Source organism: Talpa europaea (genome assembly GCF_964194135.1).
Source record: "Talpa europaea genome assembly, chromosome: 5".
NCBI classification, from domain to species: domain Eukaryota; kingdom Metazoa; phylum Chordata; class Mammalia; order Eulipotyphla; family Talpidae; genus Talpa; species Talpa europaea.
In genome coordinates, this window is record NC_140071.1 from 98350073 (window position 1) to 98494251 (window position 144179).

Genomic DNA, 144179 nt, shown 5'->3' on the forward strand with positions numbered 1-144179 from the left:
TTTGAGCTAATTTTTGCATACAGTATGAGACGGTGGTCTAACTTTCACTCTTATATATGTGGCTGTCCGGTTTTCCCTATACCATTTGTTGAATAAAGTTTTTCCTTTATCCATTGTATACACTGAGCTCCTTTGTCACAGGCTAACTGTCCATATAATTGCGGGTTTATTTCTGGGCTTTTAATTCAATTACATTGATCTGGTGTTTATTTCAATACCACACTTTTTTTTTATAGACCACTTCTTTGACGGTAAAGATGATGCTTAATTTATTTTTATTGCCTAGCAGTATCTTAAATGATAGCTTCTCTATGTTAGGGTAAATGAATAAGATATAAATCATGAATTAATGAATCAGAATGCAAAGACTGAAATTTTACGTCATAGTATAGCTTGATTTATGGAAGTATGATTCCAGCATTTACCTGCCAATATTTTCCTTTTGAGAACCAAACCTTTCCTGAGAAGCCTATGCTTTTGGAAAGTTTACCCTATCCCCAGATGTTTGAGCATCTTCCTTTCTAAAGTGACTGGTTCACAAAAACCAGTTTAGGTAAATCTGAAATTTTCCTGGTCATAGGGTTTAGGTCTGGGAAGGCCTGAGATAACTCTTGGCTTTCTAAACCTTTGAAAGTGTCACCTACATACTTTCACTTTCTAGTTAATGTGTTTTTCTGATGTGATGCTGAAATTGCTGTATTTGGTCACCAGGAAGGATGTTAGACTTGAAATAATCTGACACTGTAGACAGCCAGCAGATGAAAGATATTAATGATAGATGAAAGCAAGCTTTTTTAATGACCATTACCCTAATGCCTGTTATCCTTTGAATTTTTTTCAAAAGTTTGAAAAAATTTTTTAAAGAAAACCCCCATACATAAGATCTTACCTAGTATGTACTAAATGTGTTCTTAGTCTGCTGACTTTTCTCCTCCCCCAGTTGTCAGTGCCTATGTTCGACCCTTATCACTTTTCTCCTTATGTTTACCACATAGTACTTTGACTTTAATTATCTTTGACTTTAATTTATCTTTCATATAATATGTTGAATACACAGTCATGAGATGCTACTTTAATATGGATATCTGATCATTGCAGTTCCTGGATCGAAATTCTGCATTTGCATTGTATACAAGACAAAATTTAAATCCCCAATCCTGATATGCAAGGTCCTTCACATTCTGGCTCCTACTTGTCTGTCCAGTCACATCACTAACCATTCCTTGTGCTTATCTGTCCTAACAAACACATATTAGGACAAATTACATTCTTGAAATTCTGAATTATATGTACTTATGTTGTAGAGCAACCCCGACACAAAACGGGGTGCCTGACTGTGGGTCCTCACCTGTGCGCTTAAAAGGACTTATCAATGCTCTACTGCAGGCACACACGAAAGGTTAATAAAAGGTTTATTTACAAGGGAAGGGGAAATGAGGAAATGTACAGCTCAGGGAGAAAAGTGGGAGATAAAGTTTTTAAATGAGTCCTACCCGATCCGCCGATCAGGAATCCCAAAATGATGCTCTGAGAGCTGGCCACAAGCCAGGAGCCGTGAAGCCAGGAAGCAAGCGACAGCGAGCCCCCCAAGGCCCACGTGTTTGTTTGTTTGTTTGTTTTTTTGGTGGGACCCTCGCCAGTGGCCGGGGATTGAACTGGTGCTGCAGAGGCTGCAGGCAGCCTCACAACCCAGCGTTCAACCGCTGCGCCACCAGGGGAGGCCCCGTGTTTGGTTTTTATACCCAACCTGGCTGCTTAACTCCACCCTCAGGTCCCAGCCACCCTCCCTTTGGTGGTGATGGGATTTGTCTTTCCCAATGTCCTGATGGCTTTAGTCTGGAGTGGGGTGGGGTCCACAAAGCCTGCATGGAATTAGCTCAGGACATCCTTTCCCTCTAACACTTAGACTCAGCTCTCTCTTCTGTTTTTGTGACTGCTCATCTGCTATTCCCTCTGTGGAATTTTACAACTTTCTCCCACTGTTTATCCAATAGGGAAATTAATGTTCATCCTAGTTCAACTTTTTCTATAAAGTATACTAAAATTTCTCCATATTATTGATCCATGACTATTTTCACACAAGACCAACTTCTTTGAAGGTAGAGATGATGCTTAATTTATTTTTATTACCTAGCAATATCTTAAATGATAGCTTCTCTATGTTGGGGTAAATGAATAAGATATAAATCATGAATTAATAAATCAGAATGCAAAGATTGAAGTTTTACTTGGATCTTCTACATTATAAATAGCTAATTAAAATAATAATCACTAAGAAGTTGACTGAGTCTTTCAGATGCCCTCCTGGCGAGCTTTACTGCTTAAGAGATATTTTTATAACTGTAACAGGTATTATTTTCTTCGTGGAATGCTTTATCATTTCCCCACCTTCTTCCAGAATTATTTTAATCTTGACCACAGAGGCATATAAGTGACCTTGAACCAATTTTTCTTTTCTGATTTCTTGTTGTCCAGTTTTTTTCTCCCAAGAATTTCACTATAAAGGAGATAAACCTAGGCTTGCTGATCAGCTAATGAAAACATACTTTATAATTGTATCTGTGAGTTCCTGTGACTGAGAAATCTAGATATATATTACTTCCTGTCCTTCCCCAAACTTCCAAAAGTTTTGTTTATCAGTTCTTCCTTCTATTCTGTGGCTTATATCCAGTGTTCTTCCAATAATTCCCTTTTGTTATTTCAAAAAAAAAAAAAAAAAAAAAAGAACTGGTGTTAGGGGGAAAGGATGTCCTGAGCTAATCCCATGCAGGCTTTGTGGACTCCACCCCCACTCCAGACCAAAGCCATCAAGACATTGGGAAAGACAAATCCCGTCGCCATCAAAGGGAAGGTGGCAGGGACCTGAGGGTGGAGTTGGGCAGCCAGGTTTGGCATAAAAACCAAACACGTGGGCCTTGGGGGCTCTCGCGCTCTCTCTTGCCTCCGGGCTTCACGGCTCCTGGCTTGCGGCCAGCTCTCAGAGTGCCTTTTGGGATTCCTGATCAGCGGATCGGGTAGGACGCATTTAAAACTTTGTCTCCCACTTTTCTCCCAGAGCTGTACATTTCCTCATTTGCCCTTCCCTTGTAAATAAACCTTTTATTAACCTTTCGCGTGTGCCTGCAGTAGAGCATTAACAAGTCCTTTTAAGCACGCGGGTGAGGACCCACAGTCAGGCACCCCGTTTTGTATCGGGGCTGCCTATAACACTGGCACAGAAATTTTTTTTTAAAGATTTATTTATTTATGCATACAAGAGCTGGGGTACAGGCCAGAGATGCAGGGGGTGGGGAGGGGGGAGGATTCACCAGAGACAGAGTGGGGAACAGACAGACTGACTCTGAAACACACTGCTGAGGGGAGCAGCGGGCGAGACAGGAGAAGTCTGCATTGCCATGTAGGTTGCTCTCTGGCTGGTCAGGGATGGAACTTGTTCTGCAGAGGCTGCGGATTACTTCATAGTGCAGTGCTTAACCCCTTGCGCCACCAGGGAGGCCCCTGGGACAGAATTTTAACTGATGATACTTCTTTGATGTGTGCTAACTTAGGGCTAGCATACCATAAGGTAACATAAAAGGAACATATCTTATTGTTGCTCAACAGATAAAGCTATTTCCCATAATGCCAGGAAATACTTAGCCCAGTGCCTGACATAATGATCAAGGAATACTTGAGGATTAGAGACCAGTGATGTCATCATGGGAGGTGAGGCAGAAATCTTTGAGCTGTTACATTACGCAATTTCTCCCATTCTTTCATTTAAAACTCATTTACAGTACAGTAAGAACAATACTGCATCAGTAAATTGTACAATGAAAGTTCATAAGAGTAGCACTTAATTCAGACTTGCATTTAGGGAAGATTTCCTAGAAGAAGTAAAATCTAGACTGAATCCTGAAAAGGAATTTACCTGGCAAAGTGTTTAAGAAAGATTGTTCCAAGAAGTCACAACATGTATAAAGAAATAACCACATCTTTGGGAAATAACCACAAATAGATGAGACAAGAGAGGTAAATACAGCTTATTATCATGGGTCTTGATGATGGAAGCAAAGTGAAATCAAACAAGGATCTTAAACAATGGAATGATAAAATCAGATATGCCATTTTGGCTGTGGTGGGGAGAATGGATAAAAAGGGGATAAATCTACAGAAAGGATGATGCCCAATATAGCAATCAGATACATATGGCTACTGAGTTCTTCAAATATAACTAGTACAAAATGGGGGGGGGGGGCTCTCTAGTGACACAGGGGTTAAGTCTCAGCACTCTGAAGCTATCTCCAGCCACTGCCACCTGAGTGCCATGCCCAGCCAGGGAGCTGATTCACATGCCCAGCAGACCCTTCCTGTTTTGCCCGCTGCTCCCCTCAGCACTATATTTCACTTAATCTGCCTGTTCTGATCCCCACTATCTCTGGTGAAGCCTCTCACCCCCACACATCTGGCCTACAGGTCAGTTCTTGTATGCATAAATAAATAAATCTTTAAAAAAAATAACTAGTACAAAATGGGATGGCTGAAAGTATAAATACACACTGGATTTCAAATACTTATTACAAAAGTAATAATGTAAAATTGTTATATAGGTCAATTTTATAGTGATTATATGTCGAAATGATATTTTAGATACACTGGGCTAAATAAAATATATCATGAAAATTAATTACACCTGTGTTGCCTTATCTCTTTTTTTTTTTTTTTATACAAGCACTGGGTACAGTCAGAAGCGCAGGAGGGTGAGAGAATTCACCAGAGCCACAAGGGAGAGCAGAGCAGGCAGACTGACGAAGTACACTGCTGAGGGGAGCAGCAGGCGGCAGGAGAGGTCTGCGCGCCATGTGGGACCCCGACCCGGTGGCTGGGGATAGAACCCGCACTGCAGAGGCCGCGGGCAGCTTCGCAACCCAGCACTCAACCACTGCGCCACTGGGGAGGCCCTGCCTTATGTCTTTTAATGGAATTTTAAGCAAATTTAAAATGACTTATATGACTTGGGTTTGTGACTTGCATTTTATTTTTATTAAACAGTGCTGAGTTAAAGGGTTATTTTAGCAATCCGTGAAGAATAATGAGGCTTAAAGTAAGCTAGATATAATTTGAATGAAGTGAACTTATTTAAGAGCTACAAAGAAATAGGATAGTTAGGTCATGCGGATAGTTGGATGAGAAAGAAAATGAGTGGCAAGAGTTAAATATGGTTCCCAGGTATCAAGCCTGTGCAACTAGGTAGATGCAAGTGATCTTCAGTGAGATTCAGAGAGGAGCAGGTTTAAGAGGAAAATATTGAATCTCATTTTAGATCACTGAATTTGAGGCCCTTAATATCCACATGGAAGAAATGCAAGTTCAGGAGAGTGAGTTGGTGGGTTTACATATTTGGGCATCATCAGACTACCAGTGGCATTCAAAGCCTTGAATACAGTTGAGAGTGTCCAGAGAGAAGAGCTCTGAAGAGCAACCTGTATCATACAGACTTCATATTATGCAAATGACAACATATCCTCTAAGGTAGTGTTTCCCAGATTGTGTTTTTGTTTTTTTTTTTTAAATTTATTTATTTATTTATACAAGAACCAGGGTACAGGCCAGATGCGAGGGAGGGTTAGAGGATTCACCAGAGACAGAGTGGGGAACAGAACAGGCAGATGGATCGAAACACACTGCTGAGGGGAGCAGTGGGCGAGACAGGAGAGGTCTGCTGCACCATGTGGGTAGCTCCCTGGCCTGCCGGAATCCAACCCGCACTACAAAGGCTTCGGACAGCCTCACAGTGCAGTGTTCAACCAGCTGTGCCACCAGGGAGGCCCTCCCCAATTGTGTTTTGGTAGAACATTAACCCTACACTAGGTATTTCAAAGGATAAAACTATTCTGTGACAAAATGTTGAGAAAAACACTGTGCATTGGAGATTGTAATAGACAATAACATATTAAAGGCTCTAAGAAGTCTGGCAGTGAAGAAATCTCTTTAACATAGAATTTCCATCATGTTTGACTACAGAAACCTCTTTCTCTCCCAGCAGAACTTGTCAATATCTTAAGAAACACATTTAAGGAACATACTTTGAGAAGTGTTTTTCTACGGTAACCTAATCCTTTAGTAGAATAAAAAGCCAAATAGAATTATATCAAATATATGGTCTTTAGGGTAGATATATAAAGAAATTACATTGTCATTTCTGTCAAACAGATATTTTCCATATCCAGTTTCCTTCATGCAGTCCTAGGTATATTTTGGGGCATCTTAATGTTTTCTAGAACTTGAGTGCTCAAGTTAAAACAAATACTAGATTTTCTAGGAGAAGCTTACTGTAAGGGCTAAAGAACTGTTACAAATCCATAACAAAGAAAAATTCTTGTTTATGTTTGAGTATGGGCTATGTGATGGTCTAGTAAAAGATAATCTCATGAAAACAAAGTTTGAAAGACAAAAATAATTTTCCAGGGCATCCATTAAAATTGAGAAGTACAAGTTCCTTTTTTTCTTACGAAGTGCTTATTTAGTTGAAAAATGTGCAAGCTATTATAATTTACATTACTTATGGTGCTTTTGGTATGTTGATTCAGAAAATGAGTTGAGTAATAACACACATTATAAGAAGAAGCAGATGGCATAATAATTTTCCTTGCTTAGCAGCTAATATGCTATCTACTCTGGATACTGTCTAGATTTCCTTACTAATGTACAGTATTAGAATATTTACCAAGAGGAAATCCCCACTCTTATAGTCAAGGGTCTAAGAGTCAGGTGTTATATAAATAACAACAGGCCACATCTAAACAAAGAAGTTCAGGCTTAAATTTTAAATTTTCTTTGGATTTAAGATAACTTGAGATGCCATTGCTTTATTATTATTTTTTTAATAGAGGCATGTTTTATTTATTTATTTGTTTGTTTGTTTGTTTGTTTGTTTTGTTTATACATACACTGGGTACAGTCAGAAGCGCGGGAGGGTGAGAGAATTCACCAGAGCCAGAGCGGGGAGCAGAGCAGAAAGACCGAAGCACACTGCTGAGGGGAGCAGCGGGCAGCAGGAGAGGTCTGCGCGCCATGTGGGACCCTCCTCTGGTGGCCGGGGAGCAGCCGGGGATCGAACCCGCACCGCAGAGGCTGAGGGCAGCTTCGCAACCCAGAGCTCAACCGCTGTGCCACTGGGGAGGCCCACCATTGCTTTAAACATCACTTTAAAACCTGAATCATGCCATTACTTTGTATTTATGCAGTATATTTTATAGAAGAAGTTGAATAAATTAGACCATTCCTTTCCTCAAAAAATTTCCTACATGATAGATGTGTTCGGGGAGGAAAAAAAAAGCACTGAATACGCAGAATCTTGTTCATAGGCTCTCTAGCTAAGAGTGAATAAATGCTTAATTTCAAGTATTTATTTCCACATTAGTAAGTTAATAATTTGAGTCCTACCCACCTCTTATGGTTGGGGTAGGGACAAAAACAAAATATAGATTTCACTGCAGTGTAAGCCTCAGGAGGGCAAGATTTTTTCTTTTTTTGGTTCATTGCTGTATCCTTAATACTTAGAATTGTGCCTGGCGTGTAATAATTGTTAAGTGAAGGCTATGAAAAGGCTTTAAATATCATAGAGATGTAATGTGTTATGTGTAAGGTATCATTACTATTTACTAGTATAAAAAACAAAAAAAAAGGCAGAAAGAGGGTGACTTGTTTAAGTCATTTCTTAAATCAGAATGTGGTTAAGGCTAAATTTCAGGGCGGGTCTAGACATTTTATTTATTTAATGTTTAACAATTTTTTATAGTGTATACTAAAATGCCCAGAATGGTGCTAGGTCCTGGATATATAGTAGTAAAAAAATATAATTTAGAATTAGATATGTGACATAACACTAAACAAACTAACACAAATAAATTCTAATAAGTGCAATAAAAGAACAATATGATGGAATAAGGGGTGATGGAATCCTCATTTACACTGAGACTAAATGTTTAAGCTAAATTTTATCAATAAAAATTGTTCAGTCTTTTGACAAGATGTGTATTTTTAGAGATTTTTCATCTATTTTTATACACATCACTATTTCTAGCTATCACTAAGTCAGGAGAGACTTATCATCTTGAATTAACTATCCAAGACAGATATATTAAAGTAAAAAAACTGGAGAAACAATAAAAGTATTTATTATTCCCTCACCCCTACCATTTTAATTTTTACAATTACTAGCTCAATGTTTCTTGACCTAAATATTAAAATATAGCTAAAGTCTCAAAACATGTCTGTAAAATTAGTTGCAATTATATACTATTGTTAAATTAAACTTACACCACACCTTACTTTTGTAAGCACTCAAAGAATCTTATTGTACTGAATTTTCTTTTTTCAAAAAGTTCAGTTTTCTCATTGGTATATCCAAACATTATTTTCCCATGAACACATATTTAAATGATTACCTTTCTCATTGAAAAAGCACTTTTTTCAAGCTAAGCACATGTAATGATGGCACTGATTTATTATTCCTTTGAATTCTCAATGCATCCATTGAGATGACTTGACAAGTACACCTGCTTTTAATGGCTAATTTAGACTTTTAATCTATGCAAAATTGCTTTTTACCTTGCAGGCAATATTGGGAAGAGAGCAAGAGCTGAAATCAACCCTTTTCTTTTAAATGATATAAAGAAAAGGAACATTGTTTTGGGATTAAAGACCAACTATTGTTGGCGCAGGGGGTTGAGTGCTGTGCTGTGAAGCTATCCACAGCCTCTGCAGCACTGGTTCGATTCCCGGCTGGCCAGGGAGAATCCCATATGGCATGGCGTGGCAGACCTCTCCTGTTTCGCTCGCTGTTACCCTCAGCAGTGTCTTTGGTCATTCTGCCTGTTCTGCTCCCCACTCTGTCTCTGGTGGATTCTCTCACCCTCCCATGCCTCTGACTGTACCCCAGTTCTTGTATAAATAAATATATCTTTAAAAAAAATGCCTTACTTGACTGATAGCTAAAATTTCAAGATACTGCAAATCATCAATAACATTTTGAAACTTTAAACAATTATGAAGGCAGGGGCCTCCCTGGTGGTGCAAGGGGTTAAGACGCAGCACTATGAAGCTACCCTCAGCCACTGAAGCATGAGTCGGATCCCCTGCCAGGGAGGTGACCCACATGGCTCCTAACTCATTCGCTGCTCCCCTCAGCAGTGTATTTCAGTCAGTCTGTCTGTTCTGTTCTCTACTCTGTCTCTGGTGAATTTTCTCACCTCCCACACAGCTGTCCTGTACCCCAGTTTTTGTATGCATAAATAAATAAATCTTTAAAAAAAATGAAGGCAAAGGGCCTGGGGGAAAAGGGTTAGAAGAACAACAAACACTTGTCTTGACACACCAAATATAAAGAAGAAAAAGATACCACCTAATAAAAAGTTAGTACACTTGAGTACTTTAACTAGAACAGACATCTGTAGAATGGTCTACCCAACAATAGCAGATAAACATTCTTCTCACGTGTGCATAGAACATTCTCTAGCATGGACCACATGCTAGGTCACAAAACAAACCTTAAAAAAATTAAGTGAAGGGGCCTCCCCGGTGGCGCAGTGAGTTGAGCTTAGTGCTATGAAGCTGTCCACAGCCTCTGCAGTGCTGGTTCAATTCCAGGCGATGCCCACAAGGAGATGCCCACATGGCGCAGCAGACCTCTCCTGACAAGCCCGCTACACCCCTCAGCAGTGCTTTCAGTTCGTCTGCCTGTTTGTTCTGCTCTCCGCTTTGTCTCTGGTGAATCCTCTGACCCACCTGCATTTTTGGCCTGTACCCCAGCTCTTACATAAATAAATAAATTCTTTTAAAAAAAAATCTAAAATAAATAAATAAAATACAGTTAAAAATATTAAGTGAATTGAAGTCATACAAAGTATTTTCTTGGAGTACCACAATTAAGAAAAATTGTAAATGAATAACAATTAAGTTTGTGAATTAACAAAGATATATGATATTAAAAAACACACTACCAAATAATCAACGAGCCAAAGAAGAAATCACAAGTGAAATTGGAAAGTACTTTGAGATGACTGAAAAATGAAAATATAATACATTAAAACCTATGGGATACAGCTTATGCAGCACTTAAAGGAAATTTATAGTGTCTACATTAAAAAAGAAAAAGACCAGCAAATTGGTGAACCTAGAAGAAATGGATAAATTCCTAGAAACATACAACCTTCTATGACAATTATGAAGAAATGGAAAATATGAATAGACTAATTGCTAGTAAAGAGATTGAAGCAGTGACAACAACAACAAAAATCCCAACAAAGGTCCAGGACCAGATAGCTTCACTAATAAATTTAACCAAACATTCAAGGAAGAATATCAATCTTAATACCAATCTCTCTCAAACTCTTCTAAAAACTAGGAGTGAATGATTCTAAACTCATCTTAAAAGACCAGAATTAACCTGGTATAAAAATCAGACAAGAACACAAGGTGAAAAAAAATTACAGGCCAATATCCCTGATGAACATTGGCAAAGAAATCTTCAACAAAATATTAGCAAACCGAATACAATAATATACTAAAAGGACCACACACCCAGATCAAGTGGGATTTATTCCAGGGACGCAAGATGGTTCAAAACCCACAAATCAATGTGATATATATCAAAGTAAAGGATAAAAATCATAATCATCTGAAATAGATGCAGAAAAATGCATTTTATAAAACTCAATATCCATTTATGATAAAAAATTCTCAACAAAGTGGATTCAGAGGGAACACACCACAACGTTAAAAGACCACCTATATCAAACTCACAGCTAATATACTCAGTGGCAAAAACTGAAAGCTTTAGTCTTATATCAGGAATAATATAAGGATTTTTACAATTGTCATTTTTTAATTTTTTATTAAAGATTTATTTATTTATGCATACAGGAGCTGGGGTACAGGCCAGAGATGCAGGGGCGGGGGTGAGAGGATTCACCAGAGACAGAGTGGGGAACAGAACAGGCAGACTGACCAAAATACACTGCTGAGGGGAGCAGCGGGCAAGACAGGAAAGGTCGGCTGCGCCATGTGGGTATTTCCGTTTTTATTCAAAATTATATCACAGAGTTCTTGTCAGCACAATTGAGGAAGAAAAGGAAAGAAAATGTATTCTAGAAGGGAAGAAGTAAAACTGTCACCATTTGTATTTGTCATAATTTTATATACAGGAAACCCTAAAGACTCCACACACACACACAAAAAAAAACCTATTAGAATAATAAATAATTCCCAAGAGTTACAGGATACATAGTCAATACAAAAATCTCTTGAGTTTCTATACACTAACAAACTATCTGAAAGAAAATTAAGAAAACAATCCCATTTCAAGTGCATCAAAAAGAACAAAATATCTGCAACAAATTTAGCTAAGCAAATGAAGAAACTGTACACTGAAAACTATAAGAGACTGATGAAAGAAACAGAAGACATACAGGAATGGATATTACATGCTCATGCATTGAAATGATTAATATTGTTAAAATGTCTATACTACCCAAAGCAATATACAGATTCTGTGCAATTCCTATCAAAATTCAAAATTCAAACTGATTTTTCACAGAAATAGAACAATTAATTCCCAAATTTTGTATGGAACCACAAAAGACTGTGAATAAAAAAGAAAAAATTGGAGTCATCACACTCCCTGATTTCAAAGCTATCATAATCAAAAAAAGAATGTCATTGGCATAAAAACAGGCACAGAGATCAATGGAATGGAAGACAGTACAAAAATAAATCCATGCAAACACGGTCAATTAATTTATGACAAAGGAGGCAAAAAATACACAATGGGGAGAGGCTAGTCTCTTCAATAAATGGTTTTGGGGAAACAGGACAGTCACATGCAGAGAATAAAACTAGACTATTATCTTACACCATAAACAAAACTTAACTCAAAAGATTAAAGAATTAAATATAAGACCTGGAAGCACACAAATCATAGAAGAAACAGGCAAGGAACTTCTTGACATCATTCTTGGCAATGATTTTTTGGATGACCCCAAAAGCAAAAATAAACAGTGGGATTACATCAAACTAAAAGCTTCTGCACAGCAAAAGAAAACATCAATAAAATGAAAAGACAAGCTACTATTTAATGGAAGAAAATATTCACAAATCTTGTATCTGGTTAATATCCAAAATAGACAAAGAACTCATACAACTAAATAGCAAAAGGAACTTTTTTTTTTAAGATTTTATTTATTTATTTATTTATTTATTTATTTATTTATACAAGCACTGGGTACAGTCAGAAGTGTGAGAGGGTGAGAGAATTCACCAGAGTCAGAGGGGAGAGCAGAGCAGGCAGAATGATGAAGTACACTGCTGAGGGGAGCAGTGGGCGGCAGGAGAGGTCTGCGCGCCATGTGGGACCCTCACCGGTGGCCAGGGATTAAACCAGCGCTGCAGAGGCTGCGGGCAGCTTCGCAACCCAGTGCTCAACCACTGTGCCACCGGGGAGGCCCACAAAGGGAACTTGATTTTAAAAATGGGCAGAGTAGTAATCCATTGTGTGTGTGTGTGTGTGTGTGTATAGTGTATATATACACAATTTTCTTGCTCCAATCATCTGCTTTTGGGTATTTAGGTTGTTTCCATATCTTAGCTATTGTAAATAGTGCTGCAATAAACATAGGAGCAAAGGTTTCCTTTAGAATTAATTTTTTTTGTGTCCTTTGGGTAGATTCCAACAAGTAGATTTTTTGGTCATATGGTAGATCCATTTTTAATAATTTGAGGGTCTTCCACACAGCTTTCCATAGTGGTTGGACCAGTTTGCATTCCCACCAGCAGTGTAATACAATGCAATTTTTATCCACATCCTTGTCATTATTTGTTGTCAGTTTTTTTTTAATGTGGGCCATCCTTATGTAACAGGGTGGTCCCCAGGAAAGGGGGAGGTTCCCTGCCCCACCCAAGGGAGGGTGGAGCTGAGCAGGGAGAGGAGAAGCTGCAGAAGAGACTGAGGATGGAAGCAGGAATGAGCCAGGAGACCTGGAGGAGGCGCATGGAGCCTAGAGACACGTGAAGAAACTTCGCTTGTCTTTTGGTCATGGACTGGGTGACACAGATATGGGTGAGACCCGTGGGGAGGTGACAATGGCAGCTTTTATCTTGATGTTGATTTTGCTCTTTTCCTTCCGGGCTTGTCTGGTTGTTTCTGACCCTTTTCTGTGGGTCCCCACTGGAAGATGCTTTAGACTTGTGGCAGGCTTTGGGGCCTTGTTCTGGGCCAATCCCATATGGATGGACTTTTACCCACGAGGGGATGGGTAACTTTGGGTGCTTCATTTAGAAACTAGACTCTTTGCCTTAACTGTATTGTTTCCTAGTTTTATTAAAGTTCCTTCCCATTAAAGTCTCATATGTTTTGTGTTGATGCAGCAGATGGCAGAACCCATTTAGAATAGGCAGGTTTGCGGGGTTTGGGCTGCCCCTCTCCCTGTCCTATAACAGATTTGGCGCCCAACGTGATTTAGAATCTGGGCCTCTCTGGTGGTGCAAGGGTTAAGACACAACCTATGAAGGTAGCTGCAGCCACTGCAGCATGAGTTCGATTCCAGGCCAGCCAGGGAGCTACCCACATGGTGCAGCAGACCTCTCCTGTCTTGCCCGCTGCTTCCCTCAGCAGTGTACTTCGGTCAATCTGTCTGTTCTGTTCCCCACTCTGTCTCTGGCATATCCTCTCACCACCCGCACCTCTGGCCTGTACACCAGTTCTTGCATGCATAAATAAAATCTTTAAAAAAAAAATGAAATCCTGCTATTTGCAACATCATGTATGGGCTTTGAGGCAAGTGAAAAAAGTCAGAAGGAGAAAGACAATGTGTGATCTCACTCATTTGTAGAATATAAAGAAAATAAAAACAAACCTTAACACTCTAACAACAGAATGTTAGTTCCCAGAGGGAAAGGAGGAGGAAAAGAAAGGGCAAAGTGGAGAAATGGTTGGATGGGGAATTGGGAATGGATATTTGGTGGCAGGCTTAGTGAGAAAATGTCATCTTGGAACGCCTGCAGCATTGTAAAATAACTACTTCAATTTAAACAAATAAGCAACATACAAAAAGGATAATGCAACATGAACAAGTGGGATTTGTCCCTGGCATCAAAGGTTGATGTAAGTTTGAAAAAACAATCCATGCAACTCAGCATGTTAACAAACTAAAATAGAAAATCTATATGGTTCTCTCTATAGAAGTGGAAAAGGCACTTGATAAAATTTAACAAGCATTTAAAAACAACCTCTCAGCAAATTAGGGACAGAAAGGAATTTCCTTAACCTTTGTCTTGCTGAAAGCCATTATAGAAAATTTATTTATTTATTTATTATTTTTAATTTTTTTAAATATTTATTATTTTTATTTATTTATACAAGCACTGGGTACAGTCAGAAATGCGGGAGGGTGAGAGAATTCACCAGGGCCAGAGCGGGGAGCAGAGCAGGCAGAAGGACCGAAGTACACTGCTGAGGGGAGCAGTGGGCGGCAGGAGAGGTCTGCGTGCCATGGGGACCCTCCTCCGGTGGCCGGGGAGCAGCCGGGGATCGAACTAGCGCTGCAGAGGCTGCGAGCAGCTTCGTAACCCAGTGCTCAACTGCTGCGCCACCAGGGAGGCCCCATTTTAGAAAATTTAAAGAGATAAACCAACCATGGATTGGAGATACAATATTGTTAAGATACTAGTTCTCTCTAAATTATAGATTTAATGAAAAACTTATTCAAAATCCTATGAGCCCATTTTGGACAAATTGACAAGTTGATTCTAAAAATTTGTATAGGAACACAAATGATTATAAAATGCCAGAACAGTTTTTTTTTTTTTTTTTTTTTAAATAACAAAGTTGGAGGACCACCCTGGTGACCTAGGGGTTAAATCTCAGTGCTATGACCACAATGGCCTGAGTTCAATCCCGGGCAGCAGACCTCCCCTTTCTTGCTGGCTGTACCCCTCAGCAGTGTATTTCAGTAGATTTGCCTGTTCTGCTCCCTACTCTGTCTCTAGTGAGTCCTCTCATCTCCTCCTCCCCCAGCCCACCTCATCTCTGACTGTTCTGATTCCTCTCTCCAAACCTTTTCTGGTACACCAATTATACAAGTCAGATCACTTGGACTATTCCTCAGGATTTGTTCTTTTTATTACCATTATTATTTTCCTTCTCTGTCTCACTTTGGATAGTTCCTATGGCAGTATCTTCAGAGTCACTGTTCTTTTCTGCTGCAGTAGAAATCTGCTAATAATTCCGAAGGTGAATTTTCCATTCAGATATTGCATTTCATTTTTTTGTTTGTTTTCGTTTTTGTGTGGAAGAACTGGGGTGTAGCCAGAGGTGTGGGGGGTGAGAGGATTCATCAGAGATAGAGTTGGGAGCAGAACAGGCAAATCTACTGAAATACACTGCTGAGGGGAGCAGTGGGCAACACATGAAAGGTCTGCTGAGCCATGTGGGTCAGCTCCCTGGCCAGGGATCTAACTCAGGCTGTAGAGGTAGTAGTGCTGAGACTTAACCCCTAAGCTACCAGGAAGGCCCCAGATACTGCATTTCGTAGCCCTAAAATTTCCCTTTGCTTTTTAAGAAAATATTTTCCACTTCTCATTGTGCTCATGTTTTCCATTACATATCTGAATATATAATAGTTATTTTATTTTATTTTTTTTTTTTTAATTTTCTAGAGGCATGTCTTATTTATTTATCTATTTGTTTGTTTGTTTGGTTTATACATGCACTGGGTACAGTCAGAAGCCGGGAGGGTGAGAGAATTCACCAGAGCCAGAGCAGGGAGCAGAACAGGCAGAAGGACCGAAGTACACTGCTGAGGGGAGCAGCTGGCGGCAGGAGAGGTCTGCGCGCCATGTGGGACCCTCCTCCGGTGGCCGGGGAGCAGCCGGGGATCGAACCGGCGCCGCAGAGGCCGCGGGCAGCTTCGCAACCCAGCGCTCAACCGCTGCGCCACCTGGGAGGCCCTATAATAGTTATTTTAAAGCACTTTTCTGCTATTTCATTTCTCTTTAATTTCTGAATAAGTGTCTATTGATTTTCTTCCTTGCATTTTACTGCTTATTTTCAAGTCATAATTTTTATTGGGCACCAGACACCATAATACTTTGAATATGGTTTTTTTAATTTAAAGAATGTTGGGTTTTGCAGGAAGTTATGTTGCCAATTAATTTGATCTTTTTGATGTTGTTTTTAAATTTTGTTAGTGATGGCTTAGAGCAGTCTTTAGAGCAGTTTTAGTCCTATTCTAAAGCACAATTCTGCAAGGAATGCTTAGGATTTTCAATAAGGTTCCCACGCTGTGGATCAAAACTCAAATGTCAGCCATGTGTAAGTTTTGAAAACAGTCAGGCCTATGTCATTTCACTCTATGCACGTGCACTTTAGCACACAGTAATACTCAATGAACTACTCCTGCAGGTTCCTAGAATTTCTATGCATAGCTCCTACATCTATGGCACTGTGCCCCACACATCAAAGCAGCCACAGCTTTCATAGAATATGATCTCAGCATCTTCTATACAGAGACTGCCATGTTTTTCTTGGTTTCACCCCATTCTGTGCCTGGATTTTCCTCATTTGTTTCCATTCATTCAAAGAGCACACTCCAGGACTACATGTTTTCTAATGCCAGAAAATAATTGCTTCACAGATTTTTTCCAGTTTTCTAGTTGTTTATCAGTAGAGGACAAGTCTGGTACAAGTTACTCCATTATGGTTAGAATGGAAAGAGGAATTTTTGTTAATCTGGTTTGAGCTATTAACATGTTGAGTGTCACACAATTGTCCTAGTGCTTATAGCAGCAGCTGATTATCACCTTAATTTATAGTTATTTCATTTACCTTACTAATTTGGTCCTCATAATAGCGAATTATTTTAGATCCCAAAATAGTGAGGTTGATAAGCCAAGTCAATGTTCAAGGTAATAAACTTAGTAAGGCTTAGAATTGAAAGTACATTTGCATAAACCACTATGTGGAAATTTATCCCCTGGCTTAGTTTTTCTTGGATACATGTCTCATCTATATCACCAACCTCTTTTATTTTCCGTCCAAACCTCCTTCCTACTTTTTTCCCTTCAGATTTTAATTATTCATTATCTTAGGTTATAATCATAAGTTTTTCAGCTCAGCAGGGCCAAAATTTTAAAAGTAATTAATTCTTTGACTTTCCACTTTGAAAACCATCATTTTAAATTCACTACCATAAATTATTTTAGATTAAATTTCAAATGATAAACTACTATCAATATATATCAAAATGTTATAGGGCAACCCCAATGTGAAATGGGTTGGCATGACTATGGGTCCTTACCCACGTGCTTAACAGGGATTTTTAATAAGACTCAACTGCAGGCACACACAAAAAGGTTAATAAAGTGTTTATTTACAAAAAAGGGGAAAATGAAAAGAAAGGAATAATTCAGGGAGAAAGAGAAAGAGACATAAATTGGTGAATGAGTCCTACCAGTTTCGCTGATCTGGAACCCCAATAGTATGCTGAAAGCCAGCAAAAACCAAGGACCCCTAAGGCCCACATGTCTGGTTATATACCATGACTGGCTACTTAACTCCACCCTCAGTTCCCAGCAAGCCTCCTTTCAGTGGTAATGACATGATGGGATTTGTAGTCCTGGGTGTCTTGAATCTCTTTGGTCTGGGGTGGTGGTGGGGGGGTGCATAAACCTCTTTGTGGAGTTTGTTCAGGACATCCTTTCCCCCCAACAATACCAAAACCAACATACTCCAAATGTTATAGACATTTAAATGTCACCCCACCACTAAAAATGTAGGATGCACACTTAAACTTACATCTGTATCATCTCTTTTTCTTTAAAGTCATGTTCCCCTAACGTACTTTTGTTTAAAGATTTATTTATTTATGCATACAAGAACTGGGGTACAGGCCAGAGGTGTGTGTGTGGGGGGTGAGAGGATTCACCAGAGACAGAGTGGGGAACAGAACAGGCAGGCGTACTGAAATACACTGCTGAAGGAAGCAGTGGGCGAGTCAGGAGAGGCCTGCTTGCGCCATATGGGTAGTTCCCCTGCCAGGGATCTAACTCGTGCTGCAGTAGCTGCTGATAGCCTCATAGGTTGCACCTTAACCTTACCTTGTGCTACCAGGGAGACCCTCCCCTAACTCACTTTTGACCTACAAAGCCACAGCAACCTTCAGAAGTTTCCTTAGACTGAGCAAAAAAAAAATTGATTATATATTGAAATAGAAAGGATAAAGAAAATTTTAAAACTGAACAAAACTGAAGTAAAAGTAAGCCAGCTCCTCAGTTAGTATGACCTAAGTGATAGATTTAAATGATAGCTTTCTAAAAATAAGTCACATTTGGGTCAGTCTAGTAGGGTAAGCCAAAAATGGCAATATTTGAGAAAAGTTTAAGACTCAGCAAATTACTTTATACCTTGAGGTACAATGTGAAAAAGTGTTTTGATCTTACATCACATTTCTAATCAACAGTGTGAATGTGGAACTCTGAATTGAGAAAATATCAGTGGCCACACAGAACTGAGAAAGGATTCTGTGATTCATACCATCTTTCATAATCTGCCCCGTTGGAGAAGGAGGATGATAGATTATAAGCCATGAATTTGTCGTCTCTATTCTAGTATAATATTACTAACAGTAGCCATATTTGAAATTACATAATATACCAGAAACACTAATTTTAAAACATTATAGATCTATTTTACCAAATATTGGGATTTAGATATAAAGAAGGGGTAATGTTCAAAAACAGGTTCTAGAGTCTGACAGATGATAATACAAACATAATTAATCCCTCCCCCAGGAAGATAGTAACTTGTTAAGAGTCAGAGAATAACTGATTTCCTCCATCACTTTTATGCTTTAATGAAAACATTATCACATAAAACTCTAAATCACCATGTTACAACTATGATCAATGGGAAGTGATAGTCCAAATTCTGTCTCCTCACTCATAGTCTTCAAAAATTTGGGGACAGGGCCTCCCTGGTGGCATAGGGATTAAAGATAGCACTATCAAGCTATTGCCAGTCACTGAGGCATGAGTTCTTTCCCGAGCCCATGCTGGCCAGGGAGATACCTGCATGGCACAACAGACCTTTCCTGTCGTGCCTGCTGCTCCCCTCAGCAGTGTATTTCAGTGGATCTGCCTGTTCTGCTCCCCAACTCCATCTCTGGTGAATCCTCTCACCTCCCGCACCTCTGACCTATACCCTAGTTCTTATATGCATAAGTAAATAAATCTTAAAAAAAAACCTGGGGGACAATGTCACATTCAGCAGAATGGTTAAAATGAAAGCATTAAGCCAATTATTGGCAAGGACATGGAGCAGCTGGAACTCTTACACATTGTTAGCAGTATATATTGATGCAACTTCTTTGGAAAACTGTTGAGCATTATCTGCTACAAATGAATATACATCTAACTTAGGATCCAGCAAAATCCACTCTTAGGTATATATCCAAGAAACTTGGATGTATATGTTTACCAAAACAAATGGACAAGAGGGCCTCCCTAGTGGCACAGCGATTGAGCGCTGGGCTGCAAAGCTGCCCGCAGCCTCGGCAGCACCAGTTCGATCCCTGCCCTCTGGTGAGGGTCCCACATGGCGCACAGACCTCTCCTGCTGAGCCCGCTGCTCCCCTCAGCAGTGTATTTCATCAGTCTGCCTTTTCTGTTCCCTGTTCTGGCTCTGGTGAATTCTCTCACCCTCCCAAGCTACTGGCTGTACCCAGTGCTTGTATAAATAAATAAACAAATCTTAAAAAAAATTTTTTTTTAAAAAAAGGACAAGAATGTTAATAAATTAGGGCATCATTTATAATAGCCCTAAAACTTCATCAGAAGAAATAAACAAAAATGTTCATATCAGCAGTTTTGTAATACCAAACCAAACCAAACCCAAGAAATCTGATTTAGAACAGAGACTACCAGAGGAGGTGGGGAGCAGTAAAGTGTGGAGGCAGCACAATGGACTATGGTAGAGGATGCATTAAAACCTATGGGATATAGCTAATGTAGCATGTAAAGGAAATTTATAGTCTTAAGTGCCTACATTGAAAAAGATCAATAAATTGGACAACCTAGACTACATCAAACCAAAAAGATTCTTCACAGTGAAAGAAACTATTGTAAAAATGAAAAGTCACACTACCAAGTGCAAGAAAATATTTGCACATCATTTGACCAACAAGGGGCAAATACCCCTGACCTACAAAGACTTCATACAACTTCACAAAAGAAAACAAGACCCAATCAAAAAAATGCCATGCATATTTAAAAATTGATGTGCATATATCTTAAATTTTTTTTTACTAAATATGTATGGTGATAGACACTAACTAGACTTAATCATTTCACAATATATGTGAATATTGAATCATGTACATTTCAAATATTAGTATATGTCAATTATACCTCAATAAAAATAGAGTAGCTTTGGGATAATGCTACTACAATATAATAATGCTACTTTTGCATAAAAATTAATTGCAAATATGTATGTAGCATAATACTATCTAACTATGAAAAGCTCCATATGCCAACAGTATAGATTTAGGAATATAATTTGTACAAGTGTAGAAGATCCACATGGAGCCACAGGGAGGCTAGGTGAGGGAAATCACGTAAGTTTTGATCTATTTGAGTGAATCTTTTTTTATCAGGAGAATCCATCCATATATTTGTCTTTAATAAAATGAAATTGACATTTCTTCTCCTTCAGAAAATAAATGGGCAACACATTCTGCAAAGTACATTTGCTATGTATATAAAAATTTGGTTAACAAAGTAAAAACTTTAAATTTAAATAAATATGATTCTTGATTTCATAGAAATCATACAAGACCTTTAATAACTTTTAAAGGAATGAATGGGACTTCAGAGATTTGTTGATCCTGCTACCCTTGCTAATTTTTCCCAAATATAAACCAGATAGTGACCTTGTACGTAAGTATCTATTGGATTTACCTGCCCAACACCCAATAGTGCTTTAAAAATATATATATATATTTCCCTGGGTAATTTCTTCTTCCCTAGTACATACTATTGGTGAGGATTATCAATTCTGCCTTCTGACCAAGGGCTGGGTGTATAAACTAAACTAGACATAGGAGACTCTCTCATTTTAGAATTTAAATCTTGAGTGGAGTGTTGCAAGGTCAGAAAACAGAATTAATTAATCTTGACAGTAGATCTCTGGTGAAACTGTTCAATGGTTCCTGGTACTTAGATTTCCTGAGCTATGTTGCTTCCTAGCCTTTCCAAATACTAGTTGTTTGACTTTTCCTTTATTCTATGAATCACCCCCGCCCCCATCCTTACAATACATTCCTACTAAGCTTAAGTCAGTCAATTTCTGTTGACTGTAACTGAAGAACACTATTTGATACATCTGGAAGTAAATACACTCAATAAGAACGTCACTATTAGTTTGCAAAAGTACACAACATTTAGTTTTGCTTAACTGTATGCCAGAATTTGCTTACCTGAAAAGTCTACATTCCTCCTAGCTCTACTTCTGGACCTTCCAAATGGTGCATATTTAAAAACTACCATGAATTACCCCAAATGTTTTCTCTGCAAAATAACTCATTTTCTGAATTAAAATGTGTATCATTACACAACTCACTAAAATGTGTATAATAAATAAGAGATAAATCCAAGTGTTACAAAAGGTATGAAAAAACTTAAACAGCATGCACTGCTAGAGGGAATGTAAAAAGGGTATGTAGCCATTTTGAAAAGCAGTTTATATAATTCTACATACAATTCACTTAATATTTTAAAACAGATTTTATAAATAATAACCTTCTATAGTGTCATCATAGGAAATAATACCCATAAAACCATGGTCTTATGTGGTAATTATATTTTCTTATAATATGCTGAAAACATACTTTAACCATTTTTTTAACTTATTTATTTATTTATTTATTTATTTATTTATTTATTTATTTATACATACATACATACAAGCACTGGGTACAGTCAGAAGTGCGGGAGGGTGAGAGAATTCACCAGAGCCAGAGCGGGGAGCAGAGCAGGCAGAAGGACCGAAGTACACTGCTGAGGGGAGCAGCGGGTGGCAGGAGAGGTCTGCGCGCCATGTGGGACCCTCCTCCGGAGGCCGCGGAGCAGCCGGGATTGAACCGGCGCTGCAGCGGCTGCGGGCAGCTTGGAAACCCAGCTCTCAACCCCTGCGCCAGCGGGGAGGCCCTAACCATTTTTTTAAAAAGATTAATTAATTTATTTATACAAGAACCGGGGTACAGGCCAGATGAGCGGGAGGGTGAGAGGATTCACCAGAGACAAGAGCGGGGAACAGAACAGGCAGACTGACGAAATACACTGCTGAGGGGAGCAGTGGGCGAGACAGGAGAGGTCTGCCCCGCCATGTGGGACCCTCGCCAGCTGGCCAGGAACGAACTGGCCCTCCAGAGGCTGCAGACAGCTTCACATCGCTGCGCTGCGCTCAACCCCCTGCGCCACCAGGGGAGGCCCTAACCATTATTTTAAAATGTGATTGTTTCACTAACCATTGAATTCATTTCCTATGCCACTAATGGTACAGATATTGCCCTGTGGGAAACACTGCCTTATTCTATTTAAATTAAAAAATTGTAGAAATTTTCATTCAAGCAATTACCAACTTAACAAACAAATATAAAATTTTATGTAGCACATTATGAGACATACAAAGTATTAGATCTTTCATTTAGCAAAAACTTGAAAATCAATTTTGGTTGGATTTTTTAAAATTTAAAGTGATTAAAAGACATGTGGTGAGGATTGTCTGACCTACTTTCAGCTGGCCCAGTACTGCCATGTTCTCTTGGGTGGGTGTTCATGAGCTCTTAGCTGGGTCATGCAGTTGCAATGGATCCAAGTTCAAACTGTGGCAACTTAGATGTTACCAGGGAACTAAGTCAATCAAAGAATTCAGAAAATACCAGGTCTATGGAAATGGTGGCAGCATTCAAATAAGCCCAAGTTGAGAGGAAACTGAAACACCAGCTCTGAAACCAATTCTGGAATAAGGTATTTGACTCTACGAAAGAGCTGCTATTAATTAAGCCAGACTACCTCCTTACCATTATATCCTGAATCGAGGGCTTTGTATGCCATTTATTCCTCCGTTCTTAAACAGATGAAAAGTGAGGTAACCCTGCTCACAGCAGCTCAGAGTGAAGTTACACTGGTTGGAAGTGATGATAAAATCAGGGGTTTACTTTATAGGACTCTAACAAATTTCTGGTGACATTCAAAGAAGTGGAAAGTCCCTGACTTTGGAGATGTATCAGTCATTACCCTGTTATTACTAAATTCTGGATATGAATATGATGAAGGATTAATCATCTCTCACAGTTTCAGGTTTGTTATCTCCTACAAAACAGAAGAAAAGTCCATCTTCTCTCTTGCTATCATTGCAAGAGCAGAGAGTGAGTATTGATTATAAGGTGATATTGATGCTGACATGCTACAGAATTACCAAAAATAAATCTGACCAACATCATCTGCTATTCTCTGAAGGAATCTATGAATGAGCAACGTGCCAGGTTGACGTCCATGGTCAACTCTAGCAAGAATGCTTCTGAAGTAACTGTCTTTTGACTTTCAATCGCATTCGCTAAGCTGTCATCAAAAAAGAGTTGATTCTCTCTGATGCCACAGCCTTGGATTAGTAAAAATCAAGTTTCATCCTCAGACAAGAGGTAAAGAAGAAAAATTCAGTCAGCTGATTTTGGTTTTAGTTTACAGCTATCCTTGTCAGAAGAAATTATCAGTCGATCGTCTAAATTACTAAAGAGCCCAAGATATTTGTAAATTATCTTACAATAAACAATTTACAGTGAGGGAAAAAAAAAGTGGCTAGGGGGCCTCCCTGGTGGTGCAGGGATTAAAGTCTCAGCGCTATAAGCTTCACCAGCCACTGCATCACGATTTTGATCCCCAGCCAGGAGACTAACCCACATGGTGCAGCAGACCTCTCCTGTCTCACCCACTGCTCCCCCCAGCAGCATATTTCAGATCTGCCTGTTCTGCTCCCCACTGTCTCTGGTGAACCCTCCCCCCAACACACACACCTCTGGTCTACACCCCAGTTCCTGTATGCATAAATAAAAATGAATCTTTAAAAAAAAGCGACTAAAGAGCTGGCAATGTGGGATTACTCCAGAACCAAGCTATCTTCTATCCTCTACTCTATGCCCAAATGATCACAACCATGTAATACCAGGAAAGAAGAAGCCTCCTCATAGAGAGGGAATAAAAGGAAATGGAAGCAAATATTAAGTGGTTGTTTAAGGAATTATGAAGTCACTGTTCTTTTTTTTTTTTTTTAAAGATTTATTTAATTTATATAAGACCGGGGTATAGGCCAGATGCACGTGAGGGTGAGAGGATTCACCAGAGACAGTGCATGGAACAGAACAATCAGACTGACGAAATACGCTGCTGAGGGGAGCAGCAGGCGAGCCAAGAGAGGTCTGCTCGCCATGTGGGTTGCTCCAAGGCCGTTGGGGATTGAACTGGCACTGCAGAGACTAACGACAGCTTCACAGCACTGCGCTTAACCGCCTGTGCCACCAGGGAGACCCCGGTCACTATTCCCTTTAAACTCCTCATCGTCCTTTCTTTACTTGCCAAATTTACTTAATGTGCTTTCATTTTTAAAAAAATAAAATACGGTAAATTTTTTGTTCCTTGTGATATCTTTAGAGGAAAACTATTATTTTAACCTATTCCTTATAATAAAAGGCCTTTTAGCTAAGATCAAGTGTCCTATCTGTCCTTACAAGTTTAATATCTGATATGTCTTCTGTGGACAATATAGTATTTGAATGTTGGGAATTAGAAGATGGAATAGAAATTTGTTCCATCCACTCCAATCATCGACCTAGTTGGTATTAGAGTGCATCCAAGAATGGTGTGTCTCTCTTCAGAGGAAAAAATTTATTTATTTTTGTTTTTAAATGAAGGTTGCTGTTGAGTTTCTAAAGTACACTGAGGAATCCTCAAACAGGAAGAAAGACTTCGGTCTCAGAGCACAATTTGATTATCCATGTACAAAACTCCAAACAAAGGTTTTATATTTCTATGTAAAGGATTAGGCATATAAGATGGTGACCTTCATGCTATCATTTTTTTTTTTTTTTTTTTACTTTCTTACATTGTTGTTCATTTTTGTACAGTATTTTTTTTCTCTCAGGAGACAAAATTTCCAATTTTATATTTTGATTAAAAAATTAAAAATCAGGGACCTCCCTGGTGCTGCAAGAGGTTAAGACACAACCAACAAAATTGTCCACAGCCACTGCAGCATGAGTTTGATCCTGGGCCAGCAAGGGAGCAATCCACACGGCGCAGCAGACCTCTCCTGACTGCCCCCCACACACACCCTGCTCCTCCCCTCAGCAGTGTACTTCGATCACTCTGCCTGCTCTGTTTCCCATTCTGTCTCTGGTGAATCCTCTCACCCCCCACACCTCTGGCCTGTACCCCAGCTCTTGTATGCATAAATAAATAAATCTTTAAAAAAAAAATCAAAGTGGAGATATCAACATCTTCTTGCTTTAAATGTAACCTTTTCTGGCTAGTTATGTTACTATGTACACTAAATCTCAAAGCACTAGAAACAGGTATTTTACTTATTATGATATGAAAATTGGATTAAAAACTAAATGCCCTTAAACAGCTAGAGTAGAACACAAAAACAACGGACTCTGAAAAAAGGACCTAATATCTTCCTGTGAGTATATTCTTAACATCCTGTAGGTTAAATAACCTATAGATTTACTTGTAATTACTTTAGTAGGGATAAAGACTATGATAGATGGAAGGGATGGTGGTATCTAGAACTATACCATAACGTTGATAACTGCTGAAGCTGGGTGGTGAGTTAATGGTGTTCAGTATTTTACTTTTTTTCTGCATATTTCAATGTCTATAATACAAGTTAAAACAAAAAAAAAACTAATCAAATATTCATTCCAAATAAAAGTCTAAGTGATATATAAAACATCTTTGCTATTTTGTTTGTATAGCCAAATAAAAAAACAAGGAATTACCAATTAAGTTATAAGAAAGGTTACTATTGCCACCTACTGGACACTATGATTAACTATTTACTATTTTAAAAATCACTATTAGATAGGGTCCAGCCCCCACCCCAAACACCTGGTCTTTAACAAGATAAAGCTATATAATACCATTTATATTTATGTGTGTTTATATTAGCAATGTTAATGATGGTATATTACATCTCTTCTAATAGTATGAAAACCCACCTGAAAAAGACATTAAATTTTTGTTTTAAAGCACACTGGTGATCATTTATAATGTTCTTGTTTTTTTTTTTTTTTAAGATTTATTTATTTATTTATGCATACAAGAGCTGGGGTACAGGCCAGAGATGCAGGGGGTGGGTTGAGAGGCTCCACCAGAGACAGCGGGGAACAGAACAGGCAGACTAACTGAAATACACTGCTCATGGGAGCAGCGGGCGAGACAGGAGAGGTCCACTGCGCCATGTAGGTCTCTCCCTGGCCGGCTGGGGATCGAACTCGTGCTGCAGAGGCTGTGGACTGCTTCATAGTGCGGCGCCCAACCCCTTGCGCCGCCCGGGAGGCTCCAATATTCTTGTTTTATATAAGAGCTCAAATTTTGAATTTTCCACAGGGGAGAATCCAGAATTTAAATCACTTATACACAGAGACACATCAAATAACTAGAAACTAGTCCTGGCTCTTAAATTTGGCAAATTTACTTTTTTTAAATCTCACTTTTTGAGACTCTTTACTTTCATTTCAAATTTGGTATCTTTTATAACTGGTTAATTGCATAAACTAGTGATTGCCAACATTGATGCATCTGATTCACTCGTGCGATTTTATTTATTTATTTATTTATCTATTTATTAAAGATTTATTTATTTATTTATACAAGCACTGGGTACAGTCAGAAGCGCGGGAGGGTGAGAGAATTCACCAGAGCCAGAGCAGGTAGCAGAGCAGGCAGAAGGACCGAAGTACACTGCTGAGGGGAGCAGCCGGCAGGGCAGGAGAGGTCTGCGTGCCTTGTGGGACCCTCCCCTGGTGGCCGGGGAGCGGCCAGGGAGTAGCCGGGGATTGAACCGGCGCTGCAGAGGCTGCAGGCAGCTTCGCAACCCAGCGCTCAACCGCTGCGCCACCGGGGAGGCCCTACTTGTGCAATTTTAAAGCAAGCTCATTTTGGTACAAAAGCCAGAGGTTTTTGTTTGTTTTTCACCAGTCAGGGTTAAGCAGGTAAGTCAAAAGGCAAAATACAAATACCAGATATGATTCCACTCATATGTAGACTATAAAGAAATAAAACAAAGGAACAGACAAAACTAAACCAAACATATCCTAAAAATAGAACTGTAGAATTGAGGCTATCAGAGGGTAGGGGTGAAATGGAGGGGGGTGCAACAGACTATGGTGGAGGATTATTGGGACTTTGGTGGTAGGTGTGGTATAGTAACATATATCTGAAGAGATGTGAACCTACACCCCTAAAAAACATATACAGTATTGTAAACCAATGTGACCTAATAAAAAATAGTAGTTTAAAAAAAAAGCCCTTAGAAGAGGCTGGTGGTTCTCAGCGTGAGGTCAGCACCACCATCATCATCTTCATCTGGGAACAGTTTTTCAAGTTCCACCCCTGACTGCTGAGTAGAGTCCAGCAATTTATGTTTGCAAGTCATCCAGGTAACTTGGATACAGGCAAAAGTTAAATAATCACTGTATTTACTATGAAAAATTTTAAGGTTTTACTTCTCTTTTAAAATACGATTTATTATTCTCTATGAAAATATAATAATAATGACACAAATGGGAAAGAGATTTCATTAAGAGTCATCTAATGCAATTCTACTATTTTTTCAGATGCATCCTATTATAAACACTCAACATTAATTCTAGTTAGCCAACAGGAAAAATATCCTAATGGAAAGGTAGGAAATAACTCATTCACATACCAGTTAATAAAACTCTGGAATGTTCTTGTCCAGAGCAAGTTTTCCAATCATCTTTCCTTGTTCTGATTTTAAAAAAGGCATCTTTCTAAGCTATAATTAAGACTTTCAACCTTATCGTTCTAACTCAGGAATGTCATTTCTATAAATAGAGACAAAGATAAATAATAAATACAATAAATATGCTTTTTATAAATAACAAAAAGTGGGTTGAGAAGTAGGACTTGAAAGTAAGTTAAATGTCCAATAATTGAAAAGTGAGTCCAAAAATGAAAGCAGAGCCTCCCTGGTGGCATAAGGGGTTAAAACCCACAACCTATGAAGATATTGGCGGCCACTTCAGCGCGAGTTCGATCCCTAGCCAAGAAACTACCCACATGGCTCAGCAGACCTCTCCTGACTCGCCCGCTGCTCCCCTCAGTAGTGTATTTCAGTCAGTCTACCTGTTCTGTTCCCCACTCTGTCTCTGGTGAATCCTCTCACCTCCCCCTCCACACACCTCTGGCCTGTACCCTAGTTCTTGTATGCCGAAATAAATCTTTAAAAAAAAAGGAAAGCATTACCAGGATGAATATTGATAGATCATTAAAATGAAAATTTCTTATGAGGTTTCTAAATACTAATGGAAAATGCTCACTTTTTAATTCATGTGTGTACATGGTCATTCTCTCTCTTCCACTCTCTCTCAACTGAAAGACAATGGAAAGCACTATTGTCTATAGTTATCACTGAACAATAGCATTGTTTTAAAATATATTTTTAAAATTTGTTTTACATTAATTACTATTTCTAAAATTTCAGTAATAAGATTTACTTTATTAAGCAGAAGAAAATCTACAACAATAAAATTTTTACCCTGTGAGGATCTTCAGGTAACAACTAATTGGTAAGTTTTCAAAAGATGGTAATGTGGAAAATGAGCAGATATCCTTTTCTCCCCATCCTGCACTACTCTTTTCTCATCCCACTCCTTTCAGCCCTTTTATTTATTTTATTTCTACTTTCTTCACATCAGCTCTGCTATAACCTTATAGTTAGAGATATCAAGAAACTGAAGTGTTAATTACTCAATATTTAAAAAATTTCAAACTGTACAGTGAAACAATTTATCTTAGAAAAAATAAAAAGATGATAAAATAGCCAGATGATTAAGAGAACAGACTTCAAAAACAGACAGATAAAGGTTTCAATCTTAGCTTATCGCCTATGGGACATCACACAAGTTTCAATTTCCTTTTCTGCAAAACGGAAGTACCACCTTCCTCACTACACTGCCATGAGAATGAAATGAGAGGACGCATACAATATCATAGAGATTACAATAGTGGTTAGGCCTTCAACAGAGGGTAGCTGCTGTTGCTGTTTCTTAGTAAATGCTACAGTTGTCTTTGGTAAACAGTCTTTAAGGTTTAATTTTCCTGTGGGAACAAAGCTTAGAAGGATACTGTGTTTATTCTTAATTATTTGGGCTTCACAAACCACTAAAATTTTAAAAACAATTTGGAAAATCTATATGGAGCTGTCAAAATATTCTTTACAAAATGGGTATTATTAAAACCTGACCAAAAAATTTATTAGCACTATTATTTTATTTTTAAAGAAGCATTTAAACACCTCCCTAAAAAAGTGGAAGGTAGTGACAGAGTGATGAAAATCTTCCCAAGAAGGACAGCTGGCAACTGCATGCCAAAATTATCATTTTGTCACATTTTTTTCATTTTGTCACATTCCAATGAACACTTAAAGATCAACACCACTTTGCAAACTGGCATTTATAAGAGATATTCAACTTCTTAGCTTGATTCTTCATCCACAAATACAGTAGTCCTAGTAGTTCTATCTACCTCATTGGATATTCAGTCTACAAATACTAACCAAACCTGTTAAGCAGGGGAATTCAGGATCAAATGAGTTTAAGTATATGAAAACACTATACATGGTACCTGGTATTGTGCAAAGCACCATTAAATATATAGGGTATTATTACTACAAAATGCAAGCATATATTATTACAAATTGATTTCTAAGAGGAAAAAAATATTTCCCACCCACCCTGTTTTTAATGGCTCAATCATTTTCGATATTCATGCCATCAGAAGTGAAATTCAATATTTTCCATAAATTTTTCTTTATAAAATAGTCATATTTGTGATGTAGTTCATGACATTGCCATTCTCTGTCTTATGGGAATTTGGGGGTACTACTTTTCCCTCAGATGGTAGGACTCTCAAGGGAAAATTATAAGAGAGAAATTGCTGCTACAATTGCCAGCAGGCAGAAGCTGAATTTTTAGGATGAAACTTTACCAGGAAATAGAAGGCAAGTTCAGACATAATGAAAATTTTATTTTCTTATGTTTGAAAATGTCATAAGATTTTCCAATGTTAAAATTCACTTTCAAGTCTGATGATTAAAAAATAAAATACCAAATGTAGAAATTAGTTTTATAATTTTCTCTGTTGCTTTTTATTATTTATTTATTTATTTATTTAAAAAAAAGATTTATTTTTATTTATTTATACAAGCACTGGATACAGTCAGAAGCGCAGGAGGGTGAGGGAATTCACCAGAGCCAGAGCGGGGAGCAGAGCAGACAGAAGGACAGAAGTACACTGCTGAGGGGAGCAGTGGGCGGCAGGAGAGGTCTCTGCACCATATGGGACCCTCCTCCGGTGGCCGGGGAGCAGCTGGGGATCAAACCAGTGCGGCAGAGGCTGCGGGCAGCTTCGCAACCCAGAGCTCAACCGCTGCGCCACAGGGGAGGCCCTCTCTGTTGCTTTTTAATTACCAAGAATAACTTCACAATGCAGCACTGTTAGGCAGGTACTTTATTATTTCCTTTAGTTTCTGCTTCTTTAGGCAACAGCGGCTCCATCTTTAGTAACAAACCTTCACTTGTTGAACTTCGAAGGAAAGCCCGTATCACAAAGGGTCCTGAAAACAAAGATAAGAACCAACTTTCATTTTATGCCATGGATACCAAAGGAACAAATGTAAACATACAGCAAGAAAGCTTACAGGACTTGTTATATTTTCACTTGAGAAGTACTGGTTTACTGAACTAATATTTTGAATTATAAAAGGAAGATCATTTCTAGAGTGGAAGACAAACTAGCTGTACTCTAGAATATTAGAGATTTATCCTTGAAACAACATATATTCACCAAAAATTCATTTTTCTCTTCCAGAAGATAATCACCTAGAATTTACTTTATTGCAAAGTCAACAGTGAAGTGAGCAGGTGGTGATATTTATATTTGATGGCAATATTCTAAATATTTACCTAAAACAGTACAGCTGCTACCTCTGTGTTACCAAACAGTTAGAAAATTCTCTAAAAAATTAAAAAGCTTTCAATAAGAAAAACATTAAGGGACTTAATTTAAAATGGCAAAAAGAAGTTAACTCCACAGCTTTGAAAGATTTACTTTCCATCCGTCGACTTATGCTATAGTCTCAGAGGCTCCCCTTTAGAGAAATCAAAATTCTCTGTGGAATATAAGGATCCATACACAAACAAATGAGGTACACATTCATCCATGTGTTTAACTCCCAAAGAAGGTGAAAAATCATTTAGAATTATGTTTAATTATATACTTGTTTATAAAGCAAAAGCTGACAGATTCCTGTAATGGTAAGCCTATAAGTGAACTGTCAATTGAGTGTAATGGACCCTTGCTTGGCTTTAACCAGCTGGGAGTGAAATTTGTCTGTGGAAAGAATGTGAATGGCATGTAATACAATGATAAGGTCACTGGAGAGGTTCCTAGCCTACTACACAACTTCTACATCTTGACCACGTTTCATTATACTCCATAATCACCCTAATTATAATAAGACATGACTCTTGTGACATGATTAAAAATCTTGTTTCTTTTCTGAAATAAATAGGATTAAGAAAGTCAATTGTTAGTGCCAGTGCCAGTACCAATAAATGGTCTGATTTCAAAATATCATTTCATAAATGGTTTTAGATTTTAGTTAACACTTTTCTAAGTTAAAAGGCTAGGAGTTACAGCTTTTTGTCAAATTTTATTATGTTTAATGGTAAAATAATGTGGGAATTTACAAAGATTTCAGAATATATTCTTTATTAACATTAAAGTGGTCTCCTCTCTAAACAACTACAACTTATTAATAAGGTAATTAAGAATCATTTGGAGAATCCAATTTTATTTAATCCTTAGAAATACTATTGCTGCTGTAGTTAGATGTTAACTGGATTTCTCAATATTTTACATTTTTAAATCATTACTGGAGTAGTAAGGAAATCTACTCCAGCAAATCACTTACCCAAATTTAGTGGTCTATGTTTACAAACTTCATTGATAACTGCCTGGATATTGGCAGCTATCTGGTCACTTGACATATCCAGCTGAAAGAAAGAATATTAATTATGTGCAAGTGAGAAGATAATACAATTTTTGGTAATTGCATTATTTATTATAGACAGTGTTTTTCAAACATTCAACTAACAACAAATTACCTAAGGGACCCTACAGTGAAAGAAAAAACTTCCATAGTTCTTTTAGAATGCTACATTCACATGTCTTTGCATGTCAAGACTTAATTGCCTTTCAGAACATATTATAGCAAAGTATTTTGAAGTTGTTCCACTTAAGATTCCTTAAATTGCAAGTATCTTCCCCAAAGCATATCCTGAGGCAGAAGAAACCATCCTTCTACCTGAACACCCAAAGAAGTAGTGTTATTTTCTTTTGAAGCTATTTGTTGATTTACTTTTAAAGGAAACTATAAAAATGTTTGGGAATTAATGCCTTTTGAGTTCAAAATAAAATGACTTGACCATATACATTCAGACAACCTATCTCATGCAGACAGTCTTAGAATGCTGTGCGAATACTCTGTGCAATAACAATTATGCTAATTAGTAAAAACTCCTGTAAGTATATATTAAATGAGGACAAGATGGATGATGTGACCATGAGGTAGTTCACTATAACTAGGTTCAAGGTTGTAAACTCAAATATCTATGGGGGCCAGAGTAGGTAACATGCATGACTGAAGGGGTCTGGGTTTGCATATATATGCAAACAGCACAGGATGAGCAGAGGTGGAAGGCACTGCCCGATATGCAGGAGGCAGTAGCTACTCAGTGCTAATAGACTGTTATACTGACAGCTATGGAGGAAGAGTTGTCAGAACTCCTGACTTGTCAAGTACATAGATTTTTTTTTAATTTAATAAAATAAAACCAAACCATGATTTGGGCCCAACCAAATAAGTCTGGGGCCAAATTCAATCTGCAAGCTGCCTGTCTGAAACTCTAGATTTCATGCTGCTTCACTGAAAACAGTAATAAATATTGAATTTGAAACTGACTTAGTGATATGATTCTGTATTGCAAAAATATTTGATTATAAAGCTAAAAGATTTGTGAATACATCCTGTCAGCAGTAAAAAGCTATTTGATATTTCTAAGGAGAATAACAGTATATCTGATCTATGTTTTAGAAAGAATTCTAAAGGAAAACAGAAATTGGAAAACGTTCTCTATAAATCATCAGATAGTAAATATTTTGGTCTTTGCAAGGCAAACAGTCAGATCCAAGTACACAATTCTGAGGTTGTGGCATGAATGTAGCCATAGGCAATACAGAAGTGAATGAGTAGTCTATGTTCCACTAAAACTTTCCTTGCAAAAGTGGGTGCAGAGCTGGAAATGGTCTACAAATATGGGACTCTTACTGTGGGAGGATGTTTGAGGAAGTCAGTGGGCTAAAACAACCACTAATTTTTGCTCGAGCAGAAAAGATTTTTTGTTTTGTTAACAGATGCTTTGCTGGGTGCTGATACTTTTGTTATCCTACTGTGAATCTACTATGCAGATGATGCAAAAAATGTTTTTATCAGTGAAAAATTATGTTGGCATTTAAAACAGCAGAGGGAAAAATGCTTAACATTTGAAACAAAATAGTGTATGCAGTTCTAGAAGGACCAATGATTCACACCTAAATCTGAAAGTAAAAAAGACATTCAGCACTTTATATTCTAAAAAAAGATGCCAATAATTTTAAGGCTTTCAAAAAGGCCAAATTATAATCAACACACATCCTAAAAAGAAGCAAGCAAAGTGAGGAGGCACGGCTCCAAGAGGCTCCTGTGTAGAAGTTAGGGCTACTGCAAGAGGGGAAATTGGCTGCTTGTAGGTTATAAAGAGCGTTCAAACCAGTAAGAATTGGCCAAAGAAGTAGCAGCAATGAAAGCAGGGACAACAAATATTGGTGGTGAAGTAGAGATACTTGCTTTTCTCCCCTAATCCCTTCATTAGGCCTCTATACCAGAGGAATAAGGCCTGGGGAAAAAAAAAAAAAAAAAAAACTGGGGCAAGATATCTTAGAAGTCAATCAAGTTATGCAGAATTCTAAGCTCTGGAGTAGGAAAAGGTACACGTGAAAACTTAGTAAGGTCTCCCCACTTTAGATGACATGTGTCATAAAAGCCTGGTTCCAAACTGGGCAAGGGAAATCTTTAGATATGAGGTTAGAGTTTCATATTATGTCAGACTGCACCTTCAATCACTGACAGTCACTGTATTATGAGATCAACACAACATGCCTGTGTCTAACAGAGAAGGGAAACCATACATGTGGTACAGTTGGAATAAGAGAACTGAGAAAATTACCCAATGCTTGACTCCACTAAAGTCAGAGTTTTCTATAAAGAGTTTTACACAGGGCCTCCCCTGGTGGTGCAGCGGTTGAGCACTGGGCTGCGAAGCTGCCCACAGTCTCTGCAGCGCCAGTTTGATCCCTGGCCACAGGCAAGGGTCCCACATGGCGCGACAGACCTCTCCTGCCGCTACCGCTGCTCCCCTCAGCACTGTATTTTGTCAGTCTGCCTGTTCTGTTCCCCGCTCTGGCTCTGGTGAATTCTCTCACCCTCCCGTGCTTCTGACTGTATCCAGGGCTTGTATAAATTAATTAATTAATTAAAAAAATAGTTTTACACAGACTATATTTTGTATAGATAAGCTTTTTTTTAAAAAAAAAAAGATTTACATTGGAGCAAAGAAAGTTTGTTCAATAAATGGTGCTGGGAAAACTGGGTCGCTACATGCAAAAGAATGAAGCTTGACTACTACCTAACACCATGCACAAAAACCAACTCAAAATGGATTAAAGAAATAGACATAAGACCTGAAACCATAAAATACATAGAAGGAAATATAGGCGAAACACTACGTGATATGCACATCAAAGACATCTTTACAGACACATCACCCAAAGCAGTGATAGTGAAGGCAAAGATAAACAGCTGGGACTACATCAAATTAAAGAGCTTCTGCACAGCAAAAGAGACAATAACAAAAACAAAGAGAAACCCCACCGACTGGGAGAACATTTTTGCACACAACACTAATGATAAAGGACTGATCACAAAAATCTGCAAAGAGCTGATGAGACTCAACAAAAACAAAGAAAATCCAGTCAAAAAATGGGCAGAAGAGCTAAAAAGAAACTTCTCTGAAGAGGAAATGCAAATGGCCAACAGGCATATGAATGAATGTTCAACATCACTTGTAATCAGGGAAATGCAAATCAAAACTACCATGAGATACCATCTTACACCAGTGAGAATGGCACATATTAAAAAAACTAGCAACAACAAATGTTGGCGAGGATGTGGAGAAAAAGGAATTCTCCTGCACTGTTGGTGGGAGTGCCAACCGGTCCAACCACCATGGAGAGCTGTGTGGAGATTTCTTGACCTACTAACCATAGAGATTCCATATGATCCAGCAATTCCACTCCTAGATATTTACCCAAAGGACACAGAAACATCAATTCCAAAGAGCACCTGCACCCCTATGTTTAGAGCAGCACTGTTTACAATAGCGAAGCTTTGGAAACAACCCAAATGCCCAAAAATAGATAACTAGATCAAGAAGATGTGGTACATATACACCATGGAATATTACTCAGCATTCAAAAAAGATAAACACATGCAATTTGCAGCAACATGGATGGCGCTGGAAGGGATCATGCTCAGCGAAATAAGCCAGAAAGAAAAAGAAAAATACCGGATGGTCTCACTCATAGCAGGAATCTAGAAAACTTAAATAAGGGACCAGGAAAAAGAATAACTGTAAGAAAGAAAATATCAAAATCAACAAACAACTATGAACAAGAGACACTCTATGGGGGTTGGTGGGTAGGGAGGGGATGGGAGGGATTGGGGTCAAAATAAGGGGATTGCAATTGTATGGGGAATATAAAAATAAAATTTATTAAAAAAAAGATTTATTTATTTTTATATAAGAACTGGGGTATAGGCCAGATGCACGGGAGGGTAAGAGTATTCACTGGAGACAGAGCAGAGAATATAACAGTCAGACTGATGAAATACACTGCTGACGGGAGCAGTGGGCAAGACAGGAGAGGTCTGCTGAGCCATGTGGGATTCTCACCGGCTGGCAAGGATCAAATCTGCGCTGCAGAGCCTGCAGGCAGCTTCACAGTGTGGTGCTCAACTGCCTGCGCCACCAGGGAGGCCCATTTTACAGATAAGCTATGTGAATTTATGTTCATGGGAATGATACTTACAATTATGAAATAAATTAGAAACAATCCTAATGACCAACAAAAGCAATTAAGTTGAATAAATTATGATATATCTACATGACATTATGATACAGCTATTAAAATGCTGCTTTGTAGGAATTTTAATGACTTGGGAAAGTATTCAAGACACAGAAAGGAAATGAGAAAACAAAACTCAATATATAGTATGACAGCAATAAACCATCTCAAACTTACATAAACAGAGGAATATACACATAGTACTAACATGTACAGAATTTGATTTTTACATTCTACACTTTAATTTCTTCTCTACATAATTTCCTTATCAATGACACAGCACATTGTTGTATACCAAAAATGTTTCAACAAAAGGAAAGTTAATCATAAACTGGAAGGAACTGAGCAAAGAAAGAAGGGAAGTAGCAATGAAACATGAGCCAATAGGCTGCCGCCTTTAATCCAACTATTGTTTGTATTTCATTGATTTAAGTAATAGTTGCTGCTTGACAAGTTTTAAACTTACAGATCTAGTTGCTTCGTAAGTCTTCAACTTCCAAGTACTGTACAATCCACACTTGTTGAACTGAACTCCAACATTCACTTTTCCTGTTCTAACATGTTCACTAAAACTGAAGCCTTTATTTCAATGCAAGATTTTAGTGTTTACATTTTCTTGCTCTGAACTTTTTTATTTTTGTTACCATGTATTTCAGCTTTTATCAGCTGCCAGGCTGACAATATTCTTGCCACAGAACAATTAACTATTACACAAGCAAAACACAGACATACACGCCTATGAATGGACCACGTCTACAACTTTTAAAAGAAGGGGGAAAAACACATCAAAGACACTAACTTTATATTAAGTATGTCAAAGTTATAAGTATATTTGAAACCCAGACAAGAAACACTAGTTAAATCAGGTCTTGGCATGATTTGGTATAAATATAAATCTGAGTTGTCCTACCCCTTGGCTTTTATTTTTTAGAAAATGAGCTTAGGTTTGCTTTGTGAGCCATTATTATTTATAAGTCCTCAAAATCAGGATATTTCCATAATGATAAAAGGGCAACAGTTGTTTTTCCTTAAAGAATATTAAAATACCAAGTCAAAGCTATGTTATTACATGTTTTTATAAGATGTACTTCATGGGTGCTCCCTGGTAGTGCAGGGGTTCAAGTCAGCGCTGTCAGGCTATTGCCAGCCACTGCAGCACACATTCCATCCAGACTGGCCAGGGAGCTGACCCACATGGTGCAGCAGACCTCAGCAGTGTACTTCAGTAGATCTGTCTGCTCTGCTCCCCGCTCTGTCTCTGGTGATTCCTCTAACCCCCCACATTTCTGCCCTACAAACCAGTTCTTGCATGCATAAATAAATAAATCTTTTTAAAAAAATGTACTTCAAAATTTCAAACACATTTAGTGAAGTGTTTGAATTCTTTCTTATCTATATGTTTAAGTAAATATTAATATAGCAACAGTAATGGTTTTTAAACTAAAACAGAACAGGTGCCAATCATATCTTAAAGTATATAGTTTCTTTAGACTGCTTTAGTCTCTTTTATTAACTTGATTTACAGTATATTAAAGGAAAGCTGTTCTGTGATATAAGAAAATAAATAAGAATAGGCCTCCACTGGCTCACAGAATCATGTTTCATAATAAACGGACTGATGGAATCAATAATAATTCAGACACTGCCAATATGTTTAAAAAGTTTTGTGCTGTAATGAGCAGTGTAAATAAGAAAACATTTAAACAACTTTATAGAAAGCATTTAAAGTATGATAAAACAGTTTTCATGTAAACAACTGATTTGTTAATTATACAGCATTACTAATTCAGGCAACATCAACCAAGCAACATTTTTTTACTAAATACTCTATGTAACCAAATTAAGTACATCAGTGGAAAAACAAATTACGTTGTGGTTGTACACTATCCATTAATTTGTGCTAATTTTCTCATAAATTTAATTATATTCTTCATTATTTCGAATTATGTAGGTGAACAACCAAGGAGGGTGGAAAGGTTGAAAAGAAGAAAGCAGAGGTAAGAAGAAAAAAAAATTGAAACAGCTATTAAAAAGGTAAAAAAGGAAAGAGAGGGCCTCCTTGGTGGCGCAGCGGGTTGAGCGCAGCGCTATGAAGCTGTCCGCAGCCTCTGCAGCACGGGTTCGATTCCCAGCCAGTCAGGGAGATTCCCACATGGCATGGTAAACCTCTCCTGTCGCGCCCGCTGCTCCCCTCAGCAGTGCTTTCGATCAGTCTGCCTGTTCTGCTCCCCTCTCTGTCTCTGGTGAATCCTCTCACCCTCCCATGCCTCTGGCCTGTATCCCAGCTTTTGTATAAATTAAAAAAATAAATCTTTAAAAAAAAAAGGAAAGAGAAAGGAGAAATGAAGAAAGGAAAGGGTAACCTGAAAACAACTATCAATAACAAACTACAATTTGATAAGAATTAATTTTAAATCATGTCAAATAATTATCATCCAAGTACCAGAAAAAAATTCACCCAGAGATTGAAAGCACCATGCATGTTGAAATGGATGGGGAAATATTGCAAAGCTGCTCTAAAGTCTTACTCTCATTTTTACTCTTGAATTAAACCTCACCTAATCTCCTCCTACCTAGAGGGTGAGGCCTGGCTGCCAGAGTTGTGAAAGTCAAGGAAGAAGGTTTGGGAATTGAAGGGAGAGTAGGGATTCTCAGCGTACAGTATATACAAGTTCACTTAATCTCCATTTTCGATTTTCTCAACCACTGATCTCCCCAGTTTAGAGGCTCTTTTTAACCTTTCCAGCCATCTGCCAGGATAGGCAAGGTCATTTACCTAGGGTCAAGTAATATTTAAGAACCTTCAATGGTTTTTAACTAACCTATTTCCAAGGGTTCTTGCAGGATCCCCAAACATACTTCCAATACCCTGTTTCAAAAGATCTAGAGTCATATCCTGAGGCTCTTAAAGATTTTTAAATTTAGAGAGTTCACCAAGGAAACTAGCCTTCTCCACATATTCACAACCAAATTACACCCAAACAAAGATAATCTATGAAAGAAAAACAGATGAGAGCTGCCATGTACAAATCTGTGCCTGGATATAACTCATCTCCTGTTTTTGAAGAAAGATTAAAAACCAATGACAGAATATTTGGTGGCAAGAACAGACAGGGGAAGATGGCATCAGAGGTGGTCTCCTGCTTTGCTCCCAGGAGACAATCTAAACTAGTTCAGATGGGCACTGGACTCAGAGGATCCCACGACTTGGGGTCAAAGGAAAGCATCACCTGGACATCAGAAACCAAAGACTGTCAGCAGAAGAAGATACATTGAAAAAATTTCACTCTAGAGCAAAAGGTGGGTAGCATGATGAAGGGTGATTGTAGACAGTGGCCAGGGCAGAAACTGTGGGTTAAACTCAAGCTCCTGTGATAGGGTATTATGGGGAGGGCAGAGCTGCTTACTATGAGAGCTGGGGAGAGATGTGTGAAAGTGCTAGGGTGAGCAATGTAGACAGGGTCCCCAGTAAAGTAGACAAAGGAGCACCTTCTCCCACTTATCTTGGGACTAGAGCTGATACAGTGAAGCTGCACTTGAAAGCACCACAAGTTGCATAGAAAGCCTGGCCCATAGACTGCAAAGATGAGGGTCTGATCCCCAGAGAAGAGGGCTATCACTAGTACCACAAGTATGAGCTTCCCCTGCACACTACTTTCACTAGCAATTGACATCTCCAAACCCCTCTTCCAACTCAAGAAGGGGCAGTTAGAGATTAGCTCTTCCTGAAATACAGCATCATCTACTTTATAAGTGGAAGTTCTGTATCCTCAAGACATTTGAACACATGAAAAGAGAGTACTAATAATGGGGAGGCAGAATACAACACCAGCACCTTGGGTCCTCAAGGAAGTCTTCATCACCAAGAGAGAACAATCTACAAAAACCATCCACAAAGACATGGAAGGAAATACAGAAAAGCTAATCAGATATACAAGAAAACTCAGAAAATGAATGTCCTGGGATATAAAATTAATGAATGGAAGATAGAAGCTCTAATTAAGAAAATAATGGAGGGCCTCCGTGGTGGCTCAGGCAGTTGAGCGCAGTGCTGTGAAGCTGTCTGCAGCCTCCACAGTGCGGGTTTGATCCTGGCCGACTGGTGAGATACCCACATGGTGCAGTAGACCTCTCCTGTCTCACCCTCTGCCCCCCTCAGCAGTGTATTTCAGTCAGTCTGCCTGTTCTGTTCCCTGCTCTATCTCTGGTGAATCCTTTCACCCTCCCACACATCTGGCCTGTACCCTGGTTCTTGTATAAATAAATAAATCTTAAAAAAAAAAATAATGGAGATGCAGGATGTAAAATGACCATTAGAGGAGATAAAAAAAAAATCAGGAGAAAACTCTGGAAGTAGAATGTACCAAGTGAAAGATCGAACACAGTGACTGTGAAGATAGTAATGCATAAAGAATCCTGATGGAAGAGAGAAATACGAAAGAAAAACAGTAAGAAATACTTTCAGAATTATCTGATTCCATAAGGAAAGACAATATAAGAATGGGTATTCCAGAAGGGAAAGAGAGAGAGAAGGAAATATAAAGAAATAATAAAGGAAGACTTCCCAAATGTTGAGACTATATACAATTCCATGAAGGTAAAAGAACACCTGGTTACCTAAATGTTATGGATCCTACAGTAAGGCACATGATAGTGAAAATTCCAAGATTTCAAGATAAAGAGAGACTACTGAAGTTTCCTAAGGGTTAGAAGATAAACTATGAAGAAACCTTTATCAGGCTTACATCTGACTTCTCTTAGGAAATACTATGAGCTAAAAAAGGATGGAATGATGTGATCAAAATATTTAAAGAAACTACTACCAAAAAATATTCTGCCAGTTTTTCTTCAGATATGAGAGAGGAAAAAAAGCCTTCTTAGATATACAGAAAGTGAAGGAGTTTGAAAAACACTAGACCTCACCTCCATGAAATGTTGGCTAAAGTGCTCATATCTAAATCAGAGAAGAATGTTCACAAGAATTAAACAAGGAAATAGTTACAACCAGAAATTAAGCACAAAAGAGTAGTAGTAAACCCTCATATATCAAAAATTACCCCAAATATAAACGGACGAACTCAACAATCAAAAGGCACAAGGTGACTAACTAGATCACAAAACAAAATCCACCTTCTTACTGTCTCCAGGAAATGCACCTGAGCTCCAAAGATAGAAACAGGCTTAGGCTACAGGGCTGGAAAACAATCGTAGAAGCAAATGGAAATTCCCAAAAATGCAAGGAGAGCCACACTTATATCTGATAAAATATATTTCCAGGTAAAAAGGAAACAAGAGACAGAATGGACAGTATATAATGATTAAGGGGAAAATATACCAGGAAGACTTTACACTTATCAATATATAGACACCAAATAAAGAAGCATCGAAATACATAAAGCAATTACTATCAAATCTGTAAACAGACATTGGAAAAAACAAATTCAAGGAAGGGAATTTCAACAACCCACTTTCACCAACAGACAGATCAATTGACAGGAAATAAAAAAAAGATACAAATTCTTTGTCTTAACAGACATTTATAAAGCACTACAACCCACAAAAGCTGAGTACACATTCTTCTCAAGTGCACATGGGATATTGTCCAAGATTTATCCACATGTTGGATCACAAGACAATATCAACAAATGTATGAAAATTTAAATCATACTAAGAATCTTCTCTGACCATAGTTATATCAAACTAGAAATCAATCATTAAAATAGAGCAGGAACTGGGCCTCCTCTGGTGGCGCAGGCAGTTGAGCGCCACACTGTGAAGCTGTCTGCAGCCTCTGCGGTGCCGGTTTGATCCCGGCCGGCCGGCGAGGGTCCCACATGGCACAGCAGACCTCTCCTGTCACACCCGCTGCTCCCCTCAGCAGTGTATTTCGCCAGTCTGTCTGTTCTGTTCCCCACTGTCTCTGGTGAATCCTGTCACCCTCCCACGCATCTAGCCTGTACCCTGGTTCTTGTGAAAAATAAATAAATCTTAAAAAAAAAATAGAGCAGGAAAAACCTTTCATAAATGGAGACTGAAAAACACACAACTAGTTGATAACTGGGTTAATGAGGAAATCAAAGAAGAAATTAAAAAATACCTCGAGACAAATGAAAATAAGTATACAACATACCAGAACATGTGGGACACAAAAAAAGTAGTAGTAGGAAGTATGAGCAATACAACTCAACTTCACATTAAGAAACAACTCAAATAAAAACCCTTATCTATCACCAAGAGCAAGCAAGGAAATTGAAACAGTAATCAAAAATCTTCCAAAAACAAAAGTCCAATACCAGATAGCTTCACCTATGAGTTCTACCAAACCTTCAAAGATGAGCTAATATTTATCCTTCTTACGCTCTCCCAAAAAATTAAGAAGGAATACTTTCAAACATATTCCATGAGGCCAACATCATCCTGATATCAAAACCAGACAAAGACACTACAAAAGGAACTTAACATAATAAAAGTGCCATATATGCAAACCCACAGCTAAAATACTTCTCCAATGGTGAAAAACTGAAAGCTTTCCTATTAAGATCAGACAAGGATGTCCATGTTCACCACCACTATTCAACATGTAGTGAAAGTCCAAGTTAGAGCAATTAGGCAAGAAAATGATATAAAAAGAATCCAAATTGGAAAAGAAATAATGCTATCATTGTATGTCGATGACATGATAATATACATAGAAAACCCTAGAGATTCCACTACAAAATTGAGACAATAAATTAGTTCCTCAAAGTAATAGGTTACAAATTCAAAAAAAATCTTTTGCATTCCTATATGGAAACAATGAGCTAAAAGATGAAGAAGACAATCCCATTTACAATTACATCAAAATATAATTAAGTAGCTAGAAGTAAACTTAAAAAAGAAGGTAGAAGACCTATACAACGAAAATTATAAAATATAGCTAAAAGAAATACGAGACACATGAGAAAAGGAGAGATTCCCTGCTAATCTCATAGATTAGAAGAATTAACATTATGAAATGGTCATCTTACCCAAAGCAATATGTAGATTCAATGCAATCTCTAAGTTTATTTTTTTAAAACTTTTTTTTTAAGATTTATTTATTTATGCAGACAAGAGCTGGGGTACAGGCCAGGGATGCAGGGTTGGGGGGTGAGAGGATTCACCAGAGACAGAGTGGGGAGCAGAACAGGCAGACTGACTGAAATACACTGCTGTGGGAAGCAGCGGGTGAGGCAGGAGAGGTCTGCTTCGCCATGTGGGCTGGCTGGTTGGAGATCAAATTCATGCTGCAGAAGCTGCGGATTGCTTCATAGTGCAGTGCTTAACCCATTGCGCCACCAGGGAGGCCTGCAATCTCTAAGCTTCAATGAAATTATTCAAAGACCTTGAACATTACTGAAATTCATATGGCATAAAAGACCCTGAGGAGTCAAAGTAATCCTGACAATAAAAAGGAAAAAGGATGGTATCACACCCCTAGAATTCAAACTATATACAACTGAGCTATAATAATCAAAACAGTGTAGTACTAAAACAAAAACACAGAGATACAAATGGAATAGAACTGAGTGTCCCGAAGTAAACCCACACCTAATCTATAACAAAAGAGCCAAGAATATACACTGGAGAAAGGAAAGCATCTTCAATAAATGGTGTTGGGAAAAGTGGACTGATATGTTATAAATGAAACTAGACCAACTATCTCATACCATGCACAAAATAAGCTAAAAATGAATAAAAGTCATTGATGTAAGACCTGAAACCATAAAACACAGAGCAGAAAACAGGCAAAATATACTGACATAAGCTTCAGTGATGTCTTTGTGAATTTGTCTCCAATAGCAAGAAAAACAAAAGAGAAGATAAACAATTGGGACTACATCAAACTAAGAAACTTCAACATAGTGAAAGAAACTGTCATTAAACCAAAAAGACACTGTACTGAATGAAAGAAAAAATCTACACACCATATGCCCAACAAAAGAGTAATGTCCAAGAGCACAAAGAACACATATAACTCAACAAAATACAAAACAAATTACCCAATCAAAAAATGGGCAGAAGAGGACCTTCCTGGTGGCGCAAGGGGTTAAGACACTGCCTATTAGCTGTCCGCAGCCACTGCAGCACGAGTTTGATCCCCGGCTAGGGAGCTACCCACATGGCGCAGCAGACCTCTCCTAACTTGCCTGCTGCTCCCCTCAGCAGTGTATTTCAGTCAGTCTGCCTGTTCTGTTTCCCACTCTGTCTCTGGTGAATCCTCTCATCCTCTGCACTTCTGGCCTGTACCCCAGTTCTTGTATACATAAATAAATCTTTTAAAAAAATGGGCAGAAGAGATAAGTAGGCACTTAAGAAGACATACAAATGGTCAACAGGCACACGAAAAAATACTCATCATTACTTGTCATCAGGGAAAAGCAAATTAAAACCACCCCGGGATACCTGTGAGAACTACACATCAAAAAGAACCGAAACAAGTATTAGTGAGGATGTGGATTAAAGGAACCTCCTACACTGTTGGTGGGAAGATAGAGTTTGTAGGTTCCTCAAAACATTGGATCTATCATAGGATTCAGCAATTGCACTCCTAAGTATCTACCCAAAGAATTCAAAAGCACTTATTTGGAGGGATATACGCACTCTTATGTTCATTTTAGCATTAATTACAATACCCAAGGTATAGAAACAATCTAAGTGCAGATGAATGGATCAGGAAGATGTGGTACATATAAACAATGGAATACTATTCATCCATAATGAAAGATAAACTTTTACCATTTGTGACAACATGGATAGAACTAGAGGAGTTTATACTAAGCAAAACAAGTCAGAGGGAGAAAGATAATACTGGATGATGTCACTTACATGTGGAATACTGGGAAACAAAACAAAGGATCAGATAAAGTCAAACCAATAGCAAAATCTAGAAATCTTGACTATAGAACTGAGTATACAAAAGGGGTAGGGGAAAGGGAATACAGTAAACTACAGTGGAGGTCTATGTGTGTTTTTATGGTGCGAGTGTTGTGGTAACAACACCTGAAGGGGGAGAACCTATACTTTTAAACCACATACAATGTTGTAAACCAATTGCACTGTTTCTGCAATTAAAAAAAATCGACAAGAAAAATGTTCATCACAAACCATTAAAGAAATGGAAATTAAGACCACAGTGAAATAAAACCCTACTCCTATTAAAACATCTAAAAAAAAAAATACTGACAATACCAAATGCTGATGAGGATTCGCAGCAAGTGAATTTCTTGTACATTGCTTGTGCAAATGTAAATGGATGACCATAGTTTGGGAGTTTCTTATCAAATTAAACACGCAACTACCATACTGCTTTCCAATAACACTCCTTGGCATTTATCACAGAGAAGTGAAAATTTACATATACACAAAAACCTTTATGTGAATGTTGACAACTTCACTTGTTATAACCAAAACCTGAGAAAAATCAAAATGTCTCTCAAAAGATGAATAGTTTATTAAACTGGACATGTGCTATTCTATAGAATATTAATTAGCAATAAACAGGAATGACACACTGAACTACACAACAACTTAGATGGATTTCAAGAGCATTATGTTAAGTAAAAAAGGCCAATTTTAAAATGTTTATAAAAAAGAAATGGGATCACTTTCTATTTCCAAGCACTAACATAAATTCAAAACAGATGCAACTCTTCCATTAAATTAAAAATTTTCAAAATAAAAAACCATGGAAAAAGATATACAGATATTGAGGACATTTACAAGTAAGACTCCAAGTATAAAGGGATGGTAATAACAGTGGGTGGTTTTCTGAGTTTTATAATAATTATAATTCATTAAGGAAAAAAACCCAGATGACTAGACATGAAAAAGGATATTAATTTATTCCTCAAGTATTATAAACCAGGAATTTTTCTTGAGGTACGGATATAATACTGAAATTGATACATCAGGTGTCCATCCTTATGAAGTTAGCATTCCAGCAGGGGAGAAAAGTACGACAAACACATATTTAATAATGATAAATATTATGAAAAAATAAAGACCATCAAAGGGATAAGAGGACTACTATTTGAGAGGGGGTTTCTTTTTTTTTTTTAAAGATTTATTTATTTATACAAGAAGTGGGGTACAAGTCAGAGGTGCGGGAGAGTGAGAGAATTCACCAGAGACAGAGAGGGGAGCAGAACAGGCAGACGGACCGAAGACATTGCTGAGGGGAACAGCAGATGAGGCAGGAGAGGTCTGCCATGCCATGTGGGTTTCTCCCTGGCTGGCCAGGAATTGAAACCGCGTTGCAGAGGCTGTGGACAGCTTCACAGCATGGCACCACCAGGGAGGCCCTGACAGGAGGTTTTAAGGAGGGTTTCTCTTACAGTGTGACATTTGAGTTGAGACCTGAATGAAACAAGAAGGCAAGAATGGGGACTGTCTAGGGAACGAAGTCTCCAGGAATAAGAAAACAGCAATTATGAAAGGCTCTTGGTTAAGTTACTTTTTTTTTTTTCAAGATTTATTTATTTATGCATACAAGAGCTGAGGTACAGGCCAGAGGTGTAGAGGGTGAGAGGACTCAGCAGAGACAGAGTGAGGAACAGAACAGGCAGACTGACTGAAATACACTGTTGAGGGGAGTAGGGGGCGAGACAGGAGAGGTCTTGCTGCACCATGTGGCTAGCTTACTGGCTGGGGATCAAACTCGTGCTGCAGTGGCTGCAGATAGCTTCATAGCTTGTGCCTTAACTGTCTGTGCCACCAGGGAGGCCCTGGTTAAGTTACTTTTATTTATTAAGTTTTTTAAACTTGGAAGAGATAATCCCCATGTAATATAGGCTGTTATTGCACACAGGATAAGATGGGAAGCTATGCAACTCATAATCCTGACACTAAATCAGATAAAAATAGTACAAACAAATCCCCAAACATCACACACATACACCACTGACTCACAGTACCAATGAATACAGACGCAAAACCTAACTAAATAAAGCTAACTGCAAAGGCACTTTAAAAATTCTTACATAATAGTATTTCTTCAAGCTTTAAATCTCTGGCTACAACTGAAATCAGCTGATAGTCTGCAACCAACATGAGAGAAAGAACAGGAAAATAAAAATCCTAAGTGTATTACATATAATAAGATTAAATATTGTTTCACATCACAGCAAGAATGGGATTTTTAAAAGTCAAGTCAGACCATGTAATTTCTATAAGCAAATCCTACCAAAGTCCATTTTGATTCAAAGACAATATTCTCAGTATGACCTTGCTACCTAATGCTTTCCTCCCTACTCAAGCCATAGGAGCCAGTCCCCAAACATGCCAGATACACAGCTCAGGGCCTCTTACATTTCCTGCTCCCTTTACTTGTAATGCTTTTTCTCCAACCACTTTCTTTGGATGAGTGACACTAACATGAGATAACGTATCTAAAATTCCAACCTCCTAACTCTACTTACGCACGTTTCTTTCTTCCTTAATACTTTTTTCTTCTCCTTAATACTTTTCTCTGAAATAACACATTTTTGAAACTTATTTAAGTAATATTTTATTTATTGGTCTTGATTACAGCTATCTACGCACAGGTCTATGGTAGGAAGATAGGGACTATTGTCTACTTGGTTGACAGATAAACCCCTGATACATAAAACAGTGTTGGTACATGCTAGGCACTCAATACTGACAGACTAAAGAATGTTCATGAATCCTGTATGAAAAAAACAACCATGAAAAATGTTTATATGCATATGTATACATAATATTCTGCACACAATTTCAGGAGATTCACAGAATCTTGAAATCTACTGCAAGCCATGAAAGGATTTCCTGATGTTAAGACTCAGCACAAAAGGCTTTTCCATTTAAAATAAAAACAAGTCAAAACCATCATGTACAACTATTCAGGAATGCATTGTCAATATGATAGGTGATTCTACGTTCTCCTTTATCAAAATAGTTCTCCCAACCTTTGTGTACTTAATCATTTTCTCAAAACTTTTTTGACATGTATTTTTCGAAAATATTTTAGCCTTTCTAACACCTAGAAGAAATACCTCTTGTTCCTATTAACAACGCAAGTCCTTTTTTCCTCAGTCTTTGTACTTGCTGCCTTGTTCCAAAAATATTTTTCTCCCAGATATCTCCACAACTTATTCTATTACTTCAGTCTATTTATATGTCGTCTTCCTTAATCAGCCTATCAAAAGTAGCCACACATACCTGACCATTACTATGATCGTCACCAAATTACATATATATTTATTTATGTAAGTTATCTATAGTTTACTAAAAAGTAAGCTATTTGAGGGTAAGAACTTTTGTTTTCATTCACAATTTTACGCTCACAGTTAAAAACAGCTTTTGTCACTCCACAGGTATTCATGATGTGTTTAATATGTGCATTTTGTGATACAAAGAATAGGAAGAAAGACAGTGCGTTACAAGAGATACCAGGCCATATAGGACCTACTTTTCCTAGATTTGATGTAATACGCTGAATTAGTCACAGAATGAATAAGGGAATGAACACAAAATAACTTGGGAGGAAGAAAGCCTGTACTTCGAACACACTTTAAGTATATGTGCTATTTAGCAGACTTACTGTGTTTAGCATGTGAATTATGGTGACTCAAAAAGCAGACCTCAAGTGATGCCATAACAAGCTGCCTATATTCTTTCTGCTCAGCATTCTTTTCTTTTTTGGGAAAGACCTCAATTAGAGGTAAGGATTTAAAAAATAATAGATTCGAAGAAGATGTGTGATATTCACTTCTTTCTTAACCTGAAATGTTATTAATAGGGCTTAATTTCCCTTTAGAATATTTTTTACTAAAGTGTTCTGAGCCCAATTTCTAAGATAAAAAGATGGGGGGAAGGGGCCTCCCTGGTGGCACAAGGGGTTAAGACGCAGCCTGTGAAGCTAACCGCGGCCACTGCAGCATGAGTTCGATCCCCACCCAGGCAGCTGCCAACATGGCGCAGCAGACCTCTCCTGACTTGCCTGCTGCTCCCCTCAGCAGTGTAATGCAGTCAATCCACCTGTTCTGTTCCCCACTCTGTCTCTGGTGAATTCTATTAACCCCCCCCCATACCTCTGGCCTGCACCCCAGTTCTTGTATGCATAAATATATATAAAAAAAAAGATGGGGGGAATAATCATGACCTTTTTTTTTTTTTTTTTTTTAGAATAGGGCCTCCCTGGTGGCGCAGGAGGTTGAGCGCAGCGCTGTGAAGCTGTCCACAGTCTCTGCAGCACTGGTTCTATTCCAGCCGGCCGGCGAGAATCCCACATGGCGAGCAGACCTCTCCTGTCTCACCCACTGCTCCTCTCAGCAGTGTATTTAAGTCAGTCTGCCTGTTCTGTTCCCCGCTCTGTCTCTGATGAATTCTATTACCCGCCCCCCAACACACACACCTCTGGCCTAGACCCCAGTTCTTGTATGCATAAATAAATAAATATATATTAAAAAAAAAGATGGGGGGAAAAAATCATGACTTTTTTTTTTTTTTTAGAATAGGGCCTCCCTGGTGGCACAGGAGGTTGAGTGCAGTGCTGTGAAGCTGTCCACAGCCTCTGCAGCACCAGTTCGATCCCAGCTGGCCGGCGAGTATCCCACATGGCGAGCAGACCTCTCCTGTCTCACCCGCTGCTCCTCTCAGCAGTGTATTTCAGTCAGTCTGCCTGTTCTGTTCCCCACTCTGTCTTTGGTGAATCCTCTCACCCTCCTGCACATCTGGCCTGTACCATGTGTTGTGCCCAAGATCAGGAGACTCGGCGAGCATAGCCTCCAAGAATCCAAAGACAGCTGATCTAAATGCAAAAGGGAGTTTATTACGGGCTCGAGTCTGGGCCCTCGACACGCACCGATGCAACGGCAGAGGTCAAGAGCCCCGAACTGAGGAAGCAGGGGTATCTTATAGGGTCACGAGTGGCGCGAATTTTGAAAGAAGCTGGCAATTACTCATTGGCTACTACAAAGGCATTTTGGCGCGCACAGTTACAGTTTCAAACTGATTGGATGGTTAGAGATGCTGTCCCATTTATGGATAAGACTGCCCTCATTGGCAGCTGGGGTGGTCTGCTTTTTCGTCACCAAGTGGAGTGAGGGTTGTGACTGCTGAAACTATCTCCGGAATGCGGCTGGACAAGGACTAACATATCAAGGTGGAGGATATACAAAATGGCGAAACCTCGGCTAAGCTTGGTTCCACACCATGGTTCTTGTATAAATAAATAAATCTTAAAAAAAAAAAGAATATATTATAATGAAGACATTTTTAGAAGCCTTCTATCTATATGTACTTGAAAAAATTACTTTGAAGTGAAAAATTAAAATAGAAAAAGTTGACTGGAAATGTAGCAGGTCCTCACTAAACATTCTTTTAAAGGTCAAATACCTTTTGTAAAGTGTGGAAAATTCTATCGAGTTTCTATGATGATTGAGAAACACTTATAAAAAGGGGCCCAAACTACAAAAAAAATCTGAAATTAAATAGACTTCATAGTACACTGCATCCTTTAAAAAAAAAAAAAAAAAAAAGCCCAGTGTGCATTATAATGTAAATCTGGTTTTATCTGCAAATTTTATCTAATTTTATCAATCCCAAAAGACTGATCAGTTAGAATTGATTTGAAAACTACAGTAAGTACTTTCTACAAATGTGAGATTCTATTTAACTGGATTCAGGCATCAAAGTTAGCTAGCTGCTACTTTAAAAACATGTATAGAAACATGAGTCTCATTTTACAGGCTCTATTAGGAACATATGTGATATCTATATATATCATACATATATTATTATAATATACTCTCTATGAGTCATATAATTTATTATGGTATTAAATAATATGAGAGGTTACAACAAATAACCACATACCAAATTTTTCTTTGAACTACAGTTCACATCCTTTCTTAGATAAAAGCTTCCTACTACAAGTCTTGATGTGCCATATTTTGCAGTCGTGGTAATTTTTTTCCTAGTAAAAAGTTATATCCCTCAATCTCCACTATTCTCAGCCAATGAAACCTACTACACTATTGCATTTTTTGTTTTTGAAATATGTAGGGCAATTAACATTAACAAAAGTGAGAGAACATTTTAGTTTTTGACAGATATAAAGGTGGTAAATTGTAAAGACTAGTTAAGAAAGGGCAAGCTAAGAAAACCAATCATCAATGCAACTGACCTAAATTCATTTAGGAGTATTCTGGAAAAGCAGGCTGGGGACCAGGTATCTTAAATCATATAAGGAATCTATCATTGAGAAAAAGTCAAGCATGTTCTAAGTGCCTTATAGCTCACATAAAATGGATCTGTGTAGTGTATTATAAAATACTAACTAGCACCTTTTGAAAATTACCTCAAAGTTTTTATTCTGGCAAGTTTGTACTATAATACTGGACATAGTTTAATTTTCTTATGTAATCTCAAATATGCACCTGGCTAAGCATTCCTATAATGAATAGAGTAATATTCTTAATTCTGACTCTTATTTTGTGAAATTCAAGAATTAAATTTTTAACTTTCAATATTATGCAATAAGGATTGTTTGACGTAAATCATGTTTTCATAAAATACAACACTGATTCACTATATATTTGAAATAATTTCTATCTGATCTTTTAATAATTGCTAAGTGTTCTTTAATTGTCAGTAGTTTTTATTCATACATTTGAACATTCACTAATTGAAGAATTATTTATGAGGCACCTACTATTTTCCAGGCACTACTACAGGAATTGGGGATCCTGCAATAAACAAAATGAACAGAAATTCCAACCTTTTATTTCCTTATTCTTTTAGCTTTCTTGGCTGTTCCTCAACTGTGACAAGTCCTAACTGCCTCCCAAATCCATCGTAACTTCTTTTAAATAAATAAAGTTTTAACCAGGCACTTGGCCACCCAACTAGCCACTAAATAGTACAGAACTTCGTATAACTAAGCTCTTGACTATGGGATGGGATAGAATGATGACAATAGTTCACATCCTTGAAAGAACGCTACTTGCTCTCCACCTCCTCTTACCTTCTTCACACAGGCTACACTGTAGATAAGGTATCAGTAAGATTCAACCACACAAAATAGAAGACCTAGGAGATGGCAAAAAGCAAAAGGGGAGGAACTCTGATGCCTGGATAACTCTGAGCAACTCTGAGCTTCCTACTTAGCTCAGATTTAAGAGAAAATTAACTTTCCATCATGGTTAAAACACTGTTACTTGGTTCCTTTATAACAGCTGAACTAATAGGAATATGTAGTAGTAGTAGATTCATCATCTTGTATATTATTCTAAAATAGGAATAATGACCTGGGATTTACCTGCAGTATATTTTCAAACTACTCCTAGAAGACATCTGTGACCTACTTTGTGCTATGACTGTATCAATTGGTGCCTCTTTTCTCTGACTTCCTTTTATTTTATATATTTACATATACATGTTTCCTTATACATTACCACACTTTCCTGTAACTCATTTGCAAATCTCTCTTAACCCTTTCAAATAGTGTTTCTTATTTATGTATCACACTATGCCTGGCAAAGAGACAGTATTTAATAAAATATCTGTTAAACAGAACTTACACATTAAGTTTTTGTTGTTGTTGTTGTTGGTTAGATTATAAATGAGTTAATCAAACTGAAAAGCTTCCATACAGCAAAAGAGACATTAACCAAAATAGAGAGACAAACCACTGACTGGGAAAAATTTTTGCACTGCATACAACTAATAAGGGACTGATCACAAAGATATACAAAGAACTCACACAACTACACAAAAACAAAGTAAACAATCCAGTCAAGTAATGGGCAGAACTTAAAAGACAACTTCCCCAAAGAGGAAATGCAAACGGCCAACAGGCATATGAAAAAATGTACAACATCCCTCATAATCAGGGAGGATGTGGTGAAAAAGGAACTCTCCTACATAGCTGGTGGGAGTGCAGACTGGTCCAGCCACTATGGAAAGCTGTCTGGAGGTTCCTCAGTCTACTGAAAAGGAACTACCCTATGACCCAGCAATTATACTACTAGGGATCTACCCAAAGGACACAAAAACATTGATTCAAAAGACCACCTGTAACCCTATGTTTATTGCAGCACTATTTATAATAGGCAAAACCTGGAAACAATCCAAATACCTAAAAATAGATGACTGGATCAGGAAGATGTGGCATATAGACACAGTGGAATATTATTCAGCAATCAAAAAAGATAAACTCATGCCATTCACAGCAACGTGGATGGAACTAGAAGGAATTATTATTATGCTCAGTGAAATAAGCCAGAAGGAAAAAGAAAAATAGCGGATGGTTTCACTTATAGCAGGAATACAGGGGAATCAAATAAGACATCAGTGTAAAAAAAAATAACAGTATAAAACACAACAAAGCAAAAACAGACAACTATAAATCAGAGACATACTGCAGAGGAGGAGGAAGGAGAGGGATCAGAGGGAGGGAGGGAGGAGCACAGGGGACTGAGGTGATGGTGCACGGGTGCATTGGTGAAGGAAATTCTATGGGGACTATACCTGAGGGGGTGGGGGAAACAAATATTGTTTAAAAATGAACAATGATGTAAAAAAAATTAAAAAAAATAAATGAGTTAATGCTAACTTTTCCTATTCGGAGAATAAAGCATAAGAAAATTCAATAAATGAGGATAATTTAAAAAATATATAAGATACAGTAAAAATATCTAAAACCGAAGAGAAATCAATCCCAAATACTAAGTACAAAAGCCTTTATTTTCAGTACAGAGCAGATACCAGACAATCTCACTATTTGTGAACACTTCAATCTTACAAACTGTCAACCTTCAATGACTGGTTTTTGTGAAGTCCAGTTAGGAGGCACTAGTGCCTAGAACAAGTTATGGGAGAGTGAGTTTGACAGGATCCACAATAAGGGTGTCATAGAGCCTACACACCTAAAAAAAAGAGAATGGAGAATCAGGGCAGACCTAGGAACTTGGGAAGTTAAGGAATAAGAATGAAGAGACAGATGAGGAGACTCAGAATCTTACAAAGTAGAACAAAAGAAGATTATAACCAAAGAAGAAAATAATGGTAATGGTCACCTTGGACCATTAAGGTCCATTAAGCTATTAAAAGTGTACACACAGACCAGGAAAATGAATAACTATAAGAAAGTGAAAATCAAAATCAACAAAAAACTATGAACCAGAGACACTTTTTGGGGGGTGGGGGGGTGGGAGGGGAGGGATTGAGGTCAGAATGGGGGGGGGGGTTGAAATTGTATGGGGAATATAAAATAAAATTTATTATTAAAAAAAAGTGTACACACAATTCACATACACAGCAGTAATAGATCACCTAACAAACTGACAAAAAATCCTTATGTTTGATAATATCTAATGCTGATGAGTATGAGGCACTGTAAAAATGTCCTTAAAGTATAATTTGTAATGGCAAAAAAATTGCACAAAAACTAAGCATGATAGATCTCTTTGCATCTTTGAAGACATCCATGGTAAAGTAAATGGTGTGGCATAATATGCACATAATTTTTGTAAGGGTATTTATGTATATGCCTTAAGATTTTGGGAGTGACAAAATAAAACTATTAGTATAAATTCCATGAGACAACAATTTGCACGGAAAGGGGATTTAGTATTTCCTTATATATTTTTGTAATCTGAAAATAAAAAATATCAAGAGTTAAAGTTAATTCTGCCCCATTTGGGCAGAATTTTAACTATTGTTCTCTACATTTTAAACTCAGATACATCCTCTTAAAATTACTATCCAAAATTAAATGGCTATTTAGAAGATATACAAGGGTCAGGTACATATTATGTCTCAACTTCACTTTTTGTGCATCTTAAGTTTCAGTTCTATTTTATGGAAGACTCAGAATTTAAAAAGCCTAACAAAACAAAAAGTTAGGGTACATTTGAAGAAATGTGCTTTTTCTCCCCTGTAAGCCTTTGTTTTTAGTTTTATGCTTTAATACCTTTCCCTTAACTCTTATCATTTAACTTACTTTTATCCCAATCAACTTATTCTTCATGACAAGAGAAAATAAATATCATGACATGATAGCAATATAACTGATTGGAAAATTAAAAAATTCTAATAATAACCTGTTCTGTCTGCATGTTGTTCAAAATATCATTTATTTTTAAAATAAATTTTATTTTTATATTCCCCATACAATTGCAATCCCCTTATTTTGACCCCAATCCCTCCCCTCCTCGCCCCCCACCACCCATAGAGTGTCTCTGGTTCATAGTTGTTTGTTGATTTTGATTTTCACTTTCTTATACTTATTCATTTTCCTGGTCCCTTAAGTTTTCTAGATTCCTGCTATGAGTGAGACCATCCGGTATTTTTCTTTTTCTTTCTGACTTATTTTGCTGAGCCTGATCCCTTCCAGCGCCATCCATGTTGCTGCAAATTGCATGTGTTTATCTTTTTTGAATGCTGAGTAATATTCCATGGTGTATATGTACCACATCTTCTTGATCCAGTCATCTATTTTTGGGCATTTGGGTTGTTTCCAAAGCTTAGCTATTGTAAACAGTGCTGCTATAAACATAGGGGTGCAGGTGCTCTTTGGAATTGATGTTTCTGTGTCCTTTGGGTAAATACCTAGGAGTGGAATTGCTGGATCATATGGAAGCTCTATGGTTAGTAGGTCCAGAAATCTCCACACAGTTCTCCATAGTGGTTGGACCAGTTTGCACTCCCACCAACAGTGCAGGAGAATTCCTTTTTCTCCACATCCTCGCCAATATTTGTTGTTGTTAGTTTTTTTTTAATATGTGCCATTCTCACTGGTATAAGATGGTATCTCATGGTAGTTTTGATTTGCATTTCCCTGATTACAAGTGATGTTGAACATTTTTTCATATGCCTGTTGGCCATTTGCATTTCCTCTTCAGAGAAGTTTCTTTTTAGCTCTTCTGCCCATTTTTTGACTGGATTATTTTCTTTGTTTGTGTCGAGTCTCATCAGCTCTTTGCAGATTTTTGTGATCAGTCCTTTATCATTAGTGTTGTGTGCAAAAATGTTCTCCCAGTCGGTGGGGTTTCTCTTTGTTTTTGTTATTGTCTCTTTTGCTGTGCAGAAGCTCTTTAATTTGATGTAGTCTCAGCTTTTATCTTTGCCTTCACTGTCACTGCTTTGGGTGATGTGTCTGTAAAGATGTCTTTGAGGTGCATGTCATGTAGCGTTTCGCCTATATTTCCTTCTATGTATTTTATGGTTTCTGGTCTTATGTCTAGTTCTTTAATACATTCAAAATATCATTTAAATGTCATTTTCTTTCATTCATTCATTCATTTATGTACTTATGTATTTATTTATTCATTTATTTATACAAGAACCAGGGTATAGGCCAGATGCGCGGGAGGGTGAAAGGATTCACCAGAAACAGAGCGGGGAACAGACAGGCAGAATGACTCTGAAATACACTGCTGAGGGGAGCAGCGGGTGAGACAGGAGAGGTCTGCTTCGCCATGTGGGATTCTTGCCGGCCGGCTGGGATCGAACCAGCGCTGCAGAGGCTGTGGACAGTTTCACAGCATGGTGCTCAACCGCCTGAGACACCGGGGAGGCCCGACATTTTCATTTAAATGAGCATTTGATCTGATAGCATGTAAATATAACTAACCTCATGAATATATAAATTATCAGTACTAATGGTAGGAAAGATTAAGAATGAAACTATTTTACTTATAAGTATTGCTGACCAATGTTAGATAATGATTGGCTATAAGAGTATTAGTACAGTTCTGATGTAAAAAGGCATTAATGGCTGAGTTCTAAAACCCAAGACGCTAATCCTCAAGTCAGATAATTAAGGGAGATCATTCAACTGACTCTACTTATCACTTTGATACAGAAGGAAAACCAGCTTAAACCACTCTATCAATTTCACACTACATCAATATTAGGACTGGATTTTGAAGATATTACAGTTTAGACTTCACAAAATCATAACAAGGGACCTCAAGATGATTTAACTTGGCAAATAGAAATATAAAATGAATGCATTTCATTCTCCCAAAACACATCTTTCTAGATTAAGGGTCAGCAAACCTTTTCTCTAGAGAGCCCAATAGTAAATATTTTAGGCTTTGTGGACAACATACAATTTTTGTAGCAAATTATTTGTTTTCTTTTCTTTTAAAACTGCAAGGATTATTCTTCGCTCCCAAGCTATAAAAACACAGGCTGGATTTACCCTGTAGACTGTAGTTTGTTGTCCCCAGCTCTTGATACTCTCCTTTCATCCAAAATGAAAAGAACCCCTGATAGGCATACATGATGTTGCCAGTGTAAGTGTTCATTCATCCATACACTTATTCTAAGTTCAATTCTTTCATTATACACACAAAGCAAAGCAAAACACATCTTCAGTATTTCTAGCTTTAAAAGAATGACATCACATAGGGAAATCTCAAACTTTAGGGAAAATATATTCATTTGAAATCTGTCAACAAAGTTATCTTTGATCATTATAATTTAAAAAATTTATGGAATAGTTATATTTTATTAGATTCAGTTATAAAAGGATTCTTGTTACTTTCTAAATAACTCTTTGAGGTATACCTGATATGCTATACATTTTAATAAGCTTACAAACCATGTTTTACATATATAATACATCATTTTCTATTTTACAAAACAGTGATTTTTAGTTAAGTTTATTAAGTTGTGTATCCATCACCACAAATCAGTTTTAAAACTCTTTCATCACTCTACTATGACCTCTTATGCATTTACTGCTAATGTATATTTCCTACCACACCCAAATCAAACAACCACAATTTTTTTTCTTTATAATTTTGCCTTTTCAAGATATTGCATAGCAATGGTATCACATAGTCTGTATTTAGTTCAACTGACAATGTTTTTTGAGGTTCATCCAGAGAGGCATACATCCGAGGCATGTTCCTTTTTTTTTTAATTTTTTTTAACTTTTTCTATTGTTTTTAAGATTTATTATTTATTTATGCATAGAAGAACTGGGGTAAAGGCCAGAGGTAGAGGGTTGAGAGGATTCACCAGAGACAGAGTGGGGAACAGAACAGGTGGATCTACTGAAATACACTGCTGAGGGGAGCAGCGGGCGAGACAGGAGAGGTCTGCTGTGCCAAGGGCAGGTTCCTTTTTGTTGCTAAATAATATTCCACAAGATATGCTGCATATGTTTAAAGTGTCAATTTATTAAGTTTGATATACATATGCACTTGTGAAACCACCACCAGTCAAGATAACATGTCAAATATCCTCCTTTGCAATATTGCTTTACCACCCTCCCCTTCTTTTCCCCAAGGCAATTACAGGTTTCTGTTGCTATACGTTACTGCTTTCTGTTGCTATACGTTACTTCACATTTACCTTAATTTCTATGAAAATAGAATCATCCAGTATGTATTCCTTTTTTTTCTGATTTATTTCACTTAACACAATTATTTTTAAAGCATGTATCAATCGTTTCCTTTTTATTTTTATTCATTCATTCATTCATTCATTCATTCATTCATTCATTCATATAAGCACTGGGTACAGTCAGAAGCGCAAGAGGGTGAGAGAATTCACCAGAGCTAGAGCGGAGAGCAGAATAGGCAGACTGATGAAGTACACTGCTGAAGGGAGCAGCCAGTGGCAGGAGAGGTCTGCAAGCCATGTGGGACCCTCGCCCAGTGGCCGGGGATCAAACCGGCGCTGCTGAGGCTGCGGGCAGCTTTGCAACGCAGCGTTCAACCACTGCGCCACCAGGGAGGCCCCGTTTCCTTTTTATTATTGAAAGAATATTATACTGCATAGAACTATTCCTGAACTATTTGTTGAAGTCTATCATTCTCCATTAAAAAAGCCTTTTATATTTTGTGTCTTCTTTTTGGACTTGATTGTATTGATCATTTTGTCTCTTTTGACATCCATACCACACTCTCTTAATTGCTAAAGTTTTATAAATCTTGAAATCAGATAAACTTCCAACTTTGCACTTTGTCGAAGTTGTTTTGAGTATGCTAAATTCTTTGTATTTTCATATGATTTTAAAATCAGCTTGTCAATTTCTACAAAAAAAGTTAAATGGGATTTTGATTACAAATGTGCTAGAGTCTCTAGACTACTTTGGGAAAAACTGACTTCTTAACAATTTGAGTTTACTTATCCATGAAGATGTACATCTCATCATATACTCAGATCTTTCTTAATTTCTTTCAACTATATTTTGAGGTTTTTAGCGTCTGTTCTTCACCATCTTTCACATCTTTTGTCAGACTTATCCCTACATATTCTGTATTTTGACATAATTATAAGTGCCATTGTTTAATTTTAATTTCTAATGTTGCTGCCCTTATACAGAAGCAAAATTGATTTATTGTATATTGATTTTGTATCCTGCAACCTTATTTCAATTTACTTCTTTGTTCTGGTAGCCAGATCATGTCATCTGTGAATGACAGTTTTACTTCTACCATTCTAATGTGGATGCCACTCTTTATGGTCTAATTGCACTGCCTAGAGTCCTTAGCTCAATAATGACTAAATGCTGCCAGAGTAGATATCCTTGTCTAGGAGAAAAACACTCTTTCACCACTAAGTATAACAGCAGTTGCTGTTTTTCCTTACTTGCCTTTTATCAGGCTGACGACATTGACTTCTATGTATGAAATGCTTGTTGATATTTCTTAATCAGGAATAAATGTTGGATTCTGTAAATTGCTTTCTCTATTCTACCAAGGTGAGCACATGGATTTTGATTTTTAGTATGCTAATATGGTGAATTAAAATGATTGTTGAAAGTTAAATTAATCTTCCATTCCTAGGATCAACCCTACTTGGTCATGTTATCCTTTTAGTATATTGCTGAACAATTTTTTTGCTAAAATTTAGTTATTAACTTTAACGTCTGCACTCATAAATAATACTGGCCTATTGTTTTCTTGTTTAGTTTTGGTATTGTGTATAAACAATTAATGATTGTTTTAGGTGGAAGGTAAATCAGTTCCTGTTTTTCAACTTAGCCAGCGGTAGAAGTTAATGTCATTAGCTCATCTTCTCCTTCCTGGCCAAAAAGTATGTATCATTATTAACCTCATTTGACATATAGAAAAGATGGCAAATGGGAGAAACCTGGGGCTCAGGAAGCAAGGTGGTCCAGTTCTAAATAGGATTTGAATCCCGGTTGTGAATCTAAAACTCACTCTCGAGGCAATTTGCAGCAACATGGATGGAGCTGGAAGGGATCATGCTCAGCAAAATAAGCCAGAAAGAAAAAGAAAAATACTGGATGGTCTCACTCATAGCAGGAATCTAGAAAACTTAAATAAGGGACCAGGAAAAAGAATAACTATAAGAAAGAAAATATCAAAATCAACAAACAACTATGAACCAGAGGCACTCTATGGGGGGCGGGAAAGGAGGGACTGGGGTCAAAATAAGGGGGTTATAATTGTATGGGGAATATAAAAATAAAATTTAAATAAAAAAAGAGGACAAAAAAAAAATAAAACTCACTCTCAACCTCCTGCTACACTAGACTATCATATTGAAGTAGCATTCAAAAAAGTACTCTCCTTAAACACATAGATTAATGTCTTTCTCATTAAGAAAAATAATTACATAGCATACAGCAATGAAAAAGAGCAGTCTATAACTAAATGCAATTATATGCATCAATCTCATAGACATATGTTGAATGAAAGAAGTCAGGCAAAAAGCAGTACATAGCTAACTCTGATTCCACTTATAGGAAGTTCTGGAACAGACAAACTTATCTGTCATATTTGTACTTAGAACAGTAGTTTCTTGGGGGAAGGGAATACTGACTAGAGGTGCAAAAAAGGATTTTCCAGGGTTCTGGTATTGCTTTATATTCTGATCTGAGTATATATCATTAAGTTGGACATTTATGATTTGTAGAAGTTACCAGAAAAAAAGAATTTTATCTCTAAAAGATTCAGGTAGTCTAATCTGGAACCCATATGTCTTAATCACTATGGTAGTCATTGAAAAGAATAAATGAGAAGCTATGGTTTCTAATACTCCGAATCCTAAACTATTAACTCCTAAATATAGTAGAAACAATTTTTTTTAAAGATTTATTTATTTATATAAGCACTGGGTACAGTTAGAAGCACGGGAGGGTAAGAGAATTCACCAGAGCCAGAGTGGGCTGCAGAACAGGCAGAATGATGAAATACATTGCTGAGGGGAGCACTGGGTAGCAGGAGAGGTCTGTGCGCCCTGAGGGACCCTCACCCAGTGGCTGGGGATCGAACTGGTGCTGCAGAGGCTACAGGCAGCTTCGCAACCCAGTGCTCAACTGCTGTGCCACCGGGGAGGCCCTTAAAAACGTTTAATAAATCTCCCAAACCACACTGTAAAATAGGTATTGCTATAAATTTTAAAGATGAGGAAATGTGAGACACAACAACATTAAGAAACTTCTTTAAAGTCACCACTTAAATAGCAGAACACGTATTCAAGATCAAGTGTTTATAGCCCCAGAATAATCTCTTAAAATTCATACTGGGCTTTTTTTCCCTTTACATTACAATTTTGTCATCCCTAAGAAATGAGAAGCACTCTCAAGGATCATTTGGGAACAAAGAAATTCCAACATCAGACTCTAGTAGAGCTTTGTGACAAATGGATTGAAGCAAAGCTTTGATGACAATGAGGGGTGTCCTACTGTTTGTATTATACCTGCTCTGTCCTCTTTTTAATGCAAGCTTTACTTTCAGAAAATTAACTGAGTGCCTTTTTTGTATTTCTGATGATCTACAGTGGGCACAAATGAATTAGCTTAGATTACTAACAATTGGGTATAATGCAGAATTCCTCTTAAGAGTAGGTGGTAGGAAGAAAAACAGTTATTCAAATAATTTTAGTCAGAGGCAAGATGGCATATGGTTAAAGAGCCTAGACCTTAAAGACTGTCAAGGTTCAAACACCTATTCTAATTTAAACTAGAGGTGAGACCTTGAACAAATTACTTACCCTCTTCGGCTTTCAAACCTTCATCTATAGAATGGACATGAAAAATTTACCTCTCCAATTACATAGGCATTTTAGAGATTCTTTAATAATAAAATAATAGCAAATTAGTAAATATTTAAAAACACTAGATTTATATGACTTATAAATCTGACATATCTATAATAATGTCCAGAATATGGTTTTGGAAATCAATTTCCAGCATCTTCTGTAAATAGACAATTTTTAAAAAATAAAGGTTGAGATAATCACCCACAATTTATAAAATTAAAGCAAATTTCTCAACACCATTAAAGTAGTATTAAACACCTACTATGAGTTCAGCTTTATACAATGTTCTTTAGAGGACATACAAGATCTAGATCATAGTCTCAAGCTTGAACTATTAGAATAAAAAATATTTTTTTTTTTACTTAGCATAGAATATCATCAAATAAAGCAAAATACAAGTAAATGTCAGTGAGTGGCATATAACTCTGGAAGGAAGGAATTCTTAAGCACCATTAAAATTTATGAGTTCAATCTATAGAACAAACAAATTACCTATGTGCATATTTAGGGCCACTCTTAACGCTAGTAAGTCTAAAAAACTGGTATATTATCAATTATTAAAGAAACATGTAAGCAAAAAAGAAAGAGGTTTATTTAATAACCTCCACTGTAACTTACCATTGCTATTTTGGTCTTAAGAAAGTTCTCCTTTTCTTCATCTACTTTAATTTCAAGTCCAGTTTTAAATAATTCAAGCATTTTGGGAATGTCACGGCCAATGGAATCTGGTTAGAAAAATTACAAATCTGAAGTTATCACTATATCTAAACAAGTAGTAAAAATTACTCATTAAGAGAAACATTCATCTCATGTTAAGATATAGCAAATAAATTGTGGTAGATGGACTACATGGTGGGCCCATTTTCTGTGTTCATGTCCTTAAGTGTAGATGAGACCTGCAACCTGCTTCTAACAAAGAGACAAGATGATTATGTGTACACGATTACATTATCTAAAAATAATACCTGTCTTAAGAAAGTCTTCCTATTTGCTTTGATAAAGAAAGCTGCAATGTTGTGAGCTGTCACATGATAAGGCCATGGGGCAAAAAACCGAGGCCTTCAGTTCAGCAGCCTTCAAGGAACTGAATTCTGCCAAAAAGCTAAAGAGGATAAAAGAGGATCCTTCCCAGTCAGGTCTCAGATGAGACTGCAGCCCCAGTCAAGACCTGATTGTAATTTCTTTTTATTTTTTTTATAATAAATTTTATTTTTATATTCCCCATACAATTGCAACCCCCTTATTTTGACCCCAATCTCTCCCCTCCCGCCCTCTACCACCCATAGAGTGTCTCTGGTTCATAGTTTTTTGTTGATTTTGATTTTCACTTTCTTATAGTTATTCATTTTCCTGGTCCCTTATTTAAGTTTTCTAGGTTCCTGCTATGAGTGAGACCATCCGGTATTTTTCTTTTTCTTTCTGGCTTATTTCGCTGAGCATGATTCCTTCCAGCGCCATCCATGTTGCTGCAAATTGCATGTGTTTCTTTTTTGAATGCTGAGTAATATTCCATGGTATATATGTACCACATCTTCTTGATCCATGTGATTGTAATTTCATAAGACCCTAATGTAGAGAACCCAGCTTAGCTGTACACAAAGAAACAGAATGCTGTTTTACATCACTAAATTTGTGGTATTATCACTTTGATATAAAAAATATGTGCAATGATGATGCCTATCATAATTAGAAATATCAATGACAAAATAAAATCTATAAAATAATTTACAGTAAAAGCTAAAAGAACAGACTTGGAATCTTTTAAAAATTTTTGACTACTTTTGTGTAAAGTTTGACTTATCTTCCCATAAAGAAGGAAAGAAACTAGAAAAGTCACAGGATTTAGCTGTGGAAATAATTATTACAGTGAATGATGCAGTCCATAGGCAGCTCGTTAATGCACAAATGGCTATACATTTTAGCATGAAGAAAGTAATAATTTAATAACTCATATTTAATTTATTCAACTGTAATGTCTATCCTCATTTATGGTGGGCAAAGAAATGCAACTAAATATGAAAAAAGAAAAATTGAATCAAGATAAAAATTAAGACTTTTTATATGATCACATAGGAGAATCCAAAAATAATGCCTTCCTAATATTTAGTGATTAACACTGAACTCAAATTTAATAGATAAAAGCATACTAAGTATTCCATGATACCATAACTTACCTTGAAAATTTTTCAGTTGTGTGTAGACAACATGAATTGCTCAAAGTAAAAAATACAATAAATTGCCACTAAAGATACACCACTCCCACTGTGTTTTCAGTAATTCTTCCCATAGGTCAATGTGAAGGCATTAATGTAAGGTACCAGATACCCTCCACAAATAATATTCAAAGCATTACCTGAGAAGTTGTTCATTATTTTAGGATCATTTTAGCTGGAATTGAAAGCAATTACCCATAAGTTCATAAGATAGGTGTAGATGGAATAGCTACTGAAAAAACTAGTAAGTTTTTTTAGTGTCACATTCTGATGTAACTGAGTATTAAATAACATGACAGTCAGTATAATAATAAATAGTAAGATGCTCACAGTGGTATACAAAAAATAGGCAGTGGTGAAAGCATTCTATATCTCTAAACTCAAATATATTTTTTATGTTTTCTTAAGAAAAGTGCCTTGTACAGGGTAAGGAGATAAAAAATTATCTCTTGACTAACCTGACTATAAACACAACACTGCCTTCCTTCCTGTCACTATGAATGAACAGTCTATGCTCCTACTGAAAACCGTCCTCTTCAACTGTAACTGAATCCCACTCCTGCTCACCTAGCTACGGATATAGATGCTCCCTTTTCTCCTCTACAAATTTGTTCTACTTAGATCAGCAGCAGCAGCTTAAAAACTTCCTATAAAATAAGAATCTTTCTGTCTTAAAATAAAACATCTACAAATTTCACATTGTCGTCAAATGACCACCCAAACTGACTTCTTAAAAGCATACAGTCTCAAAATAAAAAGTTGTCTATCCTTTCTGTCTCTATTTCCTCTCCTTTTTTTTTTAAGATCTCCTTCAAATTAGGTCCTCATCCCCATTACACCACTGAAAATAATATTGTCAAGATCACCAATGACCTTCACTTTTGCAAATCCAATATTTATTTCTCAGTGTTCCTCTGACTTTCCCCGCACCAGCAGTTCAGGGAATGTGTTGACTTGTACTCTGAAACACTACTCTCCCAGACTGTTCCATGTAATTCGTGTTGGCTGATCTACCCTCACTCAGATGATTTCCAAAGGCTGAATTACCTCAGGGCTCAGTCATTTGACTCTCTCTTTTAATCTATACATACCTCCCTAAGTGATCTCATATAGATACAAGGCTCTATATACCATTTATCCACTGATAACTGCCAAGTTTTATTTCCAACCACAACCGCTGTCATGACCTCCAGCCACTTACTTGATATTCCACCCTGATGCAGGCAGATAATTAGAAAAGAGTATAATATGACAAATGTTTGTTCAAAGAATGAACAAATAAATGACTTCATAATTTTGAGCCTGATATAAGGGTGATAAAAAAATAGGAATAAGGTTTACAAAGGGAAGAGAAATATCTCTGCATTAAAACAGATTAAAAAAGAGGTATGAACCTGTACCACTGAATCAAAGTGTTAGAAACCAACGTTACCTTAATAAGAAAATAAACTTTAAAAAATTAAATAAAACATATTGAAGTGAAGTTGTTGATGGAATATTAAAAAAACTGCATACTGTGTATACAGTTCAAATAAGAAATTAAAAAAAAAAGTGACAGATTGGGGATGATGGTGCAAACTCAAGATTTTAAAGCAGTTCCATAATAAAACATAAAAGTAAAATCCCCTTTCTTTAACCTTTTATATTCTTTTTTCTATTTCTCTTTCCCTTCTATTCAAAAGTTGTGGGTGATAATTTGCATTTCCTTAATGACCAAGTTATTGAATATAATTTCAGGTACTTAATAGCCAGTCACTTTTTTTGATAAAGTGTCTGCTCAATTCCTTTGCCCACTAAAAGAAAATTGGGTTGACAGCCTTCTTACTGAGTTATAGGAGTTTTTGATATATTCTGGACATATTATTTTCACTGGTCTCCATTCTTAAGGTTTTTATCATCCTGATTTCACGACCCTATCACATATAGTCACAAATGTCATTCTAATAACCATATAGTTATTATAGTCATTTCACATATAATCATTCTAATAACCAAATCTCATAATTTTCTTCTGAGCAATATTTTTTGTTTTTTGTTTTTTTTTTTTTAAGATTTATTTATTTATCCATACAAGAACCAGGGTATAGGCCAGATGCACGTGAGGGTGAGAGGAATTACCAGAGACAAAGGGGGAACAGAAAAGGCAGACTGATGAAATACACTGCTGAGGGGAGCAGCGGGCAAGACAGGAGAGGTCTGCTGCGCCATGTGGGACCCTTGCCAGCCGGCCGGGATGGAACTGGCGCTGCAGAGGCTGCAAACAGCTTTGCAGCACAGCGCTCAACTGCCGGCGCCACCAGCAGAGGCCCTGAGCAATAGTTTTAAATGGCTCTTATATGTACAGACAATAAATTCTAACTTTCATGGTATGGCACACAATGCCCTCCTGATCTGGGCCACTGCCTATCACTATCTGACCCTACTGACTCCTGCTATCTGATAATACTTTATGTACCAAATGATGAAAAGCTACTTATAATTTACAATTTCCTGAACACAACTGGTTCTCTAACATCTTAGTGTGCTATTATTAAAGCCCATTTCCTCTGCCTGAAATGTTCTCCTCATGCATGACGGGGGGAAAAATGTCTATTCATGCTTAAACTTTCAACTTAACTGCTACATTCTTTTTATAATCTGATTCTACAAAGTAGTTCCTTCTTCCTCTAAGAACTTTGCACATTTCACTAATATTTCACTAGTACACTCTCTGCATTTTAGCGCAGCAATTTGTTCTCATTTTTCTAGCCCCTGAATTTTTATCTCCTTAAAGATAAAAACACCAATCCTCATTATTAATTGTACCACACGGCACATAGTAATCAATAATTACCTGCTTAGGGCCTCCCTGGTAGCATAGGGGTTAAATCTCAGCACTGTCACACTACACAGCTGTGGCCTGAGTTGGATCACTGGCCAGGGAGGTGACCCACATATGGAGCACCAGACCTCTCCTGCCTCGCCCACTGCTCCCCTCAGCAGTGTATTTCAGTAAGATCTGCTTGTTCTGCTCCCTACTATGTTTCTGGTGAATCCTCTCACCCCCCGCACCTCTGGCCTACACCCCAGTTCTTCTATGCATAAACCAAATCTTTAAAAAAATCTGCTTATTCAATAAATGAGTTATGAAGGTAGAAATGAGATGTGAAGAGATGAAAAAGAATGAGTTACTCTAAAATAATGGTAGAGAATGAATAACTACTTTAGGAACTGTAGTGGTCAATAATAATAGAGGCTCAGGTATAGTATGTACTTGCTATATACTCAGTCTGTGCTGAGCTCTTCCAAACATAACAAAAACACTATGGAAAGATGTCATGAAAATCATCTGTAGATGAGTAGAGGCACAACAAATGTTAAAAATTTATTTCAGATCAGTGTAAATAATAAAGCCAAGACTAAGAGAGGTCTGTGTTAATCATTATCTATTCTGCTTTCTGATAAAGTTCAATATTAAATCCTCAGTTATTTCTAGGGTGTTGCTGGCCTTACTGCTTTGAAATTACTCCACTCTTTCTCCCGTTTCTCTTTTCTCTGTGCTTTTAAGTTCTACCTTTCTTTCTTTTCTTTCTTTCCATTTCTCTTCCACTAATTGTCTCCTTTCAACATGATCAGGTATTTCATCCTCACATATCTCTTCTTTTTTCTTCTATAAAGGAATCATATAGGAATGAAGGAAGTAAACTAAAAGGAGCCAGGGAAAGCAAAGAATGAAGACAGTGAGAAAGGAGATTGAATTAAGATTGTACAGTGTAAATGAAATGCTTTATAAAACGAACAAAAAAAAATCAACAGATCTTTTAATGTAACAAAATAAATAACAGTGATTATTACTGAGTGGAATATTTTAGCTGAATTATGGGAGAGAAAGGATGCAAGGAAGAACAATACTTGGCAAGGAAATGGAGATGCCAGACAATTGGTTTGAAAATTTGGTATAAAATAACAGAAAACACTAAGATGGTAGGATAGCTGAGTAAAATGAAGGTTTTGGGAAGGGTTTTCTTTTTTTTTTTTTTTTTAGTTTGTTCATTTACTTAGCTAGAGAAATCTAAGCATGATTAAATGCTCGGTTAAACCAGTTTGTCTACTTCAGAAAACAAAACTGCCAGCGTCAAGAAATCAAGGACCTTGTCTGTCTTGTTGAGAGCCATCATATACAAGGCTTGGCATATAGCAAATACTCAATAACTATAAATAGAATTATTCTAATTCCCAAAAAATCTACAAATTGTAGATAATTCATTCTTCAGTTAAGTGTATAATACTACATTTTCTATCAGTTGAATGTTGCATTAAATGTGTATTCATTATACAAATAACTGTTGAGTAGTTTATTGTGTGCCAGGTAATATTCTAGGTCGTGGGAATATAGTGGTGGACAAAACAAAAACCTGACCTTATTCTAATGGGAGGAACCAAACACACACCCACCAATAAAATCTGGAAGATGCCAAGAGCGGTAAGTCATAGAATGAATATAAAAAACCAAAATAATGAGAAATCCAGTGAAAGTGGTAAGAAAGGGTATATTTTACATAGTATGGTCATGAAAGGCCTCTCTGTTTAAGTGACATTTGAATGAGAAAGTGAGCCAGGCAAATAAGCAAAGAGCATTACAGAAAGTTGGGACAAAAGTCCAAAGATCTGAGAAGGGAGAACACTTAGTGTGTGAGGACAGGCAAGGAGACAACCAAGATTAAAGGAAATGAAGAAGAGTAATAAAACCAGTTGTTATACAGCAACAATTCCTCTATAATAATTATAATCATACATAATCATTCTTAAAAGTCTTTTACAATCAATTTTTAAACTAATACATGAGAGAAAAATTTCAAATTGATTACCCTGCAAAAATTCCCTGTATTTTAGAAGACTAAAAACAATCGTCTATAATAATATTGCTTGCATTATAATGATACAGAGCATTCTAATCAATGAGTTCAAAGTATTTCTCACTAGATTTCAATAATTTTACATCCATAGTCTCAAACAGAAAGCATTGCCGTTCTCAGAAAAGGGCAGTAATCTTGAGACAATTGCTGAAAAATCCTTTTGACAAGACTCCAATTAGGCCACTAATGGTCAAGTCTAAGAACTGTGTGTTTAGAGGAATATATATTAGTGGGTGCAATTTTCTAATCATGTCCATTTCTCACCTGCCAACAGGCTAGTATGGATTAAAAAAAATCACCTGTTTCCATATATGCCATTGTACCTACTATGACAACAAATATAATAGAAAAGTGATTCCACTAAGTCAACATATTTTTCTTATTAGCATTTTTTGTTTAGTAAATGCTAAATAACAGATAAGAGTAGGAATTAAAAAATCACATCTACATTAGAGATGAAAGAATTTTAAAGAGCATTTATATTGGGGGAGGAAAAAAGGCTAGCTGACAAGCAAAATGATGCCCAAATTCGTTCAAACATTCTTATAAAGCAAGTTAAATGTCTTTTTTTGCAAAATAAAAAATATTAAGAAAATAAGCCAAATGTGCATTTGATAGAGAACATGCCCAGGGTTAGGTAGGCAATTAAAACAAAACTGTAGCATTAAACATGCTACAAAATGTACACATTCAATACAACAAAGATGGTTACAGCTACTTGCATTAGTAAAACAAAGTATAATACAAACTAATGGGCTCAGCTGCAGTGGCTTGTTTGTTTTGTAATTTCATCCAGTTGCTTAAAATTGTAATTTTTATTTTACCATTAAAGTCTTTTTGTTGGATGTGAGGAGAATCAAATGTTTCAAAACAAGGATGTGAATAACATCTGAAAATGCATAACACAAACTTCATTTGCTCTAATACACATCTAATACACATCAGATGTATTCTGTTTTAACATTTTTGACAGGAAAATTGTTTGTCTTCTCATTTAAAGAACACAAATATTTTGCCAGTGCTGTTAAAAAGATCATATGGGGTGAAAAGAAACTGTTTAGATAAGGAGAAAGCTGTTTTTTCAACATGCTTTGTTAATCAAATTCAGGAGTCAGGGAACCTTATCTAGGTAACTTTACTATGGCATACAGAAGCTATGATTCATTATGAAAGTAGAAATAAAGTAAACCCATTAATAAAAATAAACATTTTAAAGGCAAATTTCTCTTACTTGAAATAGTTATTTGAAAACTTTCCAAACTAAAAATAGTCCCAAATTTTGCAATGAAAATGGTAATTAAAAAAAAACAAAAAACTCAAGCTTAAAGAAAACAGAGGTCCAAAGGGTTATTCAGAGAATGGATAAAGTAGAAAAGGAGACAAAATTAATTTCTGAGCAAAACCAGTTCACTGTGGAAAGTAAGGAGCTAGCGGAATGCAGATATATTCAGTATCTAGTTTTAACTATACATTTAATATTAGTAGTAGTAGTACTTGGTTTTAGTGAGCTTTTATCAAATTCAACTGTAATTTACTGTTTTAATTTTTAAAATAAGAACATAAGTCTGATTCCATGACAACAAACACAAGTGTTATGAAAATACCTAACAGAAAGTGCCAAACCTCAGTTCAACAAGGATGCAGGATATCAACAATAAACAAACTTAGTACAAGAAAAAATTAGAGTTGATTTGAATTTGTTTAAAGTATAGAACATGATCTAAAATTGCAGTAAGTGATAGTGGCTACCATGTATGACAAATTTCAGAGTGTTCAGCTCAACTACAGTTGACATTTGAAGACAATTCTAAAATTATTTTCAAGCATCTATTTACACTATAAAATTGTATTCAAAATAACAGCTATCTACAGCAGACATCCAGCACCTAAAATAACATCCAGAAAAGAACTTATTTTTCTTTTGAAATCTGCCTGTTTTCATAAATGAAATCTCTACTTAAAAAAATCTCAGCATCATTTGATTCTTCCCCTTCTCTTTCTCAGCCTGCCCATTCTTAATACTTAGGCAAAAGTCCTAATACTGGTGACATTTATCCTCCTCACTCCAGTCTCATTAGGAAGACTTTAATTTAAAAATTACCTTTATAATTAGTCTCTTGCAATTATAGCCTAACTGAGTTCCCTGTCTCCAGTTTTGACACATGCCAATACATCTTACAAACTCTCGCTAGGTTACAGAGTAAAGTCCTAAAGAATTCTCCACTTTAAAAACTTCTTTGTTTTTTAAGATTTATTTTTATTTATTTATGCATACAAGAACTGGGATGTAGGCCAGACAGACAGGGGTGGGGGCGAGTGAGAGGATTCACCAGAGACAGAGTGGGGAGTAGAACAGGCAGATCTACTGAAATACACTGGTGAGGGGAGCAGGAGAGACAGGAGAGGTCTGCTATACCATGAGGGTTAGTTAGCTCTTTGGATGGGGATCAGGAGTAGAACTCATGCCGCAGTGGCTGGCAGTGACTGGTGATAGCTTGATAGTGCTGAGACTTTAACCCCTGCATCTTCTAAGGGATCCCCTCTGAATACAGAAAAAAAGTGCAAGTGTACAGTATGTTATTCAACACTTTCTCAATATGTCTTTAGTCTACCTTTCCAATATCTTTTCCTATTATTTTTTTTTATTTCAATGTAGTAATACCATTCACTACAGTCAAAGAAAACTAACTGGTTTTGCTTGTAGCTGTCCAATAATTTCTTACTTAGGTCAGTGTCCATGATTAATAAATTCTTTCTATTTAAAATAATATTCCCCTTAAACCACTCATCCAACTATTAAGGTGCAGTTTATTTTTTTTACATTTTAAATATTTTATTTTATATAATTCTTACATCATTTTTCATTTTTGCACAATGTATGCATTTTCATTTTGGTTATATTCCCCATACAATTGCACCCCCCCCTCCTTATTTTGACCCTAGTCCTTCCTCTCCCTGCCCTTTCTCCCCCCCATAGTGTGTCTCTGGTTTATAGCTGCTCGTTGATTTTGATTTTTACTTTGTATTAGTCTTTTTCCTGGTCCCTTATTTAGGTTATCTAAATACCTGCTATGAGTGAGACCATCCAGTATTTTTCTTTTTCTTTCTGACTTATTTTGTTGAGCATGATCCCTTCTAGCTCCATCCACATTGCTGCAAACTGCATGTGTTTACCTTTTTTGAATGCTGAGTAATATTCCATTGTGTATTTATACTACATCTTCTTGATCCAGTCATCTATTTTTGGGCATTTGGGTTGTTTCCAAAGCTTAGCTATTGTTTATAGTGATGCTATAAACATAAGGATGCAGGTGCCCTTTGGAATTAATGTTTCTGTGTCATTTGGGTAAATACCTAGGAGTGGAATTGCTGGATCATATGGAAGCTCTATCTTTAGTAGGTCAAGTAATCTCCACACAGCTCTCCATAGTGGTTGGACCAGTTTGCACTCCCACCAACAGTGCAGAAGAGTTCCTTTTCTCCACATCCTTGCCAACATTTGTTGTTGCTAGTTTTTTTAATATGTGCCATTCTCACTGGTGTAAGATGGTAGGTCACTGTAGTTTTGATTTGCATTTCCCTGATTACAAGTGATGTTGAACATTCGTTCATATGCCTGTTGGCCATTTGCATTTCCTCTTCAGAGAAGTTTCTTTTTAGCTCTTCTGCCCATTTTTTGACTGGATTGTTTTCTTTGTTTTTGTTGAGTCTCATCAGCTCTTTGTAGATTTTTGTGATCAGTCCTTTATCATTAGTGTTGGGTGCAAAAATGTTCTCCCAGTCGGTGGGGTTTCTCTTTGTTTTTGTTATTGTCTCTTTTGCTGTGCAGAAGCTCTTTAATTTGATGTAGTCCCAGCTGTTTATTTTTGCCTTCACTATCACTGCTTTGGGTGATGTGTCTGTAAAGATGTCTTTGAGGTGCAAATCACGTAGTGTTTCGCCTATATTTCCTTCTATATATTTTATGGTTTCAGGTCTTATGTTTAGTTCTTTAATCCATTTTGAGTTGGTTTTTGTGCATGGTGTTAGGTAGTAGTCAAGCTTCATTCTTTTGCATGTAGCGACTCAGTTTTCCGAGGATTAAGGTGCAATTTAAATGCCTTCCTCTTCTACAATACATTTTCTGTTTTCCCTATTTATGTGTAAATTTCTTCTTTAGTGAACAACTACAACATCTTGTGACTTTATCATACAATGCTTCAGCCTTTAAAACATGGCTATCTGAGTAGCAATTCATACCTCTCTTACTATATTTTATAAAGTGAAAGTTGTTTAAGGAAAATATTTACAAAGCTATGTACATAATAAGCATTGATATTTATATATCACATATATCTCTCATATATATGCATGCTTACACAAATGACATACATATTAACATACATGGAGATATAAAATAGTACAATGTTAATATACCTAGTGGATAATATATTCTATTAATTTGGAGGTGGAATAAAGCCTAAATATAAAGAAATGGTCTTATAAAGTAAGTTTTCAAATAACACTAGCTTACAGATATTAATGCCAAAGAGAAAAACATTTAATGCACATATTCTTATATAACACAAAACTCAAATACCAGAACACATCTATTCTACATATATATTAATAATTTTGTTTTCTAATTAAACAAAGTTGAGAAGAGAGCTGTTACTGGCATATTGAAATAATAAAAAGAATTCTCCCTTACTTCGATTAAGCCTTGGAAACCTTTTTTTCAGTTTCTTCCTTAATGGATTAAGCTCAGGCATTATTTCTGGAACAGCTACATAAAAGTCTGATTGAATTTCATCATCCAAAATCTGAAAATCAGGGAAAAATTGATAACCTTAGATTACATGAAAAGTTTTATCCTTCGGAAAATAAACAAAATCTGATGCATTAAATTCCCCTTGTGATTAGAAAACAGATATCAAACACAATTCTTTTCTTCAAGTCCAAGATCAATTTGAACATATTTACTGATTATGAAAACTATTAGAGGCAAAATAACTTTTGATGCTGTCTTTTAAAAATAGTCACAACCATTAAAAAAAAATTAATGAGTTTAATTCTTCCATGAGATTATGTTAGGAAAAAGTGTTACATGCTAGAACATATAGCACTGATATGAACATAACTTATATCATCCCACAAAGGTGAATTCATTCGTCCATTAAAACTGAAGGAATATGCTGGACATTTTACAGTACATCACATGTAAAGCTAATAACCACTAGCTGCCAAATCACTGGCAAGCACATTGCCTTCCTAAATTTAGAGCATCTAAAGAACTGAATCTATAATTATTTTCACAAAGAAAACTAAAATTCTCTTGCCTCCAATAACTAAAAATAAACAGAGTGGGATGTTCAAAGATAAGTTCGCTTATAGTTTATAGTTTATAGTTTATTATCCATAATCTAACTGCATTCTAAAAGCAAAGAGAACATTCAAATTTTAAGACATTTTTAATTAATTTGGCAAACAGAAGAATTATTATACTACATAACATTTTCCATTTAAAATTTTAGTTGACTGTAAAATAAACTTTTTAGAATAATGCTGCTTGGACAACAAATATTTTTCCGATGATTCTTTATGCATAAAATCTTACCACACTATGACATTCAAAGCTTTGGTTTGGGGTTACACATTAAACCCAAAATATGTAAACTCTAGCAAAATTAAAGGACCATCAAGGAATTTTATCTTCCTGTTACTACTCTTCCTTTTTACAAATTCTTTATTCCCTAAATAACATACTATGCTCCCCTTAACAATAAATGAGCATTTATCCCATATCAAGTATTCTGCTGAGGATTTTACATGGTTTAAATCATTTACTCTTTCTGATAACCCCACAAGGGAAGTACTAATAATGATCATATATTCTGAAAAAGAAACTGAAGACTTGGGAGGATGATAACTGTGTATCTTTAAGAGGTAGGCCCAGAATACAAACACAGGTAGTGTGTTTCTAGAACCAGGGCTCTCTCTGTTATACATATGAAAACAGAAGAAATTTCAAAATGTCTAAGAATTTTATGTAAAGTTTCTACTCCAAGACCTTCTAATAATGATTTGAGGACATATTCCTTTGAATTAAATTTAAAATTAAATATAAGGTTATGCTATAATTAATCTTAATATCATATATTGGAATAATACAAAACTATATCAAAAGAAATCATGCTTTTAAGATAAGTAAAAAAATGATTTTAAAATCCCTTAGATCCAACATATTTGTGACATGCTTTTCAAAATAAAACAAAATGAATTTAGTAAAGGTCTTACCTAAGTAATGACTAAAAGTATTGTAAATTTATCCTACTAAGTACAACACTAAGTATAACAGTATTTAAACTACAAAAAAAAGAAACGTGAGAAAAAACTGCAGCCATGATACTATTTACAAAACTGTGCTGAATTTACTTCATAACCTGAATACCTTCTAAAAATAACACTAAAGATTTTTAAAAGATACCACAGGGTAACTTGCAAAAACATACCGTCTATTACACAGAGTTGGCATTTTCCCTCTAATTACAGATCACCACTATGGATTCTAATGAGAAATTTTGTCCCTGTGATAATTTTATTTACCAAATAATTTCAAAATGTACTTGCTTTCCTTATTTGGGTTACTTTTTCAAATATGTTTTATTTAATGAACTTAAATGCTGCAGACTATTTTCTGCACTCTATGAGCTTCTTTCTTGTGAAGTAACTTCTCAGTTTTTAAGGAGCAGAGCTATCTATCTGAACTCCATTGTTGCTATGACAGTTCTACCAAATACTCTTCGGCTTGTAGAAAGAAAACAGATGGAAGGCAGAACACAAATATAATAAGAGTATTTTTCTGACTCCAGAGACCAAGCTCTATTTTCAAAGTCTAAAGAATTTGTGGTATCGTTTTTTAATATTAAGGTGATTTTAATAAATTAAAATTAAAGATATCAGACAGAATTAGGTACCAGTCTCTGACTAACTCTGACTCTCCCCAGGAGAATCTCTTTAAAAATACAGAATCACAAAAATGTAGAGTCCTACTGGAATAGGAAAAAACAACTACAAGCACTGCTGTACATCCCAAATGAAGGGTTCAGAGTTGAAACTAACTCTGAACACGTGTTGCAGTGGCTCCCAACAGCTTCATAGGTTGTCTTAACCCCTTTTGCCAAAACAAAAAAACAAAAAAACAACCCTAACCCTGAATAAAAATCTGGATACGGAACTAAAGATAGATTTTGTATCACTTTTTTCCTGTACTAAAAACAAAAAGAAAAGAATTCTATCACTTAAATGATTACATTTAGATGAAAGGATTTTAGAGAATATTAAGGAAAAACATTTCCATTTTCAGAAATAACTGAAAATTCAAGAGACATGACTGTTTTTCCCACCTCTTTAAAAAATGGTTGTTCTTGTTTCAAACATTATTTTCAAATTGTTGCTCTTGTTTCAAATGTTATTTTCTCAAGGCAGGCTACACAGTCCTTTGCTGTTTCCATTCTGAGCTTAGGTCACTTTGAACTACTGGGTGGGTAAAAGTTATGAGTAACTGAAAGTCCTATTTATAGAAGTCAGATACTACCGTTTACCATTTACAAAAGTTAATCACACTTTTCAATCTAAGAAAACAAAACACATATTAGATCTTTAAAATATAAATAAACACAGGTATCTATGTGTACTACCTTTTGGATTTCATTTTTTAATCTTACATTCATAACCAAAGTGTTAATGTTCTTTCTAGTCTACCCACAAAACTCTCACAAATATACAGGAAGCAAAGAAAAGCAATCAAAATATAAATCCAGCATAATTAACATAAGATGATCTGGATAGTTTCATCTTAGCTTGATTTTGAACTCAAAATATTATGAAGGGACCTCCCTGATGGCACAAGGGTTAAGCCGCAACCTATGAAACAATCTGCAGCCACTGCAGCACGAGTTCGATTCCCAGCCAACAAGGGAGCAATCCACATGGCGCAGCAGACCTTCTCCTGACTCACCCGCTGCTCCCCTCAGCAGTGTACTTCGGTCATTCTGCCTGTTCTGTTCCCCACTCTGTCTCTGGTGAATCCTCTCACCCCCCACACCTCTGGCCTGTACCCCAGCATAAATAAATAAATCTTAAAAAAAAAACCCACAATATTATGAAGAATTTTCCCTGTTGTATAAAAGTTAGCCATTTATTAAAACATATGAGAAATGTAGTTAAGTTTCACAAGTAATAAACAGATGGCAAAGATTAACAATTTCAAAGAATATGAAAACAGCACAGTACCTTCTGAATAAGATCAGTTCCTCCTGCAAATGCAGCTCCATTTTCCTCTGCTATTTTAATCTCTGAAGCATTCTATCAAAATACAAGTTTGAACAGCAAGCTTTAAACAAACTCAGTCTGCTTTCAAATATTGTTAGAATATCACAGTTCACAATAAAAAAACTGTGGTTTTACTTTTAATTGAAATGTATAATTTTCAGTTAGATGCATGAGAGATATTCATAACAAGTTTAGTTTGTGGGTGATTAAACTATTTTTTACCAACTTACACATATTTCAAAATGGGATATTAGGAACCTACTTAGTGAGTCAACCTAAGTCCCCATGCTATCAATACATCATTTTCCAAAAGTAAAATGTTAGTTATTCTGCTAACTTAGAGAAATTTAACCAATATAGAAGAGAAAAAAAGTTATAATATGATAGAACAAAAATTTAGACAGTCTGAAAATTCAAAAGAAAAATAAAAATTGCTGGTTATTTTCTTTTGTGTTTCATTTACACCATTTGATTATACTTAACTTTTGTAGCATTCCAAATATATAGCTACATTTCCCACCTTTCTGGAAAGAGAGAATTCTTCCCTTGAAAGTGGGACAGATGGAAAAGAATATAAGCTTTCCAAAACAAATTAGTAAACCTATTATAAACAAATGTTTAAAATAAAAGATTGACAAATAACTGTACTGTATTTATTGTATCCTTGACTTTCTTGATATTCCAGACCAGACTTTTTAAAAAGTTGTAGTTTCTGTGTCTTCAGCATAAAATGAGCCTGTTGCTTTTAAAAAATCTTTTTGTATTTTTTTGAGGAGACGAGTTCAAGTAGGAAGCAGGAGTTAGATTAAATTCTGTAATTTGTCATTTCTTGTGGGAAACATAATGTGGTAGACTAACAATGATGAAACTGAAGCTCTACTTTAGCTCCATCTCAAACTAATAACATAACCTCAAATATGTCGAATAACTGCTTAAAATAAGACTGGGCAACTGCTAGGATTTTCTCTAACGCTCCTCATTCATTTATTCTAATCACTGATATATGTAATACATAAAAATACTTAAAAAGTTGATAAAGGATACTCACCCCTGTAAATACAGCAACTTTATTAACTTCTGAAATGAATGGGTATGGAAAACTAATAACACTGGCAAATGGTTCCACTTTTTTCTAAATACAAAACAGTGGAAAAATAATTATGAAAAATTCATTCATCTTTTCTAGATCCCTCATGTCTATAAAAAACAGAACTGGCACATTTTGTTTATAATGTTTTAATTCTACCATATGTCCTCTCATTTATCCAGAACTACTCACTGATTGCAATTTAAGACATAAGGGATTATACTTCTTTTATAAGAAATCACAAGGAAGATCTAAATCTCTCTTCCCAGCTCTATATTCCCATGACACTTGGCTTTTATATGTACATCATTTATCACGGTCTCATATATTAAGAGATGTATTTGCATATCCGTATCTTTCCCAGCAATAGTACAATGCTTTCCATGTGACAGATGTCAATAAATGTTTGTTACCTTGAGTTAAATCCACATGTAGTTGTTTGATACCATCAAGGAAGACATGAACACAGTTATGCACACTGAATGACACTACCCTGCTGATCTGTTCAGTAGGTCACTCCTTATCTCCATCATTAGCTCTAAACTATCAAGTGATAGTAAATCCATGTCAGAATGCCAAAGTCGAAAGGCTTCTGAGCAGGTCTATTTTGAAAAAACCTGAACCACCATCATTTTCAGATATATTTAGAAATTCAGTTGGGAAATTCAAAATAAACAATGATAGGCATTTGAGGCACTCTAAAATGGGTGGAGATTCTAAAGGGCCTCAGAACTAATTTGTTTAGGTCAAGGACCTGTCTAGGCCTGTGGCTCAGATTTCTTAAGTAGACTTTCCATGGAAACAAGTTCTAGAGCCAAAGTTTTGGTGCAGCCTTAAGTCTAGAAGAAAAACTACTTGTTCCCTAATTAAAACTGATTAAAAGATTTTTTTTTTTTTAGAAAAACTTTATGTTGAATAGAGATAACTTCCTGAGGATTTCTTTTCAGACAAGAAGGCACAAACTCTGAGAACAATTTATACCAGACATGCAACTCAGCTTTATTGACTGACATTCCTCTGCCATCAACAAGTTGTAACTGGTTCCAGTACATTTTTTCAATCAGAGGCAATCACAATAATAACATCCCCTGGGGAATCCTAGCTTGTTGTAGTGAAAAAGAAAAAAATGTCTTAGGAAGAAAACAGTATTCTTAAAAAGTTATTAGTTTACAAGTGGCTTCTATAACTGAAGTGAAGTATAGGACTTGTGGTCCTACAAGTCTTTGTTTTGAATGATGTTTATGATTGACCAAGAAAGTGAGCAAGTTGGACACTGCAGCATTTAAAAAAAAGAACAGTAACACAATGGTAGAAAATAAAATTACAACATCGCTGGTATAAACTGTTTTTAATAAATAAGAATGAAGAAGTGACCTTGGTTCAAATCTTAACTCCACTATCCACTTTATAACTTTGAGCAAGTGACTTGATTTTTTGTGTCTCAACTTCCTCTTCTGAGATTATTATTGGACTAAATGAGAAAATGCATGCAAAATATTAAGCACTGTGGCTGATAAAATTTCCAGTAAGTGTCGGTGCTATTATTAAACACTTACCAAGTCCTTTACAAGCACTACCTCATTTAATCCTAACTACAACCATACAAACTAAACATTTTCTTTCCCTTTATAAAAAGATGAAAAAACACTGAAATTTGAAGAGGTTAAACCAGGAAAACAAAGGTCAAAGAGCAATTAAGTGGTGATGGTCAAAATTCTGGCCTGTAATGTAATCTGACTCCAGAGTGCATGCTATTATTAAGCACTGAACTAAACTGCCTCCTCCTAAATGCTCAATTATGTTGCTATTGCTATTGTTGATATTGTTAAGTTGCATTCAAAAACTTAAAATTTCTAGGCTGACCAAAAAAAAAAATCCTCGAATGAAAAATTAAATCATAATTTCCACGAAAATTCTATTTAAGTGAAAAGCTTACAAAATTTAGAGCTGTACATAAATTGACCTCAATTCTAATGTAAACTCTAATCTAGTGTTTTTCCTTCTTTTAGAGTTTTGTAAACAAAAGTCATCCACCGGACTGCAATATATAAACAGGTAAGCATAAGTTCTGGTTGAAGCAAGAGTGAGAGGCAATAGAACTCCACCCATGCAAACTTAAGTCTCAAACTAGGATTCTCTGGAACACAAGTTAAGGCCACAAAATTCATTCAAAGCCTTCAGTTGCAGAGAAGAAACATGACACCTATAACTTAAATCATTTTACAAAGTTACAGTAATATCTTAATTTTAACAATATTTTATTGAAATTTACATCAATAATTCTTCAGGTGGAACAGAAGACATATGTTTATCAACTGCAGAATACTCTCAACTGCAGAATTCAACATCATTTTTTATATTTGGGAAATGAAAAAGACAAGCAGTTTTCATACTAAGTAGGTAAAGAGTAAATGATTTTCTGAAATTTATTACAGGAGGCAAGAATTTAAAAAAATTAAGAAACAATTCATACACCCACTATTGACAAATAAAGTTTACATACCTTCTTTCCCAGTGCCATATCCAGTGTCAAATCAAGATAAACACCTTGCTTTGGATTAGTAAAGTCCAGAATTTGAAATTTCTTAAGTAAGTGAATAGCTTTCTCCACCTCATATATCTGCCTTGGATATAAGTGTCTTAAGTAGACATCATCCTCAGGTTCACCTTCCATATAGGGGTATGACTTTATTTTTTCTACCTCATCTTTTTTTTCATCTGATGTTTTTTCTTTGGCACCTTTTTTTGTTTTCTTTGCAGGCCTTAAAGATAAATTTGAGATTAGTTACATCAATATCTATTCCAAGAAACTTTTAAAAAGTCAATATATATAAGACAAAAAAAAAAAGATAAAGTTTATTTTCATTCAGAAGCATAGGTTGCTTTACAGTTTCTCTAATTCAACAAATATTAAATGAACTTTTGTATTATTTGCTGTCGACACAAAGTTGAATAAGGCATTGACTGATGCGGCTCTCTGAAGCTTAGAGGAATAGCAGAGACAACATACAAAGTGATAATTTCAATATAATGGGGAAAATAGTACGAGAGTGTTATAGAGACCTTAAAGAAAAGACATTTTTAGCCCACCATGAAAGGATAGGGAAGGGTTCTGGAATCAATGACCCCAAAATGAATTCTTGAAGGATAACAAAGTGTTTAAATCCAGGTACATACTTCAGAGAAATGAAAACATTATGACCACATAAAAACTTGTACACAAATGTTCATAGCAGTATCACCTACAACTGCTAAAAGGTTAAAACCGGGAAGTCCACCAACTGATGAATGAATACATAAAATGCAGTAAATCCATACAAAGGAATATTAATCACCAATGAAAAACACTGAAGTACTGATTCATGCTTTAATATGCATGAACCTGAAAAACATTAAGCTAAATGAGAGCCTCCCTGGTGGCGCAAGGGTTTAAGCACAGCACTATGAAGCAATCCACAGCCTCTGCAGCATGAGTTCAATCCCCAGCCGGCCAAGGAGGAACCCACATGGAGCAGCAGACCTCTTCTATCTCGCCCACTGCTCCCCTCGTCAGTGTATTTCAGTCAGTCTGCCTGTTCTGTTCCCCACTCTGTCTCTGGTGAATCTTCTCACCCCCCTCACCTCTGGCCTGTATCCCAGCTCTTGTTTGCATAAATAAATGAATCTTTTAAAAAAAATTAAGGTAAATGAAAGAAACTAGTCATAAAAAACCATATATTGTATGATTTCATTTATACGACATATCAAAAATGGGCAAAGCTATAGAGATTGAAAGTAGAATAAGGGGTTATTCAGAGTTGGGGAAGGAGCTTGGGAAAATGGGGAATGACTGCTAATGGGCACAGGGTTTGAGGGAGGGTAATGAAAATGTTCTAAAACTGACGTTAGTAATGGCTGAACAATTCTTGAATATACTAAGAGCTATTGAACTGTACGCTTTAAATGGGTGAATTATATAGTATGTAAGTTATATCTCAGTAAAGCTATTATTTAAAAACTAGTTAGCCAGGCAAAGAAACAACACAATAAAACTGTTGAAGCATAAAATCGAATACAAAGGGCACTATTATAAGTTTTAATTGATTACAGCAAGGGTTGGCAAACTTCTTCTGTAAAGGACCAGATAGCAAAAACTCATTGTCTCAGTGACTCAACTCCTGTGATGAGAAAGCAACAACAGGCAATATAAAAATGAAAGAACTAGATATACTCCAATAAAACTCTATTTCTGAACACTTGTTGAAATGTCATAGTTTTCATGGGTCATAATATATTGTTCTTTTTTTCCCCAATCATTTAAGAGTGTAAAAACCATTCTTTCCTCACAAACCATATAGAAACAGATGGCAAACTAAATTTTTTGACTCACTGGCTACATATTGCTGACTCCTGAACTAATGTGTAAAAGGGAAGGCAGGAAATAGGCAGAATATGAAGTTAGAGAACCTAGATCACAAAGGTCTCCTCTAAATGCAACAAGAAGCCAGTGAACAGGAGTGACATATTTTAAGCAGAGTACTGTGGTGACCATATACAAGGAATAAATTTGAAGGAAGCTGGATTGGAGACAATTAAGAGACTGTTCTACCACTACAGCCACTTCTTCCTCTCCAGAACATATTACAATCTAAACCAGAATAGTGATGGCAACATGCTTAAGATGAGAAGATTAGAGAGGTATTTACAATGTAAATATTAAAAGATAGGGAAGACAAAGCAAAGACTCTTGAATTCTTCTTTAGCTGCTTGCTTGGGTGACCAGGCATAGAGTAAGACCAGAAATAAAGAAAACAAAACAAATAGTCAGAGATGAGTTCAGTTTGGGGCATTTAAGACTTTGAATTTAGGGTTAGCTGTATCCTTTTTCTAAGTGATTTTACAGTTCTTCCCACTGAAAGGGGTAGAATATATTTCCCAGCACCTTGATATAGGCATGTGACTATTTTTGGCCAATAGAAAAAATCAAATGACAACTTCTCTCTATTCTATGTGTAAGTCATAAAAGCATTCATATGTTTGCACTAATAGGTTTGTATTTCTGTCATTTTCATAAGAAGAATATGCCTGGGCTAGCCCAAAGGTGGGAGGATGAGACACATATGAAACAGCATTGGCTCCAGAGAGCCCCAGGCTAGATTAGATAATTCTCAGCTGATCTGCAGACTCACAGCTGTACAGCAAGCCCAGACAAGGTCATCAAGGACAACCATCCAAACCTAGCTTAGACCAGATCACTTACAGATGTGTGGGCAATGATAAATAATCACAGGGCTGCTTGTTACATAACAAAAACAAACAAGGTGTTTATAAAATACCTAAGAAAATATGTTCAACAGGTAATGGAAATTAACAGTGTGAAAGTAAAAAGAAAAGACAGAATTAAATGTGCTATATTTTCTCATCATTACTTCAAATCACATCTATAATCTTTAACCATATAAAAGTTTTAAATTAGCAAAATATTCTAGAAAGATGCTGGGGTACTAGGGTAGGCAAAATATTGACTTCCCAAAGATGTCTATATTTCTACATGGCAAAAAATACTTGGCAAATGTGATTCAAGTTAAAGACCTCAAGATGGGGAGATTATCCTGGTGGGCCTGATCTAATCACCTAAGTCCTTGCAAGCAGAGAAACTTTCCCCTCTCTCATCTGCTTCCAACAGCAATTGGAAGACAGAGGAAACTCAAGTGTAAAAGGGACTCAATCTGCCATTTTTTGCTTTGAAGATTGTAGGGCGCAGGAATGGACGGAGCAGGAGCTCTATGACCCGAGCAGACAGGTGAAGGAGGAGTCCTAGAGCCTTCAGTGGCTTTTCAGGCTTTTATTGGGATTTACCAGGCACACGGCAGGCAGGGGTTCTGGGGGACCAGGAGGCTGGCAGCCCTCTCAGCCCCCAGCAAGTCTTCACTCTTTCTGGGTTCTCCAGCGTTCTCTGGTGGTCTCTGCTTCTGCTGGCGTCCCCGTGACGCTGCCCTCATAAGCCCAATCTCAGCCCAGGTATACACATTTACGCATGCCCAAACCCTACTCCAGGTGTCTGCCATCAGGCATGCATTTAGGACCGCAGAGTTCCGTCATCTATCCTAATGGCGGGAGGGCAGAAAAGCCTGATGCTTTTTACCTTACCCTACAAAGATGGAGGAGGGTGGTGGAGTACAAGGCAATGAATTGCAAAAGGAACAGTGAGGAGTGATCTCCAAGCCACTGAGTGGTAATGATACTCAATGGTAGAAGGCAGAGCTTTCCAGACTCCATTCCCTGATGTCCTACAAGACTGCTAAGACATAGGTGGAGGCGGCACTTCGGCAATAAAAACACTGGGGCTTCAAGCAGTTAAACTGCTGGCAACAATGGGTATCCTGGAAAAGCCACCAGTTTACCACATGTGGCTTTGGCTTGGACCTTAGTCTCTGCTCAGCAGATGCTATGTGGGGTAAGCAAATGACAAGTGGCAGCTAATAATTTGTCTTTCTTTCTCTCAACTCTCCCTTTTCTCATTCCCTATGTAAATAAATTCTGTTATTGTTTCTCCCCATGTATTGGGTTGCCGGAGAAGTCATGAGGTACTTTTTCTATGTTTTTCAAACAAAAATGTTACATGACTTTCCCAAACCAGTACTTGCTTTTGAATTGTGTCTCCACTCTTAAGTAAGCATTTGGGTCAACCAAGTGGGTCAACCCCATCCCCTGTATTTCTCCTCTTTCAGAATATAGGGGCCATCTCCAAGCTGAGAATGACAGGCAAACATTCTCCTCAAGACACTTTGATTTTAGCTCAAGACACCTGATCCATGTCAGACTTCTGCCTATAGAACTGCAATATAATAAATTTTTGTTGTTTCAAGTCACAAAAGTTTAAGATAATGTTATTGCAGTAATAATGTAATAAGGATCCATTAAAAATGGATGACAGTAAAATAATTTTTTTAAACCTCTGAAACCAATCTAACATATAATTTCATTTCACTTTTAGCACTCAATGAAGCCTTATTACCACAACTAATAATAGTATCCTCCCAGCCAATGAGCAATTCAACAGAAGAGCACATAATGACAATGTTCATTTTTAATAGGACACAGGTGTCCTTCTGGACTGACAACAACAAATCAAAGTAGGTGGCCAAGTGGATGGATATAACACACCTCAATAGCTGCCTTGGAAAAACTCCACAAAATCCTAAAACCTTCCAAACTAGAAAACTCACATTTTAATTTTATATTTAGTAAAAGAGCAGTGGAGATAATAAAAAAGTCTAAGAAGCCTGTTATAGTAATAAACTCCTATTTAAAATAAACAAAATGAATGAGCCCTAGCTGTAACCTACAGATTTACTTTACATAAATGCTGATTTTATCACTAAATTTTGTATCAGTTAAACCTGTCCATTTAGGGCCTCCCTGGTGGCCCAACGGGTTAAGCACAGCACTATGAAGCCATCCGCAGCCTCTGCAGCACAAGTTCAATCCCCAATCAGCCAGGGAGCTGACCCACATGGCACAGCAAACATCTGTCTTGCCCGCTGCTCCCCTCAGCAGTGTATTTCAGTAGATCCCCCTGTTCTGTTCTACACTCTGCCTCTGGTGAAGCCTCTCACCCCCCCCCCGCTTCTGGCCTGTACCCCAGTTCTAGTATGCATAAATAAATCTTAAAAAAAAAAAAAAAAACACTTGGGGGCCTCCCCTGGTGGCTTAGCTGTTGAGCACTGGGCTGCGAAGCTGCCCGCAGCCTCTGCAGCGCCGGTTTGTCCCCAGCCCTTGGTGAGGGTCCCACATGGTGCGACAGATCGCTCCTGTCTGGCGCGCTGCTCCCCTCAGCAGTATATTTCGTCAGTCTGCCTGTTCTGTTCCCCACTCTGGCTCTGGTGAATTCTCTCACCCTCCTGCGCTTCTGACTGTACCCAGTGCTTGCATAAATAAATAAATAAATCTTTAAAAAAAAAAAAAAAAAAAAAACCTGTCCATTTTATTTGAAATTAATATGAAAGAAATTCCAGGGAATGAAATAAGATTTTTATACAAGCACTGGGTGGAGTCAGAAACGCAGGAGGGTTCAGAATTCACCAGAGTCAGAGCAGGAAGCAGAACAGGTAGAAGGACAGAAGTACACTGCTGAGGGGAGCAGTTGGCGCGGCAGGAGAGGTCTGCGTGCTATGTGGGACCCTCGCTGGCAGCCAGGGATCCAACCGGCGCTGCAGAGGCTGCGGGCAGCTTCGCAGCCCAGCGCTTAACTGCTGCGCCACCAAGGGGGCCCCAAATAAGATTTTTAAATTAATATTTGCAAAAAGCAATGAAAGTCTGATATACAAGCTGAGTTAGATACATAACAAATTATTTATACTTTGGACCTTGTTTCACATATTTGAAGCATTTCAGTAAAAATATTTTTAAGTTACTAGTGAAACACTGCTTTAGTGGTTAAAAAAAAAAAAGATACATCATTATAACAGATTTATCAGGACTCTAAGAAAAACATTGTCAAAAAAAATCCCCAAATTCAACAAAATCTGTCAAAAATAATTAATCTTATAGATTCACTGCTTATTTTCCATTACTCTCCAAAAAAGCTACCTTTATTCACAAAGTCACATCCAGAAGAACTTATTTTTTATGCAATTACATAAGGTCCTACCAAGAAAGCTTAAATAATATGATTCTAAGAGAAAATAAATCCTACTAGAAAGTTTCTAGGGAAGGTGAGGGAGAAATGCCTGGCAGTTTGTATTGAAGAGAACAGAATTTAGCTGCAGTTACCTGGGTAACTATACCACACAGATTAAATGAGTAATAAGCGACCATACTCAGGTAATAATTTTCTCCCTGTCTCATCTGTCCCCTAACTCCAAAAGCACAAAAGAAAAAATAATTTCATGGTCATAGCGAAATAAAGCATCATAAGAAAAAAACGGTGCTATAATAAAGTTCTTCAGGACCTTTGAGGATCTGTGACCCCAGAGACACCAATCCAAGATCTTTCAAGATGGAAGACACCTTTACATAGAAGAATTAAGAGTATGGATGGGGAAGAAGGGCATACAATCTCTGTCAAACTACACTGAATTAAACAGAACTAAAGAGAACATGCTTTAAGCATATAAATATTAAGGATATGCAAATGTCTGGAATTTTTATTTCTCAGTGTAATCACATAAATTCACTGACATCTCTGATGCTGGTTTATTCATCAAACTAAATGCAAAATTTCTGCTTCTATTTAGAATGGTAACAGTGATAGAGAAAAACCCAGTCAATAATAATACAAATAAATGAAAATTAAAATATAAAAGCTGGAAAGAGCATTAGCAATAAGAAAGAGACCGATAAAATCACAATTTTTCTTGACCTAGTACAGAGCTGAGATTGTAAGGTAACTGAGTAGCCTGAAATCCAAGGAGAGTCAGCCCTGATACCTATCCCCACTCCACCTTCAGTAGACTTTGCAGAATATGAGAGGAAGACAAACAGATAAGGAAAAAAATCAGCTAAAATTTTAGGGTCATTTCAACAGTGTAAACCCCTTGGAGAACCCTGTTACAAGGGGAGTTCACACTCAATTGGAAAGTCCTTTCCACAGATCTCCATAAGGTACACTTGGGAAAAACCACAGTAGGCCAGGAGCCTGCAATCCTAGAGGATGTGGCCACTGCTGGTAGAAAGGTATATAACCCTGAAATCCTCTATGGAACAAACAAATACCCATTGTGTGAAGAGGAAGGAAAGAAAAAAAGAAAGACAAAAACTTCTCTTCTTGGGTATAGGATGAGAAACAGTCCTGAGCAGAATATCACAGTATTCTCTACCAAAAAAGCTAGAGAAGGTCCAGAGAGTCTCCCACAAGACATAATAGATACAAGCCAATGAGAGAAGGGACATAAATACCGAGAAAACCCCATCCCCAAGGCCCACCCACACCGGACCTTGAAGGCTGAATGTGCAACAGACACTCCCTCCTGCCCCCATCACCAGGTTAACAAGTGCTAAATACTACCAGGGGAGAGGTAAGAGTGAGAGGACTTCCCCTCCTGGCTCCCCGAGGCACAGTTGTCAAACAGGCAGAAAGCTGAGTAAAAGTAGGAACCCAGAGAAAAACCTTCTAGCAACCCACCTCCACCCTAAGCACAGGTAGCACTAAAGAAATTTGCAGCTGGTGGTTACCATAGCAACAACAACAAAAAATACCTTAGATATACTTCTGACTGGACTGACTCAATGTTCTGACAGAAGAGGCACGTGAATTTCCAAGCATAAATACTGTTCTTCAGTCTCCATTGTTCTACATAAGATGTATAACACTCAACAAAAAATTTTGAGATGAATGAAGAAGCAAGAAAAATAACCTACTGTTGTCAAAAGAGACACAGAACCAGATTCAGAGATGACCCAGATGTCTTTTTTTTTTTTTAATCAGGATCTACCACTGGCAAACCATGGGTATATACACATACATGGAGGTATGAAGAGATTAGGAATGACAAGAGAGAAGAGAGAAGGAAGCACAAGTCCTTCTACCTTGTCTCAGATGCTGATTTAAAATACCAGCCATGGCTCCCCTCAGCAGTGTACTTCGGTCCTTCTGCCTGCTCTGCTCCCCGCTCTGGCTCTGGTGAATTCTCTCACCCTCCCGCGCTTCTGACTGTACCCAGTGCATGTATAAACAAAACAAACAAACAGACCAGCAAACAAATAAATAAAGCATGCCTCTATACAAAAAAAAAAAATAAAATAAGAAAAAAAAAATAAAATAAAATAAAATACCAGCCATGAAAAAACAAACTTTTAGTGTAAGTTAGTAATTAAAAATACTAAAACCCACAATGAAAAGTATTAATACTCTGATTCTCATCAAGCTTTTGAATAATGCTCATTGTTAGACATGAAAAAAATCAACTGCTAATATTTTTTCTAGCTTTTTTTTTTTTTGAACAGACATTTCTTAGCTATGCTAAGAAATGCTTTTAAGGTGAATTGGAAATGCTTTTAAGGTTGTACTAGAATAGAATACAGTGGAGACAGAAAATGGAAAACTTCTATAAGATAAAAGAAAACAACATTTAAAGTTGTTTTAAAAATAATCAAATAAAAATAATCAAAATAATCAATATCCCTAATAAACAAATACTTTTACAAGGCAGAAGAAAAAAGACAAACAGTCCAAGAGAAAAATGGGCAAAAGATATAAAACTACACTGAAGAAATAAATGGAAGCTGATGATATTTAGGGTTGTTAGGAATGTGGGTATTTTCACTCAATGCTGGGTAGGGATGTAACTTGGTACAACTAATACTCCCCCAATTTCTCAATAACAAAATGAATCCAAGTACTATTCACACTCAAATGAAGCCTTTTTTCTAGTTACATTTTTGCCCCCTCCTTCACTTTATATTCAAGACATATCAAACTGCATTACGTCATATATTTACTTTCACTCCTCTGTGCTAATTCTCCTGCAAAATTTTATCTTTCAGGACCCAGCTCAAATACTTTTTGTCTCTTTCCCAGTAGAATTAGTGAAGCTGTCACGTGTGATCTTATTGCACTCAGTCCATTCCTCCACTCTAACAGTTAAAACATATTAAAGTTACAGGAAAGATGCATGCTAATTATAATACAGAAAGTTCCTACTAATCAACAAAAAATATGGTTAAGAAAATATATGGGCTTTTAAACATATAAAAACGTATACTTCGATAATAATTGAATAAATTAAAGTCATGATACCATTTACTACCTACCAAATCAATTGACAAAATTCAAAAATTTTTACTAAACTGTATATGGGAAAATAGGCATTCTAATAATACTTGCTGATAAGGGCATAAGTTGGCAAGAGCTCTATGAAGGCAATTTGCTATGACCTTTCAAAATTATAAATGTACATATCTTTTGTAGATATCTTTTGACTCAATTCTATTTTTCAGAGTTTATACTACAAATATATTCACAATATTTAACAAGATACTATGTACACATTATTCACTAAAGGATAATTTTTAACAGAAAAGATTGGAAAGATAAATGTGTATCAAAAAGGAAATGGTTATGTAAATTACAGCATATTTGCAAAATGAAATCAAATACCCATATTCATTATAGTATTATTTATAACAGCGAAGACATGAAAGCAACTTAGGTGTCCATCAATGAATTAATGGAGGAAAAAAAATGCATATGTATATATAAAATATATATAAAACATATAATATATATACACCCAATATGTGTATATATGCATATATTGCAAATATACATAAATGATATATATGCATATATCACATATATACATAAATGATATATATGTATATACAATATATAATGTGTATATACATGAAAAATACATTTATTCACATAAATGTTGTCACATTTATTGTGATAACACAGGTGAACCCTGAAAGCATTATGCTTGGAGAAATAAGCCATAACCTCACAGATGCAGAGAATAAATTGGTGGCTTACAGAGGCAGGGAATTCAGTTTGGGTAATATGGGTACAGGGTGTCAAAAAGTACAAACTTATAAAATAAGTACAAAAATGGTTGATATAAAGTATCTTTATATCATGGGGATATAAAGAACATATGGTGACTGTAGTAATGTATATTTGAAAGTTGCTAAGAGAGTAAATCTTAACAGTTTTCTTTACAAGGGAAAAATAACAAGTCTACATGGTGATGGATGTTAACTAGACTTACTGAAATGAGCATTTCAGAGTATATACAAATAGTCATTCATTAAGTTGTACAGCTGAAACTAATATAATGTCATATCTCAATTTTAAAAAATGACTAGACAGCTCTAGCTGAACAATCTCCAGATAGACTAATAAGTCTACTCACACAATTGACACCAAATGTGTGGGCTTTTCCCCATACCAACTAATTCTCCAACATTAACTGGATTTCCTGCAATTCAGCACAATTCTGATATCATATTTAGTGATGTAGGTTGAGCATCAGATCCTACTGCTTAAGGGTTCAACTTCAAAAAGCTGTCCCCACTCCAGAAGCCAATCACAAGTCCAGGCCTAGATACTTCCAGCAAACAGGCTATAAATCGGGGAATTCCATAACCTTCCCATCAAGCTTTACAATTTGCTAGACTGGCTCACAGAACTCACACTTTTTAACATTTATTGTTTTTTTGTATAATAAAGAATATGATAGGCAAGTTTCAGAAGGGTCTGGAGTATGAGAATTTCTGTCCTCACTAGGTTTGTGTGCCACCCTTCTGGCACATGCACACATTCACCAACCTATCAGCTCTCAGAATCCCATAATTCAGGATTTCTACTAAGCCTTCATCACATGAGCATAATCAACAATGACCCCAATCTCTAGTTCTTCTACTAGCCCTGAAGGATGGGAGGTGGGACTGCAACTCTCCAGGCTTCCAATCTTAGTCTCTCTGGTGACCAACCTCCATCCAGGAGCCCTCCAAGAGTTGCCTCCTTAAGAAAAAAAAGACCCTTAAAACCCAGGAAATTACAAGAGTTTTAGAAGCTCTGTATCAGAAACTGGGTCAAAGACTAAATATTAGAACAAAAGATGCTCCTAGCACTCATATCACTCAGGAGGATTACAAGGTTTTTAGGAGCTTTGTGTCAGGAACTGAGTATAGAGAACAAAATATTTTTATTATGTCAAAAATCCTAGCTCCAACACTTACTTTTTCTGTGACTTTAAATAAGTTACATAATCTATGGATATCTTGCTTTCATCTTAAAAAAAAGAGCATGACAACATATTACCACAAGGTATTAAATTGGATACTGAATGTCAGTGTTCAATAAATGTTAAGTATTATTATAATAAATTTGATCTTTCCTTTAGGACTACGAACTCAAAGAAGCAGAATAATAAACCTTTACAATTATATGTCCCTATATGTCTTTATGGAACCAAGCATAATGTTTTTTAATCTAACGTTTAAACAATAGCAAATTAAATCACTTAAAAAATATATACTTACTTTGCAGCAGCAGCAAAATGTCTGTCGGGCACCTGAACGTATATAGAACAAGGATAAAGAGGTGTCTGACAAACCATCTTGGAAACGCTATGCCTTTGACGATGTATCAAGACTTGAAAGGAAAAAAAGGAAAATATTAGTATTTATAGTTTCTTTCATGATTTTTACATTCTTAACCAAGGATATCCAAAAAAACTCAATATTCTGATTCTTTACCATTCTTTAAAAAGCATAATAAACTAAAGCCAAGTAAATATATACAATTGATATGTTTGTCTTCATACATTTTTAACAAGTTATTCAGGTTCAACTGATTATGTTATCTCTATAATTATGGAATATGTACAATTATCCTGATGTGTTTTAATAATTTAAATTTTATTCTTTTTTCTTTAATATATTCACAGAGGTGCCCCAAGTTTCTTTGGAAGAATTAGAACAGGGGCTTCCCTGCTGGTCTAGGAGATAAGTCCCAGCATTATCACCACTATGGCCTGAGGTCAATCCCTGGCCAGGGAGCCAACCCACATATGGTGCAGCAGACCTCCCTATCTCGCCCGCTGCTCCCCTTAGCGGCGTTTTCAGTAGATCTGCCTGTTCTGCTCCCCACTCTATCTCCGGTGAATCCTCTCACACCACCCCACTCACCACTCTCTCTCCACCCCCGTACCTCTGTCCTACACCCCAGTTCTACGCAAAAATAAATTTTAAAAATTAAAAAAAAAAAAAAAGAATTAGAGCAAAGTAGGAAGAATCCAAGTCTTAACAGAGATCAAGACATAATATAAAGCTATGGTAATTAAGACACTTTGTTCCTGGCTCAGTACAGAAGAACAAACTAATAAAACAATAAACATCTTATAAACGCAGAACCATGCTCATGTGAACATTTGAAATATGATAGGGATGTTATTGCAAGTCACTGTGCAAAGAGGTCAATAAGTGGCACTAACACAATTATCCACAGGGAAAGAGTACAGTTGATCCTTGAATAATGTGGTTTTGAATGTGTGAGTCCATTTATACACATGGATTTTTTTCAATAAATATTATCACTGAATGAATCTTTCTACCTGTAAATAAATACAAGTTTATTGTTCATATTATCATTTCATTTTTGATGCCTAGTTATACATATAGCATCTCAAATATCTCAAGTGTATAAGACAGTATTGTAGATACCCATAATCACTCACCTTGTAAACAGATGCATAAACTTATGGTATACATAAATACAGTAAAATGCCAAAAATGTATTTTCTCTTCCATATGATTTTCTTATTTTGTTTTCTCTAGCTTATTGTATTTTAAGAATACAGTATGTAATACAGGTAACTTACAGAATATGTTAATCAACTATATTACACGTAAGACTGCCCATCAACAGCAGGCTATTAGTTAAGCTTGGGGGGAGTCAAGAGTTATGAATGTATTTTCAACTGTGCAGAGGATCAGCGTCCCAACCCTTGCACAGTTCAATGGTCAACTGTATATTTATCCCTATCTCACAATCCACACACACAAAATCAAACGTAGAGTAAGGACTCATATGTGAATGCAAACTTACAGGATTTCATACTATAGGAAAATATATTTATGATCTTTGGAAATGGGGACAATTTCAAACAAAACCCAAAACCACTAACCAAAAAGAATTTAAAGAAAAGTAAAAAAATAAGACAAAAACTTGGAGACTATTATAGCAACATATATAATGGGCAAAGGATTAACACTCTGACTATGTAAGATTAACCCAATGGAAAAACCAACAAAAGAACAGCCTTCTAACTGAAAAGGAAATAAAATTCCACAAATATACAGAAAAAATACATGCTGTCAGATAATTATTCTAAATCACAGTAAAGTATCATTTTACAGTGATACTTCAAGAGTGGTTAGTGGGCCTGTTGCAAATCTGCAACCAAATTAAAATTACATCAGCATGTAAATCAACCACATCACTGAGTACATTATTTAGTGTGTCTGGTAATATTTTTTTCACAAGCCTTTCTTAATGAAAGAAACAGTGCTTTAATCTTATTGGAAATAGGTCACAGTTAGATGAAATAATTTAAGCAGCACTGTTTTACATACATCACATTGGCATAACTTTTTTCCAAAGCCCAGACTCGCTAAAAAGGTGAAGCAATAGTAAATTTACACATAGCAGATAAGAGTATAATTGGAAAACATTGTGGTATTACCCAATATGGCTAAACTCAATGAGCTCAATGATGGCAGCAATTCTACATGTAGGTGAGTACCCCAGAGGAACTCCTCACATGTGTACTAAGAGACATGCAGAATGATCATAACATCATTGAAACGGCAAAACTGCAGAGAATTCAAATATAAGTAAATTGTGATAAACAGATGACTCTCACAAACAACTTTGAGTCTACAACGAATTAATCTGTTCAAAAACATGCATAACTAAATATTGTATCTAGGTGTATACATATAATTATATGTATGTGTATTAAATGTAACAATATATATTAAAACTATAAAGAAAAAGAGGGAGTAATATAAAATAAAAGTTCAGGAAAAGTTCTTACCTCTAGAGAAAAAGCATATGAAATTTAAAAAAAAAAGGAGTTGGGCCTTGAAAATATATAATCTATTTTTTGAAACTTAATAGTGTATGTTCAGAATTTTAAGTTAGTCTTTACATATGTTATAAATATTCTTTTGTACGTAGGGATTGTTTCAAAAGAACATACAAAATTAGTCTTCCTCCCATATCAGCCCCCAGTGTCCCCTCCATGTCAGCAATTTCCTACTAATCTTTCTAGAAATATTAATTCCCTCTTCTTTTATAAAAAATGGTGGCATACTCATAGTTCTACACCTTGTCTTTTCACTTAAAGGTATTACAGTCCACTTTCACACACACATACATAGAATATACACATTATGAGATGTATATATATCATTTCATTTACGCCTTTTAAAAAAGTATATATATGTGTATATTATAACAGCAATTTTCTATACATATCATAAGAACTCTTTTTGCGGCTGCAAAGTACTCCACTGTGTAACTGTATCATAATTTACTTAATCAGTGACCAACCATTAGGTCATTTACAATACATGCTATTATAAAGTGTTGTAGTGAATAACCTACACAAACATCATTTTGCACACATAGAAGAAAATTTACAGAATAAATTTCAAGGAGGGAATTTGCTGAGTCAAAGAATATAAATATTTGTAATTTTGATAAATACTGCTCTCTAAAATAACAGTACCAAATATTTCCACCAGCAAGAAAAAGGTCATTGGTTTTCTACACTCATGCAAGCATAGTATGTTTACCAAACATCTGATCTTTTGCCATTAGAGTAAACAAAATATGGTGTGCAAAGCTGTCTTAATTTGCATTTTTCTTATAAGCTGGCTGAGTATGTGTTCGTGTGTTTGACCATCTATATCTTCTTTTCTGTTGCGTTGGCTTAAATTCAGTTTTGTAAATTAGTACACCACAACTATATTTTCATGTAAAGTAGCTGATAAAATCCCGTATCTTAAAATCCAGTGCAACTAACAGTATGGAAATTGTAAGACTTATATAGAATTCATTTTGTAAGTTAAATGGATTCATCTAGGAAATTATATTCCCAAGTACACAGTACTGTGTGTGCAAAATAAAGTCCTTACCATGGTCTACAAGGCTGGATGTGAGCTAGTCCGTGCCTATCACTGGCCACTTTCCTATCTCCTCATTGTGATTCTTCTTTCTCATCTTTTTTCAACTTAATTCCTGCCTCAAATCCTTGGCATTTAATGTCACATTTCATGGGACTGCAACACCTCCATCTCTTCCCATGGTATACTCTTTCTGATCTTCAGTTTAAATGCCATCAAAGACACACGTGTAATAACTCAATTTTATCTCTATTTGCCAACAGAAAGCTGAAGTACAAGATAATCACCAAAACAATGAATTCAATGAGCATACAGGAATTACATTTGGGGCAGTGTAGAAGATCTGTGTATTTTGGGGGATTTTCTGTGGCACGAAATCTATAAGGGGCTCGAAAGAAAAAGGGAAACAGACTCACAAGCCAGTTCCTGACATCCAGAATCTCAAATTTATTGGGCTACACTGGTAAAACAATCTAAGAGGGGATCCTCCACATTTGTAAGGAATCAAGCTATCTTGAAAAAAATGGCATACGGCAAATGAAATAACAAGCAATTATCCATTCAAGGTCAGGCAAACACTTCAAAACAGTAATCATAATTGTACTAAACAAGTATGCAACAACACTGGTAAGATCTTCAAAAGAATAATTCTCTTGTGTACACCAATTGCAAAGTACTCTAAAACAATCAACCACTACCATTTAGAATTCCTATTCATGACAGCCAGAATTAAAATTTTCAACAGAAATCTATCAAACTACTACATACAGAAACCAAGTTACAAAAATACAACCATTTAAACAGCACTGTTTGACCACTTCACTTCTGTACATTCAACCATTCTGTAGTCAACTTGCCTATGTATTATTTTATTGTATTCCCTTAACACATTTCTTCTCTCACTCTTAGCTAACTTGCTAAGCCCTCAACTACTTATAGAAGCCCTCAACTACTTATAAACCTCCCTGAATCTGCTTTCATTTATTCACGCCACCTTCATCTATTGGCAATGAGATGAAATTTATTCTATTTCCTTTGCTAGATTATTCTATTTCTAGATTATTCTATTTCCTTTGCTAATTTATTCTATTTCCTTTCCTTTCCTTATACCTGATACTAAAAAGTTAAGAGTTCCCCAAGGGTTCTCAACTGACTCTATAATCCCCATTGTCCCTAGAGCTTATCCATCTAGTGTTTGTTTCCTCACCATACCAGCACAGTCCAGGCCACCATCATCTACCACATGGACTATGACAAAAGATTGCAAACTTATCTGTCTTCTTCCCTTTGCCCTTTTCATTTCTTTCTTCTCATAGGGGTAGGAGGGTCATTTAAAAATAAAATCTCAGGGCTCCCCGATGATGCAAGGGTTAAGATGCAACCTATGAAGCTCTCCACAGACACTGCAGCACGAGTTCGATTCCAGGCTAGCCAGGGAGCAGTCCACATGGCACAGCAGACCTCTCCTGACTCGCCTGCTGCTCCCCTCAGCAGTGTATTTCTTCAGTCTGCCTGTTCTTTTCCCCACTCTGTCTCTGGTGAATCCTCTCACCCTCACATCTGGCCTGTACCCCAGTTCTTGTATGCATAAATAAATAAATCTTTTTAAAAATAATAAAATAAAATCTCATCATGTCCTTAAAGCACTTGGAAGCCTTCACAAAGCACTTTGAATAATTTAACAAGATCCTCTCTAAGCAAATTCTAACCTACTTAGTATGTTCCATCTACCACCACTTTCTCTTGTGTTTCCCTTGCTTCAAAATCACTGGTCTCTTTTCAGTTACTTGGACTTAACATTTTTTACCACCTTAGGATTTTCAAATATAATCTTCCCTCCATCTGTGACATTCTCCCCTACTACAAATTTATAATTATCTAATGATCTTTCAGGGACTCTTCTTAAACTACTTCTTCAGAAGTCTTCTGTGAAGACTCAAAATAGGTAAATCCCTCATATACATCCTTCTCCTTCTGGAATTTAGAACAATTCTAAAGAAATAATTATCCAATTAATGTCTGCTCTTCAATAATGATAATACCATGGGCAGGGATTGCTCACCATTCTGTCCCTAATACCTAACACAGAGTTTGGGAAATGAAGATACAATAAAAATCCGTTGAATCAAGTAAAGCAATCTGAACAAATAAGAGCAAAACTGGACTGTACTTAAAATTGTATCCATCATAACACATGGAAGAAGGGTGGCATTTTGTTTGAACATCCATTTATTCACTCATTCATTTATTTGACAATGAATGTCATGACAATGTCATTTATTTGACATTTATTTGACAATAGGCCAACAAAAGTGTGTGCTAGCACTTTTTAACTTGGTGAACAAAACAAATAACCTCTGTCCTTATGGTGCTTATATCTGCTGGGGAGGGGGGGTGGGGTAAGCAATATTAGTAAACATAAAGACTGCTTGAAACCAGCAGAAGGATCTCAGAGGAGTCAGAGGTGAGCTGGGAAGTTCGCCCAAGCCAGGCCCCTTCTGGCCAGCAGTTTGAGCCCAGAGGGGGAGCGGGCACCCAAGGCCAGGGAAAACCGGGCACGTAGGAGAGTGTGTACCCACATCACCTTTTTAGAACAGGGACTTTTCTTCAATAAAGACTGCTTGAAACCGGCAAAAGGCTCCCAGAGGAGCCAGAGGTGAGCTGGGAAGTTTGCCCATGCCAGGCCCCTTCTGGCCAGCAGTCCGAACCCAGAGGGGAAGCGGGCACCCACAGCCAGGGCCAACCAGGCACACGGGAGAGTGTGCCTGTATCCAAATCACCATTTTAGAATAGGGACCTTTCTTCAGTAAAGACTGCTTGAAACGAGCAGAAGGCTCCTGGAGGAGTCAGAAGTAAGCTAGAAAATTCACCCAAGCCAGGCCCCTTCTGACCAGCAGTCCGAGCCCAAAAGGGGAGCAGGCACCCACAGCCAGGGCAGATCCAGCGTGCGGGAGAGTGTGCCTGTCACCGAATTGCCATTTTAGAATAGGGACCTTTCTTCAATAAAGACTGCTTGAAACCTGCATAAGGCTCCCAGAGGAGCCAGAGGTGAGCTGGGAAGTTCGCCCACACCAGGCCCCTTCGGACCAGCAGTCCAAACCCAGAGGGGGAGCGGGCACCCACGGCTAGGGCAGACCGGGCACACGGAAGAGTGTGCCTATCTCCAAAGTGCCATTTTAGAACAGGGACCTTTCTTCAATAAAGACTGCTTGAATCTGGCAGAAGGCTCCCTGTGGAGCCAGAGGGAGAAGTTTCCCTGCGCTGTGAGCTGAAGGCCCCCACAAGCCTGGTCCCACCTGGCAGGAAGTCACAGCCCAGAGGAGGATCCAGAGATTTGGAACCCAGAGTGCAATCCAGCTGCCCCACCTCCAGGGAAGTCTGTGGGACTTCAAGATGCACCTTTGTAACTAAACACAGAAGGGGGAGAGATACAGTGACAGTGACCATTAACATACTCAAAGTACCACTGCCTCACTAGACTTCTGGCATAACAGTTTTTGACTCATTTGGATTGCCAGTTTCTGAAACTCCCAAAGAACACACCAAAAAGATGCCAGCCAGTACCAGCAGCACAGTGTCCCAACGCATAAGAGAAATTAAAAGACAGGCAGCAGGGAAAAGAAAAACTACAAGCAAAGTAGCAACGCCTCAGAAAAAAGACACACCACAAAAAAAAAAAAAAAAAAAACACCCACCAGCTTGCAACTACGGTGACTTGGAAGAACTTCTGAGACTTCCAGAAAAAGCATTTAAAATTGCCAAGATGAAAACACTGATGGAAATCATTAAGGAAAACAATGCTCAGAAGAATGAAATTGAGTCTCTAAAGAGGGAAATGAAGGAAATTCAGGAGATCAAAGGATTAACAGAAGAGCTAAAGAATGCTGGGAAAAGCAGTGATAACAGAATAGAGGAAATGGAAGAACGAATAAGCACTCTCGAAGACACAGAAATAAAAAGAACCAAAACAGAGAAGGAAAGAGAAGTACGACTGAAAGACTGAAGAAAGACTTCGGGAACTATCTGACTCCATGAGGAAAGAAAATATAAGAATTATAGGAATCCCAGAAGGAGAGGAAAGAGACCTAGGAAGAGAGAAAATATTCAAGGAAATAATTGAAGAGAACTTCCCAAATGGGAAGAAGGAGCTGAAAATTGATATACAAGAAGCAAGAAGAACACCAAACTTCCATGATGAAAGGAAAAATACAGCAAGACACATAACAGTAAAGCTCCCAAGAATCCAGGACAAGGAAAAAATAATGAAGCTGACAAGAGAGAAGAAACAGATAACATACAAAGGAAAACCAATCAAACTGACATCAGACTTCTCCAAAGAAACACTACGGGCAAGGAGAAAGTGGAGGGACATAGTCAACAGACTTCAAGACAACAGATGCCAACAAAGAATACTCTATCCTGCAAAGCTTTCCTTCCTCTATGAAGAAAGAATAAGGACCTTCCCAGACAAACAGAAACTCTGGAATTTCATTACGACTAAACCCCAACTCCAAAAAACACTACAAGGAGTCCTATAGCCAGAATCTCAGAAGGACGAAAAACAACAAAAGAAGGCCAAAAAAAAAAAAGTTATTAAAAGAATAAATAAATAAAATCAAAGGAAAGACAAATACAATGGCAAATAGAGATGCTAACATATCAATATTAACTCTAAATGTAAATGGACTAAACTCTTCAATAAAAAGACACAGAGTCGCAGGCTGGATTAAGAAACAAAATCCAACCTTTGGCTGACTCCAGGAAACACATTTAGCTACAAAAGATAAAAATAGACTCAAAGTTAAAGGATGGAAAACAATCCTACAAGCAAATGGACCAAAAAAGAAAGCAGGAACAGCTATACTTATATCAGATAAAACAGATTTCAAACTCAAAAAGGTAAAAAGAGACCCCAACGGTCACTACATTATGATCAAGGGGACAATACTTCAAGAAGAAATAACACTTATTAACATATACTCACCAAACAAAGGAGCACCAAAATATATCATACAACTATTGTCATCTTTGAAAACAGACATCAGAAAAAACACATACGTAGTAGGAGACTTCAACACACCACTATCAACAATGGATAGATGAACGAGACAAAAAATAAGTAAAGACACTAAAGCTCTAAATAAGGATCGAGAGCACTTGGGCTGAACAGACATCTATAGAACACTAAACCCAAAAAAATCTGAGTACATATTTTTCTCAAGCGCACACAGATCATTCTCCAGGATCGATCATACTGGGACACAAGACAAACATCAACAGATACACCAAGATCAAAATCATACCAACCATCTTTTCTGACCATGAGGCATCAAACTAGAAATAAACCATAAAAAGAAGGCAAGGAACTTTCCTACCTCATGGAGATTGAAACCCACACTACTGGAAGACCACTGGACTAATAAGGAGATCAAAGAAGAAATTAAAAAATTCTTTGAATTGAATGTCAAGGAGGACACCAATATCCTAAATGTATGGGATGCAGCAAAAGCAGTAATAAGAGGAAAATATATAGCAATAGAGGCTCACATCAAGAAACAAGAAAGAACTCAAAGAAACAACCTAATCTTGAAGCTCAAAGAACTAGAAAAAGAACAACAATAACAAAAAAAAACCCAAAACCAGTAGAAGAAAAGAAATAATAAAAACCAAAGCAGAAATAAATGAAATTGAAACTAAAAAAAAAAATCTAAAAGATCAATGAAACCAAGAGCTGGTTCTTCGAAAAAATAAATAAAATAGACAAACCCCTAGCCAGGCTCACAAAGGAAAAAAAGGGAGAAAGCACAAATAAACAGGATCACAAATGAAAGAGGAGAAATCACAACGGACACAGCAGAAATCAAAAGAATAATCAGAAACCACTATGAACAGTTATATGGAAACAAGTCCAACAATCTAGAGGAGATGGACAAATTCCTACAACTCTACAATCACCCAAAGCTAGATAAAGAAGAAATAGAACACCTAAACAGACCAATTATAAGCAGCGAAATTGAAATGGTAATAAAAAACCTTCCCAAAAACAAAAGCCCGGGACCCAATGGATTTACAAATGAATTCTACCAAACGTTCAGAAACTAATTAGTGCCTATCCTTCACAAACTCTTCCAAAAAACTAAGAAGGAAGGGAAAATACCAAACACGTTCTATGAAGGCAACATTACACTAATACCAAAACTGAACAAGGACAACACAAAAAAAGAAAACTATAGGCCAATCTCACTAATGAACACTGATACAAAAATCCTCAATAAAAATTTAGCTATCAGAATCCAACAATGTATCCATAAGATAATTCACCACGACCAAGTAGGATTCATTTCAGGGACACAAGGATGGTTCAACATCCAAAAATCAATCAACATTATCCAACACATCAACAAAAAGAAATATAAAAACCTTATGATAATATCAATAGAAGCCATGAAAACTTTCAACAAAGTGCAACACCCATTCATGATAAAAGCCCTTGAAATTCTTGGGATACAAGGAACATACCTCAACATCATAAAGGCCATATATGACAAGCCAACAGCCAGTATCAGTCTCAATGGTGAAAAGCTGAAAGCATTTCCATTAAGATCTGGAACAAGACAAGGATGTCCACTCTCACCACTGCTTTTCAATATAATACTGGAAGTCCTAGCCAGAGCAATAAGACAAGAGAAAGACATACAAGGAATCCAAATAGGAAAAGAAGAAGTCAAACTATCACTATTTGCATATGACATGATAATATACATAGAGAACCCCAAAAACTCCACAGAAAAACTAATTCAACTCATCAATCAGTTCAGTAAAGTGGCAGGTTACAAAATCAACACACAAAAGTCAGTAGCCTTCCTATACACAAACAATAAATCTGAAGAAGAAGAAATCAAATAAACCATCCCCTTTATTATCGAAACAAAAAAAGTCAAATACTTGCGAATAAATCTAACAAAAGAGGTAAAGGACCTATACAAAGAAAACTATAAAACACTGTTAAAAGAAATAGAAGAAGACACAAAGAAATGGAAAGATATCCCCTGCTCATGGATTGGAAGAATAAACATTATTAAAATGGCCATCCTTCCAAAAGCAATATACAGATTCAATGCTATTCCAATAAAAATTTCAATATCATTCTTCAAAGAAATAGAACAATCATTGATGAAATTCATATGGAATCACCAAAAACCCCAAATAGCCAAAGCTCTCCTGAAAAAAAAAGGGGGGGAATGGAGGCATCACACTCCCAGACTTCAAACTATACTACAAAGCCATAATCATCAAAACTGCATGGTATTCAAACAAGAACAGACACACAGACCAATGGAACCCAATAGAAAATCCAGAAATAGACCCACAGATTTATGGTCAACTAATCTTTGACAAAGGAGCAAAGAATATGCATTGGAGCAAAGAAAGTTTGTTCAATAAATGGTGCTGGGAAAACTGGGTTGCTACATGCTAAAGAATGAAGCTTGACTACTACCTAACACCATGCACAAAAACCAACTCAAAATGGATTAAAGAACTAAACATAAGACCTGAAACCATAAAATACATAGAAGGAAATATAGGCGAAACACTACATGATATGCACATCAAAGACATCTTTACAGACACATCACCCAAAGCAGTGATAGTGAAGGCAAAAATAAACAGCTGGGACTACATCAAATTAAAGAGCTTCTGCACAGCAAAAGAGACAATAACAAAAACAAAGAGAAACCCCACCGACTGGGAGAACATTTTTGCACACAACACTAATGATAAAGGACTGATCACAAAAATCTACAAAGAGCTGATGAGACTTAACAAAAACAAAGAAAACAATCCAGTCAAAAAATGGGCAGAAGAGCTAAAAAGAAACTTCTCTGAAGAGGAAATGCAAATGGCCAACAGGCATATGAACGAATGTTCAACATCACTTGTAATCAGGGAAATGCAAATCAAAACTACAATGAGCTACCATCTTACACCAGTGAGAATGGCACATATTAAAAAAACTAACAACAAATGTTGGGGAGGTTGTGAAGAAAAAGGAACTCTCCTGCACTGTTGGTGGGAGTGCAAACTGGTCCAACCACTATGGAGAGCTGTGTGGAGATTACTTGACCTACTAAAGATAGAGCTTCCATATGATCCAGCAATTCCACTCCTAGGTATTTACCCAAAGGACACAGAAACATCAATTCCAAAGAGCACCTGCACCCTTATGTTTAGAGCAGCACTATTAACAATAGCTAAGCTTTGGAAACAACCCAAATGCCCAAAAACAGATGACTGGATCAAGAAGATGTGGTATATATACACCATGGAATATTACTCAGCATTCAAAAAAGATAAACACATGCAATTTGCAGCAACATGGATGGCGCTGGAAGGGATCATGCTCAGCGAAATAAGCCAGAAAGAAAAAGAGAAATACCGGATGGTCTCACTCATAGCAGGAATTTAGAAAACTTAAATAAGGGACCAGGAAAAAGAATAACTATAAGAAAGAAAATATCAAAATCCACAAACAACTATGAACTAGAGACACTCTATGGGGTGTGGGGTGGGGAAAGGAGGGAATGGGGTCAAAATAAGGGGGTTGTAATTGTACGGGGAATATAAAAATAAAATTTAAATTAAAAAAATTAGTAAACATAAAACAGAGTGGTCAGTGTACCCACAGGATAAAAGTGATAAAGACAAGGGGAAAGCAAGTTACATTTTAATTAGGGGATTAAGGTAAGCCTTGACAAAAACTTGAAAGAAATGAGGAATTCTGCCACGCTAATAACTATAAAAAGTGTTCCTGGCCCATTCCACTGGGGAGAAAAAGTCCTCCTAAGGCAGGAGTCCTGTTGCAATGTTTACGGAACACTGTACTGCAAACTGGCTACAGCACAGTGAAGGAAGAGGAGGGCAGCTGGAGACAAGGGCAAAATGGAAAGCTAGGGAAATAAGGGTGGGATAAGACAAGTTACCAGACAACATGGAAGATAAAAGATAAAAAGGAAACCACTGAAATTAGTAATAAAAATTAACATTTTATTACAGCTAATGCTCCAAGATATCATTTCAACATATCAATCTAAGAAGAAACTATGGAAATATGGTCTTTTGTGGCACTAATTTTTCAAAATTGAATGTGTATTTGACACACTCAATTCAAATCAGTCACATTTGAAGTTCTCAATAATGAGTACTAAAATAGCAGAGCTGTGGGCCATTTTAAAAACTTTGGATTTAGAAAAATAGTGAGGTTTTTGCAAGAGGCTAAGCACAGGAGCAATATGATTTAAATTCTTAAAGACCAATTTCACTACTTGTTGAGAATAGACTTCAGAGAAATCCAGCCGAGGTATGGTAGTGACTTGGAAGCAAGTTGCAGTGAGGCAGTGATAAGTCAGATTTCTGGATTTATTTTGAGGGTAAAACAAACAGGATTTGCCAACTATTTAATGTGAAAATGTGAGAAAAGGGGTGGGGAAGTTTGAGGATATTCTGAAGTTTTGGTCTGGAATATTGAAAGAATGGAGATGTCATCAAATGATATGAGGTAAGACTATATCTATGTCAATGAGTTTAACTTTAGACAAATATTAGCTGCTGATGAGAGATACAAGTGGAGATCTACAATAGGCAGAAAAGTGTTTAGGAATCCATGATTTGGGAAGGAGATCCCCAACTTTTAGAGTCATTAAGATCTAAGTAAAGTCAAAGTCACAAGATTTGGATGAGATCACCAAATGAGTGAATTTAGATACAAAAGACATGCACCATTAGAATGGAAAATGGACTCCTGGTTCCTGAGATTATCCATGGTAAGAGATTGGGAAAAGGATGAGGAACCAGCAAGATGGTGTGAGAAGTGACAACTGAGACTAAAAGAGTAAGGTATCCTGGAAGACATAGAGAAGAAAATGTGGCAAGGAGAGAAAGAGAAACTTTAGTTCTCTTTTTAGTTTCTTTGGTTTATCTAAGATGGCAATATTTCCATCATATAGGAAGGTAATGCCATCAATCTTTTTTTTTTTTTTCAGTAAATACATATTTTGGCTTGTAGTAGTTAGCAGAATCTGTTGTGATCACTTGTCACACCTATTCTTTAAGCAATAACTATCCCCAAAACAAAATGTTGGTCTTGACGTAGAACACTATGCCGCAGTTAAAAAAATTTTTCATTGGTCTAGGAGTGCAAGCTTAAGTTCTTTCTCTGCCACTAATAGTTATATGAATTTGGCTATATACCACCAGGACTAGTTTCTTCCTCTGTAAAATGAGGGTTATGCAGACTGCTGCCTCCACCTAAAGCTCTCCCTTAATTAATTAACAATTGCTGTGCTTCAAAAAATCACTAAAATTTAAAAAGCATAGTACCAAAAAGTGTCATCCTAGTCAACGAATTGGACCTGATTAGCTGCTAAAAAGAACAGCTACCAACAATATAAAATTAGCTTCCAAATAATAAGTGGAAGTTTAAGAACTGGAATTTCTTGCAATGATGTAGTCCAAAAATAACAATAAGCATTTTTTAAACTGTTTACTGATTTAAGTCACTCAAATATGCCAGCCTTTCCTTACAAAAGCTCACCTTACGTATCAAACTCCTTTTTCCCCTAGCCCACACCCCTAGGATAGAAGACAGAATTCCGACTTCGCCTCCCGACCCTACTCGTGGGTGGAGGGGTGTCAAGGGTGACAAAATACAGCCCCCTTCCACTCCGAAAACGGCTCTAGGAAGAGAATGACATTCCTGATAAGGTCGTTTTTAAATATTATTAACCTTATGGAGAACCTAGAGCGCAGAAAGAGCAATGCCTAGTGTAGACACGTGTCTAGGGCAGTCCGACTTGCATTCTGCTATAACAGGAGACTCCGCGCCAGAAGTATTTTCCCCCAACCCTTTGCTTTACCTCTACCCAGGCACCACCTTACGGCCGCCGCCATGTTGACCACTACGGATAGTGTGACGAAACTGGTCCTACACTCCAACTTGGAAAGAATTTAAAAAGGGTTCCGTTTCGGAATTGACTGAGGGGGAAGGGATTAGAAGGAGCAAGAGGAAAGGGGCGGGAACCAAAACAGGCTTGCAAGACGCTAGTGCCCCGTGGCGGTGTTACAGTCAAGTCTTCCGTGCCGCGTTGGACTTTGTGTTTCGTGGTTCCGGCACGACAGTTTAAATATGTTTGGGAACTAATGCCTTTCTTCCAAAATACGGCCCTGTTGGCTGTGCGCTAATTGTTTTAGTACCTTTATTTTTCCTTTTGATCCTGCTAGTGTCCTGAGAAGGATCAGTATAGTAGATTCTGACAGCATGAAAAACAGGAAAGCTGAAGAATTCACCACCGTCCACTACCACATTTTCAGTCTTGTAAATGACTTAAAAATTCTGCAGACTTGGGTTATTGGGACATTGGTGTGGGCACGGTGTGAACACGTTCGTTTAGGTTTGAACCCATAACCCCTAAAACAAATACTAATTTGTAAATCAACTTTACCTCAATAAACTGAATGAATAAATAAATGAATAATTCTACAGTCTTTCCACTGCCACTCAAGGGGTGAGTGGGGAAGAGGAGCGGGTTGTCCCACTCGCTAACAAACTTTCTTTTTAATTCAGCGGAAGATCAGCGCCTTTCAGTTAATCTTAACACTACATCTGTCCCCTGTCGCAAGTTGTGCCATTAGGCTCAATTGAATAATTACATTTGACAAACTGATATAACACGTCATTTTTTAAAGCGCCATGTCTGAGATCTGGTTTGACTAAAAAAAAAAAAGGTAAAAGCAGTAGCCTTTCCATGACGTCACAGCTGCCTGTGTGGTTTATCTAACGTAAATCTCTGATCACGGATTATATCACTTCCCAGTTTAAATGAATCCCTCCATTAACTACCTTTGGAGCTCCCTTCTAACCACAGCCTACCTCCCAAACCTCAAATGCATAAATAAACAAAGCTGCAGGTTTTCCACTACCACCCAAACAGGAAGTGAGAGAGAGAGAGGGGAGGGGTAGGGTGCTCAGCATGGCACATAAGAGTCTCACAAAAAATGTTTATTGAAAAAAATGAATATATGCATGCATGGATTTGTAACTCAAATAGAATAGCAAGCCTACAAAATTAACTTGCTTGCGTGAAGTTACCCACAGACAATTGGACTGGATCAAAGCAGGAATTTCCTAGATGCTTTACTTCATACTTACACATTGTACCCATCTAAGTGAATAGATTTCTAATTCATTGTCCTTTCTTGTTAACACTTAAGCAGTTACTTCAAAGGTTCCACTCCCATTTATGGCTCCTATAAGAAAAAATTTTAATGCTTAAAGACAATCTTTATAACTTTCTTCCCTTTCTCCATTTTCCTTCCTCACCTCTTTTCACAAATATCAATACATACACACCTGTCATGTAGCCAGCAGTGTGCTTGACTATGCACAGATGTGGTGAACAAAACCAATACAGCCATTATTATTGTAATACTAAAACGCAAATTCCATCTGAAGATAAATGCCAGAGTTTAAATAAGTTCACCAAATTTATTTCAGATAAAAACAAACACCTGGATTAGAGGTATTGGTCGTTAGACTCTACATAGCTGAGGTCAGTTGGTCCCATGGAATATCTCCCTCTCCTTTTATGTTCTGTATCATGTACTTCTTTATACCCCCTGTTGTAACAAGGTATTTTAAATAACATCCAATTTTGGAACCCAGAGTTCCAAATATGCTTGTAGCTGTGACCTTATTAAAGCCATTTTTGGGAAGAATGCAGCCTACCTGATTGTCCTGATTGAGTACTAGAACTTGATGGCATTTGTTAGGTGAGGTCCAGTAGCCAGTTCTATAGAGAGATACATAGAGTACATAAAGAAGTTCTATAGTTTGAGATGTAAAAATCCACATCCTGAAATAGCAACTCCAAATCTCTAAATATTTAATACATATTGAGGTTGTCACTGAGCAACATTCAAGTTAAGCAGTGGTGCTCTGGAAACAAACTTCCTGAATTTGAACCCTATATCATCACTTACTACTTGTGTGGCCTGAGGCAAGTTAGTATAGTTCTCTAGGCCTTAATTTCCTCTTCTCTGTTATGGGGCTAAGCATGAGATAATTTGCTAAAATAGTTACTACAGTACCTGCCACAGAGTAAACACTCATTATATGTTACACATTATCATTAGTAAGTAACCAGTGAGAGCTCTTAACCAGAAAGGCAAAATTTACTTATTTCTTATTAAGATACATACTGTTCTTGTTCCTACATGAGCTGATGTCTCTTTATATCAAAACCTTTACTTGTTTTTGGAGAAGTGTTTAGACTGTGTTAATGCTCTTCCTCAAAGTTCACTTTAAATGCAACTTTCCCAGTTGATGTCTAGGAAGGTTTATACTCTCCAGGAGTCTTGGTAACATGCCAGCTGCCTCTTGGCCACTGTCCCCAGGAAAAGCTTCTAAACATCTACCTAGCCCTGTAGATTTCTTGATCTTTGTTTCTTGCCTTCCTCAGCCATCTTCCTGATAAGTGGGAAATGCCTTTGCGAAAAGAGTCACTTCCCATACAGTGTTCAAGTTGAAAGTGGATTCTCTTATTGGACAAAAACAAGGAACTCAAAGACATTTCCTATTTCAGTGGTGTGCATCAGAATTTCCCAGAAGGCTTGTTAAAAATCAAATTGCTGGGCTCTGTCACCCACAGTTTCTGATCCCTTAGACCTGGGATGTGAATGTACTTCCCCAGAAATCACATTTTAAGAACAAGTCTCAGGCCTACCTGGTGGTGCAGCGGTTGAGCGCTGGGCTGCAAAGCTGCCTGCAGCCTCTGCAGCTCAGGTTGGATCCCTGGCTGCCAGCCAGGGTCCCACATGGCGCAGCAGACCTCTTCTGCCGTGCCCGCTGCTCCCCTCAGCAGTGTATTTCATGAGTCTGTCTGTTCTGCTCCCCTCTCTGGCTCTGGTGAATTCTCTCACCCTCCCGCACTTCTGACTGTACCCAGTGCTTGTATAAGTAAATAAATCTTAAAAAAAAAAGAACCAGTCTTTATATAATACCATGAAACATTTGTATATATACCTACCATTAATTTAGGAGGAGTTGTTGTTTTGTTTAATAATTTTATGCTCAATAGACTACAGCAAGTAAAAGCACAAATTTTCCTATGTGAATATTTCTAGGAACAGAATCTACCCACTCTTATCTTTTCCTCTATTCAGAAACTGTCCACACAGAGGTTTCAGTTCTAAAACTTTCATCTAGGAGAATTTCCAGTGTCTTCCTCTCTTCCTATTTGGATTTGAAGTATTACCAACTCCTAGATACCCTTACCACTTGTTTTTATTTCAAATTCAGATTATTTGTACATGTGTTAATATGTCCCCTCCTGAGTTACTAGCTGAAAAATTGTATAATAATGATGTTGGAATTGCCACACCTACATCTGCATCTGGTGGAAACTTCCCTGCCCTCATAAACAAAATTCCCCAGCCCCAGATATTTGGATCACTGGAAGCCATCTGACCCAAGTCCAGCCATACTATAGTCAGTGATCTGGCTTGGGGAAAAAAAAAGTTATTTTCATGAAACTGGTAAAGGGAAAAAGTGAGAAGAAAGCATCTTGTGGGAACACTAAAGCTGTAAGTTCATGGAATAGATTCAAGGCTAGTGCAGCTTTGAAAGGCAAGCTGGAATTATTAAGAAACAGGATGTAGTGAGACTGCCAAGAAAGCAGAGCTATCAAGAAGAAAAAGATGAACATCTGAGAGAAAAATAGCAGAGTTGCTTCACTTTCCATCACAGTTTTTGTCATCCCTGCTAATGTTCTCTGCATTCTTGTGAGATCCTTACCTACCATATACCATTGATCCTTGGACAACTTGAAGGGTTAGGGGCACTAACCTTCACAAAGTTAAAAATCTGTGTATACTTTTGACTGCCCCCCCCAAAAAAAATTAACTACAGTCATCCCTTGGTACTCACCAGGAATTGTTTTCAGGACCCACATTGATAGCAACACTCCTAAATGCCCAACTTCCTTATAATTACTTCCAGTTCCCTAGCCAAGATTCCATATCCAAGCATCCAACCAATCTACATCTATAATTGGTTGAATTTGGCGATGTGGAACCATATAGAAAAAAATCCAGGTATAAGTGAATGTGTGTAGTTCAAGCCTGAATTTTCCAAGGGTCAATGGTATATGCCTACAATAACCCCTGTTATCTTTTCTTTTCTTTTTTTTTTTTTTAAAGATTTATTTATTTATTTATACAAGAACCGGGGTACAGGCCAGATTTGCAGGAGGGTGAGAGGACTCACCAGAGACAGAGCAGGGAACAGAACAGGCAGACTGACTGAAATACATTGCTGAGGGGAGCAGCATGCCATGTGGGACCCTCACCGGCTGGCTGGAATCGAACCAGCGCTGCAGAGGCTGTGGATGGCTTCACAGCACCGCACTCAACCGCCTGTGCCACCAGGGGAGTCCCAACCCCTGTTTTCTTGAGCTAGCTTCAGTTAATTTCTATATCTTCTGGAGAAAAACAAACAAACCTTAATTAAATTTGTGTGTCTATACTTATTTTAGTCATAACGCATAAATAGGCAGCACTCTTCTGTAATTAGTAGCACAGGCCTTATTCATGAAATCTCATAGTTGGAGAAGTTTTTGCAGATTTTTAAGCTACCTGATGTAAACAAACTCTAAATTCTCTGCTAAATTTCTTGTGACAAAGCCTTGAATGTTTTTTCAGATAGTTCATTCCATTTTTTAATAATTCTAATTGTTAAAGTTGTTACATTACATTACAGCTGAAATCATTTTCTCTGTAACTTGAACCTAATTGAATTCTTTGGGTCAGTTCTTCTGTTTCCACACAGCAAACTTCCTGGCATTTGACCACGAATCTCATGTCTGTTAATTCTTCTCACTTGGCCGAGTATGTCCATATCCATACTCATTCACAATTCCTCCCTTTCATGATAGAGTAATGAGACTCTCTCATCTTCCTGGAGGCTCACCAAAAGTATACTCTAGATTATGTATGTCTCGCTTTAAATTTTATCCCAAAGATGAAGAAGACACTCTGGAGGAGCAAATTTTTTCCAGAAAAAAAATTAATGTAACCTAAAATTTCAGGATCTTCTTTGGTAGTTCCAATGGCTTCTCTTAGCATTTGTGATTCCCTTCTTTTCCTCAGTAGTTCTTAATTTATGATGAAAAGGATTCCAGATTTTGACTAAACTAAAAATTAAATTTCTTTTTAATGAAGTTATTGATTTAAGATTTCTATATTATAGAGCCTACCTGGTGGTGCAAGGGATTAAGTCTCAGCACTATGAAGCTATCTGCAGCCACTGCAGCACAAGTTCAATCAGGCACGTGGCAAAGCAGACCTCTCCTGTCTCTCCCTCTGCTCCCCTCTGCAGTGTATTCTGGGCAATCTATCTGTTCTGCTCCCCACTGTGTCTGTGGTGAATCGGCTCACCCCCTCCCATCTCTGGCCTGTACCCCAGTTCTTCTACGTAAAAAACCCAAAATCTTAAAAAAAAAATTTCTATATTCTAGAGTAGCTGTGTCCAAGACAAGTATGTCACATACGCACTTTCAAGTTTTTAGTAGCTACATTTATTTATTTTTTAATTTTTTTTAAAAGGTTTATTTATTTAGGGCCTCCCCGGTGGCGCAGCGGTTGAGCGCTGGGTTGCGAAGCTGCCCGCGGCATGTGCAGCGCCGGTTCGATCCCCGGCTGCTCCCCGGCCACCAGAGGAGGGTCCCACATGGCGCGCAGACCCCTCCTGCCGCCCGCTGCTCCCCTCAGCAGTGTACTTCGGTCCTTCTGCCTGCTCTACTCCCGGCTCTGGCTCTGGTGGATTCTCTCACCCTCCCGCGCTTCCGACTGTACCCAGTGCTTGTATAAATAAATAATAAATAAATAAATAAACCTTTAAAAAAAGATGTATTTATTTATAAATAAATAAATCTTTTAAAAATATTTATATATAAATAAATATATATAAATAAATATAAATAATAAATAAATAAATAAACCTTTAAAAAAGATTTATTTATTTATAAATAAATAAATCTTTTAAAAAATATTTATTTATTTATTTATACAAGCACTGGGGACAGTCAGAAGCGCGGGAGGGTGAGAGAATTCACCAGAGCCAGAGCGGGGAGCAGAGCAGGCAGAAGGACCGAAGTACACTGCTGAGGGGAGCAGCGGGGGCAGGAGGGGTCTGCGCGCCATGTGGGACCCTCCTCTGGTGGCCGGGGAGCAGCTGGGGATCGAACCGGCGTTTTAGAGGCCGCGGGCAGCTTCGCAACCCAGCGCTCAACCGCTGCACCACCGGGGAGGCCCTAGCTACATTTCATAAGTAAAAAGAAACATGCAAAATTAATAATTTTAAAATAATTAAATCAATATGTGCATTGTTTCATCAGTTCAACAATCTGCAATATAAAAATTACATTAAAATAAAAAGAATATTACATTCTTTTTTATATTGCCTTTAAAATTCTACATGTATTTTACACATAGAGTGCATCACAATTAGCACTAGGTTCTTTTTTTTTTTGTTGTTGGGGGGGACTCTCGCTGGTGGCCGGGGAAGGAACCGGCGCTGCAGAGGCCGCGGGAAGCCTCACAGCCCAGGACTCAGCCTCTGCGCCACCAGGGGAGGTCCAGCACTAGGTTCTTTTTAATGAACTTGAATGTTCAGTAGTCACATGTGACTACCATAATGGATAGCATAATAATAATAATAATGGTTAATGCTTATTGAATATTTGCTGTATAACGAGCACTTTTCCAAAAGGGTTACATATTTTAATCTTCACAACTACCCTGTAAAACAGGCACTCTAATTATTCTCATTGTACAGATGAGAGAACAGAGGCACTGGGAAGTTTAGTAGCAAAGTTTCCAACAAATGAATAGTTTGCTTGAGATTTTAACCCAGGATGCCTGTGTCCTTTTTCGCTATTATACATGTACTGTGCATGTATTGCATGCTGGACACTGTAATAAGCATTTTACATGTAGTATCTTGCTTAATTATACAGGAAGAAACTGAGAAGCCAAAAACAGTGACTTCCTCAAGGCCATGCAGCTAGTACTAGAGCCTACTATCTGAGCCAATGCATTTGACCCCACACCCTCCTCATGCTTCACTGACACCCTGAAACTCTGGTGTTCATGCACACATACACCCATGACTCCATGTTTTCATGCTGAGATTTCAAATGAGAAAATAGCCAGATAATATCAGAGTGTGTGGGAGAAAGTAAATAACATGTAAGCAGATATACATTATTTTTTGATCTTCAAAGCCAAGCATGTAAATCACAAGTACTAACATAATACTAATTAGACGTATTTTTTTTATCTCTAACGCATACAGAGGTAAAACTTGTTCATAACATTTATCTAAAATCTAGGAAGGCATTTAAAAAATATTTTATAGATCTGAGAAAAGTAATGCCAACAAAGTAATTCTCAGGAAGATGTTTTATTTTTATAGAAGAATGTGCACAATTCACAGTAGCATGTTGTTAGCAATTGAAAGGATGTGACTCTCTTCCTCCCTTTTGTACTGTTGTACTGTGTGGCTTTATTGTTTTGTAGTTTTAGAAGTGAACTTGACATTTTTTTGTTGTACTCCTTTGAGTTTTTGTTTTTTTTTTTTTTTAAGATTAGGTCAAACTGATGTTAAGTTCTAGACTTCTCTTATCTAATGCTTCAGGAAATTAGTCCAAGGTTTCAACAGAGTCTTGGGAATGATTTCTTAGTCATTTTTATCTGAAAAAGATTGAGTCCAGATACTATAATAGTCATCTACGTAGAGTAACATCCAATCTTTGTCCAAATTATTTTATTTCCACTAACAATTTTTCTATTGGGTTAGCATTTTCCTTCTCCCAGGAATTATGAAGGGGGAGAGATAGAAGGTTGGTGATATTGGAAGGAGTGAGGGTGGGATTCAAAAGATGGGGTAAAAAGAGACTCTAAATGAGGGGGCCTTCAATAATTAAGAAGCCAGAGTTTCAGGCCAGGCTTTGCTGGTACAGCCAACCCCAACAAGTTATGTCCCAACCCAGTGCCTCAGTGTTTGCATCTGAGAATACTAATGACATCATTCTGTGGCACAAGATTCTTTATTGCAGTTCCTCAGCTTCAGTGACACTTTGTTTATTTATGCTAAACAACTACAGATAATGGTACATCTGATTGGATGGAACCACATAGTCAACCTTGTTTGGGGTGAGAAGGCCAGGAGTTGACTTGGTGTTTAGGAATTGACTGAATGGATATATTGTGTTTGGTCAAGTGGAATATTTACAGGGACATGAAATTTATCTAAAATTCAGCTAAGCTTTTTTTTTTTTTTTTCTGATATGGGCAGCCCAGGCAAAAGCAGCTCCATCTTGAACTTAGAAATCTTTTTCAATAGTATAAAGTATGAAATTCTTCAAGAAAGCACAAGAAATGCATTGTGATCCTAAACTCTTTCTAGAAGATGAGCTATAGAAGATTAAGGAGAGGAAGATGCCCTGTTTTCAAGCTTCTGTTATATATAGGAAGAGGCCCAATACCTTCGTGGTTGATAGTGAGGGTGGGGATTTTTTGCAATGTTACCACAACTCACCATTTATACAGCATGCAGACAGATTCAGGAAGTAGGGCCTGTATAGGAGGAGTGCTCTGCTTTAACCCCAGCGGTGTGCACCCCAAGATTCAGACACATGCTGAACATACAGAGGACCTACAGGATATATTTTCATGGCTCTGAAAAGTGATTCACCATTAAGATGGGGAGATCATTTAAAGGGAACAGGCCCAATGTGAAAGGGAAAGCAATTATGAATATGATCCCCTGGGCTCTACTACTGTCCAGTGCCTTCCAAGGCTGAGTATTAGCACCTGGGCAGGGAAGCAACCTTCTTATTTACAAATAACCTTCCTATTATGGAGAACAAGTAACGGAGAGGGTACAAGAAAGATTCTCTCACACAACATGCTGCAGCCTGTGACATGCTTGGGACAGTGACAGCTTCAATGGCTTTGACACCTTTCTTACAGGTAGACAGTAACCAAAAGCAGCAGGAGAGGCAAGAGTGGGCTGACACCATGCTGGAGTGTTTGCGAACACCCAATGAGATTCACCATTGGTACAATCCATACATCCATCAAAAATTTGGGAGCACCTTACGATGAATGTAGAGCCAAAAATATTGGTGGGATCCAAAACGCAGAAAAATACTGTAACAAGTTAATCCTTAGTCTGGAAAACACCAGTTGCATGCAAGGACCATCTGAGAATAGTGCAAGCAAGTATGATTACGTTTTTTACAATGATATTCACTGCTTTAAAAGTTTCTTCGGTCTCATTTACTATTTAACCCTTGCACTTTTAAATAAAATATCTAATCTAATAATTTTCTAAAACATCTAACTCCAGGCTACAGGTTAAAATATGAGAGATGTTCCCTATCTTAAGTACTATTAATTTAATATGGAATTCTTGTCTAAAATGCTAAATCTTATCAAGTTATTTAAGACTATTTACTGTGCCCCTTATTTCATGAGAATTAAGCGTTTCATAATCAATAAGAAAGTATTATCACAATTCATTGAAAAATCTGAGTAAATTAATATCATTACCTAACCTTCCTTTATCATTTATGTTGCCTCTTTCAAGTAATTTAATAGAGTAGAACGAAACTATTCTTTTTTTTTTTTTTGAGCTTTAAAAAGTTTATTTTATTTTATTTTTTCAGGCAAATTCTTTTTATTTTTTTAATTAATTTTTTTACAACATTGTTCATTTTTAAATAGTATTTGCTTCCCCCCACCCCCTCAGGTGTAGTCCCTATAGAGTTTCCTTCACCAATGCACCCGTGCACCATCACCTCAGTCCCCTGTGCTCCCCCCTCCCTCCCTCTGATGCTTCTCCTTCCTCCTCCCCTGCAGGATGTCTCTGATTTATAATTGTCCATTTTTGCTTTGTTGTGTTTTGTACTGTTATTATTTTTTCACACTGATGTCTTATTTGGTTCCCCTATATTCCTGCTATTAGTGAAAACATGTGATATTTTTCTTTTTCCTTCTGGCTTATTTCACTGAGCAAAATTCCTTCTAGTTCCATCCATGTTGCAGCGAATGGCATGAATTTATCTTTTTTGATTGATGAATAATATTCCATTGTGTATATATGCCACATCTACTTGATCCTGTCATCTATTTTTGGGCATTTGGGTTGTTTTCAAGTTTTACCTATTGTAAATAGTGCTGCAATAAACATAGGAATACAGGTTTTCTTTTGCATCAATGTTTTTGTGTCCTTTGGGTAGATCCCTAGTAGTGTAATTGCTGGGTCATAGGGTAGCTCCATTTTTAGTAGACTGAGGAACCTCCAGACAGCTTCGATAGTGGTTGGACCAGTCTGTACTCCCACCAGCAATGCAGGAGAGTTCCTTTTTCACCACATCCTTGCCAACATTTGTTGTTGTTTGTTTTTTTGATATGTGCCATTCTTACTGGTGTAAGGTGGTATCTCAATGTGGTTTTTTTTTTCACTAATTGGAATCTTTTTTTTTAATATTTTATTTTATATAATTCTTACATCATTTTTCATTTTTGCACAATGTATGCATTTTCATTTTGGTTATATTCCCCATACAATTGCACCCCTCTTATTTTGACCCTAATCCTTCCTCTCCCTGCCCCCCCCCATAGTGTGTCTCTGGTTTATAGTTGCTTGTTGATTTTGATTTTTTCTTTATTATAGTTAGTCTTTTTCCTGGTCCCTTACTTAGGTTTTCTAAATTCCTGCTGTGAGTGAGACCACCGGTATTTTTCTTTTTCTTTCTGGCTTATTTCTCTTGAGCATGATCCCTTCCAGCTCCATCCATGTTGCTGCAAATGGCATGAGTTTATCTTTTTTGATTGCTGAGTAATATTCCATTGTGTATATATACCACATCTTCTTGATCCAGTCATCTATTTTTGGGCATTTGGGTTATTTCCATAGCTTAGCTATTGTAAATAGTGCTGCTATAAACATAGGGGTCCAGGTGCCGGTGCCCTTTTGAATTAATGTTTCTGTGTCCTTTGGGCAAATACCTAGGTGGAATTCCATATGATCCATCAATTCAATATGGTTTTAATTTGCATTTCCCTGATTATAAGGGATGTTGAACATTTTTTCATATGCCTGTTGGCCATTTGCATTTCCTCTTTGGAGAAACGTCCTTTAACTTCTGCCCATTTCTTGACTGGATTGGTTATTTTGTTTTTATGGAGTTGTGTGAGTTCTTTGTATATCTTTGTGATCAGGCCCTTATCAGTTGACTGAAGTGCTAAGATTTTTTCCCAATCAGTGGGGTGTATCTCTGTTTTGGTTCACGTCTCTTTTGCTGTGCAGAAGATTTTCAGTTTCATGTAATCCCAAGTGTTTATCTTTTCCTTGACTTTCTTTGCTTTGGGTGATGAGTCTTTAAAGATGTTATAGCGATGTATGTCTTGTAGTGTTTTTCTGTATTTTCTTCTATACATTTTATGGTTTCAGGTCTTATGGCCAGTTCTTTTATCCATTTTGAGTTGATTTTTGTGCATGGTGAAAGGTGGTGGTCTAGTTTCATTTTTTTGTCAGTTTTCCCAGCACCATTTATTGAACAAACTGTCCACATTCCATCGCATATTCTTTGCTCCTTTTTCAAAGATCAGTTGTCCATATAAATGTAGTTTTATTTTGGGCTCTCTATTTGGTTCCATTGGCCTGTGTATCTGTTTTTGTTTCAATACCAAACTGTTTTAATTATTATGGCTTTGTAGTATAGCTTGAAGAGTAGAAAGAAACTATTTATTCTTATAAAACTATTTTATCTTTATTATGTTCTCATAAAACCACCTGCTACAAAGTGCTTCATTATCTTTATTCATTTTTTTCCTGAGAGATTTTTTTCCTCCTCACTATGGTCTGCTAAATTACTAGCAATTTCTTATTTTAAAAGAACACCATATTGTTATAATCTACTGACCATACCCACTGACTTTACCCATTCTTCACCTTTGTCTATCCTGCTATTTTTACCCTAGAAGACTGACCCTTTTAAACTGTGCCACTCCTGAGGTACCTGGGGAGCCTAGGGTTTCAATCAAGGAGGCAGAGTGAGGCCCTCATCATTGAGCCCACAGTCCTATTCTCCACCCTCCACCAAATGCACATATGACCAAGATCAAGAACCACACCATGCATAATCATTCTTAAAAAAGAGCACGGAAATGATATCAAGAAACCCCAACTCCAAAGATATGAATCTACAAAGTAGGATCTGTTCAGCAAATCAATCAATCAATCAAACTGTACTGCCCCTGGCCCTTACAGACACCAAGTTAATATATTGCTAGACCAGACTTTAACTGAATGGATAGGATAAAGAAAATTATATGTGTTGGAGAAAAAAAATTAACATTGCTAGTATTAATAATTTCCATGTTCAAAGGAAATGTCAAGAAGTCAAACCACTCACAACAGGTTCTCTCATGGTTGACTTTAATTCATAACTGTGTCCTGAGTTCTATGTCTTACAGTAAGAACACCACCTTCATCTTATTACCAATGTGCAATGCTACACCAGTCTTTGCTGAAACCCTTCTTGTACATAAAAGAGATGGTCTTATCCCATGATTTACAACACTTCCCATGAAATATATATCCAATATTTGGAGTTTTGTTCTAAAAGAATACCTTGGTGATAACAACAAAAATTTTCTTCTGTGAAAGACAGTAATAAAATAAGAAGAGAAGCCATGGACTGAGAGAAAATACATGCAAGTCACATATCTCATAAAAGATGTATCTAAAATATGTAAAGAACTCAAATATTGCCCTAAAATGAAAATTTTAGTCCATAAATTTTTGCTAAGTTTTTGACCATTTTAAAGAAAGATACAGTTCTAGAAGAACAATTACTAGTCCAGAAAATATAAACTATTTAAAGCACGCATCCTAACTTTTAAAGAGTGATAATATTTTCTTAATTATATGACACATTTATTCTATTAAATCCAAATGAAGCAGAGGGAGTAAAGGAAGATCAAGAAACACTGAAAAGGAAATGAAAATTCATAAGCAGATAGTTGAATTATGCAGAAATAGATCTTGGGATCTAAAAAAATAATAATAACTAAGCCTTATATGATATTCTAGATACTTCATATATATAAACTCATTCACAACCATAGGAGGTGAGTACTATCATATTATGCCCATCTTGCAGACAATAAAATCGAGGCATTGAGTGGGTTGATTAAAAAAAAAAAACTTGCCTAAAGTCACATAGCTAGTAAATAAAAGAAGTGGCATTTGAAAACAAGTTTTTGTTTCTGTCCTCTCAACTATTAATATTTTACTATACCATTATAGAAATGAACAAAACTCATCAAATGTCCGCTATGCACAAGGGATTGTAGGAGACATAAGAAAAATAAGAGTTTTACTGATGAAAAAGTCACAATGTTATGGGAGAAAACTGCAGCTAACTCAGGAAGCAGAGAAGAGCGAACAGCCTTAAGCCAGGGGAAGCAAACCTCAAGTTTCAAATGAAAGCTGAGATTTCATTAGTGGCTTGAAGAATGGTGAAGTGTGGCAATGGAAAAGGATGTAAAAAACACTCAAAGGAGGCTGAATTTTAGATAAATTGGTCATTAACAGCTGTGATCATTAAGTAAATAAGCTTTGGGTAAATTGGCTTCAGTCATTTAGTTAACAAAGTTAGGCAACTGTTTTTGTTTGTTTAGAAGAATTGTTTTCATATGAAAGCCTTACTGAGCACCTACTGTGAAAACAAGTGAGAGTCTGACGACATTGAGATGGATATAAATTGATCTCAACCCTAGGGAGGGTGGGTCAAAAACACCAGAAAGGCTCATTAAAACACAGCATAGGCCCCGCCCCCGACTTTCTAAATCACTAGGTCTAGGATGTGACCAGAGAATTTCCATTGCTAACAAGTTCCCAGGTGATGGGGTGATGCTGATGCCATTAGGGGACCAATCCAATGGAGTACGACTGCCCTAGAGGAATTACAAACTAACTGGGAAGAAGTTTGGAATGAGGGAGGCTTTCACAGCTAAATTTATGAAGGAAGGTCCAGGCAGAAGGAGATTCTGGATAGGGTTTGGCATTTCACAAAACCTTGACTTTCAGAGATGGTTCTTGGAAAGCAACTGGTGTAGGATGTTGGATATTGCCTGGCAAAAAATACAGTCCTTGCCTGCTAGGCTAAGGAGCTTGATTTATCACTGTAATACCTGGGCAATGAAGGATTTTAATAATATTAAGACAATGGAGAAGTGGTAATAATTTCATCACAAAGCTCCTTTGAAAAAATTTGTGATACTTGATGCAGTGCTTGAAAAAATAAGAAATACAGAAAAATACAACAGCACTAAATGCAAATATTTCCAAATGATCTGTTCCCAGACAAAAGTCTGGAAGTCGGCTGCATCTTTGGTAAAAAGGGGCTTCTATTAGGTATTTTTTATTAGAAATTCAAGACAAATTTAATTAATATTATAACAATATTTAAATAAAAAGATCTCATTTTTTTCTTCATTTGTGATTATAACTACCTGGGAGGTGAACATAGTTGATTTTTCTAGGTAGATCTGACATTTAAAATAATGTATAAGCCCAAAGGGTAGGAATTTTCATTACTTAGGTTTACTTTTAGAAAATCATGCTGGTGTTTTGTATAATGTTATCCAGCAGGATTTGTTCCATATTAAAAATCAAAAGGAACATTGTAAATGGATATTATTAATACCTCAAATATATTTAAATTTTAGTGGGGAATTAAAGCCAGAACAATAATAATGTACATTTATCAGCAATTTTACTGTGTCATAATGCTGCCAAATGTTTCAAATATAAGCTAAAAACAAGAGTTTGGAATAGAAAAAAAAGAAACAATCCAGAAATCATTTACAGAACATTCAGGTTCTAAATAGAGTTATGAGATAAGAGAGAGATCATGTCTCTTAGTTAAAAGTTATAATACAACATTGGAGTCAAACAATCACCTTACTGGTTTGCGACTGGGAGAACTACTAAGCTTGATGACACTGGACTGTATCTTAAGAGATGTATACCACAAAGGATAACTTTTAATTTTCAGAATATTCTATAAATGCAACTGTGAATTCTTGATCCACAATAGGTAGAAGAGAAAATTTATTCAGAATTCAAAAGATGAAGAGAAGTACATTTACAAAGCCAAAGAAATTTAATAAAAATTTATGTGAGCATCAAATGAAGCAGGAAAGAAATTCATTTCTGCGTATAAATAAGTTCCCCCAGCAACTAACTTAATTCCAAAAACAATGGGAAAAGAATCAATGAGAATATAATAAGGAAAAGAGATTTAGTAAAAGTTGACCTACTGCCAAAAGCTTAGTATTCCCTTTCTTTCTTCAAAGTTATCTATCATACCAATATTGTTTCAGTAAGAACCATTATATAAATTTTAAAATGTGAAATTCAATAAAGTATAGCTTAGAAATTTTAGTATTTCTGATACATTTAAACTTTATTCATTTTCTCCCCCACCTCTCTCCCTTCATCCCTTCCAACCCCATAGAACAAAGGGAAATTATCTTTTACACTGGAGAAACATGAGTTTGTACATTTCAAGACTGTAAATAGACTTGCTAATGGTGATCATAACATTTACGATAGATCAGTTATAAACCAAGATGCTAGACCATACCTGCAGTAAACACACATTTCTTATCTGGCTTAGTCTTTCATCTATGCCTGCCATGCATTTACTTCAACAAATGACCCACTTATTTGCTGCCATGGAAAAACCATTGCAGTGCTATCTCTTTGTTCTGGGAGGCAACAGGGTTTCCAGAACAAAATAGTAGTCTGGGGAGACAGTGTCAATGAACACTTATCTGTCATTGCCATTCCTTGCCTTTGGGATCTTAAGCAAAGCATTTATTCATACATCCAGTCATTCGTTTAATCATTCCCTTTGAAATCAGATAATAGCACCAGAAGAGTGTTTGTGAGAAACAGCTAATTAAAATAATATGAAAGAGGTTCACAAATACAGAATGATTTTTAGTAATTCCTTTAACAGTTGAAACATCATACACAATTTATTTGTTAAATCAGATCTTTGATTACATAAATTTTCCCCCCAATTCAGAGAACTTATCAAGATAACTTTTATTTTATTTTTTTAAGTTTTTTCATTAAGATTTATTTATTTATATAAGCACTGGGTACAGTTAGAAGTGCCGGAGGGTGAGAGAATTCACCACTGTCAGAGCGGAGAGCAGAACAGGCAGACTGAGGAAGTACATTGCTGAGGGGAGCAGCGGGTGGCAGGAGAGGTCTGCACGCCATGTGGGACCCTCACCCAGAGGCCGGGGATTCAACCAGCGCTGCAGAGGCTGTGGGCAGCTTCGCAACCCAGCGCTCAACTGCTGGGCCACCGGGGAGGCCCAAGATAACTTTTTTTTTTTTTAATGTCTACTTTTTTTTTAATTTTTTTTTTATAGAGGCATGTTTTTTATTTATTTATTTGTTTGTTTGTTTGTTCGTTCGTTTTTGTTTATACATGCACTGGGTACAGTCAGAAGCGCGGGAGGGTGAGATAATTCACCAGAGCCAGAGCGGGGAGGAGAGCAGGCAGAAGGACCGAAGTACACTGCTGAGGAGAGCAGCGGGTGGCAGGAGAGGTCTGCGCGCCATGTGGGACCCCCCTCCGGTGACCGGGGAGCAGCCGGGAATCGAACCAGCGCCGCAGAGGTCGCCGGCAGCTTCGCAACCCAGCGCTCAACCGCTGCGCCACTGGGGAGGCCCCCAAGATAACTTTTAGAGAAATAATAAAATCTTTTAGGTTACTAGGGGAAATTTCTTTTCCGAGCCCAAACTGGCATCTTATTTTAAAAGTTTTCTTTTTTTTAAATTTATTGTGCATACAAGAACTGGGGTATAGATGTAAAGCATTATAAATCAACATCCATATATACTATATTACGTTCAACATTAAAAGTCAAATTCCATCCTTCATCATATAATTAACACCATTTACCTATTTACTCTCCCTCCCCAAGAGAATCTTAAAGTACCCCAAAATTTCTAACAGTGCCTGCGAATATTGTTATCCTTTCCCAGATGATCATTGTTCTGCTGTGTTTCTTTGCCAAAGTAGTGTATGAGCAGCAAGGTATAGAGAACAAATCTCTTCATTCCCTTCCTAGTCCTCTTGATGTCCACAAGTATAAGAGTTGAAAACCTCAAAACAATCACAGTATTAACATTTGATCATCACTCTTCATAGGACTTTAGCTTGTCCAGTTAATGATTCTTATACCTGAATTCCATGACTCTACATGTTCGATATTTCCAGTAGGGAGACTTAACATATCACCTCTGATTCCATTTAAAGTCTGAGAGGGGCCTCCCCGGTGGTGCTGCAGTTGAGCGCTGGGTTGCGAAGCTGCCCGCAGCCTCTGCAGCCCCGGTTCGATCCCCGGCCATTGGGTGAGGGTCCCACATGGCGCACAGACCTCTCCTGCCGCCCACTGCTCCCCTCAGCAGTGTATTTCGTCACTCTGCCTGCTCTGCTCTCCCCTCTGGCTCTGGTGAATTCTCTCACCCTCCCATGCTTCTGACTGTACCCAGTGCTTATATAAATAAATAAATAATCTAAATAAATAAATAAATAAAGTCTCAGAGACCCGGGCCTTCCCTGTGGCACAGCTATTGAGCCCTGGACTGTGAAGCTGCTGGCAGCCTCTGCAGCACTGGTTCGATCCCCGGCTGCCAGGCGAGGGTCACACATGGCGCGCAGACCTCTCCTGCAGCCCTGCTGCTCCCCTCAGCAGTGTATTTCGTTAGTTTGCCTGTTCTGCTCCCTGCTCTGGCTCTGGTGAATCCTCTCACCCCCCCCCCCCCCCCGTGCTTCTGACTGTACCCAGTGCTTGTATAAATAAATTAATGAATCTTTAAAAAAAAAGTCTGAGAGACCGTGATAATTCTGGTCAAACATGTATGTGTAAAACAGGCTAATATTTATTGCTTCAATTAGTGTTTTTGAACACCTGCTTTATATCAATGAATATTTAAGCAGGAATAGCCTAAGAGGACATCAAAGTCAAGCTTCTCATTTTACAGATTAAAAAACTGAAGTCCAAGAGGGGAAGAGTTTTCTTTTTTCCAAAATTACACTAATACCTGGCTAAGCAGAATCAGCTCAGGACCTGGATCTATATACAGGTTAAGGTACTACAGCAGGGAAAGAAGCTTCCAGGAAATATAAGTTCACCAAGAAAATAGACAAAAAAAATTTGAGATATTTTTAAGAAAAATGTAAAAAATATAACACGATAAGGTGTTTCACAGTCCTTTATGACTTCCAAGAAAGTACTACTGAAAGCAAAAAAATAGAGCAACATACAAGAGACATCAAAAGTGAAATTAACAATTTAGTGTCCAGGCTGAGTAAAACACTCTAAATGCCCCAGGTAAACTGCTCATAAGGTGGTTTCAATCAGAAGATATTCCAGCAGCCAGAATAAACCCCAGTGCTAAATAAATAACAAACAAAACAGTGCTAAGAGGATTACACGAAGAGCCTGTTGCATTTATTAAGATCTTGGATCAGGCTCTATGCTCAATTTTATATATATATATATATTTTAAAGATCTATTTATTTATTTTTATACAAGCACTGGGTACAGTCAGAAGCATGGGAGGGTGAGAGAATTCACCAGAGCCAGAGCAGGGAGCAGAGCAGGCAGAAGGACCGAAGTACACTGCTGAGAGGAGCAGCGGGTGGCAGGAGAGGTCTGTGCGCCATGTGGGACCCTCCTCTGGTGGCCTGGGAGTAGCTGGGGATCTAATCGGTGCTGCAGAGGCTGCAGGCAGCTTCGTAACCCAGCGCTCAACTGCTGTGCCACCGGGGAGGCCCTATGCTCAATTATATTGAGGATTAAGACTGATGCTGACATGTTTCTGTTTCAATGATCTCTGCTTTATGCCACATCTTAGTGTGCAAATATATAATTTTGAAATAAAATGTGATAGAAAGAAGAGTTGAAGGAGGCTTCAATCCATATCTCAGATGATTTTACTGAATTCTCTTACTTGCTTTTGGCATTGTCCTACTCCTTGAGCGATACACATCCAATTGACAAACACCCAGGAAATAAAAACAAACTGTTAGACAACTATCTTAAAAATAAACTTTTCGAAAGCAAATTGTTTGTTAGTTGAGATATGGGCTTATGTGAAAAACATAGAATAGGAAAGACTTAAATTTTACCATTGGCTAATTTGAAATTTGCCTTTCAGTATGGTAACCAACAAAGGACATGAGACTTACTCAACAGTCTGAAGTAATGTGGACATCTGTGAGATTAGAGGAGACTTTTGGAGGTATTACATTATAAAATCTTTCATTTTTAATTCCTATTTATTTTATTCTATCTAATCCTTCTATTAGAAAGCTCTCTCATAGGAGTTAAATTCCAAAATATATGGGGAAAATATTCACACAATTCATTAAGAATAAAATCTGATTTTTAAAAATGGGCAGAGGATCTAAAAATGACTTTTTCCCAAAGAAGTCATCCAGATGGCCAATAGGTATTTGAAAAGGGGCTGACAGCACCAGTCATCAGGGGAATGCAAATTAAAACCACAACGAGATACTCACACCTGTTAGAATGACTATTATCAAGAAGACAGAAAATAGCAAGTATTGGAGAGGATATGGAGAAAAGGGAGCCCTTGTGCACTGTTGGTGGAAATGTAAATTGGTACAGTCACTATAAATAGTATGGAGTTTCCTCAAAAAATTCAAAATGGAACTGCCATATGATCCAGCAATTCCACTTCTGAAGGTATTTTTTCTGAAGGAAATGAAAACTAGAAAATAACTAAGAAAGATATCATTGTAGCATTATTTACAATGGCCAACCCACAGAGACAAAGGTATCAGTGAATTTTTAAAATGTGATATGTGATATATATATATATATACACATACCCACATAAATAATGTGAGTTATATGAACACACATACACATATATAACGGACTATAATTCAGTCATAAAAAGAAGGAAATCCTGCCTTTTGTCACAATGTGGATGGACTTTGAAAGCATACGCTAAGTGAAAAAAGTCAGACAAAGGCAAATGTAATCCAATCTCACTTATATGTGAAATCCAAAAAGAAGGAGAAAAATCCTCATAGATACAGTGAACAGATTGGTGACTGCCAGAGGCAGGGGGTGGGGTATGGCCAAAATGGGTAAAAAGAGTCAAAATGTACAGATTTTCAGTTAAAATAAATACATCCTTGGTTTGTAAAGCATGGTACAGTGACATAGTTAATGATGCTCTATCATATATTTGAAAGTGATTGAAAGAGTAGATCTTAAAAGTTCTCATTAAAAGAAAAAGAAAGATTTGTAACTATGGTTACAATGGTGGCAAATGTTAACTACACTTATTGTGATGAAATATCACAATATATACACATGGTTAATAATTATGTTATACACATGAAACTAATATGTTATAGCCAATTACATCACAATAAAAAATGATGATTTCTGTTCATTTAACTTGACTTTAGGAAATTGTACCTGCCCATGTAGTTTCACTGAGACAAATAAATATTTCCCAAAATTTCATTTGAATGAAGAGTCAGATCATTGTTATATTCATTTAATGATATAATAGCTCCTTAGTGCACCAATATTTTGATTTTTGGTGTTAATTCATTGACATAGACTATTGGGTAAGTGTTCTTACCCTAATGCAGTCTTTGGACTAGAGCTCATTAGAGATTTCTCTTTGGATTCAAATAATTTTGAGCTTTAGAGTCCATCTCTTGGGTTTCTTAGCACTTATGTTTCAAGCAACACTATCTGCATTAAAAATTGCTAATATCTGGGTTTTAGTTTATGTCTGGGTGGGGAGGTGGAGTCTGAATTCTATTTGGTAAAATGTTCAGTTTTACTAGATAACCATATTACATAACCTATACTAATTTTCTATACAACAGTTCAGTGAAAAATATTTCTACAATATAGGCTGTGGTTCAGAAATTTCAAGATAATTAGAACCACATTTAAATAAAGTGGCTTGATAAAACAATGTATGGCATGAATTGGCAAAAGGATAACATCGTAAAGGTAATAATGCCTGAATTGGAGAGCCAGATCTGCCAAATATAAGCAGATATTGTAAATTTGAAAATTTACTATCTCAAGGTTTTCTTATCTACTATAAATGACAGTTATGATATAACTGATTTTTTCAAAATAATTTTATAAAGATCAAATAAGCTGATTATACATCAAAAGTTTTGTGAATTGTAAATTGCTATACAAAATCAGAAATACAGTGATTAAATATATATATATATTGAAAATAATATTTCATTTTCTTTCTTTCATCAAAACTGGAGAAAATTGGAGAGATTTAGAATGTAATTATATGTTTTTTGCTTTAATTAATTCTATGGGACTTTTGCAACTTAATTCAGATTTCACATATCATACTAATTGTCTCACCTAATTTTAATGATTTAATATTGTTTATAAAACAGCGTTAAAAATAAAGAACGATAGGGCCTCCCCGGTGGCACAGTTGTTGAGCGCTGGGTTGCGAAGCTGCCCGCAGCCTCTGCAGCACTGGTTCGATCCCCAGCTGCTCCCAGGCCACCAGAGGAGGGTCCCACATGGCGCGCAGACCTCTCCTGCCGCCCGCTGCTCCCCTCAGCAGTGTACTTCGGTCCTTCTGCCTGCTCTGCTCCCTGCTCTGGCTCTGGTGAATTCTCTCACCCTCCCGTGCTTCTGACTGTACCCGGTGCTTGTATAAATAAATAAAACAATAAATCTTTTTAAAAAAATGATGTTTAAAAAAAATTAAAAATAAAGAACGATAATAGGTGCAAGAATGACCAACTATGAAACCATAAAATACATAGAAGGAAATATAGGCAAAACACTACGTGATTTGCACATCAAAGACATCTTTACAGACACATCACCCAAAGCAGTGATAGTGAAGGCAAAGATCAACAGCTGGGACTACATCAAATTAAAGAGCTTCTGCACAGCAAAAGAGACAATAACAAAAACAAAGAGAAACCCCACCGACTGGGAGAACATTTTTGCACACAACACTAATGATAAAGGACTGATCACAAAAATCTGCAAAGAGCTGATGAGACTCAACACAAACAAAGAAAATAATCCAGTCAAAAAATGGGCAGAAGAGCTAAAAAGAAACTTCTCTGAAGAGGAAATGCAAATGGCCAACAGGCATATGAATGAATGTTCAACATCACTTGTAATCAGGGAAATGCAAATCAAAACTACCATGAGATACCATCTTACACCAGTGAGAATGGCACATATTAAAAAAACTAACAACAACAAATGTTGGCGAGGATGTGGAGAAAAAGGAACTCTCCTGCACTGTTGGTGGGAGTGCAAACTGGTCCAACCACTATGGAGAGCTGTGTGGAGATTTCTGGACCTACTAAACATAGACCTTCCATATGATCCAGCAATTCCACTCCTAGGTATTTACCCAAAGGACACAGAAACATCAATTCCAAAGAGCACCTGCACCCCTATGTTTATAGCAGCGCTATTTACAATAGCTAAGCTTTGGAAACAGCCCAGATGCCCAAAAATAGATGACTGGACCAAGAAGATGTGGTACATATACACCATGGAATATTACTCAGCATTCAAAAAAGATAAACACATGCAATTTGCAGCAACATGGATGGAGCTGGAAGGGATCATGCTCAGCAAAATATGCCAGAAAGAAAAAGAAAAATACCGGATGGTCTCACTCATAGCAGGAATCTAGAAAACTTAAATAAGGGACCAGGAAATTGAATAACTATAAGAAAGTGAAAATCAACAAAAATTATGAACCAGAGACACTTTTTGTGGGGTGGGGGGAGGGAGGGGAGGGATTGGGGTCAGAATGGAGGGGTTGAAATTGTATGGGGAATATAAAAATAAAATTTATTATTAAAAAAAAAAGAATGACCAACTAGAAGTACAAAAAATGTTTTTAAAAATGAAAAGAAGCCAAAGGTGAAAGATAATCAAAGAAAAGCCTCTAGGGAAGTTTTTTTTTTTTTTTTTTTTTTTTTTTTTTTTTTTTTTTTTTAGGCACTAAGGACACACTTAAGGCTTTCTTAAAAGAGAGGAAAGAGCTGTTAGAACAATAAGAATTGTTGATATGAAAGAACGTAAGAATGGTGCCAAGGGAGTGAATCAGGCAAGAAAGATAAAGCACAAAAGTACAAGTGTACTTAAGGAAGAGAGAAATTGAAAAATGCTTACAAAAGAGAGAAAGGTAATGAGCTAGAGAACTTCAGACATCCCTGACGTTACATATTAAAAAAAGTTATTTATGTCTTCATTACCTCTGTCACTAGATTTTTTGCACCTTAAAGTAAGATATAGCCAATAATAATCATCATACCTGTGCTTTCTAGATCTACTAGCTCAGTCTTTTGTTCACAGAAGATACTTAACGGCTGTTCAGTTGAAACTGAATAAAAATGAAACAATCTGCTTAAATGCTGGCTATGAGACATAGTGATAGGAACAGAACAAGACAAATCTCAGTAAGTTTATACTGACTCATTTTTTTCATCCAAAAGACTGTCAAAAACTACTAGAAATAATAAATGAATAAAGTGCCAGAATACAAAATCAATACATAAAAAACTTGCTGCATTTCTATATGTAAACAATGAGTTAGAAGAAAGAGAAATTAAGAAAATAAACTCTTTTACAAATGCACCAAAAAAAGATAGAAATGACTGGGAGTAAACTTAATAAAAGAGGTGAAGAACCTATACACTGAAAGTTATAAGACACTGGTAAAACAAATAAAAGAAGACACAAAAGAAATGGAAAACTATTCCCTGATCAGGAATTGAGAGACTAATCATTCTATAAATTCTTAGTGGGCAGCATGTACCAGGATGGATCTGAGGTTACAGCAATGAATCATATGTATCGGCATTATGTTTTTCTTTTTTTTTTTAAGATTTATTTATTTATGCATATAAGTGCTGGGGTGCAAGCCAGAGAGAGGATTCACTAGAGACAGAGTAGGGAGCAGAACAGGAAGACTGACTGAAATACACTGCCAAGGGGAGCAGCGGACAAGTCAAGAGAGGTCTGCTGCGTCACGTGGTTTAGCTCCCTGGCCTGGGATCGAACTCATGCTGCAGTGGCTGCAGATTGCTTCATAGTGCTGTGTCTTAACCCCTTGTGCCACCAGGGAGGCCACAGGAATATGCTTTTCTTTACAAAAATGTAACCTAGACCTTCCAAGTTTAGCATTAGAAGAATATCCAGATGGTCTGGAATAAACAGCTGGACCACATAGCCCTACCTATTTCCCCTGGATTTCCCTAGCCATTGACTTTAAAGTGGTGGCCACAGTATAACCATACTAGGGGAGGATGGAGGGCTGCAATTCTTCCTTCTGACACTCTGGTGCAGACACAGACAAGTGACCTTTTCCTTATTTCCTGTAATATAGCTAAAAATTGTTTATTAAAGAATGGGAGATAACAATTGTATAGGGAATATAAAAAAAAAAGAGTGGGCGATAACAAAAGGTAAATCTTCTTGGATAATCTGGATAACCTTATACCTTGGATAATCTTAAACGTTGCTTCCAAATCTCTTGTGCTACCCTGTAGGGGGAAAAAAACAAATAGATCTTATCCATCATATGTCCTCCCTTCTGGACTCCCCTTCTACCACCATATATAATATCATGGCAGCCATCTTTAACAGTAATCATACAAAAGTAAAGAGCCAAACATTCTGACTCAGTCATGCAGTAATTTTCCTAGCTGTTTTTCTTAGCAATTATCAAAAAGAAAGACTTGGTCTTCAGACTCTAAGGGAAATATTCTCTTGAGAGATATACATACCTTTATAATGTAATGGGAAGTCTGTACCAGAAGACTACTATACTCTCTAGTTTCTGCTTTCATTCTTAATTAGGAAAGTGGGATCTATTATGTATCTATTAAAATAATAATTAAATAATTCAAAAGCATTATAATTTTAATCATTCTATTAACATTTTTGAATAGTTACATAAATTATTGAAATGATTAAAATAATAATAAAAAGTTTGTTGATTGTGTCCAGCTGTCCTGTCAAATTCCACATGAATGCCAGATAGAAAGAAAATATTTTGATGAGCTGCCCACTGCGAATTTACTACATACAAGCATTACAGTATATGGTAGAAGAAACAAAGTGCCAACCCTTTACTGCCCTCAATTTATTTTCACCCTAGTAATGGGGAAAAATAATCCATTAATGAGGATGTTACTCATAATCACTGAATAATATTTTCAGATGATATTCACGAGGGTGAAAGCAACCATCCAGTAGTTTAAAAAATAAGTGGCTGTTGAGGAAAGGAGGCAATGAACACGGCGTACTAAATCCCTGGACATGTTGGTTCAGGTTAAAAATTCTCAAGCTCCTTTAAAAATTGAATTTGTTCAGTTATATTGAGTCATTCATTCAGAGACAGCCCGAGGGTAGGGACATTAATTAGAACCAATTGTGGCAGATCCAAATCTGACACAGATCTCCACTTTAAAAAGCAGTGGGAGGAGGGGTGGGGAACAGCTTTATGTTTTCAGAAAAGAATTGTTCCAGAAAGATCAAAAAGGAAAGGCAATTTTGAAGGGAAACTGCATCAGAAGGTAAGAGAAGCATTGAACAGAAATAGAATGAATGACTGCTCCAAGAAGTAATGAAAATGACATCTGGCAGTGTATTGTAGCTAAGCACTCCAACTTAAAAAATTAAAAAAAAATTGAATTTGGATCCTGGCTTCCTTGAAGAATGTTATTTAACATCTTTTAACGCTGGGTTTCTCATCTGTAAAATGGGGGAAGTAATAATACTTTTGGCAAGGTTAAATAAGAAAATGTGAATACCATGTCTGGGACAAGGTAAGTGCTTAGGAAGTGGCTCCTATTAAGATTTTTGGTGATTTAAGGAGATTGTTTAAGTTTAGCGAATAGTTGGTAATTCACTACTGCCATAAGCATTTGATGGAATGCTAAGCAATCATTAAAACATGTTCTGTAACAGCCATTCATAACTGGTGTGTCTCCACTCATGGATGGGGCATTTTTAGAGTTTGTAGAGAACATTTGGGGTAATACAAGCATGTGGTTGGGAGTGGGGAATATCACTTAGGATCCTTGACAACATCCACGGGGCTGTAGATAGTAGATGTCCTAGGAACTTTAGGAAGGTCCTACACATAGAAGTATGCATGGCTATGGACCCTACATGATTTTCAAATGTCCCTCTAGACATTCATGTAAATTAAAAAAAAAAAAACCACTCTGTGTAATTATCTGAACCTAGAGGTCAACTCCATTTTACTTAAAATGTAAAAGGTTTTCCCCCCATAGTTTTAATATAAATTTTCTAGAATGCAGCTATTACATAAATGGAGGAAAGAATGCACCTCGTTTTGCCTGGAATTTTATCAAGGGTAGGTCACAATTTGGGAAAAATCATGTCACTCATGGTAGTGTTACTCTTAGGACAAATTACATCTGTATATCTGTTTGCTTTTGTAGCCATTGCATTCACATTAAAGCTACACATAGATACAAACATCTAATTTCGTCATTCTGCCTTCTAATGAAGTCTGAGCATATCATTTCATTATAAATTACTTTGCATTTAATTATCCTATATATTATAGCTAAGACATTATATTGCCTTTTTAAATAATTTTTCTTCTTTTTGTACAATGTATAAGGTATGCATTTCATCCCAGAATATTACAAAATAATTGCTATTAAAAGAGTATTGGATCAGATGGGGTTAAGAATAATACTGCAGGATTATATTTAATAGCATGTAAATATGCTAATAATTTAAAGTCAAATGAAAAAGCACATTTCAAGCATTAACTATGGACTGACCTCACTTTTATAAATAAGCAAATACTCTAAGAACTCACTCCTTTCTCTAAAATAGCTTATGAATAGCTTATGGAATATCAGTAACCCAACTGAAGAGGCTTATGTGCTCTATGATTTACTAGTTCAAAAATTCTGTGAGCTTCATATTAATTACAAATTTATAGAAGTGCATAGTCTGTGTTCCAGGAATCAGATGGGAAACAAACTATGGATTCTAATCTTGGCTTTATTACTAGATAAATATATATTTATATCATATATGTTACTACATAATATATAAAAGTAATTTATAGGTGTATTTCCTTATGTGAAAAAACTGAGGCTTCAGATAAATTATCAATAACACAAAATTTCAAGTTTTCTGATTTTAAAATAAGACTTTTCTAATGATGGGTTTTAAAGTTAGACATTTCCCACATACAGGCCATAGAATGTGAATAGGATAAGACTTTTATGAGTGTTAAGTAAATAGAGTTATGTGGCCAATATATTTGAGAAGACACTGGGTTAAATGAAGTCAAATTTGTTTCTTTCAAACTTTCTTGTAAACTTCAGAGTGTTGTGAATTTTGAAGAGAGATACAGAAAAGCACAGCATTTCCTGTATCTATTTGACCACATCATTTTCTTCTCCCTATACTATGAGAATTTCATGAAAAAAGTGTTCTTAATAGCAGGTATTGGGATACACTGATTTAAAATGATGTAATATTTTCATATGGTATTTTAGAAAGCCTTTTATTTTCAGTGGACTGAATCTCCATGGCTTATTTTCAGGCATTATACCAAGCAATGGGGAAAATGGTTTTGTGTAGTTATTCTCTCAAATTACATCATATGGTGGAATCCTAACTTGGAACTTTAGACTGACAGAAAGAAGGAAGTGAAAAGTGTAACAAAAGAACACAAATTAAAACATGTGATGAGCATGAGTCATTTAGAACTAAAGCGTGAAAGAGAGCCTCCCTTCACATTAAAAAATTGCTGTTTGATTAAATCTGTCCAAAAATAAAGGTTAATCTGTCCAAAAATAAATCTGTCAATAAAATAAAGGTTCAGTTAGTCTATTTAGTTAAAATAGTTAAGCTTGAAAGTTGTTAGTAAAAGACCAGCACAGTATAGATAAAGAGCACAGTATAGATAAAAAGTAATATTATACATGGAAACTAAATAGGAAGAAATGAGATGATTTAAAATATTAGGGACAATGTACTTTATTGACTTTTTAAAAAAGATTTATTTATTTATGCATACAAGAACTGGGGTACAGGCCAGAGGCGTGGGAGATGAGAGGATTCACCAGAGACAGAGTGGTGAACAGAACAGGCAGATTGAAATATACTGCTGAGAGAAGCAGCGGGTGAGTCAGGAGAGGACTGCTGCGCCAGGTGGGTATATCCCTGGCTGGGCATTGAATTTGTGCTGCAGTGGCTGTGGATAGCAGCATAGGTTGCGTCTTAACCCCCTGCGCCACCAGAGAAGCCCACTTTATTGACTAATTTTGAGGATTGGGCAACTAATACAGAAAAGTTAAATAAAACAGTGAAGTTTAGGTAACAAGATTATCCTGTTCCAGAGAAGAGCAAAATTCCTTTAATTCATAATTATTTTAAAGTTAGCTGATGGAAGTTCACTGAATTTATTTGGTGTAGGTGAATTAGCAGTTGGTATTATTTTTTTTTTTAAAATGTTTGATATTTGAAGAGTTATTTTAAATGATATAAATCTCAAATTCCAAAATGCAAATGACTTAATGAGTGGAATATCTGTTACAAAATTTTCACACATAGTGTATTTGTCTTGCTATACAGTGTGCTGCTGTATCAGTTTCCTGCAGAGGCTGGTGCATGAAAATTAGTGACATACCAAATAAAACTTAATCATGAAGATAAATCAACTATCAAAATAAAAACAAAACAAAACAGTAAGAAAATAGATTCTAGACCAAATTAACTCTTAACTAATATACAAAATCCTTAAGGGTAAAAACAATATGATGTCATTGAGCTAGATTTCTGGGGACGACAGGAGAGTGGGATGCCATTATACTAACACCGGGTCCAAATTCAGTATTATCTATTGTGAGTCAACCAGATATTATGAGACTTCTGATGGAAGATAACATGACGTACAGAATGTACCTGTGATGTAATCCAGTCAAAAGTGTTTAATTTGAATCTGCTAAACCTTTGGCTATAGCACCCAGTTTATAGAAAAACGAGGGATAGTGGAGCAAACCTGTTAGACAAACCAGAAACTGTTACGTTCTCCAGAATAATTGTCCTGATTTTTCCAACAAGTTAGGATCATGAAGAAGGAATAGTGTTAGATGAAGAGAGACTTAGCCATATTAATTTGATGCAATATACTGTCCTGAATTAAAGGCTGAGCCCAGTTCTAAAGGACATTTTTTGTGTTATTAGGAATTTTTAAAACTATATTATTTGCGTCAGATAAAAAAATACTTACTGAAGTAGGTGAACATTGGCTGATAAAAGAAGGTTATAAAACATCACATATGGTATAAGGTCATTTTGTTAAAAATATGTAAGAATCAGAAAGATATAAACCACTAAGATGTTAAATATAGTGGAAAGGTAACGTTTTTGTATTTATCTGTATTTTCTGCAATGCACATGCATTAATAAAGGGTTATCAAAAACAACAACAAAATTTATGGTCCTCAAGGAAATGACCATTTCTCTATGACTTATCAGGTCATATATTAGGAGTCTCAATTATATGAGTGAATAATACAGACCTGTCTTTTGCAAAATATTTCCACTCCACCCCACTCCTATCCTCCTTTTCTTCTATCAGTCAAGTATTTCTGGAAGTCCAAATTCCTAATCTAGGAAATGTTGGATGGAGCCCCTTCTCTGTTGGGTCATCTACTCCCTAGAACCTAAGAAGTATGGGGGAGTGGCAAATCCAGTGAGCTAGTATTTAACACTCGCTAGAGCATAGTCTACTGATGAGTAGGGTTGTTGGGTCCAAAACGCAACTCTGCATTTTCTTTTTCACATGAGATGGCATGATCTATGTTTCTAGCCGAATCTGTTAGGTGGGAATCTGTGCAGAACCTCCTCAAAGCCACTTAGCATCAGGTTATGACCTGTGAGCCCCACTCTGTTCCACCTGTAGCTGCCTGGCCACTGCTCTCTCTCTTGCTTTTCCAGCTTCTCCAATATGGTAGGGTAAGTCAACTATGTTCATTGCTGAGAAGGAATTCCTTGTTTTAATCTCAGCCCAACAGTGTAGGTACTTCAATAGTCTGGGACATATTTTTAGGTGCTAAAGTAAATGTATTTTGCAACAAGAAATTCCCAGAAATGTACTTTGTTTCTGAAGGAAATATAAAAATTACTTCAAACTCACTATATCAATTTCTCTCACAATAATTTAGGGAAATTATGGTATATGCATGCTTTCAGAATAACATGCTAGGTAGTGAAATGTTGATAAAATATACAATGTCTTTCCACCTCTGAATTTTTATGCATGCCTTTTACTTCTCTGCTGAATGTGCTGATGTTTTAATTAAAAAGCATACAATGAAAGTCAAAACAAAAATAAATGCAAGGTCGAACATCTACATTCTTATGGAAATTTCTCATCTGAAAAATCACCCATGAATCAGCTGACTGTAACTTTCTTGACACACACACACACACACACACATACACACACACCCCAGTGTGAGGCCTGGGTTGATTTCACATAATCTTTATATGATTTCAATGTCCAGCTCATGCTTGCTACTCAGAATTGTAGGTTGTTCTGAAAAACAAGAACAAGATAAACAGAAAAGTATATCCTTCCTAAATGCTTTCAGAATGAGAATACACTGACATTTGGTATTTTTGGTAAAGCAGTTATGTGGATTACCATGCATTAGTAGCTCATCTTTTTTACCCTCCAAAAGAGTTGGTCAGGTAAAAATATTAATTTAAGAGATCAGACAATTATAATTTCTACACTATTTATTAAAGGAAGGCAGGAAGAAAAAGTAAAGAAGGTGGGTACGTTGGATCTGGGGACTGATAAGTTATACTATTAGAGTGTTGAAAAACAAGCCATTACAACTGATAATGAAATTTATTGCATGAAAAGAGTCTAACCAGGCATACTTCTGTTAACCATGTATTTGTTTTATTTTACCACCATAATTAAAAGACAATAACATATGGCATTTTTTGTTATTTATTATTTCTCACAATATTTTCATTAGGTTATCTTCACCTCCAAATTGTTTAGTGTGTGTAATATCCTGTTTTCATTCCCCTGTTTTTATTCCACAAGGAAACTGAGGGGGGGGAAATCTTGGCAAATTGCCAAAAGTAGCAAACTCTAATGACAAAACTGGAAGTAAAATGTATCACTCCCGCCTCCAATCCTGTGCAAACGGGAATGTGTAGTTCCACAATTTCTCAGGCTGTTGTTCCCTGGATATTAATTGTGAAGAGATTTCTTGAGTATTTTAAGTATTTCCTACTCGTAGCTATGTCTTTTAATTATGTCAATGTTTTTGTTTCCATCATCTTTTATTTCTGATTAATCCTAAGGAAGAAAGCACAGTAATGGCTTTTTGAAGGTATCCCTGAAAAATTTCACAATATTAGCATAATTCAGCTAAGCCTGTACATTGTATTTATTAATTTAGCCAAGAAACATTGAGTGTCTTCTATTGTCAGGCAAAACATGTACTGTCTCTCTTTTTTACATGCCAACATTGCAAATATGTACTATACTTCTGTTTTAGGTGAAGTTATATTGTCTAGAATCTCAGATAGAGTAAGTAGCAGAGCCTGGATTTGTATCCAGATCTGCTCTACTCTCCAAACCATAGGATTTCTAGTACACTAAATTTACCAGAGTTGCTCTGATCCAAGTGTTGTGGATGTTCAGATAGATATAAAGATGTATCTAGTGGGGTGGGGAGGGAAGGGAGGCAGGGAAAGCACTGAATGAGGTTTCATGAAAGAAAGCATTGGACCCAATGCTTGAAAGATCCTTGTGATCGTGTGTGAATTGAAAGGTTGAGACGTGAAAGCCAAGACCAATGTGAACAAAGGCACAGTGTGGGAAAGATGGGGCACATGTAGGGAATACGTTTGGATGCATCATAGGGTGCGTGAAGGAGAAATATACTAAGTTTGTGATGGTGTTTCAATCCAGGTTCTAAGAACCTTGAACGAAAGGTAGTGGGAACTTTTACTAATTACCATAAATTAGAAGTGTGGTATGACTATAAAACACACTATCCTAAATTTCAATAATATCAGTGTTAGGAAAATGACTCTCTTCTTAAGAGGATTTTTAAATTTGCTTTTTAAAAAAGAATAAGGAAATCCCTCTACCTCAAAACTTAAGAGTTTATATAGATAATGTTTGGGATCCCAAAAACAAAATGCTTATGAGAGAGAGAGAGAGAGAGAGAGAGAGAGAGAGAGAGAGAGAGAGAGAGAGAGAGAGAGAGAGAGAAAGCTAAAAATTTAGTTAAACATAATTGTAAGTTTGTTTTGCTAGACTTAAAACTTCTAGTTAGGAAGCTCACTAAAGTGCTTTAACTCTATTTCTTTTTCTTTGGACTCATCAACCACCCAATGTTGAAGTCATGAATTGTGTGTATGCTGCACCTATACTAAGGCTGCCCAATAATTTATTTATGGTGGTGGTATGTTTAACTGAAACACTGTTTCCCAGCTTCCATTTCAGCTAGCTATTACACTTTTACCAAGGAGATACAAGCAAATATTATCTTTGGGTTAGCCTTCCAGGCAAGTGCTCAGAGATGGGAGAAAGTTTTGCCCTGCTAGGAAAATGGTTGGGATAGATGGAATCCTAATGGTCACGCTATTTCACATAACTGATTTGGTGCCTTGAATAGAAGAGAAAGAAACATCCATGCTTGTAAATTAATTAGAAAAATTTCCTCCTCTGAGTAGATCTGGCCTTACAGTAGACCTCACTATTTGGTCAGGTGCCTTTGCAGTAAATAAACTGCACATCCTTGAGGTTGCACAACTCTATGAGGGCTATTGAGCATGAGGTGGGGAAGGAAACTATGTTCTAAATATAGCAAAGTCAAAGAGAAAAGGAGACAGTTCCCTGCTGACCATGGATGCATTATTTCAGACCCGAATATTTACTTCATGTTTCTTCTATGTGAGAGAAAAATCCATTTATTTAAACTTATTATTATTTCTGATTTATTTTACTCTTAGTTAAGGTAATATGGTATGGTTGAGAAGTGTTGTCATTAATTAATGATTAATTTAACAAATATTCTTTGCATATTATATATCAGATACTCAGAGATATGCAAGGGACAAAGACACAGCTTACATTCTAGGATATAACAAACAGATGTAGGTAACTACAATATACTGTGTTATGGTTATTCAGTATGCAAATTGCACAGACATCTTTTTTTTTTTAAGATTTATTTATTTATTTATACAAGCACTGGGTACAGTTAGAAGCACAGGAGAGAATTCACCAGAGCCAGAGCGGGGAACAGAACAGGCAGACTGATGAAGAAATACACTGCTGAGGGGAGCAGCGGGTGTGGCAGGAGAGGTCTGTTGTTCCATGTGGGACCCTCGCGGGTGGCTGTGGATGGAACTGGCGCTGCAGAGGCTGCGGGCAGCTTCACAGCCCGGTGCTCAACCACTGCACCACCGGGAAGGGGTGTGGGGGGTGTGGGGGTGTAGGCCCCAATTGCACAGACATCTTACTAAGAGGTGATTGTTGGCTATGCTTTGGAGACTGATTCACCCAGTGGGGGAAAGTTTTCTAGTTCATCTCCACAAATGGAATGCCTCTTTAAAGACTACGATATACCCAATGATAATGCCTTATTGTTGTTCAGGCCAGTGAGTCCCAGACTGGTTTTAGCCAGTCTTCTTTGAAAAAACTTCATGCAGAAACATGATGTTTTAATCCAGATATTTTAAATGTAGTGATCTAAGTCAAATTAGTTTAGATGCAAACGAGAATTTACTGATGATTGTAACCACACTTATATAAGATAAGTAGTAGAAGTAGACACAGTATGCTAAGGAATACATAGTAGGGCTTATAGAGAGGGCTTCACAGAGGAAGAGATACTTGAGCTAAATTTTGAAGGGTAATTTCAAGAGTAGGGCAAAATTGGGAAAGAAAATACCACGTTAAGGAAATAGCATTTTCAAAGATATCTAAGAGACATGTTCTATTTCAAAAATGTCAAGTAGTTCATTAAACACAGGGATGAGAGAAAGAGGCTGCAGGTGGTGGAGATAAGAAGGCCATATCATTAAGGGACATATATGCATATGAAATTAGATTTTGTCGACAAGTTGTGGGAAGACATTTGAAAGCTTTTAAATAGCAGATACATACTAGTAGAGTATGTTGGGATTATACTTAGTAAGGATACGTTAAGAGACTAAGTGAATAAACTCAGGTAAGAGATGGCTGATTAAGACATTAGCAATGCATGTGGATAGGGGAAGAGATCAGTAAAAGTATTTAGTAGGTTAAATTAGGATGAGAGAAAAATTAAGGATGATTTCTAGGATTCTGCATGGTAACTATTTATATGATTAAATGGTCATCAGCATGATGGCATTAAAATTTAATGAGAAGGCAACACAAAGGCAGTGATAGATTTTAGAGGAAAGACCATGAGCTGAGTTTTAGACTCAGCTCATCTTGAAATACATGCAGACTCTCCAGGTGTGAACATCCAGGAGGAAATTGACAGTATAGATCTGAGTATGTGGCAAGAACTCTGGGTTGAAAATGTAAATTGGTGAGTTACAGCATAAAGATGGTGGTTATAACTTGTAGATCTGACCATCTACCACTCAAAATGTTTGTTTGGGTCCAATATGAAAAGCATGTGAGATGCTCAAAGGGGAAAAAGTGTATCATTATGCCTCCTTACTGCCAAATATCTTCCCTCTAAGCAGTCAGTGTCTGAAATTGCTGTTACTGAGATTTATGCTGTTAGGTTAAGGTTGTATCTCAAGTAATTGACTCTTAAAAATACAGTTGGGAAGAATTAAACAGATGCCATAATGTAATGAAGAGAGCTAAACTAGGTATTTAGAGATCAGCTTAACACTGACTTTGTCATTGCCTACGTGATGCTCAGAAAGTCACTTTACCTTAGGTTCTTTGTGTGGAAAATGAAGAAGCATGACCATGTGGGCTTCGACATTTGCTAGACTGCATCAACAAATAATAAAGTTTTATCGTAGTTCATTCTGTCATTTTCAAACTTATTTAGCAGAAGTTAACCTTCCTTGAAAGAAATTCATGCAGAAAAACAGTGTATTAGTCAGATATTTTGGTTGCAAAGGTTTAGCCCAAAGTGGTTTAGCTGTTAGAAGAGAATTACCTAATTTACCTTAGTAAGTGAAAAGCTGGACCCCACGAATGAGTGGAAGCTGAGCTCTCTACACGCCTCACCTCTGTGACGGCTTTACTCTGAACAAGGCAGTATGTAGCACTGCCCACTCTCAACACTTCCTTTTTCCTTCCTTTCTTTTTGTCTCAGGTTACTATTATGATAGAATAGCCCTTCTATCCCTTAGATCCGCCTGAAAACACTCTGCTTGCTTTGGCTTCAGTCATATTGCCCACCTTACAGTCAACAGTTGAAGGACTCTGGAGCTGCAGCTCTTGCTAGAATCACCTGTTGATACTATATTCAGGAACCTTCTACCTAAAGAAAAGAAACATTGTTCGCTGAAAAAAGAAAGTTACCAGGCAGACAAATAGATTGTTAATATGTAAAACAATAGATGACTGGATCAAGAAGATGTGGCATATATACATAATGGAATATCATTCAGCAATCAAAAAAGATAAACTCATGCCATTCACAGCAACGTGGATGGAACTAGAAGGAATTATGCTCAGTGAAATAAGCCAGAAGGAAAAAGAAAAATATCACATGGTTTCACTTATAGCAGGAATATAGGGGAACTAAATAAGACATCAGCGTAAAAAAAAAAAACAGTACAAAACACAACAAAGCAAAAATGGACAATTATAAATCAGAGATCAGAGACATCCTGCAGGGGAGGAGGAGGGAGAGGGGTCAGAGGGAGGGTGGGAGGAGCACAGGGGACTGAGGTGATGGTGCACGGGTGCATTGGTGAAGGAAACTCTATGAGGACTACACCTGAGGGGGTGGGGGAAGCAAATATTGTTTAAAAATGAACAATGATGTAAAAAAATTAAAAAAAACTAATATAAAAATATGTAAAACAGGTTTTTCTCATTGAGGTTCATCTATCTAGTCCACTCTATGTACTCTGGGTCACTTCTGAGGTATACTTTTGAAGATCCTGTAGGACTCCTTGGA

At 36.8% G+C, this 144179-nt stretch overlaps 1 protein-coding gene across 1 annotated transcript; it reads right to left on the bottom strand.

The window, feature by feature from the left end:
- Positions 1–30833: 30833 nt before the first annotated feature.
- Positions 30834–107705, bottom strand: MRPL1 (mitochondrial ribosomal protein L1; the record flags this gene model as incomplete). Its single annotated transcript, XM_084233487.1, has 9 exons — positions 30834–30952; positions 32312–32393; positions 63253–63359; positions 74433–74544; positions 78017–78088; positions 79104–79187; positions 81646–81904; positions 93108–93219; positions 107672–107705. 9 exons carry the CDS (start codon positions 107703–107705, stop codon positions 30834–30836), a joined length of 981 nt encoding a protein of 326 aa, XP_084089613.1.
- Positions 107706–144179: the final 36474 nt, after the last annotated feature.